This window comes from Schistocerca serialis, chromosome 11 (assembly GCF_023864345.2).
Source record: "Schistocerca serialis cubense isolate TAMUIC-IGC-003099 chromosome 11, iqSchSeri2.2, whole genome shotgun sequence".
Taxonomy (NCBI): Eukaryota; Metazoa; Arthropoda; class Insecta; order Orthoptera; family Acrididae; genus Schistocerca; species Schistocerca serialis.
Genome location: NC_064648.1, coordinates 75,671,254 through 75,815,432, shown reverse-complemented (window position 1 = coordinate 75,815,432; position 144,179 = coordinate 75,671,254). Strand labels below are relative to the sequence as shown.

The 144,179-nt window shown below is 41.7% G+C and overlaps 1 protein-coding gene across 3 annotated transcripts; it reads right to left on the bottom strand.

Annotated features, from left to right (window-relative positions):
* Positions 1–26,474: 26,474 nt before the first annotated feature.
* LOC126427316 (ankyrin repeat, PH and SEC7 domain containing protein secG-like) lies at positions 26,475–141,854 on the bottom strand. Of its 3 annotated transcripts, none has more exons than XM_050089625.1 (6): positions 141,744–141,854; positions 103,543–103,712; positions 103,372–103,419; positions 61,889–62,465; positions 42,024–42,173; positions 26,475–27,047 (listed from the first exon to the last, which is right to left on the bottom strand). In XM_050089625.1, exons 2-6 carry the CDS (start codon positions 103,628–103,630, stop codon positions 26,561–26,563), a joined length of 1,350 nt encoding a protein of 449 aa, XP_049945582.1. In that variant the 5' UTR covers positions 103,631–103,712; positions 141,744–141,854; the 3' UTR covers positions 26,475–26,560. The 3 variants fall into 3 exon arrangements, with proteins under 3 accessions (XP_049945582.1, XP_049945581.1, XP_049945583.1); XM_050089624.1 differs by having other exon boundaries at positions 141,710–141,810; XM_050089626.1 differs by lacking the exon at positions 42,024–42,173 and having other exon boundaries at positions 141,710–141,810.
* Positions 141,855–144,179: the final 2,325 nt, after the last annotated feature.

Here is a 144,179-nt window from a genome sequence, read left to right as displayed (position 1 = left end):
GAATCAAGAGATAACACTTTCCTGAGATGTCCTCAGTTGATGAAAAATCTCAGCTACAGACAAGTTGGCAGTTTCTGAGGGTCTCTTAATTTTTAGAGCTTTCTGCATTGTTTTATTGGTAATTAACGTTGTGTCTTCTTTCCTTTTCAGACAACAAATATACACTGTAGTACTAACTTTAATAGGTGTTGAGGAATTACGGACCTTGGCTGCCAGCGTGTTTTGATTGAAATCAGTGAGAAAAGTTGAAAATTTGTGGCAGACTGCGATTTGTATCCGGGTCTCCAGCTTACTAGGTAGATTCTCTGATCATTTAACTTCCCAGATGTGCTGGTCATTGCAACCGCACGAATTGACCTAACATGCCTTCTGTCCAACCGAAGTATTCAACTTCTCCACATACTACTAATTTAGAGCACCTTCCGCATTATCAATATTACTCGTGGCATTTTGCCGATTCCCGTAAAAGTTCGAGCGTGCTGTGCATCTGCACTGAGGAGATCATTGGCCGTCTCACCTTAATTACATATTCACTGGAGACGCGAACAAACAGGTCCATATACCTAATATCGTGTAGCGCCCCGCGAGCTCTCGAAAGTGCCGCAACACGACGTAGCATGGACTCGACTAATGTGTGAAGTAGTGCTGGAGGGAACTGACACCATGAGTCCTGCAGGGCTGTCCATAAATCTGTAAGAGTATGTGGGGGTGGAGATCTCTTCAGGACAGCACGTTGCAAGGTAATGATCTTGTCTGGTGAGGTTGGTGGACAGCGGGAGCATTTAAACCCAGAAGAGTGTTCCTGGAGCAACTCTGTAGCAATTCTCGAAGTGTGGGTGTCGCATTGTCCTGCAGGAATCGCCCAAGTCCGTCGGAATGCACAATGGACATGAATGGATGCAGGTGTTCAGACACAATGCTTAGCTATGTGTCACCTGTCAGACTCGTATCTAGATGTTTCAGGGGTCCCATATCACTCCAAGCGCACGCACCCCACCATTATAGAGCCTTCACCAGCTTCTACATTCCCCTGGTGACAGGCAGGGGCCGGCCGTTGTGGCCGAGCGGATCTAGGCGCTTCACTCTGGAACCGCGCGACCGCTATGGTCGCAGGTTCGAATCCTGCCTCGGGCTTGGATGTGTGTGATGTCCTTAGGTTGGTTAGGTTTAAGTAGTTCTACGTTCGATCTGACTGATGAGCTCAGATGATAAGTCCCATAGTGCTCAAAGCCATTTGAATCATTTTGACAGGCAGGGTCCATAGATTTATGAGGTTATCTCTATACCTGTACATGTCCAATTGCTCCATACAATTTCAAACGAGACTCGTCCAATCAGGCAATATGTTTCCAGTCATCAACAGTGCAACGTCGGTGTTGATATGTCAAGGCGAGGCTTAAAGCTCATCAGGAGTACACCAGTGGGCCTACAGCTCCAAAAGCTCATTTCAAAACGTTTCGTTGAATGGTTCGCATGCTGACACGTGTTGATGGCCCAGCATTGAAATCCGCAGTAATCTGCACAAGAACTGCACTCGTATCAAATTCAACGATTCTCTTCGGTTGTTGTTGGTACCATTATTGCGGGGTGTTTTATGGGCCACAGCGATGTCGGAGATTTGATGTTTCAATGGATTACTGATATTCACGATACACAAGTGGTCGCACGGGAAATTCCCCACTTCATTACTACCTCAGAGGTGCTGTGTCCCAATCGCTCGTGCGCCGACTATAGCTCCACGCTCAAACTCATTAAAATCTTGACAGCCTGCCATTGTAGCAGCAGCAACCGACCTAACAACTGCGTCAGACACTTGCTGTCTTAGATTGCCGTTGCCGACCGCAGCGCCAAATTCTGCCTGTTTTCATGTCTCTGTGTTTGAATACGCACGCCTATACCAACTGCTTGGTTGGTTCAGTGTATATGTGGTTTCTGATATTCCGGACATGTCCGAAATAACAGACACCACATACTCATTTAACAGGTGTTTTGTTAAATTAACATAATTTTTCAAGTAACAATGTGGTACTAGCAAATTCGGTGATATGAGTTGTAGTATTTCCCTCAGTAGTAGGCTTGAAGTGAGTGATAAGGCTCCTCCTATTAAATGCGTCTGTGCTTTCCATGTGGACTCTGTGGTTTTTATCAGAGCCTGCCAAGTCGTTCCCGTCTCGAGCGTCAGTACGATCAGTGCCTTCCATTCCATATCTACGTCTGCATTTCGTAAGTCACTTACGGTGTGTGGCGGAGGGTATCTCTGCTACCTCTATGATTGTTTGCTCCCCTCGCCTGTTCCATTCGTGAACGGTGCGTGGACAGAATGGCTTCCTATAAACATTCGTATGAGCTCGGACGTCTCTGACTTTATGGTCGTGCTGAGTTACATGTGGGAGGAAGTGATACGTTCCCCGTCTTTTCTTTGATCGCGCGCTCTCGGGCTTCCAACAGGAGCTCTCTCCATGGTGCAAAGCGCCTGACTTGTAGCGATTGCCACTCCTGTCTGCTGGGAATCTCTGGGATGCTGGGATTCACTCTGCGAGTGAACGATCCCGTGGCAAAACGCGCAAGTCTTCATCGAATCTTCTCCGCCTCTCCCGCTCATCCTTCCGTATGACTCTCGTACGCTGGGGTGGGTGTTCTGCTGTCGGGTAGAGGCTGCGCAGTTCACCCTTACAGCCAGGAATGGCACTCTATGTGTTGCGTGAGCACACACGAACACTAGTTAGTTGACCATAAGATTTCTACCAGATTTCCGCTGTCAGCAGCTCATCCCACGGCCCTTTTCCATTTCTTGATTAAAAAAGTTTATTTATGCAATTTTGTATTAAAGGAGAGATAAAAAGTATCACAGAGGGTATTCTGGCATTCAGTTTAATAGTGGAAAGTAATTAAAGAAAAACAGCACATTTTCAGTGGACCTGCAGAGCTGCGAAAAGCGTCCGAGATTGTAGAGTCGATACCTAAGGAGATGTAGGTACAGGGTGACAATTATTCGACTATATGAAACAAAGTCGTCACAACTTCTGAATAGTTTAGGCGGGGAAAGATGGAAATTAGTATCCGCATGCGTGGTTTGTCTTAGCGACGAAGCCCACCTCATTTGTTTGGGTTCGTCAATAAGAAAAAACGTCAGATTTAGGGGGCTGGGAATCTGCATTGTCTCACACATGGTTTATGTCAGTCGAGATAACCGGGGGTCCTTCTGTAGTGTCTTCCGACACACACACAGTGGGACATAGGTTTCTGTTGAGCTGTCGTTTTCTGTATGAGGTCTGTAAAAAAATTTCCGTAACGTTTGTAATTTCGGACCAGTGCTGTGCTGGAACGAATTGGGTTGGCATCCCTGAACACGCCTGTGTTAAACGTGTAACTGCTGAAGATTCATTGCTGTATGTCCGTTAGTTATGGTTCAGTGCTGTAGTGAGTAGAAAGTTGTGTCCTACAGCGTGCGAATTTGGAGATGGCAGAGTTAAGGGAGCAACGCGTCTGCATTACATTTTACGTCAAACTCAGGAAACCCTTACAGAGACACACCAAGTGATGTGGAAAGCCTACGCTGATGAGTAGTTAAGCTGTGCTCGGCGTTACGAATGGTTCATACGGTGTGAAAACGGCTGGACGGAAGTTAAAGATGATCCTCGTTCAAGATGCCCTTCGACGCCTACCGACGACGCTCATGCCAGGAACGTGAACGAAATTGCACCTGTTAGTAGAAGACTGATTGTCTGAGATATTGCAGAAGAATGTAACGTTTCAGTTGGATCATGTCACGAAGTCCTCACACAGCAACTTGGAATGCTTCTTGTTGACGACAAGTTCGTCTCACAGCTTTTCGATTCGACAAATGAGAACGAGATGTTCGTTAAAATAATCATAGCTGGTGATGTGAGGTGGCTTTCTTGTTATGATGTTGAGACCAAGGGATGACTGGATGATGTGGAAAGGAACACCAGGGCCCTACGAATTAGAGGTTGGAGAAGGAAAGTAAACGAGAGGGCACAATGCAAGGAAACTTCTGGGAAGTCTAAGAGCCATGCAGCGTTGTGAAGGGACAAAAATAATTTAAATGGTTTTGCAGCATCATCAAATGTACATCTCATTTTTGTGTAGTTAAGAATTTTTGTAATGAGAACTGGTCTTTTTTTTCAACAGACTCTGTTAACAACGTGTGCTTCTAGATAATTAATTATTGATTCTTCTCTCAGAAATGTAACTCGTATGTATACAGGGTGCTTGGAACTATCCATTACAATCTTCTAGGACTTGTAGAGGGGAGGGAGTTCATAATATCTAGAATAGGAAGCCGTATCTGGAAACATTCTGTTTCTCTTCTATTACAGTTTCAGTTCAGATATTTAACTCATCCACTTATACTTGACGATTTGAATGATCCGTGAGACAATGTTGTTATCAAGTAACAATTCGAAATGAAACATAACGAGACTTTAACTCACTACTTAAGTACATTTATTTGTATTAGGACTTTAACCTTAAACGTTTACATAATACCGAAACAAAAAAGAACCCAGCATGCTGTATGCATAGAAGACTGTTGATGCATTACAACAGGTGCTTGATGTGGCGACCACCTGCGTACTTATAGGACTATGCCTATGAAGCATGTCTTGATACACACTCTTCTTCCCACCTAGCGTCTCTTTAATTTCTAGTGCAGTACCCAGAACTTGTGCCAGCATATCTTCCTCTGTCTCTGCTGGAGTTTTATATACCAATCCTTGCATATGACATTAATGACATCAGGTGACCATCAGGTGCAGTGCACGTCATCCTGACTACCCAGTTGCATACCAGAACAAGAAAAGTCTGAGGCTTTTCTCTTCCCCTCAGCAGATGTGGACACGTTACACATCTGAAGTGAAACTGTGATAGAACAGGAACAGTTCATTTCGGGATATAAATTGCTATTCAAGGTATTATATACTCAGTCCCTTCTACAAGTTCTAGAAATTTTGTGTGCTGTGTATAAATGCAAATTCTTTTATATGTGGTGCCTTAATACGTACACACAGCAGTAAAATGATTGCTTTTTCCCTGCAATGAACAGTCGTCGCACTAACATGTCATATAATTTATTGTCTGATATTCTCTACGTGGTTGAAGCTGCAATTCTAAGCGGACTATCCCTGCTACTCTATAATGACTACCCATTTTGGGTCCACATGTCTATACTTCAGCACCTACCTACTGCCCAGGAGATAATAATCATTTATGGGTTGCTCTTGCCAAAAGTACTTCGAGTTACTACCCAACCTAAAAACATATAATTTGTAATTGCTATAATTGTTAGTCATCAAATGGTGTAAATATTGATATAATGGGTTCAGTACATCGTACGCAGCCACCAATAGAAGTATCAGAACTTAACTTTCAGTATGTGTATATAAAGGGCGATCAGAAAACAGGTTCAAATATTTGCAGAGGGTGTAGTATGCACCAAGAAAATAAAAAAAATTTCCCAGAAACATTTATCTTTGGTGTCATGGCCTGTGTGTGTTTACGAAGAGCATATCTTGCCCACCATATACTTTTACACAATACAAATGAGAAAACAGCATATGTACTAGACATTTTTGCAACACATTTACAGTATTCCGTAGGATACTACAGTATGTAATGTATTGGTCAGGTATGTTATTTTCATCTGGTTTACCCATAGGGCTCGTATTGTGCATTGTTTGCCGTGACAGGGCAGTACATTCCCGTAATTTGTTTGCATGTCTGTCACTGTATGTACAGTATCCAAAGGAGGCCTGGCCTACTACTCTATGTAGATGGCACATATGGTCTTCTCTTTCTGGCAGGGAGGTGGAAACTGCTTATGGGCATGTAACCTTTATGCTACGAAATATGCATGACATGGTATACCATTTGTAAAGATATTTATTACCATGAAATTATAATGAAATCCTAACCTTCAGCTGCTTATTGGCATTGATTAATATCAATGGGACAGATCAAAAATGTGCGCCCTAGACTGGGATTCAAAGCTGGGACTTCCTGCTTACATGGCCAATGCTCTAACCGACTGAGCCACCCAGGACACAGAGGACGGTGGGACTGGCATGCTCCCCGTGAGACCCACATTCCCAACTTATTGTCCACACACTACTCGGTCCTTCGTAGCTCGGACAGTGAGAGTGTCTGTCACGTAATCAGGAGGTCCTGGGTTCAAATCCTGGTTGGGGCACACATTTTCCAACTGTCTCCATTGATATTTATCAACGCCTGTAAGCAGCTAAACGTCTGGTTTTCATTATAATTTCAATCTTTGAGAGCTGCAAGATCACCAGTGGTGTGTTTACAGGTACCAACTTCATATGTTTATTACCCTGTTTCAGAGGCAATCGAATGTGTGATCCTTTGCATCAGGACAGTGGCACACCTCCAACAACCCAAACCTGATTTGGAGCAATGGATATTAGAATGTGTGGAAAATAATTCTGGAACGATGGAGAATAATGTTGGAATGAGTGTCTGAAGAATGGCTGCAAAGTTTGTTGTCTGGAAAATCGTCCATGAAGAGTTGCTCCATCCCTACCAAGTACAGTGAGTTCTGGATTTGCGGCCATTTAGCCATTTTGCCATTGGTTTTTACGAAGGTGCACTCATATACTGTAGTTCACAGCAAAAGTGTTGTTAACTAATGGACTGGGCTACAGAAGAGATGGTATCATAAATGGCCATAATACACACACATATAGGCCAATACCAACCCATGTGGGCTTGAAGAGATGTGACACCACCACACATTTAGTATCAACATTTAGGCAGACATCCATTGGAGCGGAGTGCTATGTCCTTACATTATACACCACACAGTGAATTGTTCTAGGAATCGTCACTTTCTTTGGAACCAATTACATGTGTTGCTGGAGAATGTTGGTACGTGCATTAGGTGAGGTGATACCTAACACGTATGTTTTAGGTGTGGTGGATTGGTTGAGGAGGACCAATACCTTTGCCTGCCTGGCTTCTTGACCTTTTTGTTGTTGGCTTTTGGCTTTGAAGACTCTAAGGACCTTGCCATATGCAGCGCCATAAATGATGTCGATACACTAAGAGAATGCTCGTTCAATGTCTATGACACAATCTGGCAGCAATCGGAAGTGTACCAACAGATGTATGATTCCATCTGATGTTGGATTTGGATGGAAGGATGCATTGAAATGGCTGGCTGTCACACGGAGCGCAGGAGCACATCTTGTTTCATACTACATCCTATATATATAGAGTGGGAGAGGGAGAGAGAGAGATTACCTGGATTTTGAAGGTGCTAATCACGTAGAATCTTGTCTAACTAGGCAGTTTTGCCTATCTTGTATTCTGTTATTAGTAAACAGATGTGAAGAACCTTTTCATGCTAGGCGAGCTGACTTGGGTCTGAACTGATGACCTTAATACAAGTATGATATGTCATAGGAGTGAGTACAGAAAAAAGATCGCACTCTGTAGAAGCCATTCCTGTAGCCAAACAACTAAGCTCGTTTGCCTGAGAGGCTGTGAAATGTGTGGTACAAAGAGGTTGCCATATGTACAGGTTGAAGATTCTACTGAAATAATAGGCATATCTGTAAAGGAATTTGGGAAAACATGACTGCACTTACGGTATATTCAACTAACGGAGTTCATAAGTGGTTTGGGGGTTGTCTAAATTAACTACTGTATGTAACAGATAAGGAACAATGAGTTGTTTAGAACTGCTGGAAGGGATCTCACGTAGTACAGTTCTGAAATCACATATCGCGGACTGATGTATCAGTGATGAACATATTATGGGCAGCGTCATTGGAATAAAAATGTGAAGTTCTCACTGACTGCGTACAAGCTGATGCTGTGTGTGTCTACCCTGCTTCTCGAGAATCATCTCATATGGAGCTGTGTTGTGGCAGCAGAAGAGGAATGTGAGTGTGGCTCATTTGAGTACTTTTGTAAGTCACCTCTGATGTTGTGCTGCTTGGAAACACACTTATGTCTGTACTGTAAATGCACAAAACAAAAACTGAATATCGAGCAGAAGGAAAGTATGTAAGGTTTTTTTTTATATTAGTGGCATTTTGTGAACAGTGACCAAAAATTCACGGAAATGGATACACCACAACACATCACAATGAGACTGCCACGCCAGAAGAGGAAAGTGAGTGACCGTTACACAACATTTTCTTGCAAACATCAGTCCAGCTTCCTAAGTGACATCACCTCTTCCTAAGTTTTCTCTTCTTCCACAGGATGGCCACAGCATTTACGAAAAGACTATGTAATACCAGTATGACCCTACTGTAAAGTTGTTGTTGTAGTGACATGTAGCCTAAAGATGAGGTTCAACCCTCCAAACATGTCGCTAAATAAATAAGTATTACAATAGTCGACAAAGTTTGTGACTGGTAGCGGTAATTTTTTTTGAACTTTTACATTTGTCTTAGTCATGGTCGAAAAATAGTCCAGAAGGAAAGTAACTGGTGTGGCAATCTCAACATGATGCCTGAAATGATTCAAATGGCTCTAAGCACTATGGTACTTAGCTTGTGAGATCATCAGTCCCCTAGGTTTAGAACTACTTAAACCTAACTAACCTAAAGACATCACACACATCCATGCCCGAGGCAGGATTCGAACCTTCGACCTCAGCAGCATCGCAGTTCCGGACAGAGGCGCCTAGAACCACTCGCTCACAAAGGCCGGCATGTTGCCTGAAATCGAGCAGTTTTATGATGAGTATTCTGAAACTATCAATTCATGTAAATAACTGCTCTTAGCATAAATCCGGTAAAGACAGTGTTTCGAAGTTAAATTGTTTGAGAAAACACCACTGCGATGTATTAATCGATTCCTTTTCAAAGGGCACTAACATGAGTTTTTGCTTGTACTCATCTTAAAATACTGATGTAGTACAGCACCATGTCAGGCATGGCACCTTTTATAGTTGTGTTGTCCATCCCTGAGAGTGTTGCTGTCTCAAAATAGCATACAACCATAGCTGAGGATCCAGTATGGCTCTTCTGAATGTTCAACAAACGATCTCAAACATTACCCAACCGACAATATCGCCGATGACACAGTGATGCAGTGATGTGAAGAGTCAAGTATTTCCCTCCCCAGAGGAGAAGAAGACTGATTAACTCAAGGAATGGTCTACTGCTTTGCCTACATTCTAATGAAAGTACAACTGACGCAGTCATCGCAAAACTCAAGAAAAATGAAATAAAGTATACAATTGATAGTGTCTGTCTTAAAGTTCTAATAACCGATCAGAAGTCATTATCACAGCCATATCTCGTTATGACACAGAAAGTGATAACTTTGGTGAGATGTTTCAATTCGTTTGGGGTTTTTCACCTTTGATTTTTCCTTAAAACTGACCTAAATGGGGAGTACATTTCCAGTAAATCCAGGGAATAAGTGAAATCCAACCTTGAACACCGCGATTGTCACTAGTAGGATATCATAAATGTTAAAACCATATATCCAGTCAAGTTAAAGTTTGTAGTGTCATACGTATCTTAATAATGACAAAGACATATTTTTGTAGCCTTCAGCCAAATTATTTCTGACGCTGAGTGGCAGCAGGTACATTCAGTTCAAAACTTCTTAAAATTTCTGGTGCCATACAGTACATTATAAATAATGTTAAATGCTTTATGCATTCCAGAGTATAGTTACTGAACTGGGGGCACAGTATTAAGCACTCCCTGCCTATGGTTATCACTGACTCCGCTCAATTGTCCGGGATCACAACTACAAACGAGTATTGTATGAATACTTTGATCTAAAATGCGAATCTTGTAGGTCATGATATAAGGCCGTGTAGTTGAATTAGAAGCATGAGTGACACCATTTCGACAATGTGCAATTCACAACTGTCTCGCTGATTACAACAAGAGATTAATAAATGGTCATTATACTACATAGTGAGCTAACCCTAAATTAATCTTCATTGTTCATCTCACTTGATAACTACTGCTTATCTTCAATCATTTTATGCAAATATTTATGTGACCTGATGATGATTGGCAGCTCATGGTGTAAACTAATAGAGCCTTTAGAAAGTTCAGTGATGATTTTTCATTTATTAATAAATACTAATTAGTTGAATGACAATTACTACAGCCACCAACCAATCAATGTGAGACATTACTGCACGATGCTGAGCTCTGTCCCAACCGGTAAATGTAATAAGCCTTTACACTAAAAGAAGACAATTTATTTCAGACAAGTTACACAGCTTACCACGATACAATTTTAGATTTTTCTGTAGAATCACATGGTACCATGAACATTTTTAACCTAAAAATTAATAAAAATATTATGTAACAAAATGTGGAATGGATGACTTTCTGTAGAAAAGAAAACCATGTGTTTTAACACAAATATCTGAAAAGCACAATATATTGTAGAGGAAACATTTATAACCCTGCTTTTACTCATTCAAAACCACCTGCTGTGCCGTGACTCCTCACACAGTTGTATTCAGCATTGCCTGAACATGGTCCATAAACATACTTGTCACCCATTATACATAAATGCTTGCTTCTATTGTTGCCTCTACACCCTCCAATTTGACCAGTCCTTCGAATGCTGCGATGTTGTGATGCTGTATGAGGAAGAATACTTTGTACCCTTGTGTCCTCGTATACAAGCCAACCCTTCTGCCAATCAGTATATAAACTAATGTCTGCTTAATTTTTCTCCTACTTCCTTACAGAGTACCCAAGCATTTATAGTTGCTAAATCCAAGGCATAGGAAAAAACGCGCATGGGCCATCTGCGGCATCCATGCATCACCATGCAAAGCCAAGCCATTTCATCGTTTACGTCAACGTCATACTTAGTGTTACTGCAATAGGCCACTGACTGGTAGCTTTTTAAGATGTCGTTCATCGATAGTTACTGCGCCATGCATTTCCCCTGATAGCATGTTAGAGTCATGTCACGTGACTGGTAGCGGTAGTTGCGTGCAAAGGTGCCACAGCAGATTTTGCTGATCGAGGTATCTCCCTTCTAGATTTCTTCACTGTGCCTACAATGCTTGTACTCTTACGTTTCTAAATTTCTGCAAGGCATTTCGTTGTGAAAAAACTGTCGCAGGTTATGCTTCTTCCTGCAGAAACAGAGGGCTGCATAAGACACTTTATGACGTGCTCTGCAAGGGGAACACCTGTGCGACGTTGCTCATTTCTGCCTATGTAAGGAAACCCATTCACCAGATACTTAGAATTCGTATCAACTGCAAACGAAAACCTTATTCCAAATTTGTCTAGTTTACTGTTCGTGTAAGAGCATCTAGCCTTGCATGGAAACAGTTGCTCATCCACAGTGATATTTTCACTTTTAACATTTATATTGGGATATAACACCGAAAGGAATTGGCAATGAAGGGATTCCACACAGGGGTAGCAAGTGCAAAACGGTCTGTCTTTAGTCCTAGTGACATGTGCTCTTTTCGTCAAATCTCATAAACCGAAATATTTCGGTGAACCTATTTCTGTTCTTTGTGTTCCCAAAAAATGCTGGCGGCCCCATGTATTCGACCATAACAGCTTCAACGGAAATATTTTTTCTATATATACGCCTCGTAAACACGTAAGTGATATTGCGGCTTTTATTGAATCGACGCTAATGGTCTGATCATCATCATGTAGCTCTTGGTTTGCTCTATCATCTTTACATTTCTTTATATTTTGTAGCACCCTGTCATCAATTAGCAGTCTCCATGCACTACAATATACACCTTTCCTGACAATCTTCTTCGCATAGCCTGTAGGTCCCGGTGCTATTTTCAAGTTGTTCTACTGTGGACGTCTTCAAGGAACAGCTTTCTGTATGTGTAACAGTCTATGTTGTTCTGCCATTAGCTGCCTCACTACTTCCAATGGAAGGATTTCATTCCATCTGAATTTTTTCTTTCACTCTGCCACGAACGTGTCTAGTGCTGTTAGCTGAAGGTAAGCGCACAGTGTTAGATGATGTACCTAAATATACAGAATATAATAGAATGATTCAGTCACTACAAGAACCATGAACTTTAGATTGTAATACAGAAAAATAGAACACATTTACAACGCTTGCTGAAATATCAGTTGCGATAAAATATGAAGTTATAGTAAACGGCTAAATAAACTTACCTGCTATAGGTAAAGCAACCCTGGTTTGCAGCTTCTCGGCTTGCTGTTGTCCGGTAGTTGCAACAGTGCTGTCTCAAGCGTCACTGATTTCATTGATGGGTGGAATATATTCCTCACCATCAACAGCGCTTGCAGCGTCGTCTTCTCGTAATTCACCAGCCTCACAAACATCGTGACGATCTTCTCCTTCGTATTCCCAGTCTGACATTGAGATCAAATGTTTTAAAATTTCTTCATCAGACAAACCGTCTCTTTGAACCGCCATTACGAAACAACTGAAATGTCAGCCACACAAACTGCGCCACTTGGGCAGCAAAGCTTCGTTTGCTCATCGTCAATGGATCTGCAGAACACAATAATCAAATGAGGGTGATAAAAACAATAGTTTTGTACATGTCCGAAAGCTATTGTTTGGGACACTTATCAGAATGTTCCTATTGGGTAAATTCTTTGCAGACGTCTACCTAAGAAATATTTATGAAAAGTCATAGAAAATGGAACCAATAAAGATTTCATTTAGGAAAAATAAGTCTATGCAAGTAGCATACCCGTCAGAATGACAATAATCCTTAAAGCTGTTCCAGATATATGAACAATTACTGTAGTACTACTATAGTGTCCAGACTGGGTAACTAGTGAGGAAGTACTAAATTGGATCAGGATCAAGGGCCATCAATTTGGTAATGGAGGAAAGTTGTGATGGTCTTGGGGATGTGATGGATACTGTTGTGAGAGACCAGGGCTTGGCTGCAGGAAACAGGCTCGAATCGATGTAGGTTTCAGAGCTATGCAGAAATGGAGGGACCTACAGAGGGTAGAGTAGTGTGGAGAACAGCATCAGACTGGAGCTGGGACTGAAGCCCACAGCAGTATCAGGGAGTCGTCCACAGCCAGAGGCCATCTGGTGAGGGGAGAGCAGTGAGCTTCCGCCCACCCAGTCCAGCACTGTAGTGGTCTGACAGCTGGACCTGCTAGAGCGTGAAGTTTGCCTGGACTGATGTTCGCTGACAGTGCTGCCAAAATCACTTTTGGAGTTGATGTTTGGTTTTGGGGCCGCACAAGTGCATGGTTATCAGCGCCCACACAAATTCCCAAATTTACACAGTCCAATTCTTTTTTTCGCAGTCCAGTCTAGCCACTGTCACGAATGATGATGATAATGATGAAATGATGAGGACATCAGGAACACCCAGACCCTGTGTAGAGCAAGTCCCCAACTGGGCTGGGAATCGAACCTGGGACCCCATGATCCAGAGGCAGCAATGCTAGCCACTAGACCACGAGCTGCGGACATTACTTTTGCGTTGTTGAGGAGAGTGAGGAAATATGCCTCCTACTTTAGTAGCAAGATTAAGCTCATTGTCTCTGAGAGAATTTGTTGTGCAGAATGTGCCATTGTGTAACATACTCGCCACACTGCAGTCTAAGGCAACAACCTAGAGCAGTGTATCAGGACAGGAGGAAAGATGAACAGCTGTTCGTGTTCCAGAAACATAAGAAAAATTTTCAGACATGTTAGATTAGTTGCCGATACTTTAACATGCAAATGTCAGAGTAAATGTCAGTACCAACTTTGTGTTCCTAAATATCTACGCTTCCTATTCCAGGTGTCAGCACGTAAGATATAAGAGTCTGTTTCCATTGAAGAACCACAACTTTAGTAATGGCCAGCTTTGAGAGACCTTATCGAAAAAAACTTTGGGAGATTCATTCCTTGAACTAACATATTTAAATCTGCCTTAAAATCGACGTCTTCTGCCTGTTTGCCATTTTACCATACGCAAAGCTAAAAAGGCAGTTATCGATTACTTTCAAGCAAATGGCAACAATACCAACAACTATCAAACTATAACCTAAAGCTTATGGTTTTTTTTCGTGTGCGATGAGATATACAAAGAAATTTTAAGAAAACCTCCAAGTGTGTAAAAGCACTGTTAAGGATATTTACAAAATGGTTCTGAACAATTTGTTTCATATTTGTCAGCACTATAGCCTTAATAGTTTCCAAGCAGATGAAATTAAAATTCAGCGAGAAAGAGCAGCAGCAGACGAGAAATCGGCGGAGCAGGGAGTCACAGCAGCGGCTTTAGAAATGAGTGTCTATTGTTCAGTAATAACTTGGTGACAGTACTTGTTACTATATTTAAAGCTTAGACATAGCTATTTTTGGAGCCTTTTGCTTAAATTAACTAGCAAATCTACGTCGTTCGTGTCTGATAACGTTACAGCAGTCTACCATTTACCATACATTGCTCTGCTGGGAAGCTCAACATTTCTACATCAACACCGGTGAGTATTGGAACAACAGTGGTACTGGGACAAAGTACCGTTATCTGAGAGATGACGTCATCCAAGAAGGCGGATTTTGGTGGGAAGTGAATTTTACAGGAATGTGCAACAACCCCCTTCCCCAGAAAAATGGTTGGAAGTTCAAATTCCAACATGATAATGCGTCATATCTAGGAAAATGGCGGGAAAAATGGACTTGTCTTTATTATGTAACCAATTTCAAGAACGTGTGTTCGCCACTAGGTCTCCGCTCCAACTGACTTAGTTCGTATCGTCGCCACCAGAGAACACCACCGTGATGTCAGATCATGAGCAAGTACCTTTATTCAAGATGGCTGCACCAAGTGTATCCACCACGTGGCTTGGTACACAGAGGACGCTGTCTTAACGTCAGCTGATGATGCGAGTACCATTATCCAAGATGGTGACAATTTTTTTTTCTCCACTCAGGTGACTGGAATTGGTTATGCACATTCAGTCTTTGCTGAACCGTCGTTGTCAAACCATTGTCATGTGTTCGATCATCGAGATGATGAGGTCTGGACTCCAACTGACTTAGTTCATATCTTTGTCACCAGAGAACGCCACCGTGATGTCAGATCATGACGCAAGTACCGTTATTCAAGACGGCTGCACCCAATGTATCCACCACGTGGCTTGGGACACAGAAGACGCTGTCTTGACGTCAGCTGATGACGCGAGTACCGTTATCCAAGATGGCGACCATTTTTTTTCTTCACTCAGATTACTGGAATTGGTGGTGCACATTCAGTCTTTGCTGAGCCGTCGTTGTCCAACCATTGTCACGTGTTCGATCACCGAGATGAGTGTGAATGATGCACTTTCAATAGCTGCATTCCATGCAGACATTCGAGGGAGGCCTGTAACCACAGTTCACTACATCACGTATGGAAGAGTATGATAATGGAGGAGTATAGGAGGAATAAGTACAAGAATTCTGTTCAGCAGATTTCTGCAATGCAGAGTGATGGAGCCAGGATGCATATCATAACCAGCACATGCTCATGTGCATGCACAAACTGCCGAAATATTCATATAGGCAAGAAAAAGGGTTCAATATGCTTTCAACTACTTTTCAAGGTCATCCTACCACTCACTTCCACATCCGAAATACTGGCACATAGATCGATGTGTGTAGGAAATGTGATATGATTTTTTGGTAGGTTAGCGAGTAAGACACGTAAATATCCTCTTACAAAATTTTTATTAACTTTTGCATATACATTTACACACAGAAAAGATCTCTTTCATTATTTTTGTTAGGTGTAGCTTTAATAATGTCCAACTTAATTTTTAACTTATAGGTTAAATCCACATCTGAATCATCTATTTCTTTCTCTACCACTAACTTGACAAATACAGAGAAGATGTATTCTCGAATTCTAATACATATCTAATTTTCTTCCTGTAAAATATTTGTTTCATGGCTTTAACTACTAGCTCTGTTCCTTCCTGCAGTTCTTCTAGGCGAGAGCACTCGAGAATTTTAATTTTTCCTCGTATATCCTCCATGACGCTGCTGTTAAATACTTCCACATCCTCCTGTGTGTATCTCGGCAACTCCTCTGCTGCACATTCTTGCGGGATTTCTGTATAGAACTTTAAGTTTACTATTTTTGCAAGCGAGTGGCCATTAAATGTAGTTATTCCATCAGTTTTAAACTTGGCAAATGGCTGTTCTGTTGCTTGGTGGACAACATCCAGCTCGCCACACTTGGAATATAACCATTCTTTTTCAGTTGATCCAAATGGGAATATAGATTAATAAACACATTTTTCATGTATCCCTTAATATAGTAAACGTTCTCGATTCCACCGATTTCGGCCAGTGCTCCAACACGTGACCAGTTTCTATGGCTGTTTACCATAAATGCCAATATTTTGTATCCCCTTTCGTAGTCAGATTTTTCCATACAGAATGTTTAAATCCATACGTAAACCTTGCCTGCACATCGGCAATAGCTTCTTCCTTTTCCAATTGCAGCTTATACTCTTGCTTTATAGCAGTGTTCTTTTCCATACACGCCTGTCCCTTTTTGTTTACTTCGAGTTCCTCCATTTCCAGTTTTCGTTTCCCTACACTTAATACATTAACTGCACTTATTGGAGTAATTTATTTAATGGGAAATGGTTTAAGTCTGTTTGATACATTGGTCCCTTTTCTTAAGACGTGGGGTATAACATAATCTGAAGGAACCAATCCCAATTCAGCGATATCTAAATAGGACGGTACTGTGGAGAATGGGGTTCTAGACTGAAAAAAATAAAGTTCTCCTGCTCTAACATAACACTTCTGCGTAGTACTTATATTGTCTTTGTTGGAGTCAGAGTTAAGAATCTCCACGTAGTTTACAGGTAGATAATTAAAACTGTATGCAGACAGAGCATAATTTATAAGCTTTTCTCGGTCTTGAGGGTCCAGCAGACTTACTTGCACAACTGTCAATTTTCGGGTGTTCTTATTGCCCCAGTAGACAAATTGTAGAACGTTGTTAAACATCACACAGCAACTGATCCGTAAATTATTAGTTAGCTGACCCCACATGGATGCAATTGGCATATAATAAGGTGGGGCACATCATAAATACTGATTGTTGGTGTCCAATACATTTAAACAACTTAGCACTGGGTCGAACACACGATCCACCCTGTAGTTGTATATTGTGGCCTCCAGCCTGGTAATGCCATGCTCCTTAGCCAAAGAAGACGTAAAATTTTCCTGACGTCGTGTGTCTGGACACTGTAACATCTATAAGATGGTCACTTATAACTTTATTTACTCCTGGACTTGTGATTTGACATATAACTATGTTATATACTTTTACCCTACAATTGGACCTCATCCACGTTGAAAAGTCTCTTCCCGCTGTTATATCGTTGTCCACAATCACATTGCTGCTTCCCTGATGGTCTCCTTCCATGCAGAAGTCGTGGGTTGATATTAGGTACTCGCACATCTCAATTTCATTAAAAATTCCGGCAAAGTCTAGCGTTATGTCTAAATCCAAAAGGTAATAATCGTCCACAAGTAGATGCTACAATATTCTGGGCAACTCCTCCATTAGAAAATCCAATTTAACGTCGGCTAATTCCACTTTATATGGTAAAGCCCCAAGATTTTTATATTTTTTCGAAATCATCTCCAGTGCTTCTTTGCCGATTTTGTCAAAAATTCCTCTAGCTATCACACTGTCGCTTTCATGTGGGAGAAATGGTAGTTTCGCCTTGACACCTTGTCTTGCAGTGACGAACTTGGAGAATTTACTACGTAGATTATAGTTAAATGAGCCACACGTCTTCTATTTTAACATTACAGATCATCCCTTCTCTAACTGCTCCTGACAGTCCTCTTGATCACAGATTTTAACTACCACAATATTATCGCAAAAGGGTTCTGTAAGAGGAGTAAACACATTTAAATTCTTCTTGCTAAGGAGCGTATCATTTTCGGTGTAATTTATGTTACCAATGTCAGAAACCAGATTGTCAAGGTTCCCCAGTAGTAACCATAAACCAAAGCGTTCATCAGTTGGTCTCGTCTTCCTCCCTAATAGTTGAGGCATGTTAAGCACTTTGGAGGAATCCATGTTGACTGATTAGATACTGATGTCATGCATCCTTTTATACCCTACAAATCCGAGATGACTGCACTTCCGGTCACATGATTTCCGGTCATACACTGTTCTTAGACTCTAGTCCTATTACGCTATTTTGTCGCAAGGTGTCCATAGGAGGGAAGGCAACTACTCCATGGTGGAATTTGAACTTCCCGCCATTATTCTGGGGGAAGGTGGGCTTGGCACTTTCGTGCCAAAATTCAAACTTCCCGCCAAAATCTGCCATCTTGGATGATGTAATTGCCCCCATCTTGGATAACTGTACTTGCGGGGAAACTGTAAGCTGGAATTTGTGTGATCAATGTTTTAATGGTTTGTACAGATTGGCATGGATGAGGTCAGATGTTTGGAGATACTCTGCCGATTAGTACATTAAACCAAGATAAATGTATATTAGTAGTCCTAATGACATTCCAGCTGCACATAATATATACAAAACCTGAATTATCTGCAGATAACTCTGAAATATGTTTGCAATGAAGTCTCCTTATTCACTGTTAAACATGGGACAGGTGATTATATGAAAAACATAAGTTATACACGATCTTGATACTGAAGTATGAGGCACTCATTGTCTGCCCCTGATTTTGCTTGGAGCTGCATTCGACACCATACTTTACACCAAAAATGAGAAGAAATATTCTGATTTAGCAGGGCAAGTCTGTAACTGTGATTAATAAATGTATTGACATTTCAGTTAATTACTGAAACAATAAATTCATTTGAATTATGTACTTAATTTATGGGCCAAAGTATAGAATTTTATTTCAATTACTTTAATTACAACCGTAATTGCACCCTTCTGGCTGATGTGTGCGTCCAGCATTGTGGACTATGTGTTGCTGTTTTGTGTTCATAGTTGGCAGTCTGCCTTCTGTCTGAAGTGTAACTTCAGTTCTTTTGACGGTTGTACTTTGATGTCGCAAAATTGACAAGATAATATCAAGAAAACACTCATTTTAATTTCCGCATACGCCGTCATTCATTCACGACTGTATTATTGCATCTGGTCACTCCTTCATCTTTCTTTACTCTAAACCAAATTGATCTGTGTTCATATTTTATTGAATATAACGTGGTTTCCGATAGTCTGAAAGAGTATTATATTACAATGCCATTGTATCGGAGCTTGTTAGATATTACCTGGCAGTCACGGACAGTCCTCTGTTTGAGAACTGAGTCTGTTGACTGTAATCTTCTACTGCCTGTTTCGGCAGAAGGTAAACAGATACCTCTTTATCTTTGCAGCCATTTTTTAAATATTATGAGCGGTTTCGGGTTTTACCCCTTGAGAGATGAGTGGCATTCACGCACTATCTCACATGTTAAATTTTCTGACAGAATTGCTTATGCAAATTCCTCATTCAGTTGTACACTTCCCGCAGGCTGTAGTTGGGCAGACCGATGCCTGAGGCAGTGGAGGCGCTATCGGCTGGGGCTGCTGTCTGGCCAGGGCTGCTGTGTAGCTGGTAACAATGCGGCCCCTGCAGACGCGTTGTAGACGTGGTGCCTGACAGAGGAAAATGCACTGAAGACGGGCAGAAGCAAAGTGTGGAAAAAGGGAAAAATATCTCTAGCTTCCTGTCATGTGATAGTGGAGATCAATATTACATAATACGTGCTAATACATCTCCTAAGTGGAGTATTACTGCTGTGTGTTCTACTTGCGATTATATGTCATTCTACAATTCTTTCTACTTTAAGATAAACTTTTCAAATGATTAGAACATAAAATAGTTTGATTATTGCTACAAATGACCCACTGCAGTTATACAGATTAATCTCTAAGCTATCTGTCACGCACATACATGAGTCAATTAGTTCCAGTGTAAAGTCAAGTGCCGGCTCGCCAGTCGGGAACGTTAGAGCAGAGAGGGCTGTGCAGAAGACGTCTGCAAATAGCACGCTGACTGACACCTCTCTAAGACGACACCGCGACAGCAGCGGCCTCTGAGCGAAGAAAACATAAGGGTAGGTCCCGACTGGTCGAGACCACTTCTACAACAGCGTCAAGATTAGCCACTTCAAGACCAGCGACTTAGGAGTAGTATATACTGAAGAGCTTTTTTGTTTGCGTGTCGCCCTTTTTTTGCAATACTTCTGTGTTAATGTCAAAGTTAAGTGTTGCCATTCGTTCATTTTGTAATAAAACACTTTAATACTATTTGCTTGATCTGCTGTCTAGTGATCCTAGAAGCAGGTTCCCTAGGCACAATATATTGGGCATCTAGGCATGATACAACATTGGCGATGAGTATTAAGAAGAACTCAGTCCCTGACGGCCACTGATTTCCTTTTCTATTTTACTGGCGCCTTAGTTCTGGGTTGGCTTTCTTTGCAAGGGTGTGTTTACTTGCTTTAACCGTGTGACGCATAGCGCCCACTACAGTGGACAGCTGTTAATGGTCGCTTCTCCGGTATTTTCAATCAGTCCTGAGGCTGCTAATGCATCCAGTTCACTGCAGTCGTCAGTCCCTACTGGTGTTGTGCCCTGCATGCATTTGCAGCCACATGACTGATTGAAAATGGCAAAAAATTGACCATTAGAAGTTGTCCATTGCAGTGAAATTCACGCACCACAGGGTTAATAGTTTCTCTCATATTGTATTCGCTAATCAGTGTTTCCAGGTGGGCGTTGCGGAGATTTTCTTTGCTTCTGTACTTATTTTTATTGCTTTCCTTGTCTGTTTATTGCAGTTCTCTCTTCCAAATCGAACAACCCACTTCTCCCCCCCCCCCTTGGTCCAGCGGCACAGCTGCTAGCGGCCAGCCGGGGTGGCCGAGCGGTTCTAGGCATTACAGTCTGGAACCGCGCGACCGCTACGGTCGCAGGTTCGAATCCTGCCTTGGGAATGGATGTGTGTCATGTCCTTAGGTTAGTTAGATTTAAGTAGTTCTAAGTTCTAGGGGACTGATGACCTCAGAAGTTAAGTCCCATAGTGCTCAGAGCCACAGCTGCTAGCGATATATGCAACGCAGCTAACACAGATGTTTCAGTTTCAGAGCCAGCAAATCGCAATTCTACTGAGTACAGTACAGCAGCTACTCACCGCTCAAGCCACTAATGAAGCGCAAAATACCACACCTCTAGCTCCGAGTGCCATACTGCCTTTCCGTCAGTTTAATTAACAACAACACGAATGGTTCGAGTGGCTGCAACAGTTTGAAGCCCACATAATTGGTCACAACATACCAGGTACTCTGGAACCTCATTATTTCTTACCAATAGTAGGAAGTGCTGTGTTTTGTCTCATTCAGAGATTATTCCCTACCGCTACTCTGAGTGAACTTTCCTATGATAAGGCTGTAGATTCACTAATTAACTATTAAGACCAACAAGTAAATGAGGTAGCAGCTAGATATCAATTCCTTCGTTGCAAGAAACGGTTAGAACAAACTTACTGTGAGTGGGTAACAGATTTGCATGGTGTGACGAGTAAATGCTAATTCAAAAGTGCTTGTGGTGCTTTATATTCAGATGTTATGTCACGTGATGCGATCGTGTACAATGTAACTGATGTCACACTTAGTGATCAGACTTTGAAACTGTCTGATCCATCATTTCAGCAAGTAGTGCAAATACTAGATCAGCACAATTAGGGTGCCACGTCGGCTGATAAATTTAAGCAGCCGCCAATCCGTCAGGTTGAGTTTCTTAGCCGGCCAGAGTGGCCGAGCGGTTCTAGGCGCTACAGCCTGAAACCGCGCGACCTCTACGGTCGCAGGTTCGAATCCTGCCTCTGGCATGGATGTGTGTGATGTCCTTAGGATAGTTAGGTTTGAGCAGTTCTAAGTTTTCGGGGACTGATGACCTCAGAAGTTAAGTCCCATAGTGCTCAGAGCCATTTGAACCATTTTTGAGACCCTTGCTCCCGACAGGCCCATTAGGCAGCATCCACTTGCGAGCGCCATGCCATGTAAACAGCTCTCTACACAGGCATACAGAGTGAAGTCATGCCTATGGTGCTGTTCACAGACGCCAAGACTGCCTGTTTACACAATCACAGTGTTATGCTTGGGGAAGAAAGGTCATGTACAATCCCTATGTATGCAATAGAACAAACATAAACTAAATTGTAGTCACAAGGCCCATGTAATCAATGCAGTGTAGTCAAAGCCTGCTACAGGCATCAGCATAACTAGCAAGCGACCAGTTTCTTCAGTGCAGTTGTAAGTAGGCTGTTTATGTTTTCTTATTGGCAACGTTACGTAGCGGTCTGTGTGAGAATCACTGGCTGTGCTGTGTGCAGTCTGTGGCTAGTTTGCATTGTTGTCTGCCATTGTAGTGTTGGGCAGCGACAGCTGGATGTGAACAGCGCGTAGCGTTGCGCAGTTGGAGGTGAGCCGCCAGCAGTGGTGGATGTGGGGAGAGAGATGGCGGAGTTTTGAAATTTGTCATGAACTGCTATATTTATATATGATGATATCAAGGTAAATACATTGTTTGTTCTCTATTAATATCTTTCATTTGCTAACTATCCCTATCAGTAGTTAGTGCCTTCCATAGTTTGAATCTTTTATTTAGCTGGCAGTAGTGGCGCTTGCTGTATTGCAGTAGTGGGAGAAACGAAGATTATTGTGAGGTAAGTGATTTAGTGATTTGTGAAAGGTATAGTTTAATGTTAGTCAGGGCCATTCTTTTGTAGGGATTTTTGAAAGTCAGATTGCGTTGCGCTAAAAATATTGTGTGTCAGTTAAAGCACAGTCGTGTAAAAATTGTTCAAAGGGGACGTTTCACAGTTTCTTCAGTGCACACAAAAAGTTTGTGGGCAGACTTATTGTTCATTTGCACACTAGTCGAAAACATGTGAAATTTCAGTTGTACACAAGTGCCTCAGTAACATCGCTGAATCGTAACTTTTAGGTTCCCCACGCCTGTATAAACCTAGCATGTGCCTGATAGCTTATAACAGACAAGCCATTCCCGTTCTCAGAATATGTACTTTGCCTGCCATGTATCGCTCACATTAGTGAACTTTAACTTTCACTGTGGTGCAATCATGCGATTGTGAGAAGTTATTTGGCCTTGATTCATTTGATTTGTTTGGCTTTCAAATTCAGTACAATGTGTTGGCACTCAATGCATTCACTGCTAAAGACAGTGTAGCTAGTTTGCTAAAAGAATTCCGTTAACTCATTTCTGAGCGTTTTGACAAGGCTAACAGTTTTGTTCCACATATTAGTCTACTCTGAATGACAATGATCAACCGAAATTTTACTGGGCTAAAACTGTTCCTATTGCATTACTGGGCGAAATAGCCACTGGAAATAAAGACTTGCAAGCTAGCGGAGCTATTGTTCCCATACAAGCTAGTCAATGGGCAATTCCATTGGTTTTTCTTCCAAACTTTCAGGTCGTATTCGCCTCTGCCTCGACTTCAAGTACATGGTCAACCCACAAACTGTGATTCATACGTACTCCTTACCTCGCTCAGAGGATCTCTTTGATAGATTAGGCGCTGGTCGCTACTATTCAAAAATTGATTTGTGTGATGCGCCTCTTCAAATAACGCTCGATGAAGAATCTCGAAAAGTGTGTATAGTGAATACTCATTTGGGCTTGTTTAAATATTTGCGTTTGCCTAAAGGCAGTGCTTCCACACATGATGTTTTCCAATGTTATTAAGATCAGCTGACTGCTCAAGTGCCAAACTGTTGAAACTATTTGGACGATATTGTTGTAGCAGGTCGTACACCTGAAGAACCTACTGCAGATTTGCGTGCTTTGTGTGTTACCTGATGCAGGACTAAAGTGTAGACTGGACAAGTGTAATTCTTTTTTAAACATGAGTTACAGTATGTTGGTCATGTCATAAACAGTCAAGGTTTACATCCTCTTCAGTAGCATTTGTTAGTCATACGAGACCCGCCAGTTCCTCGCAATGTCACAGAATTGCAGTCAATTTTAGGGAAAATGAACTATTATTCTGGGTTAAAACCGAATGCTGCAGAAATTGGAGATCTATTCGACCGCTTGCGTCGCAAGAATGTCCCCTTTGTTTGAACAGATAAGTGCCAATTAGCTTTTCGAGAACTTTAAGATTCGTTGCTCAATGATCGATGCTTAGTTGACTTTCATCTTGACAAATCAACTGTATTGCCAGTTGACGCTTCCTCTTATGGACTCAGTGCAGTTCTTTCACATAGATTTGGTGATAAAGAATGGCCTGTTGCATTCGCATCAAAAGTGATTTCCAAAGCTCGTAATTATTCACGAATAGAGAGAGGGGCACCGGCTATTGTGCATGGTGTCACCAAATTCCACCACTATTTGTATGGCATGAAATTCTACTTAGTAACGTATCACAAGCCTTTGCAGTCGTTGTACCTACTGGCCAAAAATTGCAATGATGGGCTTTGTTGTTGTCTCAATATCAGTATGAGATTGTAAATCTTATGACAGATCAACGCGGTAATGCGGGCGCATTTTCACGTCTTCCGATTGACCCTGATACAGACTTTGACGCTTCCGCAGGATCTTGTTGTCACATCGATGGTCAGGATTCTGAATTGCTTCAACCTTTTCTCCCGAACAAGAGGAAAATTGCACAGGCCACGGAAGCTGATTCAGATTTGGACATTCTGCTAAACTACATTCGCACAATTTTGCCTCGCTCATAGTATAGCATTAAGAACTTCGTAGTGCGCCAATACTTTCCACGTCGACATAGCCTCGCTATAAAGCGAGGGGTGATTCTTGTTCAAAATGACAGTGGACTGACACTGGGGGATTATTACGAGACAGTTAGCGCATCGTGACTGGACTTGGAAGGGTACGGACAGCCAAATAGAACAGCGTCACGCATGTGGGGATATTCGGTCTGCTCCAACATAAAAATTCTCTTCTTGGCCTAAGTCGCAATCACCATGGCAACGTGTGCACATAGATTTTGTGGGATCTTTTTGGTTGCTTGTGGTATACGCTTATAGCAACGGTTTCTCACCTCCTATCGTTCGCATCCACAAGATGGACCATCGCTGGTGCACACTGCTCCACCAACTCCACCATCCTCAATATCCGGCGTCGAAGTATGGACGCAGTCGGTGGGCGCGAGGTGAGATCGTTCGTCGTCTTGGTTCTTGTGTGTATCGCATTTCAGGCCCAGACGGATTGCAGCGCCGACATCAGAATCAAATTCGCCACTGTAATGTGTACAGTGATCCTTGTGTATCTCTTGCACCAGATTTATAGATCCCGAGGACAGTGTGGCCACAACAGCTGTCAAAGGGTGTCGTCACGACACCGCGGGACGACCGCATGGAGACGGAGGCCTCGCCTCCTCCTCTCGTCCAACCGATGGAGCTGGACCCGCCAACGCCGCAGCAGTTTGCAGCATCTGCATCTGGTTATGGGTCTCAGGAGTTGGATGCGTGCCATTCTGTGCGTTTTCCGGGGGACGTTTCCACCTGAGCGCAGGCCAGATGGCGGGCTACAACTGGAAGCGTGACGTCCGCTGCAGCTACAGTTTCCAGTCCATCGCAGCATCCACGCTCCTGCCTTCCCTCCCGTTGTCGAGCTCCTTATACGACGACGGTTCGTCGTTTTGGGGGGAGGAATGTCATAGCGTAAAGTCTAGTGCCTGCACACTTGTCAGGAACTAGGGAGCAGACAGGGCTGTGAAGAAGACGTCACCCAATATCACGCTGACGGCCCTCTGTCCAGGACGACAACGCGACAACTGCGGCCTTCAGGGGAAGAGAACATGCGCGCCACTCACAGCTTGTTGCGGCCACTTCTACATCAGAGATTAGTCACATCAAGACCAGTGACTTGGGAATTGTGTATACTGAAGAGATTTCATTCTTGAATGTCGCCCTTTGCTTGCAGCACTTCTTTGTTATTGTCAGAGTTAAGTATTGTCATTGATTCATTTCGTAATGAAACTCTTTATTACGATTTGCTAGAACTATTGTCTTGTGATCCGAGAAGGAGATTTCCTACGCCAACGGTATTCGACAGCTTGGCAGTATACAACAAAATTCAGTCTGGAATCGGAACTAATGTGTTGTAAGTACTGGTAATAATACAACTTTTTAACTGCAGACACAAGTTGCTGGACTGTCAGCACTTGAGGTACAGAAGTAAATTCGCTGAAAGATCTCAAATGAAGATGTATTTTAAGTGCAGAGCTTATATGTCAGCAATCTGGATATAAGGAAATTCATAAGAGTTTAATATAAGTTCCACGTAGCACCAAACATGCACCTAAAAAGTATTTTTCAGAAAAAAAAATATTGTAGAAAACTGTTCATTAGTAATCGAGAATTATTCAGTTTGTTTTGAATTTTCAGCAAAAGGAGAGTCCCTCTTTGAACTTATAGTAGTCTATAAGTACTCTTGGTGTAATGGTACTTGAGTCGTTGTATTTACTATGTAAATATGGGTGCAAACCAAGGCTGCAGGATATACTTTTCTGTATTCTTTATTTTATAAGTAACAAAGGTCACACAGAAGGCTTTTTTTATTTTACTTCAGAGTCGTTTGCACTATATTTAGCTTGATCCTAGGATGTCTACGAGCCGCTGGTGGTTGTTCCGCTTGGCTAGGTCCAGCGGCGTGTCCCCATTGTCATTCCTCACTTCTCTGTCGGCCCCTGCCTCCAGTAGCGCAGTCGCCGCGTCTGCGTGGCCACGCCGTGCCGCATCGTGCAGTGGTGTGTTCCCACTTTCATCACTGGCGTCATGGTTGGCAAAGGATGCTGCCAGCAGCCGCACCACGGGTGCGTGGCCATTCCATGCAGCCTGATGCAGAGGCGTGTTCTGCCAGCGGTCCCTGGCGTTGACATCAGCTTCATCCTCCAGCAGACGCCTCGCCACTTCCACGTGTCCCCTGGCTGCTGCCCAGTGCAGTGGGTTCTGCTGGTTCTCGTCCTTCGCCTCCACGTCCGCCCCCACTACCAGCAATGTTCGCACCTTGCTCACTGACCCCTCCTTAGCTGCCGCAATCAGCATCTTGCCCTTCTCTTCTCCAGAAAGATCCCTGCAACAAAAGGAGAATACTTACAGCTCCAAACACACACGCCCGAGGAGGAAACACTATGGCAGAAGCAGAACTGTGATGAGTCCCTAAAATTCAAGAAGGTTACCGCAATGCACTAGTGTCCAAAATTAAAGCTTCTAACTGCGATTTCCCATCCTGTGTCCAATTCAGGATGTAATCATGCAAACTGTCAACAGATGTCTGCACAACCGTGTTCTACACGGAAGTTAGCATTCCAGTCAATGGACAACCACGCCCACGACGAAGTCAGTGCAGCTAGCAATTGGGTAGTGGTTGCTGGTAACTCCCACATCCGCAGTCGCTGTAGACACAGTCACAGATGGTGCAGTATGGTACAGAAAAGCATTCCAGGCTCTCCGCAGTGGAGGGCCATAGGAAGAATGGGAGGAGGACAGTCACAACCTGATGTGGGCCGATGGCTTAATGTGAATCACACTGTTGTTTCTCAGATGTGGCGACTGTTCGTAGAGACAGAAACTGTATCTCGAAGACGAGGGCAGACCACATGTCATACGAGAAAGGGAGGACCGTTATTTCGTTGAAAGGGCATCACGGTACTACCACACGGCAACTGGCACCTCACCTCGCAGGATGCACTGGATGTGTTCTATCTAGGCAGACGTTGTACAGAAGATCTCACCAGAGTGCCACTTATTGTCAGGGGCCCGTGGTTTATGTACCTCTGACACTTCACAGAAAGAAATGTGTTTAGTGAAATCGTCAACATCCCACTGAATGGCCCAACAGTGGGCCAATGTTATCTTCACGCGTGAGTCCCAAAATGGTCTGGAGAGTGATTCTCGGCGGATTTTCATTTGGAGGGAACGTGTAACAGGGTTTCGTCACCCAAATATCTGGCGAAAGAGACTGATATCAAGGAAGGTTCTTTAATGGTGTCCTCAGCGATTACGTGGACTACCTGAACACCTCTTCATGACATTGTATGGGTGAATTGGTTAGGCTTAACTCCAGTCAGGTATCGTGACGAGATCTTGGAGCCTCATATGCCATCGTTGAGAGGTGCTGTGGCCTACCACTTCGTATTGATGGACGATAGAGGTATGCCCCATAGAGATCAGCTGATCGAAGTTTTCTTGGAAATGGAAGATATTGCACACCTGGGATGCTAAGCTCGACCTCCCAATTTGAATCCCATAGAGTATATCGCGGATACACACCTCTACCAGAAAACTTCAGTGAGTTTGTTAAAGCTTTAAAATATTGTGCACGGCAGAGTACACGAGAGGATGTAGAAAATCGTACATTAAAGGCTACAGCGAAGAGACAAAAGAGAAATACGAAACGTATTGTGGTCTTTATGACGCCAACCCATTCTCCCCATAACAATGGAGGCGGGCAAAGAAGTAATAACAACAATGATTGAAAATAGAAGACAGAAATGGTAACACACTGTAGAAAGCATTAACATGACGCACAGTAGTCGGAAAGCGTAGAGACTGCTCAAAAATTAGATGGTATACCTGCAGGTACACCAGGCTTTGCTGGCGGTACAGCAAACCAAATAGCCTCCCAACTGCAGAAAAACGGTAAAGCGAAACACAGACTGAAGAAAGGGCATACGAGTAGACTAAATGCTTTCCGAGAAGAAAATAATGATACACTCGATCATAAATTTACAATATCAGAACTGAAAGAAGCAATCAAAAGTTTAAAGACTGGTAAGGACGCAGGCCTAGATGATATTGAAAATGAACGGATAATACGTCTTGGTGTTCGCTCTGAATTGTGGCTGTTGGAGTTTATGAACTGCTGTTGGGCAACTGGACGAATTCCTGAAATCTAGACAGGCAAAAATAAAAAAATGGGTCAAATGGCACTGAGCACTATGGTACTTAACTTCTGAGGTCATCAGTCCCCTAGAACTTAGAACTAGTTAAACCTAACTAACCTAAGGACATCACACACATCCATGTCCGAAGCAGGATTCGATCCTGCGACCGTAGCGGTCGCGCGGTTCCAGACTGCAGCGCCTAGAACCGCTCGGCCACTATGGCCGGCACAGCCAAAAATAAATGCAATTCTTAAGTCTGGTAAGGACCCAGAAGATCCTAAGAGTTATCGGCCAATCCCTCTGTTGTGCACAACACACAAACTGTTTGATACTAAGCAGATTCAAAGAGCTTACTGAGGGCACCCTAATAAAAGAGCAAGCAGGATTTCGGCCTGGCAAATCTTGTACCAATCAAGCTCTCAGCCTAACCCACTATATTGGAGATGGGTTTGAGAAAAGACTTACTACGGGGATGGTGTTTATAGATTTTATGGAAGCATATGATACCATCAACCACAGAAATGTCATTGCAAAAGTGCAAAAAACGACAAAAAGCCCTCAATTGACTGCTGTACTCGAATCAGATCTATTTAACAGAAGGTATTTTGTTGAATTCCAAGGTAGCAAGAGCAGATGGAGACTACAAAAAGATGGGCTTCCCCAGAGCAGTGTTCTTGCCCCCATGTTATTCAATATTTATTCAAATGAGCAGCCTATTAGTCCCTGGTCAAGATTTTTCATTTATGCTGATGATAGGGCAATAGCAGCTCAGCCATAAAACTACAAGGATATTGAGGAAATACTAGCTGAGAACCTGGAAAGTCTCACCTACTATTACAATGAAAATCAGTTGAAACCCAATCCAAGTAGGATCCAGACTTGCCTATTCCATCTTAACAACAGAGAGGCGAATCAAGGACTGAATGTTTGGTGAAATGGCACAAGATTAACACACTGCCCTCTCCCATTGTACTTGGGAGTTACTGTTGATAGGACACTGTCATTCAAGTGGCTCATTGAGAAGAGCAGGGCAGAAATCCAATCACGGAATAACTTACTTGGAATGCTAACAAAATCAAAATGTCGACCTAATCCAAAAGTTTTCTGCACCACCGCCATGGCTCTCTGTTACTCTGCTGCTGAGTTTGCAAGCTGGACACTGTCCTGAGCCAGATGTGTAGACATATTACTGGATGTCTTAAGCCAACAAGAGTAGAACACCTATACTGCTTGTCAGGAATTGCTCCACCAAATGTCCGACGTTCAATACAGAGCAGAATTAAACGAACAGAACAGGTTCAAAATCAACTTCATCTGCTCCATGGGTACCAAATGGTACCTAAACGCCTTACGTCAAGAAGTAGTTTTCTCCACTCACCCGAACTGCTCACAGGTTCACCAATAACTTCTAGAAAAAGACTATGGCAGGAACAACAAGAATATGCACACGATTCTGAGGAAGTGCTGCCATCAGGTGCGGAACTTGTGTGGGAGAGATGGAAAACCCTGAACAGGCTATGTTCAGGAATGGACAGATGTAACAGAAATCTGCACAAGTGGGGAATTAGTGAAAGTGCTTTGTGTCTGTGTGGGAACATCCAGACAATGAACCACCTGCTTCAGTGTCCGTTACTAAACCATCCAAGAGCGTGCACGGCCCAAGACCTGATGGTGTGCACCGAAGTAGCGAGGGCATATGTGGACTTCTGGAGGAATGACATGTGAAACAAAGACTGTATAAAATTTTATTATGCTGTATATAGTTTTCCATGAATTTTATTTTATAAATTAGCATTGTCATATTGTAAATTTTATAGAGGACAAATAATTCTATAATGTGTGGATTTACTGTAAATTGTTTGTAGTACGCATACGAAATATATGTAGTAGTGAGATGGGTTGCATCACACAAGCATCCACCAACAATTCTATAAGACTTGAGAGTAGCTCTGCAGGAGGAATGGAGTTATTGCCTCCACGTGAGATTGATGACATCATTCACAGCTTGCCCTGTCGATGTCAGGGTTGTATGAGCCAGAGGTGGTCACAGCCTATGCTGAGCACATTATCCAGTAGTTGGATTGTGTGTGCAAATCTGTTAAGTTGGAAAAAACGAAGAAAATTTTTTCTACCTTTATGAATATTGTAGTTGTTTATGTTCTTTGTTCTTAACATTTTTCCTACATCACTATCGCCTGTTTCTACTAATTTATGGCTAAATAAACGCAACCTCGCAAAATTTCAGTTTGTTGCTTTAATTTTGGACATCAGCGTACATCGAATTTCATGCGCTTTTCATACCATTCAAATTACTAGGCAATCTGGATCTTGGCTGAGTGAACACACTAAAGATCTGACAGCATTTACATAAACTGTTGAGGTTCTTGCGGTCTTCAGTCCAGAGACAGCTTTCATGCAGCTCTCCATACTACTCTACTGGGTGCAAGCTTATTAATCTCCACGTAACTACAGGTACTGCAACCTACATCCTTCTGAATCTGTTTTGTGCATTCATTTCTTGGTCTCTGATTAAGATTTTTCGCCTCCTCACTGCCCTCCAGTACTAAATTTGTTATCCCTTGATGCCTCAGAACATGTCCTAGCAACCAATCCCTGCTTCAAGTTGTGTCTCAAATTAATCTTCTCCCCAATTCTGTTCGGTACCTTCTCATCAGTTATATTATATACCCACCAAATCCACTGCATTCTTCTGTAGCACCGCATTTCGAAAGCTTCTATTCCCCTCTTGTGTAGACTGTTTATCGTCCAAGTTTCACTTCCATTCATGGCTACATGTCGTACAAATACTTTCAGAAACGACTTCCTGACACTTAAATCTATACTCGCCGTTACCAGATTTCTCTTCTTCAGAAACTCTTTCCTTGCGATTGCCAGTCTACAGTTTATATTATATCTGTTTCAACCATCATCAGTTATTTTGCTCCCCATATAGCGAAACTCATTTACTACTTTAAGCGTTTCATTTCGTAATCTAATTCCCTCAGTTTAACTTGGCTATATTCCATTATCTTCGTTTTGCTTTTGTTGATGTTCATCTTATATCCTCTTTTCATGACACTGTCCATTCTGTTCAACTGCTCTTGTAGGTCCTTTTCCGTCCCTGACGGAATTACAATGTCATCAGCAAATGTCAATCTTTTTATTTCTTTTAATTCCTACTCCAAATATTTCTTTTGTTCCCTTTACTGCTTGCTCAATATACAGATTGAATAACATTGGGGACAAGCTACACACTAGGATCAAAACTATCTAAACACCTCTATCTGATGTGTGACTGACATACAAATGTAATGAAAGGACGATCCGCCAGTATAAAAGGAGGCAGAGACACATGTGTTGTCAGCAGAGAACCAGAAATAGCAGAATGGGTCCATCAGGGAGGTTCAGTAATTTCGAATGTGGACCTGAGTAACAAATGTACCAGTAATATTTCGACCCTTACACAGTAGCACTTGTGAAGTTGGAATGCAAAGGAACAACTATGCGGATCCATGTACCGACCAATAGGGACCATCGAGCTTTATGGAGGGTCGTTGTAAAAAATCGCATGAAGCACTGCAGCCAGCACAACGACTGTCCACAGGGAGGTAAAAAGAAGGGGGTAAAATGGTCGAGTAGCCCCCCCCCCCCAAATGAGCCACAGATATCTGCAGTCAGTGCTAAGCAACACTTACGTTGGTGTAAAGCGTGATGCCTCTGGACGATGGATGAGTGGAAACGAATGGTCCAGACAGATGAATCACCTGTGGCAGTCCGATGGAAGGTTCTGTTTTTGGTTGACGACTATTATCTGCCATTTTGTGTAATGCCAAAAGTGAAGGAGTGAGGAGATGGCGTTACATTATGGGGTATTTTGGGATGAGTAGAAGCTGACTTCACTGCAGATTGAAGAGTCCAACGTTGAGGAAGGATGGGTTTTAATTTTTCCACTGAAGTTCAGACCCATTACTGAAAGTTTCCTCAGCAGAGTCAAAGCCTTCATAGAGATGAAACTTTTGTCACATCCCTTATTAATGTTCACTAATGAGTGTCCAGAAACTGTCGATGTAACTGAATGTCTACTGAGAAACGGGCCATGTTATTTGCATGTGACAGCAACACCTATGCCGGCCGAAAGTGGCCGTGCGGTTAAAGGCGCTGCAGTCTGGAACCGCAAGACCGCTACGGTCGCAGGTTCGAATCCTGCCTCGGGCATGGATGTTTGTGATGTCCTTAGGTTAGTTAGGTTTAACTAGTTCTAAGTTCTAAGGGACTAATGACCTCAGCAGTTGAGTCCCATAGTGCTCAGAGCCATTTGAAAAAGCAACACCTACATTTTGATGTTACAAACTGTGTGTTGCAGCCTCAGGAATAACATGTAAAACTTTCTTTGTGAACTAAAGACAATTAAGTACAAATAAATTCTATTAATCTGTCAAATGAAATTGTTTTAGCCAGTAGTTATCTAATTGGTTTGATGTGGCCTGCCATGAATTCCTCTCTTGCACCAACCTACATCTCAAAATAGCAGTTACACACTACTTGCTCAATTAACTGCTGGATGTAGGCCAATCCGTCTTTCTCTTCAGTTTTTACATCCCCTTCGTCTTGTCAGTCTTTCCCCATGTCACTAATTCTGCAAAGTATCCCCTCATTCCATATCCAACATGTACACCTAGATTTCAACACTTTTCTCTAGCACCACATCTCAGACGCTCGTAGTCTCCTCAGTCATGGTGTTTAGCCACTGTCTACGATTCAGTATCATACAAAGTAGTTCTTTAAACATAGATTCTCATAAATTTCTTCCTCAAATTATGACCTTTGTTTCATAGTAGTAGAATTACGTTGGCTAGTTGTACCAATGTTGCCTTTGCTAGTATGCTTTTTATGTCCTTCTTGTTTTGTATATCATGGGTTATTTTGCTTCCAGAATGCCTTGATATCGTCTACATCATGACCACAAATTTAAATGTAAAAAATTCCAGTATCTGCTACTTCTCATTAGAAATTTATTTCTGTGGTTCATTATCAATTAATATTCCTTACTCATGAGACTCTCCATTCAATTCAACAGATCCCGTAATTCTTCACTTTCTCTGAGAACAGCAATGTCATCAACAAATTATTTCTTTGGCAACCTTTCACTGTTAATCTGAATCCCACACTTCAACCTTTATTTTATTTCCATCATAGCTTCTTCGATGAATAGATTGAATAGTAGGGGAAACGACTGCACCCTGTCTTACACACTTTTAATCTGAGCACTTTGTTCTTTATTTTCCCGCATTCTTCCCTCTTGGTTCTTGTACATATTGTAACCTACCTGTCTTTCCCTGTAACTTACTTATATTTATGTAAGACTTTCGAAGATCCTGCAGAATTTCATATTGTCGATCGCTTTTTCTAGTTAAAAAAACTTTTGACTGTATTTTGACTTTTCGTCGGACTTGCTTCCATTATCAAGTACAAATTTCGAACTGCCTCTCTGGCACCTTTACCTCTCCTAAAGCCAAACTGACTGTCATCTGACAGTTTCTCAATTTTCTGTTCCATTCTTATTTATATCATTCTCATCAGCAGCTCGGATGTATGAGTTCCAAAGACGATTGTGCTGTTGTTTTCACAATTATCTGCCTTTGTTACCTTTGGAAATACCTAGATGATTTTTTTCTGAAAGTGTGACGGTACATTGCCAGTCTCATTGATTCTACAGTCGTTGGGTGCCACTTTCCCCTATGAACTCAGTAGTCATGATTAAATGTTATGTATCCTTTTACCTTTATTTGCTATCAAATCGACCAGAGTTTTTTTAAATATTGCCTCTAACAGTACATCCTCTATATCTTCCAGCCCAACACAGATTTGTTGGTTTGTGGGGGTTAAAGGGACCGGACTGCGATGGTCATCGGTCCCGCCAACACAGATTGCTTCCTCTTCCATGTCATCAGAAAAGTTCCTCCTTCATAGAAGCTGTCAATGTAATCTTTCCATTTATCTGCTCTCTCTTCTGACGTTGGGAATGGAATTCCCATGGTAATTATTGTTTTGACGTTTCTATATTCTGTGTCAGTCCTTCCTACGACTGTTTGTTTAAAGTTTTGTCTTACGTTTTCTGCAGTTATTTAGCATTGGATACCTAGAACATGGTACTTATGTCACTCCTAAATGACTTATATCGAGGTGACAAGTTGTGCAAAAGCGATGTGCACATACGAAGATAGCGGTAGTATCGTGTACACAAGATATGAAAAGGCATTGCACTGGCGGAGCTATCGAATGTAATCAGGTGATTCATGTGAAAAGTTTCCGACTTGATTGTGACCATATGCCCACACAGCGAAAATTAACAGATTTTTCACACCGAAAGGTAGTTGATGCTAGACGCATGAGACCGTACATTTCGGAAATCGTTAGGGAATTCAGTATTCCAAGATCCACAGTGTCAAGAGTGTGCCGTGAATACAAAATTTCAGGCATTACCTGTCCCACGGTCAATGCTGTGGCTGAGAGCCTTCAGATAACGACCTAAAGCAGCGGCTTGTACATAGGTTGGTCAGTGCAAGAGACAAGCAGCACTGCGTGAAATAACCGCAGAAATCAATGTAGAAGGTACTACCAACGTATCTGTTCGGAAGTGCGGCTAAATTTGGCGTCAGTGGGCTGCGGCAAAAGATGACCAATGCAAGTGCATGTACTAACAGTATGTTGTCACCTGGAGCTCCTGGTCTCATGACCATATTGGTTGAATCCTACACGAGTGAAAAAGCGTGGCTTGGTGAGATAAGTCTGGGATTGAGTTGGTGAGAGCTGATGGTAGTGTTCGAGTGTGGCGATGACCGCTTGAAGCTACAGACCTGAGTTGCCAACAAGGCACTGCGCAAAATGGTGTTGGCTCCATAACGGCGTGGGCTTTGTTTACATTGAATGGACTGGGTCCTCTGGTCTAAGTCAGCCTACCATTGAATGCAGACGGTCATGTTAAGCTACTTGGAGACCATTTTCAGCCATGTGTGGACTTCATGTTCTCAAATAACGATATCATGTCAGTGGATCAGAACTGTTCACGACTCGTTTGGGGAAAATTGTGGACCACTCGAGTAAATGATTTGGCCACCTGGATCGTTCAACATGATTCCATCGAACATTTATGGAACATAATCGACAGGTCAGTTCCTGCACAAAATCCTGCACCAGCAACACTTTAGCAGTTGTGGGTGGCTATTGGGGCAGCATGGCATATTGTTTGTACAGGGGACTTCCAACAACTTCTTGGTTCGCCGCCACGTCGAGTTGTTGCAATAGGCTGGGCACAGGGAGGTCTGACGTGATATCAGGAGGTATTCCACGACTCTTGCCACCTCAGTGAATGTAGCTGTCTTCCTGCCTTTCCCTGAACATTTTTATACTTTTTTCTATCATCGATCTGTAGCATTTTTTTTTTTTTACTCAAGATTTCTTCGAAGTTAGCTTCCCATTATCTGTGTTCGTCTGACCACCGTCTGTGATTTTACTTTCTGAAGATGTTCTCTCCTCTTCAACTGAACAGCCCACTGTGATATTCCTTACCGCAATATCCATATCGTTGGTAAACTTCAAGTTTCATTTCTCAGTACTGCAGTATGCTACATCCTTCTACACTGATTCTTCTGGTCGACTCTCTTAAACCTCACTCTGCTCTTCATAATTATTAAATCTATGTTTACATCTGGGTACGCCTTACATTCTAATATCCGGAATCTTCCAGTGTCTCTGGGTCTTTTCCAAGTTTATTTTTCCTCGTATGATTGCTGAACAGAATATTCGTTATTAACACCTCAATTTCATTGCAGAAATTAATTAGACTTTCACCCCTCTCATCCCTATGCCAAGCCCACATACCGCATGACGATTTCTTCTTTTCTTTTCCCTGCAACTGATTTCAGTTGTACACTTCCTTTCTTTTCTCCTTTTGCTTGTGTCGTTGCCATGTGTACATGAACTATCGTTGTCGGCGTTCGTTTGATTTCGAATCTGGTGAGAAAACTCTGTCATAGAACTGTTAACAGTAGCCCATTCTCTCTCCTACTTCCTATACATAATGAATCCTACTCCCATTACAGCATTTTCTGCTGCTGTTGATTTTACCCCAATGTGTCTTATGACAAATCCTTAGCCTTCTTCTGTTTCACACCAATGACCCCACCATATCTGAGCCCTTTGCACTTCCGTTTTTAGACTCCCTAGCTTTCCCATTACGATCAAACTTCTGAATTCAAAGCTCCAAGTCTTAGAAGGTTATACCTTCGTAAATTATTCCGTCCCTTTTTCATGGTCACTTCGACCTTGGTAGTCCACTCCCAGAGATCCAAAAGGGTAACTTGTCCGGAATCTTTTCTCAATGCAGATTGCATCACGACAGTTTCTCTGTTAACGACGAATGTCCTGTGGATACACGTTATGTGGTTTCAATTTATTCGATTCCATTGCCTTCTGCATCCTCGCGTCATTGATCATTACTGACTCTTCTCCCTTTTAAGGGCAGTTTTCCACCTCAAGGGCAAAGGAGTGCCTTGAAGCTCTGTCGTCCCTCCACCCTATTTGACAAAGCCTTTGTCAGGATATTGGTGACTTCTTATGCTGGACGTCTTCTGCTGACACTGCTGTTAACTTTTGTTCAGACGTTAAGCAGTGCCTGTCTTGGAACCTGGGACACGGAAAATTTTGACCACTAGTCAATGGCGCACTCCTAATTCACTGGTATATAAAAGCAAACACTGTCCCAACGTTTATTAGAGTATCGTATAAGAATGTGAAGTATGTCGTTCAAGAACTTTTTGAGATTTTGGTAACATTGTTAACAACGTCTTTTCCTTTCGAAATAGTACATACAATGAAGGATTGCAGCAACAAGAAGAAGCATTAACGAAAATTGGTAGGTGTGTTTCTACATCTGGAATATGATGTCTTTTCAAATTTCACTGCAGTCGCTTAAGAGTGGCGCCAATGGCACCACTACGAGGAAGCAAATCAAGCTTCCTTTAATTACGTGCTGTGACGCCAGTGAGCGTTAGTTACCTTTGAGATTGGGCGCAGTGAGCTGATGTAGGGCAAAAAGGCCTTTGAGACGACAAAGACGCCGTTCTCAACATCTCATAGAGATTAAATGAAGTTTGTAATAGGGCTACTTACCGCTCTTATAGCCCAACATGCTCTATAGAGTGTTGACACGTCTCTTGGCATGCTCGATCTCCAGGTGTGTTTCCAGCACAGTACATATGGGACATCATCATACAATAACTCTGGCATGATTCACCAACAGCATTAACCATCCCTGTACTGACCAACCAAGTGTGTCAGGCATAGAACTCCATTTCAAATACTGACATCCGATACTAGAGCACCACAATGCATGCATGTTTGCATGCTTAAATTCGATCTTCTGACAGTGCACAAGCATTTCACGTTTCCAGTTTCTTATATAGCACTAACATTAACTTGCGATCTTGCAATGTTAATCAGTTAAATATGTTACCCAGGCAAATGTATTCCCGATATTTCACTATTCTATATTAACAAGTTTTTGGTTTTGTGATTCTTTTCCATCAGTGTATTTATGATTGTAAACTACTTTTGTTTAAAGGTGTCACTTTTAGTCATCCAAAGCCTGTATTTTTTATGTCGGACCTTTCATTAGGCACCAAAGGCGTCCGATGCCGAAAAAAAGGAAGCCATGACTCTCTTCCCCCTGTACGTTGTTATTTACATCAGTACCATTCTACACATGATCTGCTCACCAGCCTGGTTTTCTTAACTCTCTCTCAACAAATTTTTCACTCCATTATAGAATATTGTCTTAATATGTTTCATTTCCTGCTCTTAATATTTTATTTCCTCATGCTGATGCTTCTCTGTCGCTTTTTAGCCAGCTTTCTCCTCTTTTTATATCAGTATTTTTATGCTGAAACATTTCCCCTTTCCATGTCTTGTCTCTTATTCAACAACAGTAATTTATTTTCTAATTTCTTTTCTGCCCCTTTTCTACTGAGTTTTTGTTAATTTTATGTCTAGTGCGTGCAACATAATTTACTGACTTTGCCTGTCATCATATTCATTAATTATTATTGATTATGCTGCAACATCTTACATTGATGAGTTTCTGGCTTATCTACAAAGTATTCTTTCCTGTGCTCTGTATCTTTAGTCTTTAATGCTACAATTACTTCTCGTTGGTTGTCTTCTTATGTCAAATGGCTGATGCTATCTGTATACGACAAAATGGGTAAATACCTGTCAGGCTCTCTTACTTATAAAATTTCAGGGTACGTTATCAGTATCTTTCTATACTATCAGACCCATGGGTGAACTTTTGTTGACTGCTTGTGTACATAAAGCTTTTAGATTGGGAAACGTATTCTGACAAGTATTTGCTCAATTTGGCGCAAACATTAAATGTAAGACATCGTACATCTGTGGCTGACCATAATAGGTAATTAAAGCCCGAAATCCTTGAATCACTGGGAGAGAATAAGTTTTCATAAGTCACTGAAACATTACTGATCCCAATGTCATTGTTAAAATTCTTGACAAGATACCTTGTTTTCTCTTGAATAGATACAGACTCGTCTATTGTCCAAAAACTTTTAGGATTCTGCTCTGATTAATTGTAAAGGAGTGTTTAATACTCTGAATTGCCACTTTTGTGCCTGTAGAATTCAGGCATCAACTGAAATGTGTCTTACAACAATATCAGTTCACTATCAGACAGGGTTATTTCACAAAGCGACAGTCAAATTCTGTGACTACCACTATAGATCAATCATTTCAAAAAACAAAAGTGAAGTGACTACGAATTTACTCTGAAACTGGTCTGAGCTGCAGAAGGTTTTACAGCTGGGGGCATGTGACTGCTGTGTCCATCTCCACTCAACCATACCCACACAACAGGATTGACAAAATTATTCTTGAACCAGAATGGCCGCCTTTATCACTAGGACTCCGACAGGTCCGACTTCCACTTTCGTTGAAGCTGATATTGCCACGAATGATTTCCAAAAACTGCCGCTAGACGTTGTCACATACGTCTCTCGTAGTAGGGTAAGCCATGGATCTCAACTGATTCCACTCCCACAGCTGCGGTGTTACCACACACCCTGTGAGAGAATTTCTCATTATACCGTTGGGACAATAATCGTGGAAATGAAAGTGAAGGGTTCTTCCCTACATGGGTAATTCATGAGACAGGAAACCATGTACGTCTACGTCTACGAGATTACTCTGCTATGCACAATAAAGCGCCTGGCGGAGGGTTCAATGAACCACCATCAGGCTGTGTCTCTACCGTTCCGCTCTTAAACGGCGCGCGGGAACAATGAATACTTAAATTTTTCTGTGCAAGATCTCTTATTTTATCGTGATGATCATTTCTCCCTACTTAGGTGGGTGCCAACAGAATGTTTTCGCATTCGGAGGAAGGAAGCTAGTAGTTGAATTCAATGATAAGATCCCGTCGCAATGAAAAACGCGTTTGTATTAATGATTGTCAATCCAATTCACGTATCATGTCCGTACCACTATCTCCACTAATTCGCGGTAATAAAAAATGAGCTGCGCTTCTTTAAACTTTTTCGATGTCATCCGTCAGTCCCACCTGATACGGATCCCATACCGCACAGCAGTACTCCAGAATAGGATGGACAAGAGTGGTGTAAGCAGCCTCTTTAGCAGACCTGTTCCACCTTGTAAGTGTTCTGCCAATGATTCGCAGTCTTTCGTTTGCTCTACCCACAACAATATCTACGTGATCGATCCAGTGTAGGTCATTTGTAATTGTAATCCCTAAGTATTTAATTGAATTTACAGCCTTCAGGTTCGTGACACTTATCACGTAATCGAAATTTTGTGAATTTTTTTTAGTGCTCGTGTGAATAACTTCATACTTTTCTTTGTTCAGGGTCAATTGCCACTAATATAGACCAGGAACGATAGAGGGCCTCTAACAATACCTTGGGGAACGCCGGATATTACATCTGTTTTACTCGATGTCTTTCTGACAGTAAATCACGAATCCAGTCGCGCAACTGAGGCAATATTCAATAGGCACGCAGTTTAGCTAGGAGACGCTTTTGAGGACATGTGTCGAAAGGCTTCTGTAAATTAAAAAATATGGAATCATTTTGACATCCCCTGTCGATAGCACTCATGACTTCACAAGTATAAAGACCTAGTTATGTTCCACACGAACGATATTTTTTAAGCCCTTGATGATAATGTGTCAATAAATCGTTTCCTTCGAGGTAATTCATGATGTTCAGACACAGCATATGTTCCAAAACCCTACTGTAAATAGACGTTAGTGATATGAACCAGTAATTCAGCGGATTACTCGTATTTCCCTTTTTGGGTATTGGTGTGACAAGAACAATTTTCCAATTTTTAGGTGCGAATCTTTCTGTGAGCGAGCTGATGTATGTAATTGCTAAATATGGAACTTTTGTGACAGCATATTCTGATAGGAATCTGACAGATATACAATCTGGACAGGAGGCATTCCTTCATTAATCGATTTAAGCTACTTTGCTACACCGAGGATATCTACTTCAATGTTTCTCACTTTGAAGTTATTCTTTATTGGAATTCAGCAATATTTACTACTTCTTATATGGTCCAGGAGTTTCGGAAAACTATCTTTGATAACTCTGCTTTAGTGGCACTTTCATCAGTGACTTCACTGTTACTATCGTGGAGTGAAGGTTATTGACTGTGTCTTGCTACTGGTGTGCTTTACATATTACCAGAATGTCTTAGGGCTTTCTGCCAGATTCCGAGACAGAGTTTTCGCTGAAAACTGTAATTGCTCCCAACACACCAGCACAGTTTCTATTTTTGGGGAAATATTTAGTGTTATCTTACACAAGTAAATACATTGAATGACTTAGTTGTGTTAGGAACTGAAAACAAGTCACGCTACAATCCTGTAGAGGGGAGCTGAAATCCCCTTATATCCTTGCCTCGTCGAACGTCACAATTCATGAAAGGAAAAACTTTATACGAGAACTACAACTTCTGCTTCGTCAAAAACGTAAAATAGCGACATTCGATTTCTTGACTTTATTACTTGGCTAACTGCCCAACGTGTCGCACTGTGATTGTGGACAGTCTGCACGTAAAGTGACAGAACTCACCGCAGGAGAGAGATGGCGGCTTCATCAGGCTGGGGAGTCGTCTGGGGAGTGGTGGGGGCCCCCGCTGTGGCTGGGCTCTGGCCGTCGTCGCTGAGGCCACTGTGCGGCTGCGGGGAGGGGCCGGTCCTGCTCTCTCCAGCACCTGGCGTGCTGCACAAGAGGAACACTGCCTCAAAAACGGTTTTCACATCGAGTCCTGTGGGCAGATTACCACAGACTGTGCGGCTGAGGTACTGTCCACACACAGATAATAGAACACGCACTGCCAAAGACAGTAGTGGCCCACGTAAGATGAATGACAACATTCAGGTAATCATACATCTTCCTTCTCCTCATTTTTTCATACATGCAGCCTAGCATATTACACAATATTTGGTACAAAATAAAGCATAAATATAAGATTTCATTCAGGTAATCATACATCTTCCATTTCCTCATTTTCTCATACCTGTAGCCTTGCATATTACACAAAATTTGGTACAAAATAAAGCATAAATATAAGACTTGTACAAAGCTCAACAATTCTGCTTACAACAACCATTGGTCAACATAGTTTCAATAGACAACAGCATAAATCACAGAGAAATTTGAATGACAGTACCCCATCAATGCACTTAACGTGGTACTGCCGTCATGAGATGGTGTTTGTAGCTCGTGTGTTAAGGGGCGTTTGACGTCAAACGGGCCAACTTGGAGCAGACGAGGCAGCACAAGACACTAATTTCTTCTGTCTATATTTTTACAAATAAGTTCATAGAATTTTCTTAATATGACCAGGAAGGATTCAGGATTCACACTCACAGAAGTGGAAGTTCAAAAAAATAACGTTTCTTTCTTTTACATGTGAAATTTCATAATTTTTTTAACTTACTACTGGCTGCATTTCTTACTATATGTACACTTTTCTTCATAAGTAAGAGAGAATATTCGATGAATTTTACACAGCCTACAAACCATACTTACATGTGTATGAAACCCTAGAGTTTATTTTATTTATAAAAAGAGATGACCTGTTATATTTTAAACTTCATGTTTAAAAAAAACCTCAGATTTTATAGTTAATTATCTCAAATTTTGCCCCAGTTTTTAATAAACATGTAAAATTCTAGAGATTTGCATGAAGGAGTTTGTGTTTAATGAGGATACCACGTTTGAAAAGCATTGGATATTTATTTTGGATGTTACATGTACCAGAGAACAGAAATTCGTGTTCTGTGGAATAGGGTCATTAAAGTTTCTGGCTGCTTTTGGCGTCTTTTAGCACCATAAATAGGTTCTTTTCCATTTTGTAAATCAGCTCTCGTCTTTTTCACATTCCTATGCTTCACTCTTTCCGAATTCATTACCTCCAAAAATCATATACGTGCTTTCACTACAAGCTCTGTGTTTATCGCATACAAAGCTTTGACACAGTTCACTCTGCGCTTGATTCCCATTTTCTCTAAAACAATCCGGCTTTGCACACCATCATTAAAACATGAAACTGCATCATAAAAACCAACAGCAAGTGCATTTCTTCCCATAAAAATGGTTTTCGGCAATCTTTTCCAAGCACATTCGTTAAAGCTTTCATTAGGGTTTTGGGTACCGCCATGAAGACATTTCTTCTATGTCAATAGTCCTTTGTTTCACGTATGACCATCACTGGCGCAAATATAAACATTCGAATTCTACAGAGCGAAATACATGTATGTATGACAGCAGAATGCTGTGCAAAGGGGTGTGGCGCTGCATCTTGGTACACTTAAGACCAAATAATGTGCCCTATAAACTCTTAAGTACTTATGTTTTATACATCAAACTATTCAGACAGATGTACGCTACAAAACAGGCATGTTTTCGAAAAATCGTTTCATTTTTATTTTTGTATTCCTCCCCCGCTTAAGAGTCAGGAATCGGCCTATAGAGGGATGCTAAAAATCTCTTTGGGTTTTTTCGTCGCTGTTGTGTGTAAGAATGATGCGAAAATAAACACAGAACACGAAGAAACGGGTATAAATAAAGAAATGGATAAATTATGCCCATGATATGATGTTCTGCGAGGCCGTTAGTTTGTGGGATGCTGCTCCCGAACATTATTGGTGACCCAAAACAACTCAAGGACCGCAACGCTCGCGTGACGTGGGATGACACGGGGAACCGCGTCAGTTCTCCCCTGGGGCCAGGATGACGACAGCCTAAGTCGCCAGCCGCCCCAGGAGTCGCGTCGCCCCCTGGGTAAACGGCAGACAGCCCGGCGGCTGCATCGGGGGTCACCACTGGGTGAGGCGAATGCTGCGCCGAAAACTGGAGTCGACCCCCATGTCTGTGTACAGCAAGAGAAACTCGAAAGCGCAGAACTGCTCCTTTGCCAAGCAGACTACCGCCACACAGGATGGCATTTCGGTCTTGCCGCTGGCTACTCGCTTTCAAAGACAAGTGAGACGTTAGGTATTTATGGTACAATGAAAAAGTTGATCTTTGCGTGCTAGAAGTAGAGTTATCACTTTACTGTTCCACCAAGTCATTAGACTTCCACTAGTCTTAGATAGAGTGCTCGTACGCCATTGCCGAGTAACAGCTGCTCTGAGTGTTTTTTCTCTATGTTGGTATTTTAATGCCTCACAAGGATGTCAAAAAATAGCCAATAACATTATGTCTACAAGGCACAATGTGGCTGATAAATGTTGCATAATATGAAACTCAATGAGGTAGGATAGAAGACAGTTACCGAATTTTGAGATGTTTAAAGGAAGTTTGCCCATTCATGATGAATAGAAAGAACGCTTGTTAGTTAGTCACTTTCATGTTCCATGGATCGTTTCGCACGATAGATCGTCATGTCGTGGAATCAGTCATTTTACATTGAAATTGATAATTAACTCATACATTTATTTGTACTCTAAACATCACCACCTAATTACTATTCTTTTTCCCCAAAATGATAACAAGAAATACAGATGGAGTTACCAGTCCCACCCACAACTTTTTACACATTACAAACATAGTAAGTTTTCTACGGAATAGAAGGAGTTCTCAAGGAGAACCTTTTTCAATTGATTTCCAAATTTTACCTTACTGTGTGTTAGACAGTTTATGTCACATTGTAAGAGGTCAAAATTTTTTGTTCCAACAGTGTGCTAAAGACAACCTTAATGTTGACTAATGAATGTCATTTTTTCTTCTAGTATTGTAATTATGTACCTCATGGTTCCTTTTGAACTGTAGTGGATTGTTTACAACGAGCTTCATGAGGGAATAAATATACTGTGGACCAGTAGTCAGAATGCCCAACTTCTTAATCAGATGTCTAGAAGATGATCGCACGTGAGTGCCACATATTATTATTACAGCTCGTGTTTGAGCAATAAAGACCTTCTTTTTAAAAGAAGAGTTACCCCAGAACATTGTTCCATACGATGTTGCTGAATGAAAATAAGCAAATTATGTCAACTTACTGATTTATCTCTCTTCAAAATTTTCTATGATTCTAGGGGCAAATGTAGCTAAACTAAGTTGTTTTAGGAGTTCCCAAATTTATGTTTTTCCAATTTATATTCTCATCAATATGGACTCCTAAGAAGTTTAAAGTTTCCATCCTATGTATTACTTCATCGCCATGTGTTGCACATGTCACTGATGCAGTACCCCCCAGAGGTGCTGAACTGAATATAATGTGTCTTTGTGAAATTCAGGATGAGGCAATTTTCAGAAAACCACACAGTGATACTTTTGAGAATTTTGTTTACCATTTCTTCCAGTTCTGTATTAATACTGGGAGTGATTACAATACTGTTGTCATCTGCAAAAACAACAAATTCTGCTTGTTGTACATTAGATTGTAGATAATGCATGAGAAACAGTAGTGGACCTAAGATTGAGCCTTGGGGAACGCAATATGTGATTTCCACCCAGTCAGAATTATGTCCCTGAATTCTGTTGGTTGAATTACTACTAAGTACAACTTTCTGCAACCTCTTGAATAGATATGATAAGATCCATTGGTTGACTACACCATCAACCCCATAAAATTCATCTAGCAGTATATTATAGTTTACACAATTAAATGCCTTGGATGGGTCACAGAAAGGCAAACTCTGATTTGGTGACAATATTATTGTTCCCAAGGTGAGATAATCTTCTAGAATACACCACATTCTCAAAAATTTAGGTAAATGATATAAGCAGTGAAACAGGTCTGTAGTTGCTGATGTCTCTCTTATCTGTGAAATGAAAGGTGTGACATTCAAATGCAAAAGAGAACACTATTCAGTCTGTAAATCCAAAGAAGAGAGAAGACAACGATTGAAACAAGTGTACTGTTACAAGTCACTGTTTCAGAATTAATAATTTGATGCATGACAGATAAATTGATGTACACAGAAAACGCGATGAGTTGTCCTTGTGGCTTCTTACAGAAACACGCCATCAGCTGCAGTGTAACTGATAAGAGTTTCAGATCTCCATGACTGGTAGACCGGACACCACAGCGCATTTATATAATGCCAGTGAACAGTGTCAGATGTTGTGTGATACTTGTGATGCATGTGTTATGCATTTCTATGCATGTGTTATGTGCAGCTGACATAATCTGAAAGTCCCTCCACTCTTGATCTCTAGTTGCCTGGCAACAATAAGATATTGGGGCATTTAGATGTTACAATGTAGTAGTGTTGAGTTGTAAATGACCATGAGGGCAGGCACTATCTTTGTCAAGGTTAGTCTATCACGTCTGGTCAAGACAAGGGAAGAATGCCATATTGCATACTGGGCTCACAGTGACCCCTTTACAACTGTGCCTACCATCTGAGACTAAATAATGGTCTTTTTTGAGCAATGTGTTGTCCTGCACCATGGTTCAGAGTTTCATTTGTTAGTGTATTTGTTTATTTATGTCATTTTCTCAATACCCTGTCGGTTGAAACAGCGATCATTGCAATTTATAAATAACAGACTCAATAGCCAGAACATTATGATCGTCTGCCTATCATCGATTAAACCTGTACTGGCAATAGCAGCGTCACTTCACGAGAAACGACCTGGACCCTCATCACGAGCCTTTCGGAATGCACGACTTTGTTCGAGGAGCGCTGTGGTGAGTGCCTTCGACATGTGGGGAAACCAAGGCGAAACTATGTCCAGACGTCATGGGGTTGGGCGGCCATCCCTTATTACATATCTCGAATGTTGTAGGTTGGATAGACTGGTAGAACGTGGCAGATGGTGCAGGCTACAAGTGTGTCTGAACACATAGTGCACTGAAGACTCCTAACTATTAAAAGCCTCTTTTAATACTAAATCATCATGAATTTTCTTTAGAAGCTACAACTACTACTGTTACTACTGACAGTTGTTACTAATATTGACAATAATACTAATAATTCTACTGCTATTACAAAAGATAACATTTCATTTTCTGACTCAGAGAGAACAGTTAACCAGCTTACAGCCTTGTATAGATCTGCTATTTCCATATACAGACGTCTAAGGTGGACACACATACACACGCAATTTATTAGAGGGTGGGGTCAAATAAAAGCAGCCAGAGAGTAGAGTTCTATATTACAAAGCAACACAACACAGGAAAGTAAATGCAGCACTATGCTGACTACAGCAGCTGTTCAAAATGACCACCATTCATCTTTTGATACTTTTGGGCTCTGGTCAGTAGGTTGCTGAAGGCGGAATGCCTGAATTGCTGCAGTCTCACCTGGAATGTTCTGCTGCAGTTCTTGAAGACTATGAGGATTGTTGTGATTGACTTTGCTCTTGAGGGCTCTCACGCAGTGTAATAACACACTGACAAATCAGACTGACATCTGCTAACAACTGTGAAGCTTGAAGATTGTGTATCTGTGCTCAAAGGTTCGGCTGGCTGGATGGACAGTTTCTCCATCCTGTTGGAAGTAAATGTACCCCTTTCCTCCTCCATTAATGCTGCCACAAATAGCTCGAAAATGTTGGCAATGTGATGGGCCAAAGTCAGCAGCTGATTAAAGAAGGTAAAACCAGTAATGCTGCGTGCAGACACTGCACACCAGAAACCGACTTTCTGATCGTGCAAAGGTGTTTTCTGGAAGTTCTGCGGACTCTCTGCTACCCAGGACCTGTTATTCTGTGAACTGAAGTAACAACTCAGCTGAAATCAGGCTCCACCAGACATAAAGAACAGATCCATCTACAAGCAATTCATTGTTATCTCAGTGAACAGCCATTCACAAATGTGGAGGTGCTGAGGAACATCTGCTTGTTTTAATGCATGACCAACAGACACGCGATAGATATATATACAGGGGGTCCATTGATCGTGACTGGGATAAATATCTCACGAAATAAGCATCAAAAGTAAAAACTACAAAGACGAAAATTGTCCAGTTTGAAGGGGAAACCAGATGGCGCTATGGTTAGCCGCTAGATGGCGCTGCCATGGGTCAAACGGATATCAACTGCATTTTTTGAATAGGAACCACCATTTTTATTACATATTCGTGTAATATATAAAGAAATATGAATGTTTTAATTGGACCACTCTTTTTGCTTTGTGATAAATGGCGCTGTAATAGTCACAAACATATGGTTCACAATTTTAGACGAACAGTTGGTAACAGGTAGGTTTCTTAAATTCTAATACAGAACGTAGGTACATTTGAACATTTTATTTCGGTTGTTACAGTGTGATACCTGTACCTTTGTGAACTTATCATTTATGAGAACGCTTGCTGTTACAGTGTGATTACCTGTAAATACCACATTAAGGCAATAAATGCTCAAAATTATGTACGTCAACAGCGAGTAGTTTGTCTTACGTAATGTTCGCATATGCATTGACAATGCGCTGACGCATGTTGTCAGGCGTTGTCGGTGCATCACGATAGCAAATATCCTTCAACTTTGCCCACAGAAAGAAATCCTGGGACGACAGATCCGGTGAACGTGCGGGCCATGGCATGGTGCTTCGACGACCAATCCACCTGTCATGAAATATGCTATTCAATACCACTGCAACCGCACGCGAGCTATGTGCCGGATATCCATCATGTTGGAAGCACATCGCCATTCTGTCATGCAGTAAAACATCTTGTAGTAAAATGGTTCAAATGGCTCTGAGCACTATGGGACTTAACTGCTGTGGTCATCAGTCCCCTAGAACTTAGAACTACTTAAACCTAACTAACCTAAGGACATCACACACATCAATGCCCGAGGCGGGATTCGAACCTGCGACCGTAGCGGTCACGCGGTTCCAGACTGTAGCGCCTAGAACCGCACGGCCACTTCGGCCGGCATCTTGTAGTAACATCGGTAGAACATTGTGTAGGAAATCAGCATACGTTGCACCATTTAGATTGACATCGGTAAAATGGGGGCCAATTATCCTTCCTCCCATAATGCCGCACCATACATTATCCCGTCAAGGTCACTGGTTTTCCACTTGTCGCAGCCATCGTGGATTTTACGTTGCCGGTTTACGTTACCGTTGTTGGTGAATGACGCTTAGTCGCTAAATAGAATGCGTGCAAATAATCTGTCATCATCCCGTAATTTCTCTTGTGCCCAGTGGCAGAGCTGTACACGACGTTCCAAATCGTCGCCATGCAATTCCTGGTGCATAGAAATATGGTGCGGGTACAATCGATGTTGACGTAGGATTCTCAACACCGACGTTTTTGATCCCAATTATCACGCAGTTTGTCTGCTACTGATGCTCGGATTAGCCGCGACAACAGTTAAAACACCTACTTGGGCATCATCATTTGTTACAGGTCGTGGTTGGCGTTTCACATGTGGCTGAATGCTCCCTGTTTCTTTAAATAACGTAACTATCCGGCGAACGGTCTTGACACTTGAATGATGTCGTCCAGGAAACCGAGCAGCATACATAGCACACGCCCCTTGGGCATTTTGATCACAATAGCCATACATCAACACGATATCGACCTTTTCCACAAATGGTAGACGGTCCATTTTAACACGGGTAAAGTATCACGACGCAAATACCGTCCGCACTGGCGGAATGTTACGAGATACCACGTACTTATACGTGCGAAAACAGTGGTCCAACTAAAACATTCATATTTCCTTACGTACTACACGAATATGTAATAAAAATGTGGGTTCCTATTTAGAAAACCACATTTGATATCCGTTTGACCTATGGCAGCGCCATCTAGCGGGCCAACCGTAGCGCTATCTGATTTCCTCCTTCAAGCTAGATGAGTTTCGCTTTGTAATTTTTTCGTTTGATGCTTATTTCGTGAGATATTTGGCCCGGTCACTATCAGTGGACAACCCTGTATGCAGGTCTGCATAATCAATGTGATATCCTAGTCTCTTGTAACAGGTGTTGGATTGATTTGGTAGGTCTCTGATACATTTTCTCGTGCACTGCAGCTATGTTTGTGGTGTGCAGGGGAGTTTATGAATTTTTTTTTTTACTGGTTCAAAACAGGTCCGTTTGACATCACTTTCGGATTAAGCGTTGCATGGGAGTCGTTGCTCGAAGTTTAACAACACTAAACTCTGCAGAAAACAAGTGAACACACCGTTCCCATGACTCCGTTCTAACATAACTTTTCACAACGAACGCCCGCTACTCCACTGTGAGTGCCATTGTCCCCTCTGTAATGCTTCACTCACACTGACACAGGCCTCACTACACTCTGAACTGATGTGGATCACGTGGTGGACTTACACATGGCATGCATGTCACAGGGTGTGGCTATGTGCATATATTCACGTGCAACCGTATCCAATCTCCCAGGCCACTTTCATTTGCTCCACCCTGTACTAACAGAAGTATCTAGGGTCTCTCTAGGTTTGGAGCCAGATTGGCCACGCTATCATGTCCAGCAATATTTTACTGCCTCGAGACAGCACTGCAACGGATCAAAGTGTATCACTTATATTTCACTCATTTTTCTAATCTTCTTAGATACACTCGTGGCCACCTCCCTTAACGTCTTTGTTATTGAACCAGCCAATCGCAGTAATGTATTGTTTTGTTCACAGTCCCTAAGGTCATGAGCATATCTTCCTCGTCCCTGCATTGGTGTCAGAGGCCACTAGCAGATGGACTATGGAATTATTCAGCCACGTGTAGCTGTCATTACTACCAACACAGAAAAGACTTCTTTTGGAGTGGTTCTGTGAACATAATGCATAGACTACTCGCATTACAGCAATGAATCACATTTTGTACTGGCGCAGATGAGCATCGTCAGGCACTATGGCGGCGACCTTGGTAGAGGTCGCATTCTTTCTGTTTTCTGGAGATATGCAGCAGTGTTACTTCTGGGGTCATGGTATGTGGATCCACTGGCTAAGACCTCAGCTCAAGACTCATAGTGACTGAGGACGCTGTCGGCGCAATGGTATGCCACTGCCATCCCTTGTCCCTGTTTGCTACCTCTCATGCAACAGTATTGTGACATCAACAATCAACAGGAAAATGCTCACCCACACATGGGATGTATCTCCATAAATTGTCTGCGTGACGCTGAAATACCCCCATGTCCCGAAAGACATCCAGATCTAACATGTCGGGTGTCAATCCATCGCAGTGCTAGTAACTGTGATATCAAGGACGAGTTGCAACGGTTGTGGCCCACTTTCCCTCAGGAGAGGACAAAATGACTTTAAGATTTACTTCCCAACAGAACCAATGCATGTGTCCAGGTAAGTGTGGTTGCAATGCCAAACTATAAATGAGTTCATACCACTAAGTTCTGTGTATATTTGACTCGATTTTTCAATGACTGATGTAATGTCACATACCGTCTCAACATGTGAAGTATCATTTCGTTTCGTGAGCCCTTCCGAGTACTTCAGTTCTTTTTGATGCAATGTATATTTAAACGTAAACTCTACATCAAGCGATGTTCATAGTCTTACGTGGGGGTTATCTTTCCAGTCTTAAATGCTTCACTTTCTGCAGACTATACCATTCTCTTTCGCAGCTGATAAAGTCCATAAATTTATGTTCATGTGTGATACTCATATAGCAATACACCAGAAATCTACTTCCACATCCATTCCCTCCAAGATTAATTTGGGAGATATATAATCAACAATGAAACTAGAAACTCAATCCACTACATTAATATATACAGAAACTTTGGAAAAGAATTTTAGCTTAGGAAACAATTCCCATACTACCACACTGAATGAACATAATACAAAGAAAGATGTTGTCATCGATTCAAACAATAAGTTTAATGTTAACCATTGCCATCTCTGCTTTTTAGAAACTAAAATTCGATTTTTTCGCCGTAATACTTCGCTAACGCCACCCTCCTCTGATTTGTTTAAATGTATGCTTTGACAGAACTCATGACATGCCACAGACGGGGGTTGAGTTGGGACTTGTGGTCTGCACAGCTGTGATGAGGGTCTGGTCACAGTCGCTGTGGTCACTGTGTGGCTGTATATTGGGGGTTGGTCCTGCTGTGTCCAGTGGCTGGCCCACAGTGCTGATGTAGACTGTTTCGATACATGTATTCACACGGGGAACAGAGGGCAGCTATCTATCCACAGATAATGGGACCAATACAGCCAAAGGCAACAATGGGTCCACTAATCCACTAAGATAAATGGCTTACCTAGTGAGACAATCAGTTTACACACTGCCTCTCATGAGTTCCTCATACTAGCGGTTAAACATACCGAGTTACAATCACTCAGAAATTAGATTGGCTAAACATTTAAATTTACTTCATTTGCTACTATGTCCATCAGATGGTGTTTGTAGGTCATATGCTACAGACTGGGCGGTAGGGGGAACATACAGTAAATATGATGACAGATACTTCTGAAATGACTGGGGAAGGAAATTCAGAGAAAAATGGAGCACAGTATTTGTCATATTACGAAGCTACTGCACTAAAAATTTAACTTCCATTAAAACCTTTATCACAGAACTGATACTTCGGCCAATAGATTTATTTGATTCACACTGGCCAATGAGCACTCACACGAAACAGGTGAACGTTGAATAGTACCTGACTGGGAGGCTGAACGAGTCTATGAGTATGATCAGCAAAATAAGCAGACATTAATTTTATATATATATATATATATATATATATATATATATATATATATATATATATATATATATATATATATACGCTCATGGCTGATTACAGGTTATTTCTCACTGAAATGAAGAATTTGGTTTTGTTACTGGGTTCAGTGTAATGATATTTATCAGACTGTATTAGTATATGTCATGGATACAAGAATGATTGAATATGATTGAAAACCATGAGAAATAGGTTACGTAAGGCAATGCACCAAATATATCTCAGTAAAGATTCATGAAATCATGCTTTCACATAGAAAGTAGAGAAAGTCCATTGTGCCTTCTTCTAGTTAGAAGAAGATACAGGCAAATATCTGGAGACTGCAAGGTGGTCACTGAAGTGTTTGAGTGTGTGTGAGTGAGTGAGTGCATGTGTGTGTGTGTTTGCGTGTATGTGTGTGTGTGTGTGTGTGTGTGTGTTTTATATTAGTGCATAATAATTTAAATATAAGTGCAATGCACAGACAAAGGAACTATGCTACATGTGCCAGTAGATGGAAATTTGTATGTAGTGTGATAACGAGTGAAAAAGTTGTGGCTGGTGTTTGGACGACGTGCAATTTACAAGTGGTGCTTATGAAGCAAGTGTTGTCATGGAAAAAGACAAGCATTTCCAGGGTTCTGCAAACAATGCTACATGTAGCAGCGGTGTTCAATGGCAGTAACTGTTTGGAGATACGTGTATCAAATGAGAACTGTGTTACTGAGGATGTGGCAGTTTCTACTTTTGACACTTGTAGTTGTGTGTGTGTGTGTGTGTGTGTGTGTTCGTTAACGTTTGTGATTTCTCACAAAGAAACTGGGCTATGAATTTACGATTGACATAAGAACAGAGGCTTCTTGCACATGCAGGTAATGTGGATGGATACTTGTGTGTGAACTGGATGTCATGGTAAGCAGATGAATAGGTACAATGCAGTAGTGTACATAGCTTGAGGCAATGAAGAAGTTACTGGTTAGGTCTTGTGACATGCACACTATTTAAGTTAAGAAGTGGATTTCCCAACTTTATTTGTAAATAATTCGGATAGAATTACATATTTAAGGGGAGCCGGAGGTGCCTATGGTGCCCATATTAAAATCACTAAGTTTGAGGAACATTTATGAATAAACTACCAAATAGAAAAATTTGAATTTTTTTTGCATAAAGAGTGGTTTAGTATTGCAGTTATGACAGAGGGATTTTGGAGTATCTTTTCTAGTTTCCTTCCATTTATTTTTTTTATTAATGATCCAATTTTTTTTACAAATAATTGCTTTATAATTAAACTGAAATGAAACTACTGCACATTTTGCCAAATGGCTGTGTTACAATGTAAGTTTGACCACTAGGAGTGCTGTATAAGAATTTCATCCCTCTAGCTTGTGTGGATTTTGAGAAAATGTTCCTTATATTCGAAAAATTCTAATTTGTGGGAAATGGCTATCAAAGTTTCTCAATACATTCCTGCACTATAGAATGGATTATCAGGGTCTTCTTCTTCATCCTCCAAACGCTTCCTCTTCTGTCTTCTTTTCTGGCCTGTTGTTCCATCCTACTTCATATGCCTTTCTCTTCTTTCTGCACCTCTTATCCTGTCTCTGTCAATATTTCTTAGTGCTCATACAGTGTTCACCCCAGCTGTAAATCCTAATGCCTTCAGAACTTCACACTTCACACTGTTCCCTTGGTTGTAGCTTGGTATTGCATCACAAATGCCAAAGTGCTGTGTTTTTATGCTTACAAACACCCTTTTAGGAATCACTTTCCTAATCAAATTGTTTACGCTCTCATGAGGATTCTGCGTCTTTCCGTGTAGACATTTGTGTAACAATTCTGGCTGTGCTAAGTCATTAAAAATTGGTTTTATTGCATTTATCACAGCTGCTGGCAAACCATGTTTGTGATCATAGTCCTTTTTTGCATTATATTTGCACCAGGAATCTTTTGGGCACAGGCTGTGTTGACGGTATTCATTGGAAGAGGCAGTATGAAGGAACAATGCCCACACTGCTTTTCGCATGTCACTAACATTACTAGTATTTTGCCTTATAGCATACCCATAGTATCTCTGTAGACGTTCAATCACCTCATCAGTAAGCCTTCCTCTCCCTCCTATTGTCTTTCCATCACTAAGCTTACTTGAATCCAAAGTTTGTTTGAGCCTTCGAAGCCGTGCACCCATACACTTAAGCACATGCCCAATGCATTCCAACCTTTCAACTACAAATTCATTTCCATATGGTTTCAGTTCCTCTATAGTCTTGAAACCTTTGGAGTCACCATCCCCAAGGTAGTATTGTATCTAACGTTGTATCTGGGAATTGAACCTTCAAAAATTTGTTTCACTCCATCCACTTCCATTGCTCCACTTGATCCACTGAAATTTGCTTCACAGGTTCCACTGTGCTCTCCTTTGATTTTATTTTTGCACCTACAATGTTTTGATAATATTGCAACATCTATCACTTTTGCACTAGCACCACAAGTAGCAGTTACAACCCCATTCAGGGATTTATGACCCCTCTTTTGCCAGGAACCATCTAATGCCACTACCAAATCCCTAGACCCACTGTTCATTTCTACAGATTCCTCCACTGCTTCCTTCATGGTTTTCAAAGCCACTTCTTCAACAGAGGATCCTACCAGTTCACAGTAGTACCCAAATCTGCTTGGAGGCGATGGCAAGTTCATAATACCACAAAACAGTTTACCAGCGGCAGACCCTTTTCCAATGGATCGAAGACCATACTCAAGTTGAACATTCACATCAAACACTCCAGATCGTCCATTTTCACCAAAGAGACTGGCATGTGAATTGTAGAAAGTCACTTGATACTTGCAACACGCACAGATTATCTTCATCTCACAAGCTAAACCAAAGTGCTTTGTCATCTCTAGTCCTACTCCTACACTTGAACACATTTTGCACAGAACACTTTCTTTCAGCACTGAAGATAATAATCCAATATTCAGTACTTCGTTAATATCATCACTGTCACTAACATATTCACGACATCTGTCACTTATACCATTCAGCTTCTTGCTAGAAGATGTCACAGGGCTATGGCCGGCCATGTGTTGCTTAGCAGAACACACTGGTTCAGTAATTGTAGTATCGCAGCTTAGTATTAGCGTTAATTTTCTTTTCCCTACGTTCTTCCTCTTCTTATATACACGGTTACTAAAACGTGGCATCGTAACCAGAACAACGCTTTACACAAGAAGTATAATACTACCAACAACAAGAGCAACACTGAACTAATTCGAAACGGTAAACAGCAAAGAGACGATGTTCCGTGCTCTTAGCGCTTCATTTGTCACAGAAAACAATATAACCAACCCTTGCACACTCGATGTATGCGTAACATAAGCCGCTGTGTGCATAACAGGCCGAGAAAATCCCAAGCATTTCGCCAGGAAGTCACGAGAGGGTGTTAGATGCATTTAGCGGCCGCCCATTTCCTCTGCAGGCGTGGGGGAAAATGGTAATAACTCAACTTCTAGGGCGAGTAGAACAATAATTCAAAGTTTACATTAAAAGAGGAATGTTCCAATTAATTTTGGGTAGCAAAAAAAAAATCGTCATTTTTTTGGATTTCACCACCTCCGGCTCCCCTTAAGGTTAATGTGTAAATAATAGGCATCTTGAAAACATGGCTATGGCGATAAGCATTTTCATTCAAACATTGATTTTCGTTTGTAATTATGGAATACACTTCTGTAACAATAAAAATAAATGAGAAATGAATCATTGAGAGTAAGGATTATTATGTGAAGGATATGAATTCCAGTTTTTGAAGCAGCTCAGTAAGTGGTGCACAAAAATTCAGATATATCTAAAAATAAAAGTAATTTATGGTAATTACTAGTCACTAGCATTATAGTGAGTATTTATAATGTGATATGTTCATAAAAAAGAATAGAAGGATCTAAAGATCTCTTTCATTTTGACATGGTTGGGGATGGACCAATAACTGGAACGGGTCAGAAAAGGAAAACACTAAGTTCTACCAGAAGAAAACACTGCAAGACTAATATTTACAAAAGCCACAAGGGAAATTAGGCGAAGAATGTTCAGTAGATATTTGACAGACCCTCCTCTAAGAGCCAAGTACGGAGTTTTCACACAAAAAAGCGCCTTCCTTTGTGTGTTGCACAAGGGAGTGCACTGAAGTATGGCAATATCATGGGAAAGAACAGACTATAAGCGGGAAGGAAATGTGAAGGAAGACAGAGCATTATGTGGAACTGCCTGTAGCGGCAGAGCTGTTGTGAAACCCGGTCGCCTTTCTTGTGAGGTGGTCATGTGGTGTTCAAGAATTATGTTTTTATATCACCTTCTTTAAGAGAAATTTTCCATATATGCTCCGATTGAGAATAACATTTTCCTTAGAGCTTAGTAAACTTCAAAAACGTTTTTTCTGATTCCCCTCGAATAGTTCGTTAGACTTAATGAATTTTGTTACAGAAATGGTCAGCGAATCCCACATATATATCTAGAAAGTAAAAGGGAGATACACAACACGCAAAAGTGTTGTACTGATATGGGTGTAGCGACTAATGTGGCAGACTACTCCACTACAACGAAGATTTCACGTTTTACAGAATGGAAACGTCACGAATAGGGAATTTAAAATACGTTGCTGCACACCTTGAACTGTGCTGCAGCATTCTAAGATACACCATGTGATCAAAAGTATCCAAACACCTGGCTGAAATTCAATTACAAGTTCGTGGCGCCCTCTGTAGGTAATGCTAGAATACAATATGGTGTCGGCCGACCATTAGCCTTGATGACAGCTCCTACTCTCGCAGACATACGTTGAATCAGGTGCTGGAAGGTTTCTTGGGGAATGCCAGCCCATACTTCATGGAGTGGTGCACTGAGGAGAGGTATCTTTGTCAGTCGGCAAGGCCTGGCACGATGTTGGCTTTCCAAAACATCACAAAAAGTTCTTTAGGATTCAGGTCAGCACTCTGCGCAGGCCAGTCCATTACAGGGATGTTACTGAGGTGTAACCACTCTACCCCAGGCCGTGCATTAAGAACAGGTGTTTGATCGGGTTGAAAGATGCGATCACCACCTCTTCATCATAACCGCCTCCAAAGTTTACTGTTGGCACTACACACACTGGCAGATGACGTTCAGTAAGCATTCGCCACACCCACTCCCTGCCATCGGATGGCAACATTGTGTACCGTGGTTCTTCACTCTACAAACGTTTTTACACGGTTCAGTCGTACAATGTTTACTCTCCTTAAACCAAGCGAGACATTGTTTGCATTTACTGGCATGATGTGTGGCCTATTAGCAGCCACACGACCATGAAATCCAAGTTCTGTCACCTCCCGCCTAACTGCCATAGTACTTGCAGTGCATCGTGATGCAGTTTGGAATTCCTATGTGATCATATGGATAGATGTCTGCCTATCACACATTAAGACCCTCTTCAACTGTCTGCGGTCTCTGTCAGTCAACAGAAGAGGTCCGCCTGTATGCTTCTGTGCTGTACGTGCCCCTCCACGTTCCCACTTCACTATCACACCGGAGACAGTGACCTAGGGATGTGCTGGAGTATGGAAATCTCGCGTACACTTGTATGACACAAGTGACACCCAATCACCTGACCACGTTCGAAGTCCATGAGTTCCGTGAAGCGCCCCATTGCGTTCTCTCACGATGTCTCATGACTACTGAGGTCACTGATATGGAGTACCTGGCAGTAGGTGGTAGCGCAATGCACCTAATATGAAAAACGTATGTTTTATGGGGAGTCCGGATACTTTTCACCACATAGTGTAGATGTTTCCCTGGTCCTGGTAAGGAGCGACAGACCTGCTCCGCTTCTTCACCTTCACTTTACACAATATAACGCCATTTATAGGTATCTCATTCCCAGAAGCAGGGGAGACAACAAACGAGAACAGAGGGTACTTTGAAGGAAGAGGTTTAGGGTAGCATGTACAGCACAGAGAACAGAGCGGGCTTTCCCTAGCTGCCAACAGCACATGTCACTGTGGTCGCTGTCTGTGATCTGAGCAGTCCATCATTGTGTGCATCACTAGAACGGAACCTGCTGTGGCCACAGATAATTTTCCTTTTTCTTCAAACACTTCAGGAGCTAACGTGAATAACAGCTTGTTGTACACATGCAATTCAATAGAAATGTTGACTGCAAATAAGACCTAAATAATCCACGTAGCTATGGAAATCTTGGCAATTGCATGATTGCTAACTTATCTGTTAACAAAAGATTTGTTGAAAATGTTATTAGAATTGAACGAAAGCATTGTGAGCCATCAGAAAGTGCTATTTCTATTTCCAGTGTGTGTGTTTATGGGTCTACTGTGCAATGGCCTTCAGACATCCATGCATGTTTGAAGAAACAGGTACTGCTGTGAGCTACAGCTGCATGAAGTACAAGAAATGTATTCACAATCGTGAATACGATGACACTCCAACTGTACAGTATACTGGTGATGTCAAAAGCTTGATCTCAGACCTGGACTGGAATCTGAATTTCCCAATGTGCAAGTATGATCGCCGAACAACTTCGTCTATGCGAGGATGCTTCAGTGACCGACCTAAAACTCCACATATCACCGTGAGTTTCCATGTCTTGCTGTAGAACAATCACTGTAACTCTCACACAGGAAGAAACTTACTTATTGTTGCTACAACCTCTGCCTGGGCATATGAATACTACTTACAGTGCCTGTGTTTAAAAACCTCCTATGGCATGTCCTTAAGACAAGGATGCATGTCTGAAGGAACAGATCCTGCTGCAGTTCACAGCTGTATTTAGCATAAGAAATGTGTTTGCAGTTTAAAATACGATGAGATTCTCACTCTACAATTTACTAGTGACATTAGAAGATTTGTGCCAGACTGGGACCCGAACCTGGATTTCCCACTTAATGCGAGCAGTGGCCTTAACAACGTCCAGGATCCAGGTTAGAGTGTCAGTATGGAAGAAATTTTACTATTTTGCCAATATATAGGGTACACCACCTAATGCTTCCTCCAGAAACATTGCGGGTATTGAAAGTGCTATTCATCTGCTGTTTTCATACAGGGGATTGGTAGTCTGGATCTCGTATTGTTAGCCAATCCATAGATTGTACTAATACCTAGGAAGTGTATTTGTGGTGCCAAGATACACTTTTCTAAATAGACAAACTCCTATTGACATTAACAAACGAAAAGTAGCGTAGATCCGAATGTCAGTGGTGTTTGTTGCAGGATCCAAGTATGAGTCGTTTACGAGATACCATATTTGAAATGTTCGACATCGGCACTTGTTTGTGGCATTCAACCTGCTTAGTTGCGAAGTACAATGTCTTTATGTTTGCTTACTTCGAGCATGCGTGTTCCTTGAGACCATTTAGACAAGTTATTCTGTTAGTGTGTGACAATCTAATGCAGACAACGCCGGTATTTGTATGACATTCATTATGTGACCAAAGGTATCTGGACACCCCCAGAAACATTCGTTTTTCATATTAGGTGCATTGTGCTAATACCAACTGCCAGGTACTCCATATTGGCGCCCTCAGTGCACATTACACACCGTGATTCAGCAGAATGGGGCGCTCCACGGAACTGACGGACTTCGAATGTGGTCAGGTGATTGATGTCTCACTTGTCAAACGCGAGATCTCCACACTCCTAAACATGCGTAGGTCCGATGTGATAGCGAAGTGGAAACGTGAAGGGACACATACAGCACAAAGGCGTACAGGTCGACCTCGTCTGTCGAATGACAGAGACTGCCGACAGTTGAAGAGGGTCGTAATCTGTAATAGGCACACATCTATCCAGAACATCGCACGGGAAATCGAAACTGCATCGGTATCCACTACAAGTACAATGACATTTAGATGGGAGGTGACAAAACCAGGATTTCGTGGTCGAGCGGCTGCTCTTAAGCCACACATCGCAGTGGTAAATGTCAAATGACGCCTCGCCTGGTGTAAGAAACGTAAGCATTGGACGATTGAACAGTGGAAAAACGTTGTGTGGTGTGACTAATCATGGTACACAATGTGCCAATCGGATGGCAAGGTGTGGGTATGGCGAATGCCCTGTGAACGCTCTCTGCCAGCATGTGTAGTGGCAACAGTAAAATTCGGAGGCGATGGTTTTATGATATGACCGTATTTGTCATGGAAGGTGCTTGCACACCTTGTTGTTTTGCGTGGAACTATCACAGCACAGTCCTACATTCATGTTTTAAGCGCATTCTTGTTTCCAACTGTTCAAGAGCAGTTCGGGGATGGCGATTACATCTTTCAACATGAAAGAGCACCTGTTCATAATGCATGGGCTGTGGCCGAGTGGTTGCATGACAGTAACGTCTTTGTGAAGGACTGGCCCACACAGGGTCCTGACCTGAACGCTACAGAACACATCTGGGATATACTGGAACGCCAGCTTCGTGCCAGGTCTCACCGACCAACATCGATACCTCTCTTCAGTGCAACACTCCTTGTAGAATGAGCTGCCATTCCCCAACAAATCATCCAGCACCTGATTGAACTTGTGGCTGCGAGAGTGGAGGCTGAGATCAAGGCTAAGGGTGGACCAACAGCACACTGAATTCCAGCATTACCGATGGAGGGCTTCATTGAATTTCTAAGTCATATTCAGCCAGGTGTCTGGATACATTTGACCACATAGTGTATACAAGAAAATGGATATCAGTAGTAGTGTATTTCACTGTGCATGCACATCTAATTAAACTTTGTGGTGGACATTGAAGGCTTGTCAGTACGCACACTTAGAGCTGTGTAACATAGTTGAGCAGCTTGTCTCATGCTTACATGGTGTCTGTCGGTGTCTCTGCAATCAGGTGAGTCAACTCCACAACAGTTTGTGGGTCGTTGACTACAGCCTCAGCCCAGCCCTGCGTCGCCATCACACGGAGCAAGTGGGCCTTTATGAAGGCGACGGCGGCCTGCTTCAGCCTGTTGGCGGAATGCCTAATCGCGATAACACCTGCAGCTGCCGCAGTCTCGACAGACAGCTGGGCGACCACCTGTTGCTCACAGTGCGCTTTCAGTACCGACAGGCCGTATACGTCGGCGGCGACCAGCAGCTTTGGGGCCATGTTGGGCAGCTGGGGCACCTGCAGGGTGTAGAGGTAGGCCAGCACCTGGCGCAGCACAGGACCCTCTGTGTCCGAGAGTACGAGCTGGCTGCTGCTGCCCTCTACAGTGACGCGACGGAACATGTCCGCAAACACGGGACTCCTGGCGGCCAAGACAGCCCTGTGAGCCACAAGCCACGTGTCCCCAGCCAGCAGAGTCACCACAGCGCCGTCCCCGGCATCCAGCAGGGCACCCAGATCCACGGCCGTGGCCTTCTCAGCCTCCTGAACTCGTCCCACTGTGAGGGATTCTGGAACACAGTTTCCCAAGGGAAAGGTGGGAGTGGCTGCCAGTGCAGAGTTAATTTTTTATCAATTTAAAGGCATTTATAAAGCTGCCATCAGTATAAAATTCACACACAACATAGATTAAAGTGTGTAGATGAAGGAAATAATACTTTTGAAAATATATTACATCTCCTCTTAAAATTTCCCTATTTGCTTGTAAAAAATGCCACGGGATGAATACAGGCCTCCTATCATGTGTCTCTTTGTACAATTACTTGCTCAAAGTATCAAAATGGAGATCTAGCACACAACTAAGAGATTATTTTATTCAACACACAGTCCCAATTTTGCACTTATTTAAGAAAACAATGATATTTTATGTCTGAAATCTGTATCCCTCTGCCCTTAACCGCTAGCCCAGCATGTTTCTCTCCAGGAACTGATACAGGGGATCAACTAACTGCTGTCACAGTCTGGAATGACTTTCTAGAAACATGATATAGAGGTGGCGGGCATAGCTTGATGGCAACTTCTCACATATTCCAACATGACAACACCCAATATTTTGTAGGGCAGTGGCATAACGGCACCCTCGCCGCCCCCTCCCCCAGTGGATAAAATTAAATTTTGTATAGGGTACAAACAACTGTGTCCAACTGTGTTCCGCTCGCAATACTAAATTATTTCTAAAAGATCATGTTTATCATTACTATTTCACAACAATGTAATAGTTATTACATAAGTTAACATTAGTTAATTTTTATTTTTAAATTATAGAAGTAATGAATGATACAATGTGGTGCATGCTACAGCTTGTCAAACGAATATTAGGAACTTCATATTCCATACATAATCCTTCTGCTGCACACAATAGTTTTCACTTTGTACCATGATGGAGAAATCGAGGCATATAGATCACATATATTTCTATATCTCATAAAAATTTGTAGCAAATGACTAGAAATCTCGTCATCACTCACTTCATAATAATAAATGAAAAAATATTTAACTTCAACTCAACACTTACTATGTAGTGGCTACTATTGTAGTGTAAGATGTGTACAGTACTTCATTTTTATTATTATTTGTGGTACCTAGTCAGACTCAAAGCGTTGGCAAGTTAAAATCGTTCGGTTTCTGACACTGCAGAAGTAAGGAGTCCAGCAATCAAGTGATACAGAAACAGTAAGTAGAGTGCACGAATTTTCACTTGACTGATTTTATGTAAAGGTGCAGGGTGACGGTGACACAAGTGTCAATAGAGAGAGAAGTGGTGTAGAGGAAACAAGTTTTGTAACAACTGCATAACTTCACTGCAGACAGTTAGCTAACTTCCATTTTTGAGTAGTCTTAGACACAATGAGAACGGCTACATCATTACAAATAAGAAGTACCAATTGTATAATTGACACGTTAGTCTGCGTGACCCGCTGAAGTGTCGGAACATAGATGCTGTCGATGACCTCCTGAATGTCTGTTTTCAGCTCAGGAATATTCTCTGGGCTATTGCTGTACACCTTGACCTTAATATAGCCCCACCGAAAGAAGTCGACGTATTCAGACCTGGAGAATATGGAGGCCAATCGAGGCCCATGCCTGTGCCTCCTGGGTACACCGGAGCCAGAATGCGGTCCCCAAAATGCTCCTCCAGAACATCAAACACTTCCCTGCTTCGAAGGGGTCCAGCACTATCTTACATGAATCACATCTTATCAAAATGAGGGTACCTTTGGATATTCGTGATGATATCATCTTCCAAAACTTTTTATGCACCGTTCGGTAGTCACCAAAAGAATATTGCACTGATTATTCCGTGTCTGGAGACTGCACACCACACAGGTTCCCGTTGAGGGTGAAGAGACCTCTCGATCACTGAATGCGCAGTCTCAGTCCACCAAATGTTCCAATTTCGCTTATTGACGAACCCATCCAAATAGATGCGGGCTTAGGGGCGAAACGAAACCATAGTCACATCAAAGTCCTGTTCGTCAATTCTGGAGACAAGAGTGTAGGCGAAACAAAACTGCTGTTCCATGGCCCTCGGGCTTAATGGCTGAGGAGTTTGAATTTTGTATGGGAAAAGATGCAGGTCTTCAACAACTACATGTCGCAGTGCCACCCAGTTGATTCCCAGCTGTTGTGCAGCTCGTCTGATAGATTTCCTGGGGCGGGTTTGAAACACAGCGCTTGTCATCTTGATGTTTTAAGGCGTTTCCATCCGTTTTGGTCCACTGACATTGCGAACACTGTCAGCACGAAAGCTACCCGTTCTCTCAAACTAGCGGATCATATTCTTGATTTTTAGCTCACACGGACCGGTTGTCTTCATCTTGATCTCGGTCGCACCACTTCCTTTGAGCCGCATTTGCGCTGTTATTGCTCGTATAGTAGGCCTTCACAAGTGGTATATGTTCAGGTACGCTGTACCGTGACGTTTTCTCGTGCACATAGCCGACAACAACAAGCCGCACGTGCATACGCGAACTCCCACCATCCCCCACAGCCAACAGTCAAATTTGAACGTCATAAAGGAAACCGATCAGAAGCTATCAAGATTTCATATCATGTAGGTCAATAATTGTCACCCTCAAACTTCCTGGCAGATTAAAACTGTGTGCTGGATCGAGACTCGAACTCAGGACCTCTGCCTTTCACGGGCAACTGCTCTGTCGACTGGGCTACCCAACCACGACTCACGTTCCGTCCTCTGGGCTTCAGTTCTGCCAGTACCTCGTCTCCTACCTTCCAAACTTCACTAGCACTCCTGCCAGGAAGTTTCATATCAGAGTACACTCCGCTGCAGAGTGAAAATTTCAGTCTGAAAACATACCCCAGGCTGTGCCTAAGCTATGTCACAGCAATATCCTTTCTTTTTTGGAGTGCTAGCCTTGCAAGATTCGCAGAAGAGCTTGTGTGAAGTTTGGAAGGTAGGAGACGAGGTACTTGTAGAACTGAAGCCCATAGGAGGGGACATGAGTCCTGCTTGGGTAGCTCAGATGGTAGAGCACTTGCCCGCAAAAGGCAAAGGACTTAAGTTCTTGTCTCCGTCCGGCACACTCTTTTAATATGCCAGGAAGTTTCATATCAGCGCAAACTCCTATGCAGTGTGAAAATTTCAATCTCGAATTGTCACCCTGCTTGAATAACTTTCCATCCTGATTTCTATCGTAAACATGTTGTTGTTGTTGTTGTTGTGGTCTTCAGTTCAGAGACTGGTTTGATGCTGCTCAATCCTGTGTAAGCTCCTTCATCTCAAAGTACCTACGGCTATCTACTTAATGTATTCATATCTTGGTCTCCCTCCACGCTGCTCTCCAATACTGAACTGGTGATATCTTGATGCCTCAAAAAAAGGCAGACCAACAGATCCATTCTTCTAATCAATTTGTGCCACAAATTTCTCTTCTCCCCTATTCTTTTCAGTACTTTCAGATAAGTTACGTGGTATACTTATTTAATCTTCAGCATCCTTCTGTAGCTCCACATTTCGAAAGATACTATTCTCTTCTTGTATAAACTATTTATCGTCCATGTTTCACTTCCATATATAGCTACACTCCATAAAAAATTTTTCAGAAACGACTTCCTGACATTTAAAACTATACTCGATGTTAACAAATTTCTCTTCTTTTGAAAGGCTTTCCTTGTCATTGCCAGTCTACATTTTACATCCTCTCTACTTCCACCATCATCAGTTAATTTGCTCCCAAATAGCAAAAGTCATCTACTACTTTAAGTGCCTCGTTTGCTAATCTAATCCCCTCAGCCTCACCTGATTTAATTCGACTACTGCCCATTATCATCGTTTCGCTTTTGTTTATGTTCATCTTCTATCCCCCTTTGAAGGCACTGTCCGTTCCATTCGACTACTCTTCCAGGTCCTTGGCTCTCTCTGACAGAATTCCAGTGTCATTGGCAAACCTCATAGCTTTTATTTCTTCTTCGGATTTAAATTCCTACTCTGAACTTTTCTTTTGTTTTATTTACTGCTTGCTCAATACATAGACTGAATGACGTTGGGAATGGGCTACAACCATGTCTCACTCCATTCTCAACCACTGTTTTCCTTTCATGCCCTTCGGCTATTATAACTGCCATTTGGTTTCTGTACAAATTGTAAATAGCCTTTCACTCGCTGTATTTGACCCCTGTCACCTTCGGAATTTGAAAGAGAGTATTCCAGTTAACATTTCAGAAGCTTTCTCTAAGTCCACAAATGCTAGAAACGTAGGCTTGCCTATCCTTAATAAACCAAATAATCGTAAACATACGCCAGTGTATTGCCATTAAGCCTTTCACCTTACGCAAATATATTTTTTTCAGCTTTGGAAGACAAGAGTCAATTATGAATGAAAAACGAGCGCAGTACTATTATGTCGTTCATCAGTCCCTCCCGATGGGGATCGCACACCGCACAGCAATACTCCAGAATACGACGGACAAGCCTGGTGTAAGCAGTCTCTTTAGTAAAACTGTTGCACCTTTTAAGTGTTCTGCCAATGAACTGCAGTCTCTGGTTTGCTCTAAGCAAAAAATTATCTATGTGATCGTTCCAATTCAGGTTATTTGTGATTGTAATCCGCAAGTATTTAGTTGGATTTACAGCCTTAATATTAAGTGTGACTTATCGCGTAATCAAAATTTCTTTGGATTTCTTTTAGCACTCATGTGAATAACTTCACTCTTTTCTTCATTCAGCTTCAATTACCACTTTTCGCACCATACAGATTATCTAAATCATTTTGCTGTTCGTTTTGGTCATCTGATGACTTAACAAGACGGTAAATAACAGCATCATTTGCAAACAAACTGAGAGGGCTACTCAGATTGTCTCCTATGTCTTTAATGTTGTTCAGGAACAACTGAGGGAAAAATTTGGAAATTTGTGATAAGGTCTTATGGGACCAAACTTCTGAGGTCATCCGTCCCTAAGTTTAGACGCTATTTAATCTAACATAAACTAACTTACGCTAAGGACGACACACAGACCCATTCCCGATGGAGGACTCGAACCTCCGACGGTGGGAGTCACACGGAGCGTCACAAGACGCCCTAGATGGCGCGGATACCCCGCTCTCCAACAACAGATGGCCTATAACACTTCCTTGGGGAACGCAGGATATTGCTTCTGTTTTACTCGATGACCTTCCGTCTATTACTACGCACTGTGATTTTACTGAGAGGAAATCACGAAGCCAGTCGCGCAACTGAGGCGATTTTCAATATTCATGCAGTTTGGTTAGAAGACGCATGTGAGGAAAGGTGTCAAAAGTCTTCTGGAAGTCTAAAAATATGGAATCAGTTTGACATCCCCTGTCGAGAGGACTCATTACTTCATGAGTATAAAGAGGTAGTTGTGTTTCACAACAACGATGTGTTTTGCATCTGTGATGTCTATGTGTCAATAAATCGTTTTCTTCGAGGTAATTCATAATGTTAGAACACAGTATATGTTCCAAAACCCCACTGTAAATCGACGTTAGCGCTGTGGGCCTGTAATTCAGTTGATTACTTTCTGTGAGCAGGCGGTTGTACATAATTCCTAAATATGGAGCTATAGCATCAGCATAATCGGAAGGGAACCTCAGCGGGACACAATCTGGACCGGAGGTCTTGCCTATATTAAGTGATTTAACCTGCTTGCTACACCGTGGATGTCTACTTCTATGTTTCTCATCTAGGCAGTTGTTCTTTATCGGAATTCCGAAATATTTTTTTCGTCTTCTTTGGTGAATTAGTTTCGGAAAACCTGTTTAATAACTCTGCTTTAGTGGCACTGTCATCAGTGACTTCGCCATTGTCTCGCCACTGGTGTGCTTCACGTATGACCTGTCGCTGTCCTTGATCACCGTCAACCTGTCCTCAGTGCCAGTGATTGGCCGCAGAGTCGCACCGCCGCAGGAGGAACACCTGTTGCTGGAGGTGAGCCGTGCGCCAAGTCTTAAGACAATGGAAAGGGGTTGCCTGGACGAAAAAGGCTCCCTCTTCTGCCTCTCACTAAAGGGTTAATAAAGGTGATGTTTGGGTATTTAAGCTGCTGACTCACACCAGCTTACACCTTGGCACTTCTGGGGTGAATACATATACAGAATCACTGCACACCCACACATATGGAACTTTTGTGCATTGTGTGTTGGCTTTTTTCTTTCACACATTTGCAACCACACGGACAGCGTTTATATATTCTCTTTGGCAAGTATTTCTATGGTTGTGCCTCTTTGTACGTATATCCACACACAACTGACTGTGCTTACTCATTAAATGTTGTCGTTGAGGCTGCTCGTTGCCGAGCAGAGAGAGCTGTAGCTCACTGTGGTCGTCGTATTCCATGCCAAAACAACTTGGTCACCAAGGAATCGGGGTTGGAAAGATGTTTTGATCTAAATGCAAGTCCGTCTGGAGACTACACACCCTGTTCGTCGATGCTAAAAAACTCGGTGATGTTTTCACAATTCTTCTCTTACTTTCGTTTCTGCCCCTGTGTGGTCAACTGAGAAGAGGAGATTGCTTCGGCGTCTTTCTTTCGTCAGTGAACATTATACTGTTGTGTCTATATTTTTTGATTCCCTACGGTTTATCCATAATTTCTGGTCTCATTCCTGAATAACGAAAGACGTCTCTGCTGTATGCACATTACATCTGTTTGTACCAGATTTTCCTGACAAAAATATTTAAAGATTTCTGAGACACAAATTAAAGGTTAATAAGATTAACTTAAATTGTATAGGCACTTAAGTATTTAGCAACCATATATACTTCTTTCAGTTTTTTTTATATATCTTGTGTACTTCACCGTCGTAATCGTACGAAAAAATGGACTACGCCTGTCACTATAGACTTTCATTTTGCCTCTACGCATACACCCTTCAATACCTGATCTGCTGCCCATAGAAAAGTACACTTTCAATTGCTTGCTTGTGCCATGTGTACTTGCAAGTAATAACCCATCTAAAACGTACGACCACTAACAGCCATAATTATTAGTCTGCAAACGGCGCAAGTACTGATATAATATTGTTTAGTACACTGTTCTCAGTCACCAGTAGAAATATCTCTAGTTGTACCCATTACACCATGTATGTCTACATGTAGGAAGGTGAACGATCTGTACGTACAACTAATTACACACACTAAGCATTTGAATGTTATAAACACTGAAGAACCAAAGAAGTTTCGTGTCGGGCCCCGCGAGCACCCAGAAGTGCCGCAACACGACGTGGCATGGACTCGACTAATGTCTGAAGTAGTGCCGAGGGAACTGACACTATGAATCCTGCAGGGCTGTCCGGCTGTCCCTAAATCCGTAGGAGTACGAATGGGTGGAGATTTCTTCTGAGCAGCACGTTGCAAGGAATCTCACTTATGCTCAATAATGTTCGTGTCTGGGGAGTATGGTGACCAGTGGAAGTGTTTAAACTCAGAAGAGTGTTCCTGGAGCCAGTCTGTAGCAATTCTGGACGGGTGGGGTATCGTATTTTCCTTGCGAAATTGCCCAAGTCCGTCGGAATGTACAATGGACACAAATGGATGCAGGTGATCAGACAGGAAACTTATGTACGTGTCACCGGTCAGAGTCGTGTCCAGACGTATCAGGGGTCCCATTTCACCAGCACACGCCCCACACCATTACAGAGCATCGACCAAGCATCTCCTGCTGACATACAGGGTCCATGGATTCCTGAGGTTGTCTCCATACATCCATCCACTCGATACAATTTGAAACTAGACTCGCCCAACCAGGCAATACGTTTAGAGTCATCAACAGTCGTTGTTGATGGGTCCAGGCGAGGCGTGAAGACTTGTCTCATTCTGTCATCAAGGGTTCGCGAGGGGGTTTTGGCTCCGAAGTCCATTATCTATGATGTTTCTTTGAATGATTGGCAGCTTCACTCTTGTTGATGGCCCAGCGTCAAAATCTACAGCAATTTGCGGAAGGATGGCACTTCTGTTACGTTGAGCGAAATGGTTGTACAGGAAATTCCCCACTTCATCGCTACCTCGGAGATGCTGTGTCCCATCGCTCCTGCACCGACTATAACACCACGTTCAAACCCACTTACATCTTGATAATCTGCCATTAAAAGCAGCATAACCGATCTAACAACTACCCCAGACACTTGTTGTCTTATACAAGCGTTACCGACCGCAGCGCCGTGTTCTGCCTGTTTACATATCTCCGTATTTGAATACACAGGCCTATACCGGTTTCTTTGGCACTCCAGTGTAGATAACTCATCATAAATCTCACTGTATACACAGACATATACGTTCTTTGCGTATTGCCTGTTAACTTTTCCTTCCATACATTTGTAACAACACGGAAAACGTTTCCGTGGTTATGTAGTTTCCAGAGTATCGAGACATAACTTACTAGTCTCAATCATTAAATGTTCTTGTCATATGTCTTTCCCTTGAACGCACACGTACTTCTTTAAAAGCACTGCTCATAGTTAATTGTCTTCCTTTCATAATTATTGTTGGATATACGCAGACCAGGGCACCACTTTTATTTCAGCCACGTTAATTACTTAAGGGTCGATTTTAGAGTTGTGCCGAGTACTGTGCATGCGTTCCATTGCCATTCAATCAAAGGAAGTGTTTGTATGTAAGAACTGTGTAGTGAAATATTTTTGGATATACAGTATTTTTTGTTCTCCATCTGGCGCGGACACGAATGAATCAGAAGGTTTTCCAACGTGTCATCAAGCCATATACAGCATGTCAGAAGCATGTATTAGCCTAATTTAGTAATCACACTTCAAGCGAAAGTTCCTGTGCTTTGCTGCTGGTTTCTGAAAATGTGAGTCGCAACCGGAAACAGCAAACGTTTCAACTCGAGTGGCATATCTGCTGGATTCATTGAGTTGTGAAGCAACAGTATATCTTCTCCTACAATGTTCCCATTTAAACGTGTGGTATTAATGATATTGTCAAATTTTTTTGCCAAACAAGTGGTACCATTGGAAAATCGTGGTGGCTTTATGATTCGAATAAGAATGACATCCAAGCAAATTTCCATCGTTAAACCGTGCAGCGGAAGGCATGAAGAGAATTTAGGAATATGGTTGAATTTTTAAGAACTTCATACTACTTTTAACAACTTCATACACGGGTAGATCACATAACTAATGTGAAGGTACTGAATAGATTTGGGGAGAAGAGGAGTTCGTGGCACAGCTTGGCAAGAAGAAGGGACCGGTTGGTAGGACATGTTCTGAGGCATCAAGGGATCACAAATTTAGCATTGGAGGGCAGCGTGGAGGCTAAAAATCGTAGAGGGCGACCAAGAGATGAATACACTAAGCAGATTCAGAAGGATGTAGGTTACAGTAGGTACAGGGAGATGAAGAAGCTTGCACAGGACAGGGTTGCATGGAGAGCTGCATCACACCAGTCTCAGGACTGAAGACTACTACAACAACAACAACATTCTGATTCATTGCAGTATCAGTTCATAGATATACATTCGCTTCCCCCGATACTTTGTTTTACATGCAGATTAATAAGTATGTTTAATTATGTGTAGTTCATGAACGAATTAGTTGAAATTAACTATTCTGAGAAAGGAACTGTTTGAAGTGGCCTTTCTCTTAGTAAAACGTAGTTCGTCTACTTCTGGTTTCCCCTACATATTGGTAGTTAGAATCCGTATGAACAAATTTCTACTCCCTTGATACTGAGTACAGCCGATTCCCAGGAAGTAAATGTCCTTCGTTCTGACCTCCTAGTGGTGGACTGTAGGGACTGCATCTGATTAGAAGACTGAAGCCATTCTGTCAGTTTGTAGTCTCACCCCTCCTTGCTACTTCCATTTGTTGTCCACATAAGGCAAAAGATTTTATGATGATTTGAGAGGAGCGAAGATTATAGTTAACATTCTAGATTACTTAGCTTGTCATTTTTAGTTGTCTCCAGTTCTTCTTTTCTAGAGGTCTGACTCTTTGAAGATATAAATGTCACATCAGCCCCTCGCCCTTGGTTTAAACCAAATACATTTGAAGATTGTGGTTCCAGCAAGTTTTTCACATAAATATATTTTCTAATTTTGTAGTATACCAACAGCGTTTTGATTTTTTGCATTAACAAAGCCGAAATTTAAGTGTTCGCACAAAAATGCGTCCGATCACAGACATGCTTACGACTCTCTCATTCTGCAGAAGTAGCAATATTCGAAAGGGTTTACAATTTTAGTTAACAAATTAATTTTTACTATATTTGTTTAAATAATTAATTTAGATTATTGTTTCACAAATGAATCCAGATATCAACATAGTAAACAGTATAGGATTGCGTAATTAATTACACAAATTTTAAGTGTCACATAACTCGTAATTGAAAGCCTCTATGAGGGTGAAGATTTGTCTGATGTGATAGAAGAAGAAACAGGAATCGATTTAGAAGAGATAGGGGATCCAGTATTAGAATCGGAATTTAAAAGAGCTTTGGAGGGCTTACGGTCAAATAAGGCAGAAGGGATGAATAACATTCCATCAGAATTTCTAAAATCATTGGGGGAAGTGGCAACAAAACGACTATTCCCGTAGGTGTGTAGAATGTATGAGTCTGGCGATATACCATCTGACTTGCGGAAAAGCATCATCCACACAATCCCGAAGACGGCAAGAGCTGACAAGTGCGAGAATTATCGCACAATCAGCTTAACAGCTCATGCATCCAAGCTGCTTACAAGAATAATATACAGAAGAATGGAACAGAAAATTGAGAATGCGCTAGGTGACGATCAGTTTGTCTTTAGGAAAAGTAAAGGGACGAGAGAGGCAATTCTGACGTTACGGCTAATAATGGAAGCAAGGCTAAAGAAAAATCAAGACACTCTCATAGGATTTGTCGACCTAGAAAAAGTGTTCGACAATATACAATGGTGCAAGCTGTTCGAAATTCTGAAAAAAAAGTAGGGGTAAGCTATAGGGAGAGACGGGTCATATACAATATGTACAACAACTAAGATGGAATAATAAGAGTGGACGATCAAGAACGAAGTGCTCGTATTAAGAAAGGTGTAAGATAAGGCTGTAGCCTTTTGCCCCTACTCTTCAATCTGTACATCGAGGAAGCAATGATGGTAATGAAAGAAAGGTTCAGGAGTGGAATTAAAATACAAGGGGAAAGGATATCAATGATACGATTCGCTGATGACATTGCTATCCTGAGTGAAAGTGAAGAAGAATTAAATGATCTGCTGAACGGAATGAACAGTCTAATGAGTACACAGTATGGTTTGAGAGTAAATCGCAGAAAGACGAAGGTAATGAGAAGTAGTAGAAATGAGAACAGCGAGAAACTTAACATGAGGATTGATGCTCACGAAGTCAATGAAGTTAAGGAATTCTGCTACCTAGGTAGTAAAATAACCAATGACGGCCGGAGCAAGGAGAACATCAAAAGCAGACTCGCTATGGCAAAAAAGGCATTTCTGACCAAGAGAAGTCTACTAATATCAAATACCGGCCTTAATTTGAGGAAGAAATTTCTGAGGATGTACATCTGGAGTACAGCACTGTATGGTAGAGAAACATGGACTGTGGGAAAACCGGAACAGAAGAGAATCGAAGCATTTGAGATGTGGTGCTAAAGACGAATGTCGAAAATTAGGCGGACTGATAAGGTAAGGAATGAGGAGGTTCTACGCAGAATCGGAGAGGAAAGGAATATGTGGAAAACACTGATAAGGAGAAGGGACAGGACGATAGGACATCTGCTAAGACATGAATGAATGACTTCCATGGTACTAGAGGGAGCTGTAGAGGGCAAAAACTGTAGAGGAAGCCAGAGATTGGAATACGTCAAGCAAATAATTGAGGACGTAGCTTGCAAGTGCTACTCTGAGATGAAGAGGTTAGCACAGGAAAGGAATTCGTGGCGGGCCGCATTAAACCAGTCAGTAGACTGTTGAAAAAAAAATCTCGTAATTTCAAATGTTTCTAAAAAAATTATTACATCTAAACTAAAATATATCACACAGTAATTGCATTTCATACATTTTAGCTCGTAATATTACATACTACGTATGAAATTATATGAAAGTTTTCAGAAAGGCAGCTGACATAATATTGACCTGTCCAAGATTCGGAAAATAATACTGGTATCGACAAGTACTGTTATGAAAAAGTAGTGCTAGAGGAGGATGTCCCGTCACATGTCCTCTTACTTAAGTTCAGCTTCCAGTTCCGAACTGTGCGAACTGCGTGGGATAGAGGAGAGAAGCCATTCCGTTAGTTGGCTTAGTTCACCTCAGTCTACAGTACCTGTATCTAAATATTTCCTTCTCAAGTTAATTTTTGCGAAATAATTAATAAGAGCGAGTTTTTCCTATTTCTAGATCTTGTCAGATGGAAAATTTGATAGCAGATAATCGCTTTGGTGACAAGGAGAATAATTTCATCCTTAGTACTTCCCACTTCCTGGGCTCCCAACTAAATACTTTGGGTAAAACTGAAAACGCTCAGCCTATTGTGTCAAAAAGACTGCATGTAAAGAAATCATAGAAATATGCAGTCGGATTTGTTTTTAAAGGTCTGAGTCATAGTTCATCTCACATAGCTATGACGCGCCGATGTCTGCTCGCGTCCTGCCCGTCGTGGAGTGCACAAGATCGATTTCTTTGTTTACTCCCCACCGCGGCTCCGTGTACTGCTCCCTGTTACGAGTGAGCCGTGGCGCACACTGAACGCCGGGTAGCGACCAGGATCACTTTTCAAGTTGAATATGCACGGCTACGACCTTTCGAAAATGAGTTGTACGGAATGAACTTCGCCTGGACCCACAGGTTGTAACTATCCATTCACTTTTCTATTACTGTTAACGTTGAAGGTGTCAATATGCGCACCGAAGAATTGTGTACCGACACTGAGATCCACCACGTGCCCAACGTCAAATTTAAGGACCCTGACGGACATGGAGGGGCCTCCATTCAATTATGGTCTTTGAGCTCCCAATTGAGGTCCCACCATATATCGTCATGTCGTCTTCCAAGCCATATGGCAATGTACACAGTCACCAGGCCGACAGATGGAAAACCTTTAATACCTATCCTGTTCTCAACAGTGTCCGTCAACAGAAATTTGAATTAGTGAAGCATGTGCCATTATACCTGTTTATAGGAACATGCAGGGCCATCATCACATATGACATGCAGCCCCGTACCTGTAGTTGCAGCAACTAGGAAGGACATTCCACCAAAACTGCCCCAGGAGCTGGCTTGGAGAGACACCACTCAACGACGCTGCCCCCATTGTGACGTCCATTGTCCATCCTATCACCTATGCTGTGCGCACTGCACAAACTGCTGGTCTTCAGCACTACTCACGTGATCCATTACAAACGATGACTGCCATCGCAGAGACTGATCTGGCACTTATGACATCACTGGAACCAGAGCTGTTAACTGGAGGAGACACTCTCCTGCCTAGCACCGATGACAACAACAAAGAAATGGCTCCTAGTGTTGTACCGTCTTCTGCCTTCCTTCTGTCAGCCATTGAACCAATGGGCAATTGCTGCCACAACTCTGAAAAGCATGTTTACAAACAAAAGCCTCAATGGAAGCGCCAGAAATGGCACTGTGACCATTGGATGACTACCTTTAACAAATGGTACCTGATGATGACCAAATGTCGGATGACGCCAAGTCCTCTGACACTTTGTCTCATTATTCCTTAATGTAATTGCGACACAGTCGTGCCAACCCTTTTTGCGTGCATCCCAGGTGGCATAACTCTTTTGGTACCGATCCACTTGTGTGCACAGCAGACGACACAACGTCTATAGTAATGAGCTTCTGGGAATATGAGGTAGAGCATGACACCGCACTAGTGGGGCAGAGCAAGAACACAGTGACTGACAATGCTAGAGATGCCACAGTTGGTATACCATGGAGAGCCACTGACAGAGGGCACGTAACTTTCCAGGTGTGCATGGGGACTAAATAATACTGACAGGCCATGCTCAATGCCAATAACATCAATGCACACCATAAACTGACGATGTTACAAGGCTCACAGAACACAGCAGGTGCAGGCATAGCCCTCCTCCAGGAGATGTGATGTATTTCGTCAGCTCTTTCAGATACCCCACTCATGTTTTCCACGCATCATGACGTCCTTCTCTGTGAAGGCTTGATAGCCTCACAGAAGCAGCACGGCGCTCACTCCCCATGGCATCAGAACTGTAAATATCTACACCATCTGACAACTACACACCATATGAAGCCCTCTCCACGATTCATTCAAATGTCGTGGGACCAGAGCCTCCCGTCACGTAGACCATTCACCGGGTGCAAGTCTTTCGATTTGACGCCACTTCGCGACTTGGGGGTCGATGGGGATGAAATGATGATGATGAGGACAACAGTCCCTGAGAGGAGAAAATCTCCGACCCAGCCGGGAATCGAATCCAGGCAGTTAGGATTGGCATTCTGTTGCGCTGACCACTTAGCTACGGGGGGCGGACTTCCGATTTGTTGACACGTGGAAATAAGTACAAGGCGATAGGGAGGGTTTCACACACCATACCAGCAATTTCCATCCACATACACGGCATCTGTCTCTCAAGCCTGAATGCCAACAGCTCATGGAGGCAATGTGGAAATCCGGCACCCTCTCTGCTTCCTTGAAGAGTGGAAGCATCAGTGTCTATTGATCTCTGATGCTCCAGAATTCTGCCATGAAGATCTTCACTTGACTTTTTACACCATACTTGAGACGGGTTGCATGCTTTGCGGTCTCCCACAATCAGGCGTCTTTAGCAGGCTGTCACAAGATCTGCACTGCCTTACGTCGGTACTGTAACATTACTGTGCTTATGCAGACACTGTGTCTGATGGGAGTCTTGGCCTCCCTTGATTTCAGCTAGGCATTCGAAAGGGCTCTGAGCACTATGGGACTTAACATCTGTGGTCATCAGTCCCCTAGAACTTAGAACTACTTAAACCTAACTAACCTGACATCACACACATTCATGTCCGAGGCAGGATTCGAACCTGCGACCGTAGCGGTCCTGCGGTTCCGGACTGAGCGCCTAGAACCGCTAGACCACCGCGGCCGGCTGCATTCGAAAGGGTTCATCACTCTTATCTGGCAGCAGCGATGCAGAACATGGGATTCCCAGACAGCTCTGGTGCGCAACATCTTGGATCCTATATGATCGTCGACTTATGCCGTCCATCCTGGTACAAGGATTGGTGTGGCAGATGCTCTTCCAAAGTCCTGTACGTTCTCGCCATGGAACCGTTACTTTGCGGCCTCCACCAACTCCTCAGTGAGTCTGTGGGCGACCTGGTCCTTGTCCTGCGCAACAGAAACGACGTTCAAGCAACACTGAAGTGGGTGGAGTACTAGGGAATTGCTTCAGGCACTGTCATAACATTTGCAAATCTCGCACGTGGACTGCCTGCTGAATGCGTTACTCTGCTGCAGCTCCGTGACGTGATAACATGGTTAGGCATTAATTTTTACAGTCAACTTGGGGTGTTCTGTCGCCCTTAACAATAGGCGCTTATTATGCTGGATCTGGGCAGAGCTCCTTTACCATTGACTCTGAAACCTGTACATCTTCAATGCCCACAGTATACAAACATTTATGTTGCATCGCAAATCCTGCACATGGCCCAGACATTTCCCATGCCGCCGTCAATGGATAGACACAAGTTAGCCACACTGGCATGTTGTTTAAGGTGAGCTATGACTACCCCACCTTTGTGAAGGGCAAAGGAGTCCTCAGTCTTTGTCATCTCCACCATCAAGCAATTGTCCTCTTGAAATTCTTGGATGTCAAGATGTGGCAACGTGTTGTGACTTGTCTGATCAGCTTACTGACCAGTCACTGTCGATGCCCGTATGTCGTTGACAAATGTCCCAATGTCCTTTCCCTGCTGGAGCTATTTCTTCCATTAATACAACTACATCTGGACCCCGCATCTTCCTCCGCATCTACCGATGGCCAAGATTATGCCTCACTTGCAATCGTAGCTTCTGTTGAATGTGATTGAGGAGAAACAACCCCATGTTGCGTGGAATGCTGTATTTCGTCAGATGTCAAATCCACCTGATACATGATGGTTATTGGGAAGCAGGTATTGGAGTCGCTTCCATCCAGGATACCCCTCGTAGCATCGCCATTATATACCACATGTGGCCTACAACGATGGCTGTGAAGGCCAGGCGAGTAATGTTTAGCGTTTGGTCCAGCAGATGTCGGCATTTATTTCACACATGACTCCTGACATTATCACAGCCCAAAAGCTTCTGTTCCCAGCTATGGACTGTTTCCTGTGGACTAAGAATCAATCAGAAGGTTGGATTAGCGGACATGCTGCCTACTACCTGTTTGGTGGTGGTCGATTTGTGGCAGTACCTTAATGACTGTCATTGTGCAGTTGTCAAGAACTCTAAGAACCAACAATATTTATCGGACATTCTCAAGGGTGTTTTCTGTAACCACCTTCACAGCTGGATCATACATGCTAGCAACAGCGACATGCCTCCCTCTCCTCCATTTTACAGAATCTATCCCCTGAACAGTTATTCATACACACTTGTGAAAAGCTATGTCTCAGTGATTTGCTAACGCATCCCTACCACCCAGATTTTCTCTCGATGATGCTGAAGGCTATCGTCAGTCTTCATGGGGAAGTGCTGGTGCAGCTGAGATGGCTTAAAAACACAGTTAAAAAAGAACTTCGCTGTATCCTCCTTTCCCCTCTGGTAAACGTTAATGGTGTCTTATTAACTGGGGCTACACATGAAGTTGAGGAGATTTTTTTCAGGGGGGGGGGGGGAGGGGGGCTTCTTATTAAGTTTAGGACAAGAGTGGCGATGGTATTAACTTCTTCTTTTCTTTGTATGCCTATTTATAGTCAAGAATGTGAGAAATATGGTAAAAAAAGTGGTCAATGAGGCATAGCTGACATTTTCTCCACCCAGGGACTGGGTGTTGTGTTGACTTCAACATCATTTCATCCCAATCGACACTTAGGAGCCGAATTGACTTCACCTGAAAAGACTTGCAACAAGTGGCTGGACTCCACACAGGTGAGGCTCCTGGCGTACCCACAAGCATCATCATTGTAGTCAGTTTTGTAGGCAATGAAATTATTAAATATGACTTTCTAACTATTGCCGCGCGGTGTGGCTGCGCGGTTTAGGCGTTTGTGGGCTTTTATTACTGCTCTTGTTTTTCGCTCATTTCTGGTTCATCCAACTAATTCAATAAGAAGAAATATCTCTAAAGGAGTAGTTGTGTACAAATAACTGGATCGCCCATCTCACAATTTTTGTAATTGTGTGGGATATTTTGAAAAATTTGAGCATCATTTTGTATATGATTGCTGTGGCTTTGCGGAAGTTCGTTGCCAATGTGATGCATTGTGTTGATTCATCGGTTGTCACTCTTTCATACCAAATATAGAACAACTGTGCTGCATAACGTTCAGCAAATGCATCATGTAGCTGTTTCTCATTGATATTCGTCTCCAAAGTCAGTTCTGCACATTTATTTATTTAGCGTATGGCTCATAACATCACAGTAAAAATTACAGAAACAACACGATTTAAAAAAAATCACATAGGTATAAACAGAGCTATAAATAACAGATTCTATATTAGGATACCGCCAATTGTAAATTTACACTCACAGAAGAGCAATCACAAGCAGACGTCCAGCTTAGACAATAAATAGTCGATTGCCTCTTGGGTCGCCATTAGGAAATCCTGTGGGTCACCCTCGTTCTGCACATATTTCTATAAAACTGATAATTTGAGAAGTGCTTTCACTTCATCAGTGGCTTCTGAATGAGGTATAATTGATAGAGCTTTGTCAAGAAGCAACAGACAAGAAGGCGTGTGCGCCACCAAAGTGCTCTTCATTTTCTCTCAACTCTGAGAGTACGATGAGCTCTTTTTGGCTCTGTATTGCATTCGTCCCTCATAATGAGCTGACGTGATTGGAGTTCTGTACCCATTACGGCAGTTTTGTGGGTACTGGATGGAGATATCGCACTGATTGGTCGACAGTAATTTTGTTGCTGAAAGCTATGTTTGGCCACTATCGAAAAGAGTTGCTACAGTTCCAGATGACGCAGCTTCAAGGGTACTACTTTATTCGACCATATGTTTTTCAAAATAAATGAAACGGCAACGTTCTGATTTTGCCTCCTGGGCATGTAGGATAAACTATCAACGACATTGACTTGTAATTGTACGCATGGTTGTGTCATGGCCTATATGTTGTTCTGGAACGAATCCCAGAAGATTCGTTTGAACAGATGTGCCCAATTATTAAACGAAATAGAGTGTTTCCTGCTGCTTATTGTGAACGAAAACGTTATTTGAGGCAGATTCGGGGCAGCCATTCCCAATAGTTTGTTAGGGACTGATAAGCGCATATGTCGTCCATCGAAACCATTACCTCGTTATAGAGGCTTGGCGTGAATCGAATGTTCGGATTTTGATTATTAGAATGCATGGATGTTAACCCTTAACTGGAAGCGATATTTTAACGAACGTAACTAAAATCGCGGGTCCAAATGGACCCTTGAATAAAAATTCAACACAATCCCCATAAAAGATATAATTCATATGTAAACGCGTAATGATTGTATTTAAATAAATTTTATTTCAAATGTAAATAAACTTTTATTGAGGAAAAATTTTATATTGTGTTATTTGTTTAACTTTAAGTCCTATGTTTTATATTTTATAAGAATTTTTTGCATGTTACTTTGGAATGCTACGTGACTGCTTATATAAAAAAACCTGGATATACTGTGGGGTTTCTCATAACTTCCGCTTAACATAACGACTCTAAAACAAAAATAATGAAAATGAAACATGGAAGTGTCCAAATGTTATCTGTATCAGTACCTGAACGAAGAACGGCACTTGGCACACAACACTTCTTTTCCTGCATGCCGTTTACAGATGAATTTAAAACAAGTGTCGCATTTTTGTGATTGCTTGCTGTCAGTTTTAGGATCACATAAATACCGTTTTCCTCTTTTTCGTGATCCACATTGATTAAAAGGTGAATTTTCTGGTCATTCGTCATTTTGTGGTACATCAGCTGCCCCTTGAAAATTATCTATTCTTCTCTCAAACCTACTGAACATGAAGAATCTTTCTTTCTGTGATAAAGGGCCTTATCAAATTTAGTCCAATTTCTTTTCTGTAATTATTACTTTTCATACGTTTTCCACCATTTGACGCCTTCCATAATACGAATCCATTTTCACTCGCAACATTGAATGTTCTTGTAAAGACTGAATAATTGGCGAATTTCTGATGTAATGTATCAACACCACCTTTCGTTCTGTTGTAAAATTCAATTATCTCAGGTTTTCCACTACTTTCATTGACTGAATTGTCACGGTGCATTGATGAGATCACATCTGCGCTTCGGTCCTTCTTAGGGACATAAGATGCCAATGTTTTATCCTTCATGAAACCAAATAACGTAGATGCTACTACCCGTTGTTTATTGGCTAAAAATTCTGGTGGTATTTCCCTTTTAATGTTGTTCATCGTTCCAATGAAGGTCCAACCATATTCAATCTGTCAATGAGCTCCACAGGAGAAAACCCATTATCGGCAGTTATATTTTTATTTGTTCCAAATAAAGGTTCAGCAAGCTGCAGTACATTCTGTGTTGGAACTGAAAGTTGGCTTATTTTATTAGTAATTGCTTTGCCGGTATAGATAAAAGCATTGTATAAACAGTGTGTTTTAGCGTCACAAAGGCACTTAATCTTGATGCCATATTTAGCAGACTTCGAGTTCATATAAACCCTATAAAAACATTTCCCTCTAAACGGGCAAAGCATTTCATCAACTGTCAAATACTCTGAGCAGCTATTTTTTTTTTTTTTTTGACAGTTCAGAATGAAATTTCGAAATATTTCTAAGTGAGAGTAGCGCGTCCATTGGTTCTTCTTTCTTCCCTGGAATTCATATATTGAAATCTCAAAGCAGATAACAGGAACATAAATCGCTTCACTGACATCGTTATTCTGAATCGTAAACAAAAGCGTTCTGCATTGTTTGGGTGACCAGTATACAAGCGGCCTAAACCGTCGGACGACTACAAACCAGGACGTCCTGCAACTGCTCTATGTTCCTGGCGGCGTTGCAACTTGTTCGCCGATATTTTCTGCTACAGCGTAAAGTCAAGCGCCGGTATACCAGTCGTGAACGATAGAGAGGAGATGGCTGTGAGAATCGCACGCTGGCCGACGCTTCTCCAGGATGACAACGCCAGAGGACGACATTAGCGCCGCGCCCCACTGGTCGCGGCCAAACTGAGTGGTAGCTTCAAGGTCAGCAAGTTCTACAACAGCTTCGAGATTAGGCACTTGTATATCAGCGACTTAGGATTGTTTATACTGAAAAAAATGGTTCAGATGGCTCTGAGAACTATGGGACTTAACTCTCAGGTCAGTCCCTCGACTTAGAACTACTTAAACCTAACTAACCTAAGGACATCGCACACATCCATGCCCGAGGCAGGATTCGAACCTACGACCGTAGCAGCAGCGCAGTTCCGGACTGAGGCGCCTACAACCATACGGCCAAAGCGGCCGGCGTTTATACTGAAGATCATTGCGTATTTTTCATGTCGCCCTTTGCTTGCGACACATCTGTCTAATCGACAAACTTTTGTTATCTTTTCCTTTTGTAATAAAACTCACGAATATGATTTGTCCGGGTGTTGCCTAGCGATCCGAGAAAGCAGGTTTATGTAGGCGCCCCATATTTGACGACTAGGCTGGATTTAACATTTTCCCAAATTGCCAAATTCCACTACTCGCTGTTGGTGTGAGACTTGCACGTTTTCGAGGACGACGGTGAATGTGGTACATCGTAATGATTAACTACTTCACTATCATTGTTACATAGTTTCAAAGTGGTCGATTTTCCGGTATCTTCAGTCAATGGTCGACGACAAAACTGGTATCAATGCCAGGCGTAGTCTCGCCGACAGTTATCTTTTCTTACTTTTCCTGCATTTCACGACAGGCATGCAGGGATAATCGCTGTTGCAGAAGTCATATGGACTATAAATCATGTTTTTGTTGAAGACTTCTATTAAGTATGGGTCAATGTCGACTTCGGGTATTTGTGCTTCTGTTGATCGGTGTGAAGTTGCCTGGATTTTGTGGTCAATAATATAGAAATGTATACGTGTGACACTCCTCTACTTTGTCGTTCAACGGAATACATCCAGAAGCGTGTCTCTCCAAAACCATGATGATCTGCAATGAAAATTATTCAGAACTTCTGTGTTTGGTTAATGTCAGGCGCAGAACATATTATGACATTCAGGTGATGACCCTCCAGTCAACCTAAGTTCCTTTACTTCATCCCATGAATGTCTGCGTGTGAATATGTTAAAATAACCTGAGTGGTCATTTGTGCAAACAAATGTTGATAGGGTTATGTCACCTGTCACTAACAATGATAATGTTGAGGGTGATGAATGTAATTTCGTCTGTTTCTCTTATCCACCTGCTCAGAGCATTGCTGGTGTTTCATTTTAGAGGGCACTACAAGTTCCAGTTATCAGTTTTTACTATAACCCCACCTGTGTGAGCCTCAAATCACAATTAGAACCACAGACTAATGCACCAAGATATAGACCGGTATGCAGTGTTCGTCTGAATCGAAAAGCATGTTGTCGATCGATTTCCATTCTTACTTTACGTTGCTCGTTTGTTTCTGTCGTTTCTGATGCCTTTTTCTTCCGTGCTAGAGGTCTACATTGACCAATAGCTCGTTGTAAAAGTCTGATTTGAAGGGAGGAAGGTAGGAAATTGGGGCTTAAAGTCCCGCCGAGATCTAGGTCATTAGAAACGGAGCACACGGTCGGAATGTTTCAATGACGGGGAACGAATCCGGCAGTTCCCTTTCAAAGAAACCACTCCAGTATTTGCCAGGAGCGACTTAAGGTAATCACGAAAACCTAAATCTGGATGCTCAGACACAGATTCGAAACCTTCGTCTTCCCTAATAAGGATCCAATTTGGTAAGGACTGCACCATCCGGTTCGCTTGATAGTGAAAGTATTGCTTCGCGGAAACTATTACAATTAGTTTGTAAAAAGAATAGAAAATGGAGTCAGTTGTGTTATGCCGAGTTGCAGTTTGAAGTTTATAATTAACACCACTTGTTACGTCAGACACGAACTGAAATATCAATATCTATGTTTAACTCATATCACATACGTCATACATACGGGAATGCAAGAACTGCCGCTGAACAATGTGACACACACAAATATGTTGAAAGGACAGCGCACCACATATTCGAAAATAAAATTTTAGTAGACGTCTATGGTAACGCCTCGATGTTGGCGCACCTGCACAGATGGATAGCGTTTTCGCCTGCCGCCACTTGCATTCAGTTGCAAGTTGGCAACTTCCGAGATGCGTCTCAGTTACATTTGCATTGTGTGTTACTGCTGCTAAAATGTTTGCTTCACTTTTATCAATAATTGCTCTTGTTTTTTCTTGGCGTGTTCTATTCTAACACTTACAGTTTCTAGATTTTCCTTAAACAACTTTAATACCATTCAAAAGCCTCCGTTTGTTGACACACAACATATCAGCAAAGTTTAATTGCAAATAATCGATTGGTATAGGATCGAAGGAAGGACAAATAATGAAACGTTCATATATAGAGGTAGGCGTGCAAATGTGGAAGCGTATGGGTAATGTGGAAACGTCTAGTACCTGGCCTGCAGAGTGTTGTACTCTAGTAGGGCAGCCAGAAATTGTTGGAATAGTTCCTATTTGTCATGGTTGAGGGTTAGCAGTCAGTTCAACAGTCAGTGACAATGATGCACTTTACGTTCGCGCATTTTCTAAACCTTTTTCGAGGTAAGTTGTTGTTGTTGTTGTGGTCTTCAGTCCTGAGACTGGTTTGATGCAGCTCTCCATGCTACTCTATCCTGTGCAAGCTTCTTCATCTCCCAGTACCTGCTGCAACCTACATCCTTCTGAATCTGCTTAGTGTATTCATCTCTTGGTCTCCCCCTACGATTTTTACCCTCCACGCTGCCCTCCAATTCTAAATTAGTGATCCCTTGATGCCTCAGAACAAGTCCTACCAACCAATCCCTTCTTCTGGTCAAGTTGTGCCACAAACTCCTCTTCTCCCCAATCCTATTCAGTACCTCCCCCATTAGTTATGTGATCTACCCATCTAATCTTCACCATTCTTCTGTAGCACCATATTTCGAAAGCTTCTATTCTCTTCTCGTCCAAACTATTTACCGTCCATGTTTCACTTCCATGCATGGCTACACTCCATACAAATACTTTCAGAAATGACTTCCTGACACTTAAATCTATACTCAATGTTAACAAATTTCTCTTCTTCAGAAACGCTTTCCTTGCCATTGCCAGTCTACATTTTATATCCTCTCTACTTAGACCATCATCAGTTATTTTGCTCCCCAAATAGAAAAACTCCTTTACTACTTTAAGTGTCTCATTTCCTAATCTAATACCCTCAACATCACCCGACTTAATTCGACTACATTCCATTATCCTCGTTTTGCTTTTGTTGATGTTCATCTTATATCCTCCCTTCAAGACACCATCCATTCCGTTCAACTGCTCTTCCAAGTCCTTTGCTGTCTCTGACAGAATTACAATGTCATCGGCGAACCTCAAAGTTTTTACTTCTTCTCCATGGATTTTAAAACCTACTCCGAATTTTTCTTTTGTTTCCTTTACTGCTTGCTCAATATACAGATTGAATAACATCGGGGAGAGGCTACAACCCTGTCTTACTCCCTTCCCAACCACTGCTTCCCTTTCATGTCCCTCGACTCTTATAACTGCCATCTGGTTTCTGTACAAATTGTAAATAGCCTTTCGCTCCCTGTATTTTACCCCTGCCACCTTTAGAATTTGAAAGAGAGTATTCCAGTCAACATTGTCAAAAGCTTTCTCTAAGTCCACAAATGCTAGAAACGTAGGTTTGCCTTTCCTTAATCTTTCTTCTAAGATAAGTCGTAAGGTCAGTATTGCCTCACGTGTTCCAGCATTTCTACGGAATCCAAACTGATCTTCCCCGAGGTCGGCTTCTACTAGTTTTTCCATTCGTCTGTAAAGAATTCGTGTTAGTATTTTGCAGCTGTGGCTTAGTAAACTGATTGTTCGGTAATTCTCACATCCGTCAACACCTGCTTTCTTTGGGATTGGAATTATTATATTCTTCTTGAAGTCTGAGGGTATTTCGCCTGTTTCATACATCTTGCTCACCAGATGGTAGAGTTTTGTCAGGACTGGCTCTCCCAAGGCTGTCAGTAGTTCCAATGGAATGTTGTCTACTCCGGGGGCCCTGTTTCGACTCAGGTCTTTCAGTGCTCTGTCAAACTCTTCACGCAGTATCGTATCTCCCATTTCATCTTCATCTACATCCTCTTCCATTTCCATAATATTGTCCTCAAGTACATCGACCTTGTATAGACCCTCTATATACTCCTTCCACCTTTCTGCTTTCCCTTCTTTGCTTAGAACTGGGTTTCCATCTGAACTCTTGATGTTCATACAAGTGGTTCTCTTATCTCCAAAGGTCTCTTTAATTTTCCTGTAGGCAGTATCTATCTTACCCCTAGTGAGAGAAGCCTCTACATCCTTACATTTGTCCTCTAGCCATCCCTGCTTAGCCATTTTGCACTTCCTGTCGATCTCATTTTTGAGACGTTTGTATTCCTTTTTGCCTGCTTCATTTACTGCATTTTTATATTTTCTCCTTTCATCAATTAAATTCAATATTTCTTCTGTTACCCAAGGATTTCTACTAGCCCTCGTCTTTTTACCTACTTGATCCTCTGCTGCCTTCACTACTTCATCCCTCAAAGCTACCCATTCTTCTCCTACTGTATTTCTTTCCCCCATTCCTGTCAATTGTTCCCTTATGCTCTCCCTGAAACTCTCTACAACCTCTGGTTCTTTCAGTTTATCCAGGTCCCATCTCCTTAAATTCCCAACTTTATGCAGTTTCTTCAGTTTTAATCTACAGGTCATAACCAATAGATTGTGGTCAGAGTCCACATCTGCCCCTGGAAATGTCTTACAATTTAAAACCTGGTTCCTAAATCTCTGTCTTACCATTATATAATCTATCTGATACTTTTTAGTATCTCCAGGGTTCTTCCATGTATACAACCTTCTATCATGATTCTTAAACCAAGTGTTAGCTATGATTAAGTTGTGCTCTCTGCAAAATTCTACCTGGTGGCTTCCTCTGTCATTTCTTAGCCCCAATCCATATTCACCTACTACGTTTCCTTCTCTCCCTTTTCCTACACTCGAATTCCAGTCACCCATGACTATTAAATTTCCTCATACATTTCTTCAATTTCTTTGTCATCTGCAGTGCTAGTTGGCATATAAACTTGTACTACTGTAGTAGGTGTGGGCTTCGTATCTATCTTGGCCACAATAATGCGTTCACTATGCTGTTTGTAGTAGCTTACCCGCATTCCTATTTTCCTATTCATTATTAAACCTACTCCTGCATTAGCCCTATTTGATTTTGTGTTTCTAACCCTGTAGTCACCTGACCAGAAGTCTTGTTCCTCCTGCCACCGAACTTCACTAATTCCCACTATATCTAACTTTAACCTATCCATTTCCCTTTTCAAATTTTCTAACATACCTACCCGATTAAGGGACCTGACATTCCACGCTCCGATCCGTAGAACGCCAGTTTTCTTTCTCCTGATAACGACATCATCTTGAGTAGTCCCCGCCTGGAGATCCGAATGGGGGCTATTTTACCTCCGGAATATTTTACCCAAGTGGACGCCATCATCATTTAATCATACAGTAAAGCTGCATGCCCTCGGGAAAAATTACGGCCGTAGTTTCCCCTTGCTTTCAGCCGTTCGCAGTACCAACACAGCAAGGCCGTTTTGGTTATTGTTACAAGGCCAGATCAGTCAATCATCCAGACTGTTGACCTTGCAACTACTGAAAAGGCTGCTGCCCCTCTTCAGGAATCACACGTTTGTCTGGCCTCTCAACAGATACCCCTCCGTTGTGGTTGTACCTACGGTACGGCTATCTGTATCGCTGAGGCCCGCAAGCCTCCCCACCAACGGCATGGTCCATGGTTCATGGGGCGGGGGGGGGGGGGGTAAGTTGTGGTATTATATTTATCTACATACTTTGTAGTTATCTTTCTTTACATCTGATAGCTTATAAAGGGAGGTGCATAGAAGGTTTTAGCAGTCCTTTGTCAACCTTAAATGGATTGTTGCTTAATGTAATCTACCGAAATTGAAAATGGCCATTGTGTAGGTAATGTGGAAGCATACATACGGTGGCATTGTGGAAACGTTTCCTCAATACCAACATCAAATACATTACTTCTAATACGTTTTGCGTCTGTTTCTAGATGCCACGAAAGGTAACTGATGTGAAACCAAGAGTTATTGTGAAGAAGTGGGATGCCGAAAACATGGTTAAGACTATAATAGCCCTAAGGGTAATTGGTAAATGCCATCCTTCAGGCTGGATTCAAACTGGGCTCTCCTCAGAGTGGTTTGACAACTTCATTTCTAAGGCACAAAAAAAAAAAAAAAAGTTCAAATGGCTCTGAGCACTTTCGGACGTAACATCTGCGGTCATCAGTCCCCTACAACTTAGAACTACTTAAACCTAACTAACATAAGGACATCACACACACACATCCATGCCTGAGGCAGGATTCGAGCCTGCGACCGTAGCGGTCACGTGGTTCCACACTGAAGCTCCTAGAACCGCACGGTCACACCGGCCGGCTCTAAGGCACATCCCTCAAAAGAATCTTCTGTGCTGCTAATTCTTGATGGGCATAACAGTTATGCCAGAAACCTTCAAATTATAGAACGTGCAAGGGAGAACCATGTTACAATCGTAAGCATCCCGCCTCACACCTCTCATAAAATTCAGCCACTTGATAAGACCTTTATGGTCACTCTAAAAACCTATTACGCTTTGTTCGTCAATGGTTGCGGCACAGTAGCCGGCCCTTAGAACCATATGACATATCTGTGTTGTTTGGGAAAGCCTACCTAAAGTGCCAGACTGGCTGTACTGCTGCAAAATGATTTTTGGAGACTGGAATTTTCCTATGTGACAGGACTGTTTTTGCATAAATCGACTTTATAGCTGTAACGTCGGCTTTAGATGAGGCCAGAAGTGTGAGAGGACCTGATGAGAATCCAGTATCTCCAGGTGGAAGTGATGACCTCAGACAAGAAGACACTCAAAACGCATTCAAACCTGTGACAACTGACAGCCCAAGTGAAGATGGCCAAAGAGAAAACAGAAGGTCAACATCGTTGTCAAATACCTCATCAAACACGGGTGTGTCTGCACAAGACATCACGCCAATCCCTCCTTTAAAGAGGAAGGTTTACAACAGAGCTGTTTTGACATCTTCGCCTTATAAAACACGCCCTGAAGACCCCTTAATGAAGGGAAACAGAAGCTTCCTGAAGCACCTGCCAAAAGCAAGAAAAAACGTGAAGCTCCTCCTAGAATACCATGCAGAAAACGGCTTAAGTTATCTGAGGATTCAGTTCAAGAGCCCAATGCACCAAATGTCTCTTCAGGCGAGTCAGATTTGGATCTGCCAGGTGGGGAAGATGCTATTTGTTTTTTTTTTTTTTTTTGGAGGCGCATTTTCCAAAGACGTTCAGAGAGAACTGTAGATTAAATGTGTACTGTGTGAGGAGTGGAGTCACCCTTTGCGTACCGAAAATGAAAGAGATATTAACATATGCGAATTTTGCAAGTGAACTTCGCATATGAAGCATTTTTCTATTACTGTTTCGTTTAAAAATATTTTTGTCTAATTTAAAATCAATATAAAATAAATTATTTTCTAATATTTTCAACAGTTTTCGTTTGAAGTAGTCAGTTTCCCACAATTTTAAGGCGTTTGCACATTACCCACACATCTTGAAAAATTAATGAGTTGTTGTGCAAGCAGAAATTTTTTTTTGATTTTTAACGTATTTAGTTTTTGTGTTTCAGAATATTACATTCACTGCTAATACATTATGAATTAGCTTTGGCTAATATTTAGAGCTGAAAGAGAAGTATACATTTATTTATACGGCAAAAAGAAACTGGGTTTCCACATTTACACAGTCCTTGTGTGGCGTTTCTTGTTTTTGTAAAATGTTCCACCGACACACTTGACGAAAATGTGCATTAGTCAGGTTGCATAAGGCTGAACCGCCGTTTTCGGGTATGGAACGCTACTTGGATGAATAGCCACATATGCGCACCACCTCTCCTATAATCTCGTCTCTCCAATTGCTTGTTTTCGAGTGATTTCAATGCTGGGTCGTTGTTACATTAAAGAACTTTGCATACAGAAGCCGTATTAAGTAGAAACGAGCAAAGAAGTCACATAAGATGCAAGACAAATACAGACAAACAGGTTCGACACAAAGGTCGGTCCCCAAGACAGCAACATGTGAGGGTAGTTTGTGATCGAAAAATTACCACGCAGACTGGAAGCAGCACATTTCATTGGGGATTTAAATGATGTTTGTTGACTTAGCATTTGGAGCTTGCGATATGGTACAGGCTCTGCATTTCATCGCCTATCTGCTTGTCTGTCGAATTAATACCAACATGGCGAATAATGCGCTATGTATGAAGCAGGAAGGTGGCGGTACATACAGCGAAATTTGAGAGCGGACGACTCTACTGGCAGCCACAGCGGACTTCAGTCAAATATTAACTCTGTTTCTGCCTGGCAGGCTAATGTTGATAATGTCATGCTTTAAATGAGAGCTATAGGCATGCAACAGCTTGGCCAGTAACACCAGGTGGAGTTTAACAATGTTAAATATAACCGTAGTCTTCGACAGCCATTGTCACAGCCAGTAAAATTTTTCTGGGTTTGTGACTGCAATGTAAAACCACCGACGTTTCTGTCAGTGTTGCAAGTGCCCTTCTTCAGTGTGTTTTGGTTTAATGTTTTGTAAACAAAAACACCCTGAAGAAGGACATATGCAACAGTGACCGAAACGTCAGCAGTTTTATATACTGACAGTGCAGTCACAAACCCAGAAAAATGTTACTGAATTTACCATTCTTCTTATCGAAGTTATCTACGAGGAGGAAGTATGGGCATGCATCAGATCAACTGTACCGTATGTACAGGGAGAGTCACTAACTGATGCGACCTATAGTAACTCCGGAAGTATGACAGTAGCTAAACAGTTTGTGGGACAAATGTTGCATGGGACAACGGTGGCTACAATATGACGTTCGATTTTTGTTGCTAGATATGGTCGTGTCAGAAATATGAAGGTCAACTTTGTTTTGTTTTTTTTTAAATGGGATGCTATCGTTTGGCATTTGTCTTCTGATAACGACTATCGAGACGAATGCAATGATGTGTAACAGTAAGGTCTTTGTAGGTCAACGAATGTCCAAAGGTGGCATGAACGTCCATTTACAGAAGGTGTTCCAAGTGATGACCATCGGTATCAATGCATTACTGCAATCTTCTTATCATGGGTTGATTGGTATTCCTTACCACATCACCACTTAGAGAAGCACATACTCTGACAACTCTCTCTCGTATATCATGCAAATAGTAAATATTCGCCGAATATGGTATATCCATCTCACGTGCCTTTCACGTGTAAACACCATTCGACGGTTTCGCAATACAGCACTAATATCGTCGAATCAAGCGAATGTGTATGATGTATTCCTTCGAAGAACAAGTCGATATGTTTCTCATTTACGGGGAGTGCCAACGAAATTCAGTGAGAAATAGAGACTTATATGCTGAAAGATATCCTCAACCGACTCACCCTACACGACGTACATTTAAATATGTGTATGATAAATTGAGAACAACTGGATATTGAACGTATCGGAAGCATATCTGGCAAAGGAAAGTTACTAACTAGGAAACGGAACTTGGTAATCTTGCCGCTGTGGTTGGAGATCCTTGTGTTAGATCACGTCAAATCACAAGGGAATCTGGCATGAGCTAGAGTAGTGTTGTTCGTGTTCTGCATCTACATAAATATCATCCTTACCATAACAGTCTCCACCAAGAATTAACTGATACCGATTGTATGCGTCGCATGGAATTCTGCCGACGGGCTCAACTACATATTCAGAGGGATGACAGATTTATTAATTTCATTTTATTTACTGACGAGGCTACATTCATGGAAATGTTAATCTGAATAACATGCATTAGTGAGCAACTGAAAATCCATATTGGCAGTGGCAAGTTGCACACCAAAAACCGTGGTTGGTGAATCTATAGTGTGGGATGCTGGAGGACAGAATTATAGGCCCCTACTCATCCAAGGAAATCTTAATGGTAGGAAGTACACCACCTTCCTGCAAGGAACATTACGTCTGTTATTGGAAGGAATACCTTTAGGAACAGAATGTGGTATCAACACGATGGGTGTCCGCCACATTTTTCGATGATGGCTAAAAATGAGCTGCAGGGACAATTCCTAAATTGTTGGATTGGACGCGTAGGAGATGTGTCGTTGCGGATTCATTCGCCAGACCTGACACTTCTGGATTTTTTTCTTATGTGGATTCGTAAAAGACATTATTTATAAAGACGTTCCTACTACACCTAAGATATTCAAGAGAGAAATGTCAGAGATGGTGCTTTCATAAGTGCTGATGTGATGACGAATACCACTCAGTCCATGATAAGAAGGTTGGAGCCATTCGGATACCTTCTGTAAATTGACGTTCATGCTACCTTTGTGACCCTGTTGACCTTCAAAGAACTTACACGTCATTGGATTCGTCTCGATAGCCGCTATCATAAAATAAGTACCAAACTGTAGCATGTTATTTAAACAAACAAAATTGACCTTCATATCTCTGACACGACTCCACCAAGCAACAAAAAACCAACGTCATATTATCGCCCCCATCGTCCCATGCACCCTTTGTCCAACAAACGTTTCAGGTTCTATCACACTTTTCAAGTTATTCTTGGTGGCAATAGTTAGTGACTCACACTGTAGACACCTGACCGCGCAAATGTGTCGTGGGGAGGTGAGGGAAGGGGGGGGGGGATCGGGGGATGCCCCCGAGAGTATTCTCCGTATTTCAGCACTGTGCCAACAGCAGAAAAGGATCTGAACCCGGTAGCTCACAGTCTGGGACAGTATTAGTGAGTCGGCACAGGTCATTTTAGTAATATGGCCTGCCCTTCTGCTGCTAATGGCCTGCTGCACTGGTGTCAAGAATGAAGCTGTTAGGGTGGCGGTATGACCAGGACAGTGTCAGAAGGATCGGCGATCTGTGAGGTTAACTGACGATGACTACGATCTTGAAGGTGTGGCTAGGCTGAGGTGTGGACCTCACACTATACGCTCCTCCTCTACAGTAACGACGCTACAAGTACCAAAAGACTTATAAGAACGTGTAGAGTGCGAATCGTCAAACTCGCAACACAGTCAACACACGGGAGCACATCAAAAAGTGATCGCTACGAGTGCTCGCTTGAAACCGTCATGTAGGGTTCTCAAGTATGCGTGACAGCAAATTTTCTCGTAATCCAGAATAGTGGGATCCACAATGGACTGAAAAATCGGCCATTGATTAACGGAGATATTAGAAACTAATAGCTTTTAATTTTAACCCACTCTCCACTGAATTTAGACGCTTAAGAAAAAGGGAAGTTATTTCTCAAACACAAATCTTACATTTTATGTTCGATAACCCCATCAACTCTGTTCATCTACTTATACATCTGCATCCATACTCTGCAAACCACTTTGAAGTGCATGGCAGAGGGTACCTCCTAATGTATCAGTTATCAGGGCTTCTTCACATTCCAGTCACATATGGAGCTTGGGCATGATTGTTTAAATTACCTCTGTGCGTCCTGTAAGTCTGCTAATTTCATCCTCACGACACCTGTGAGAGCGATAAGTGGTGGGTTGTAGTATATTGCTAGATTCGAGGTGGAGAGCAGTTTCTTGAAACTTTCAGAGTGGCCTTTATCGGAATAGTTGCCGTCTATCTTCAAAGTGTGCCAGTTCAGTTTCTTCATGGATCAAAGAAGCACTGAATGTTGGTGTCGCTCTTCTCTACGTGCTTACAATACCTGCTGCCAGTCCTATTTGATACGGCTCCTACACACTAGAGCACTATTCTCGGTATCGTCACATGAGACAATTGTAAACAATCATCTCTGTGGACTGATTCCAACACCCTAGTATTCTACCAATGAACCGAAGCCTTCCACCCGTCTTATCTCCAACTGAGGGCGCATCATCGTTCCGTTTGATGTCCCAAATTGTAACGCCCAGAGATTTGTAGGTATTGACTGGTACCAGCTGTACTCTTTCATTGGTGACTATAATTTTTTATTATCAAGATCCTACTCAATATTTGTGCAGAATTCTTCAGATAGTACATCATTATAGATAACTGCATCATCCACGAAAATTCTAAAACTATTAAATTGCTGCAAGACGATTAATATATAACAGAACCTGTGAGTCCCAATACACTTACATTGTCCACACCAATTTCTCTGCTTTGAAGGTAACACGCTGAGTCCTCCCTAGCAAATAAATCCTCAGTTAAGCCACAAATTTCGCATCATACGCCATATGATCTTACTTTTGGTAATAAGTGTGGTTATGGTACTGAGTCAAATGATTTTATCGAAATTCCGAAATTACTGCATTTATCGTACTGTCTCGATTATGGCTTTAAGGATGTCATGAAGGAAATGTCACTATGTTTGAAATCCATACTGATTGACAATGAGGTCCTTCTATTCAAAGAACCTCATTACCTTTGAGCTCAGAATATGTTCAAGAATCCTATAACAAATGGATGGCAAGGATATTATATGGTAGTTTTGTGAATGACTCCTGCAGCCCCTCTACTTGATGGGTGTCTCCTCGGACTTCTCCCAACAACTGGACATTGTTATTTGTGATAGAGATTTACCATTTATCATTGTGTTATTTGTACGTGGATTTTGGTTAAGAGGGGGGCTAACTTAGTCGCAAATTCGGTGTAGGATCTGATAGAGAGTCCATCAGGCTCTGGAGCCTTGTTCAATTTCAGCTGTTTCTCAACACTAGTGACACTAATTCTACATCTATATCTGCCATTGTCACAAATTGGAGAAATAGCCCACAGTACCATCTCTAAAGAAACATTTCGGAAAACTAATTCAGAGTTTCTGATTTTGTTTTGCTATTCTTAATTGCTGTCATTACCCAGTCTACAAGTGTCTGAACACTAACTTTGGTACCAGCTTTACATAGTACCGGAATTTCCTTGGTTTTGTGAGAGATCCGTCCCATTTTATTACAATAGTCTTAGCCGGAAGCAAATTATGAAAAATCCAGGATGGAATGTGATAATATTACGAAAAGGAAACTTGCAACTTTCCATAGAACGGAAATGCTGAGTTGCAGATAGGCACAACAAAAAACACTCAGAATTAAAGCTTTTGGCCAATAAGGCCTTTGTCAACAATAGATGCCAGACATGCATACACGTTCACCCCCCCCCCCCCCCCCGCGCACACATACACACACACAAACGCGCACATGGAAACGCAAGAGCAAACGCAACTCACACACACGACTGCAGTCTCAGGCAACTGAAACCACGTTGTGACCAGCAGCACAATCGCATGGTGGGAGTGGCGACTGGGTGTGGGGAGAGGAGGAGCGGCAGGATGGTGGGGTGGTGGACAGTGAAGTGCTACAGGTTAGACAGAGGGCAGCAGAAGGGTGTGGAGGGAGGGGAAGTAGCAGGAAAGTAGAGAAATAAAAAGACTGGGGTGGTGGTAGCATGATGGCTGGGTTGTGTTGGAATGGGAACAGGGCACCTTGCTGGATGGGTGAGGGCAGTGACCAACAAAGGAGGACACCAGGCAGGTTGTGGGAACCTTTGTCAGTCACTGTCCTCACCCATCCAGCAAGGTGCCCTGTTCCCATCCAGCACTACATAACCGTCATTCCACCACGAAATACAGTGTTTATTTAATTATGAGAGTCTTTTTGCTGTGCCTATCTCTGAGTCAGTAGGCTTAGTAGGTTGGACGGAATTTTCTCTCATCAGCCAAATACATTTAGCATGATCCTACATGTAGGGCTACGTTTTGCCTAGCATTCATTGACCAGTTGTCTCTTTTTCTTTAGATGTTTCTTTAAAATGACTGCAGACTGTGGAGTGTCCCTCTTATCATGAACTGCTCTACATACGTACAAAGTGCACAGCTGACTGTTCTTGTAAACCTCAACCACAATTTTTCTACATGTTGTTCTCAAGAGCTAAATATTTCGAGTTTTGTATTCAAATAGGTCACAATTGCTTCTTTATCCTGTTTGCTGAACATATATGTATTCTGCTACTTGTTTTAGTGGCCACTTGCACGTTGTAAATCATGGTCATTGATACTAGTTTCTGTGTGAGCTTCCTCAAAGAGGTATGGTCATTTTGAAACTATCAGGCGCAACATCATGAGTGGGCTCCCAAACAGACTGTTTTAGGTAATCATCAGACAACTCATTTAGAAATGTTTCACCAGAAGTCTTGTCTCCCCCAACCCTTACTTCAAAAAATGGTTCAAATGGCTCTGAGCACTATGGGACTCAACTGCTGTGGTCATCAGTCCCCTAGAACTTAGAACTACTTAAACCTAACTAACCTAAGGACATCACACACATCCATGCCCGAGGCAGTATGCGAACCTGCGACCGTAGCAGTCGCACGGTTCCGGACTGCGCGCCTAGAACCACCCCTTACTGAACTGTCATTTAACCAGTAGATTGTTGCACAATTAACATCTATTTCAACAATGAGAGAGTGACTTGGAAACTTATATAACAGTGCTTTAGCCTTCTGCATAATTTTTGGTTGCATCTGGAGTAGGTCTAGAAGTTGACAGAGGAACCGGATTCCAAATTAATGCCCACCATGATACTGAGTCTTTCCCAGAAAGCCTCACACGCAATTTATGTTTCTGTTTTGGTTGGTACAATTTGTTTGTGACCTGCGGCAAATGCCATACTATCTCAGTGTATATTTTCGATACAGGTTGAAAGTTTTATCAGTGTCTCACTGTTGTCCATTCCGCGTTTTCACCAACTTCCTGTAACGGGTATTATGTGAGCTGTACTGGGGCAGCTTCAAACACTGGCACGTTGATATCAGTGCTTCGGAAGTTAGTCATTTGAACTCTAATACTCTTGCAAGTATGTGACACTTCTTTGGAATTATTACTGACACTTTCAGGTCCCTATCGTTATCTGGACTGGATGAAGAGTAGTCTAATCTAAAAACATGTACACTCCACACCCAAACAGCTACCTGAGCAGCAGCCTCTGATGTGTACCACACACCTGACCCATTTAGGGTGTCCATAGAGTACTCAACCCCTTGATGCAAGTCCAAGAATTTTCAGGGTGCTTTGTCACAGAACCTTCGAACTCTGAGTCAGTCGTTCCATTCGATTCAGAACGTGGGATGCACGACCAGTTTTGCACTGCAGCAAATTGTGAGTCTCACTGAAATTAGATGAGGCTAGCTTTGTCAACCTTCTCTGCCATATGAATGATCCAAGTGTGGCCGCAGAGCACAGTCAGCAGCTGGTAGCGCGCTGCTCTCCCAGCGGCTGACTTAATGGCCTCTGTAGAATGCTGAATAAGGCTCCCAGCCATACACACTGAGTGCACTTAGTGTTCCCTCACATCGCTTTTTGCATTTCCCTAAGGGATACATTCACTTGCCATACATTTGAACTTCCTGCTGTTAATAGATCCTATCCTTTTATGTTTGCCTCTTCTTGACACAGCACATACCATGTTACTCAACAGCTGAAGTCAGTCTCACTGACACAGTTTCGATTTCAGTGGAAACCTGCACCTCATATTTGTTGGTTATGGTGATGAGTACCACGTGCTGACTCCTCCCCGGTCCCTGCCTCCACCGTCCATGCAGCCTAGTACTACCACTAGCAGACCGCTCACGGCCAAGTGCATGGGCGGCGACAGATCATGTACCTCGTGTAGAAGTGACAGCAAGATATGGTAGTAACTCAGGTACCTGTGGTATATCGGATACATGACTGTTGGTAACTCTCCCGAAACACCCACGCACAGCAGCTTGCAGGCGGCTGACCTTAGCTTATGAACGTCGGCTTACTATTCCCACGTTCGAGGAGAGTGTTCATAGTAGGGCTGCAGTGTGGCTGGTGTAATGTCTTACAGAATAGTAAACAAGTGTCATTAAATTAAGCCTAGAGAATCATTTTTATACTCTGGACCAGTTAAGCTCCAAGTATGACGAGTTACCGTTAATATCTGAAGCAGTCCGTACTGAAATCGATGTTTCCTTTACATCTACATCTACATCTACATCTATACTCCGCGAGCCACCTTACGGTGTGTGGCGGAGGGTACTTATTGTACCACTATCTGATCCCCCCTTCCCTGTTCCATTCACGAATTGTGCGTGGGAAGAACGACTGCTTGTAAGTCTCCGTATTTGCTCTAATTTCTCGGATCTTTTCGTTGTGATCATTACGCGAGATATATGTGGGCGGTAGTAATATGTTGCCCATCTCTTCCCGGAATGTGCTCTCTCGTAATTTCGATAATAAACCTCTCCTTATTGCGTAACGCCTTTCTTGAAGTGTCCGCCACTGGAGCTTGTTCAGCATCTCCGTAACGCTCTCACGCTGACTAAATGTCCCCATGACGAATCGCGCTGCTTTTCGCTGGATCATGTCTATCTCTTCTACTAATCCAACCTGGTAAGGGTCCCATACTGACGAGCAATACTCAAGAATCGGACGAACAAGCGTTTTGTAAGCTACTTCTTTCGTCGATGAGTCACCTTATCTTAGAATTCTTCCTATGAATCTCAACCTGGCGCCTGCTTTTCCCACTATTTGTTTTATGTGATCATTCCACTTCAGATCGCTCCGGATAGTAACTCCTAAGTATTTTACGGTCGTTACCGCTTCCAATGATTTACCACCTATGGCATAATCGTACTGGAATGGATTTCTGCCCCTATGTATGCGCATTATATTACATTTATCTACGTTTAGGGAAAGCTGCCAGCTGTCGCACCATGCATTAATCCTCTGCAGGTCCTCCTGGAGTACGTACGAGTCTTCTGATGTTGCTACTTTCTTGTAGACAACCGTGTCATCTGCAAATAGCCTCACGGAGCTACCGATGTTGTCAACTAAGTCATTTATGTAAATTGTAAACAATAAAGGTCCTATCACGCTTCCCTGCGGTACTCCCGAAATTACCTCTACATCTGCAGATTTTGAACCGTTAAGAATGACATGTTGTGTTCTTTCTTCTAGGAAATCCTGAATCCAATCACAAACCTGGTCCGATATTCCGTAAGCTCGTATTTTTTTCACTAAACGTAAGTGCGGAACCGTATCAAATGCCTTCCTGAAGTCCAGGAATACGGCATCAATCTTCTCGCCAGTGTCTACGGCACTGTGAATTTCTTGGGCAAATAGGGCGAGCTGAGTTTCACATGATCTCTGTTTGCGGAATCCATGTTGGTTATGATGAAGGAGATTTGTATTATCTAAGAACGTCATAATACGAGAACACAAAACATGTTCCATTATTCTACAACAGATTGACGTAAGCGAAATAGGCCTATAATTATTCGCATCTGATTTATGACCCTTCTTGAAAATGGGAACGACCTGCGCTTTCTTCCAGTCGCTAGGTACTTTACGTTCTTCCAGCGATCTACGATAAATTGCTGATAGAAAGGGGGCAAGTTCTTTAGCATAATCACTGTAGAATCTTAAGGGTATCTCGTCTGGTCCGGATGCTTTTCCGCTACTAAGTGATAGCAGTTGTTTTTCAATTCCGATATCGTTTATTTCAATATTTTCCATTTTGGCGTCCGTGCGACGGCTGAAGTCAGGGACCGTGTTACGATTTTCCGCAGTGAAACAGTTTCGGAACACTGAATTCAGTATTTCTGCCTTTCTTCGGTCGTCCTCTGTTTCGGTGCCATCGTGGTCAACGAGTGACTGAATAGGGGATTTAGATCCGCTTACCGATTTTACATATGACCAAAACTGTTTAGGGTTCTTGTTTAGATTGTTTGCCAATGTTTTATGTTCGAATTCGTTGAATGCTTCTCTCATTGCTCTCTTTACGCTCTTTTTCGCTTCGTTCAGCTTTTCCTTATCAGCTATGATTCGACTACTCTTAAACCTATGATGAAGCTTTCTTTGTTTCCGTAGTACCTTTCGTACATGATTGTTATACCACGGTGGATCTTTCCCCTCGCTTTGGACCTTAGTCTGTACGAACTTATCTAAGTATCACCTTCTATAAACGCTACTAATCTCCTGCATTTTTTTAGAGACTGTTGTCGAAAACAAAATCAAGACAATAATTACTTTGCGGTGAATGCAGACAATGGAACACGACATGCAACTTACAACAAGCGCTACAAAAGCACTGATTTTCTACGACATACGTAATTCTCATCACTAGTAACTTATTAAAATTCTCAAAAATTTATATTTATTCACGTTGATATACAATGAATGAAGGGATAAACGTATCATTGAATGAGATTGCTACTCCGGAATTTTTATAGAGGATAAATGCTGCTCGTAACGGATGCTATAGCACAAAATTCGTTTCTCATGGCACACAGCGTACGAAAATACGGAATATAGTGCGACACAAACACGGATTTTGATACAGTTAACACGAATAACTTGTTTAAAATTGATATGAAGTGTTGGGACGTGACTTTTAGAGGCGAATTTGTCTGACACATCTGGTTTTACTCCGACACTAAGGAAATAGCGGAAGTTGGCTTGTATACGAAATTATGATTAAGTAGCCAAGGGAACTGCCGGATTCTCCATTTTGCTGGTTTCGTGTCACATTTAGCACTTGCGTGTGAAAGATGAAGTCTGCAACATCAGTACGTCTCTAAAAAAAAAAAAGACGTACAGTGTGCAGCATAATGCAACTAAAGGTGCGTTGGTAACCCTCTTTGAAAATTTTACTATTATCTTCCGTAGACAGACTGCTTTTATCACTGTAAGGGTCTATGGAAGATACTAGGTGATTTTTTTCTACGATCTACAAACACTAGGGGTTGATCAATGAGATGATAAGGAACAAAAATGTTCTAATGATGTCCAGAAACGCATGGTTCCCATGACAGAGACCATTTATTTAATCATTCTTTGTTAAAGAAGCTGCAGTGCAATACCACGTAGCCATACTTTAGAATGAATTTTTTCCTCCTAGAGGGTCGTACTGTTTATCGCACGTCATGACCTAACATGCAGGAAATCATGAAGGACGTACTCGAAATGAAGAGACACTAGACATGGAAAAAATGTGACTAAAACTGTCAGTACCAGGCAATGGACCGGCCTGTACTGGGTAAGCCAGACGACCGTGTAGAACATTCTCCATGACGATTGTTACTACCCTTATCAGTTAGAGCGTGTGAAGGGGTTACTAGCGACAGACTTTCCACATCGGCAGCAGTTTTGTCGTCGGTTGCTTCACCAGGCAACAATGATTGCAGGATTTGTGTCATCCATCCTATTCACCGATTAGGCCAGCCTTACGTGGAGTGGCATCTTCAACTTTCATAACAGTCATCGGTGGGATAGTATGCAGAACCCCTGTGGTACGATGACAGCGAATCATCAGCATCGGTGTAGCCGGAATGGGTGGGCTGGGATAATTTGCGACCCTATTTTGGGACCAGTCTTCCTTCCATGTCACCTAACAGGCGGGAACCATCGGCATTTCTAACGGGCGTCTTGCTGTAAGAAGTGCCATTGATGATTCTAATGGTTATGTTATGATGATGCTCCAGCCCACTTCGCCATTAACGTCCGGATGCATCTCAAACGTGTCTTCCCAGGTCGAAGGATCGGACGAGAGGCTCCAGTTGCATGGCCTGCTCGTTCACTGCATCTCAACCCGTGCGATTTCTGGTTATGGGGCCACCTCAGAAGCATCGTGTACGCAGAGGACATTCCAGACGTGGAGACACTGGAGCAGCGTATTCAGCGTGCCTTTGACGCTGTTCGTATGCAGCCTGGCCGATTTGAACGTGACAGGCGGAGCACGCTACTGAGCGTATTCACGCATGCGTTGAGGCACACGGAAACCATTTTCATTACGTACTGTACCTGTCGCTGCGTGGTACAGCGAGTATAAGACCGCAGTCTTTGTAACACTGTATGAATAATTAGTGTCTGGTGTGGAAACCATGCGTTTCCAAACATAAATTCATTAGACCTTTCTGTTCCGTATCCTCTCATCGATCAATCCCTAGAGTCTGTATACGGTGGTAAAAACCATACTGTATACGCTACGTGATGACTAAATGGCATTCGAACTGGAGCTTTCTAGAACACCAAAAGCGATGATACACTGATACCCCATGGATGTTGCGAAGTTCGCTCGCAGTATCCTTATGTCTGCAACGTGGCACAAAGCAGATACCCGAACAAGTTCACTCCGGCGTATACCACGGGTGTTATGCTACTGGCAAAGCAGTAGCGTGGGACGTACGTATTGCCTGTCATCCAGGAGCAATGAACAGTACTGAATACAAGTTTGTGTGACCCTTGGACGAGACAGCAAATGAGATATAACATTATTAAGATTAAATTAGTGAACAATTGTTTTACATCATCTATCGCTGTTTTAAAAATAAAAGCTCGATGTATTCAAGTAGCAATCTACTGTGATTCAATACGACCGCCGCCCCACGGCGCCTTCGTGGACGTCTCAGACCACCAGATAAGACTGCCGTGATTATATAAAATAGCACCAAATGAACCCTGTGGACCATGAGGTGTTTTTAGTAGTAACGGATCAAACACTTACCTAAGTTGTCGGTTGTTAAAGTATGCAAGGTGACTCCGGTATAGGATTCTGAAAAAGAAATTCGCAAAAATCTCAATAAAAAAATTAAACTTATTGTTCATTATTTCACAATAAATTGTTATCCGTTATCATACTCAGACTCTTATGAATCGAACAAAGTAAAATTTTTACCTGTAACAGGAACTGGGTGACAGAAGCCAGTAAATATGGCCACCGCCACAAAAATGCGGATGAACCAACTAAAACGTCTGCAGAACATGGTGGAAGGACGAAGGTGTCGAGCCAAGTAAGGAACTTTTCTCCCAAAATAAATTCACCAAACTTCCAGTCTGCTGAACAACCTGAAATTTTACGAACAAGTGTAACCACAAAACACATTTTTTCCCACTACCTGTCTAGTAAATAAAGTAGCGCAAATTAATTTGAATCACACCATTTTACAAGGTGGATGCCAGTCCGTTGTTCCGAATATACAGTGTGATTCACGAAGAGATGCAAATATTTTAATACGTTATTCTACAAGTAAAACTAAAGAATAAAGTTCAAGTAAACATAGATCCGCAAATGCTTAGTTACCAAGTTACGGCTAATAAACGATTTTGCCTGAACTTTAGCAACTTTGCTAATATGAAGCCATCGCAAAACTGAACGAGGTTACAGTGAAGCATGATTTCCATTTATTTCGTGGTTATTGGTGTGGTGAATATAATAAAACATGCCCCACATGTGTATCTGCAGTAGTTTTCCAGAACATCCATAGAAGCAAATAAGTAGTTTCGTAAAATTTTTAATTTATTACTTGCCTCAATTTTGGTTTTTTTAAATTCCAGACAACTGCCTAAAGTTTTCAACAGAAGTTGCAGAGAAATTAATTTTGGAAAAAATGATGGTAATAACGTTAACTGAATCTGTATGAAGGTGTCAGATTATCTGCTTCTTTTAGTATCATAGCAAACTTGAATTCATGTTAAACCGGAAAAAACAAAGCTCAGTGTTAAGGGAATTGTACAGTGTACATACAGATTCATAATACATTCACAATAAATGTTCAAAAATGTCTCCACTGAATTCAATGCATTTAGCTGCACTTGTATGAACAGATTTCGTTGCTCGTTTCGGTTTCACAGGGTTGTTCTTAATTTCGTCCGTTGCGCTCACAACGCGAGCAAGCAATGCCTCACGTCTATTGACTCTGTCCTCATAAACTATGTCTTCACTCATCCCCATACACAAAAATGCATTGGTGTTAAATCGGTCGATCTGAGTGGCCACAGACGTGTAGCGCTTCGACCAATCTATTTCTGGGGAAAATGTTCATTTAAATGTGTAGTGACGGGTTGGTGGAATGTGGAGGCGCGCGGTCATGTTGGGAATGCATTTGCAGTCGCGTAGCAAGTGGAAGACCTTCGAGCACGCGGAGTATTTCTCCTTGAAAGAATTGTACGTACTTCTCGCCAGTTAGACGTCCTGGGAAAATGTTTTATTAGATTCACCATATCAATAACAACAAAATGAATGGAAACAGTGCTTTATTTTAAACTTGTACACTTTCGCGATGGCTTTATATTAGCTAAGTAGCTAAATTTCAGGCAAAATCTTTTGTTAGCCATAACTCCGTAACTAAAGTTTTGCGTATCTCTGTTTATATGAACTTTTTTCTTTAGTTTTACTTGTATAATAACATATTAAAATACCTGCATATCCTCGTAAATCAATCTGTATACTGGCTGATCAGCTGAACTGTTTACTTCCAAAACTTTTGATTGAAAGCATTTAAGAGATCTTTGTGATGTTTGCACCTGATTAAATGAGAGAGACTGCCGTATGAGCCACGTATTGCCCGTTGTCATACTCATATTCATTCCAGGCGACGGGGATCCACTTCTCTTTTTCAAATGAAACTATAGTACACTACTGGCATTTAAATTGCTACACCAAGAAGAAATGCAAATGATAAACGGGTATTCATTGCACAAATGTATTATACTAGAACTGACATGTGATTACATTTTCACGCAATTTGGGTGCATAGATCCTGAGAAATCAGTACCCAGAACAACCACCAATGGTCGTAATAACGGCCTTGATACGCCTGGGCATTGAGTCAAACAGAGCTTGAATGGCGTGCACAGGAACAGCTGCCCATGCAGCTTCAACACGATACCACAGTTCATAAAGAGTAGTGACTGGCGTATTGTGATGAGCCAGGTGCTCGGCCACCATCCACCAGACGTTTTCAATTGGTGAGAGCTCAGGAGAATGTGCTGGTCAGTTCAGCAGTCGAACATTTCCTGTATCCAGAAAGACCCGTACAGGACCTGCAACATGCGGTCGTGCATTATCCTGCTGAAATGTAGTGTTTCGCAGGGATCGAATGAAGGGTAGAGCCACGGGTCGTAACACACCTGAAATGTAACGTCCACTCTTCAAAGTGCCCTCAGTGCGAACAAGAGGTGACCAAGAAGTGTAAGCAATGGCACCTCATACCATCACGCCAGGTCATACGCCAGTATGATGATGACGAATACACGCATCCAATGTGCGTTCACCGCGATGTCGCCAAACACGGATGCGACCATCATGATGCTCTAGACAGAACCTGGATTCATCAGAGCAAATGACGTTTTGCCATTCGTGCACCCAGGTTCGTCGTTGAGTATACCATTGCAGGCGGTCCTGTCTGTGATGCAGCGCTAAGGATAACCGCAGCCATGGTATCCGAGCTAATAGTCCATGCTGCTGCTAACGTCATCGAACTGTTCGTGCAGATAGTTGTTGTCTTGCAAAAGTAGCCATCTATTGACTCAGGGATCGAGACATGGCTGCACGATACGTTACAGCCGCGCGGATAAGATGCTTGTCATCTCGACTGCTAGTGATACGAGGCCGTTGGGATCCAGCACGGCCTTCCGTATTAGCCTCCTGAACCCACCGATTCCATAGTCATTGGATGTCGATCAACGTGAGCAGCAATGTCGCGATATGATAAACCTCAATCGCGGTAGGTTGCAATCCGGCCTTTATCAAAGAAGTCGGAAACGTGATGGTACGCCTCTCTCCTCCTTACACGAGGCATCACAACAACGTTTCACCAGGCAACGCCGGTCAAGTGCTGTTTGTGTATGAGAAATCGGTTGGAAACTTTCCTCATGTCAGCACGTTGTAGGTGTCGCCACCGGCGCTAACTTTGTGTGAATGCTCTGAAAAGCAAATCATTTGCATATCATAGCATCCTATTCCTGTCGATTATATTTCGCGTCTGTAGCACATCATCTTCGTTGTGTAGCAACTTTAATGGGCAGTAGTGTATATGTGAATACGTGGTGATCTACTGTGCAGAGGGGGAGGAGGATGGGGGGTTGGGGGGTTGTTGTGAGGGAGGATGCCAGACGGCGAGGCCATCGGTATCATCGGATTATGGAAGGAGGGAGAAGGAAGCCGGCCGTGCCCTTTCAAAAGAGCCATCCCGGCATTTGCCTGGAGTGATTTAGGGAAATCACGGAAAACCAAAATCAGGATGGCTGGACGCGGGGTTGAAGCGTCGTCCTCCTGAATGCGACTCCGGTGTGCTGAACGCTGCGCCACCTCGCTCGGTCTAGGATGTGGGCGTGTCTCGCCTACAGCAGTGGCGTTAGCCGGCTAGACGAGCCTTGGGCGGGTAAGGCCTCTCCAGCGGGTACTTCCGAGTGTGGTGCTTGCGGAAACCGCTCTCTAACAAACGAATTCTGTACGAAAAAGTATAATCCCATTTCAAAAACATCATAACTATAATGCTATTTAAGATATGTGCGTGAACAACATATCGAAGGAAAGAGCAAACTCTCGAGCTTTACATTGTTCCCGCTTGTTTGCAGGAGTGAGCGCCCACCTCAGTTGTAGTAAAAATGGTGTCTGGACAACCGAAAGCGTTTCGTGTTTTACGTTTTGCGCAGTGCGTTTCAGTAATAACCGTTGAACGTGACTTTCGTACTGGGTATGGTGTGGATCCTCCTACAGCACAGAGCATTAGGCGGTGGCATGAACAATCCGTAGAAACAGGTTCTTTGTGTAAAGGCAAATCGCCGGGCCATCCCCGAGTGTCTGACACAGACATCGAACGCATTCGCCATAGTTTCACAAGAAGTCGTCAGATATCCGTTCGCCGTGCAGCTCGACAGTTCAACGTGCCCCCGATGTCCATCTGGCGTGTGTTGCTTCGACGTTTACACACGAAACAATACAAAAGTCAGATAATACAAGCTTTTAGTAAAGGTGACAAACATACACGTTTCGAGTTCTGTAATTTCGCTCTTGGGAAGATGGAGAATGACAGTTTTCTGCCACGCTTAGTGTTTAGTGACGTGGCAAGATTCCTTTTCAATGGAACCGCCACAATGTGAGAATATGGACTACGGAACAACCACATGAAGTTGTACAACATGAGGGCGACTCTCCAAAATTGGATGTGTTTTGCGCACTTTCACCTTAAAAGCTGCACGGCCCATTGTTTCCTTTTTCTTTTTTTTTTTGCCGAGATTACTATTACAGGAAGTACTTATCTCGATATGCTTGAGAACGTTCCTATCCCACAATTGGAGACTGATTCGAACGACTCCATTTACCAACAGGGTGGGGCACCGCCACACTGGCATCTGGAAGTGCGGGAATTTTTAAACCAAAGGATTATTGAACGATGGATCGGTCGCATTGTACCAAATGTCTCAGCCTTACATAACTGGCGTCCACGGCCACCAGACCTGAATGCATCTGATTATCTCTTGTGAGGGTCTATGAAAGACTCTGCTAATGTGCCTCCATTACCAGCAACAGTGAATTAACTGAGAAATCTCATAACAGCAGCTGCGGCAGCTGTAACTCAAGACATGCTCGCTGTAGTATGAATACGGCATTGACATTTGCCGTACGTCTCAAGGCCGGCATATTGAAGAACTATGAGAAGGTATGAAAAAAAAACTGAATTTCCCTTTCATCAAGAAACAAAATCCATTTTATTTGTTTATTAGTTTCAGAAAGTGCCATATAGGATGGTTATTTTTGATGCTCCCTGTACACTGTCGGCAAGTGACGGTGGTTCGAAACGGGACAATCTCCTAAACACGAAATCACAAAACTATGGATATGAGAGAGATATTAGTGAAGAAATGAGCTCACCGCAACATGGATCACAATTTTGTGATATTTATTACAACATTTAGCAATGCTTTTGATTACGAATATTGTGATAGACATTTCACAATTAGTAACTATATCGCTCTTCGAGGTGTCGTACCATATATGGTGTCAAATCAAAGCTAAAGACGTTCATAAACAAAAAAAAGTCAGATTTCATTTATGTAATTTGCTCTGTCTTCTAGTAGCACGATTGTGTAAATGTGACAATACTCTGAATTAGCCACAGTGGATCGAAATAAGATGGTAGTTTACGTTACGCAGTTGTATAGGTAATCATAATCGATGATGAATACCGTAGTTAATGTTGAATACCATTTCATACTAGGTTTACTCATAAACGCAAATCGGCGTTAGTAAAATGTGCACTTCAAGTAAAGTTTTAAAGAAGAAATGAACAGATGGCAGATAAACACTCCTTTTAAATTAGTGACACATTAATCGTATATATTTAAGTAGCACAATTCTTGAGAGTACTGAACACCGTACCTAAATATGATTTACATTTTTATTAGTATGTTAGCTAATACCACACAGCTGATGTTTTGAGTGGCCACAAAATGATTGTGATAACTTTGAGATTATTTTGAATTTAATGATTTGGAATTTAATGTAAAGTACGTTTAAGGGACAGCCTTAAATATGAATATTTCTCAGTGTTAAACGCCGGGTCAGTGTTGGGCGATGCCACAGAGAATGTGGAGGGGCGTGGATCACTGCGCGTGTTCTCTTTGCGTCTTTCGGTTCATTCGGTATTTGGTGTTTCGTCGTTCGAGTTTCGGCAGCTTTCTGTCTCGGAGTGTCGTTCCGCTGATCTCAAGAGAGGCAGATCTGAACAGTGATCTGGTCGGCGAGTTAACGCGAACTGTTTGCTGGTGCAGAGCGCTAGACTTCCCTTAATTTACTGAGCTCAGCCCCACACTTTTACTTTGTGCAGGATTTGGAATACTCTAAATACAGTTTCGATGATTTATTTTGGAGAACTTGTTGCAACTTTAGCTTCGTACTGGTGAGAATCAAGGCAGAAATCAAATTACAGGGTAAATATTATTGAAGTGAATGAAATAAAATCGCCATAACGTGTCAACGGTTTGCGTTAGGACGTTAAAACTACGCCGTTAGCCATGGGGTAAGATGGGAATTAATATCCGCATGCGTTTGGTTTGTTTTAGTGACAAACCCCGGTTTAATTTGCATGGGTTTGTCGATAAGCTAAACAAGCGCATTAGCGGGACTGAGAATCCGTACTCCGCGATCGAGAAATCTCTCCATCCTCAACGGGTCACGCAGTAATCGGTGCAATATTCCTTGATGGCACGGTGACTACCGAAAGGTACGTGAAGGTTTTCGAAAATGATTTCGTCCCCATTATCCAAAATCACCCTGATATCAACAAGATGTGCTTCAAGCGAGACTGAGCTCGACACCATCGAAGCAGGAGAGTGTCTGATGTCCTGAAGAAGCACTTTGGGGACCGCATCCTGGCTCTGGTGCACCCAGAGGCCCCCGGCCTGAGCCTTCATTGACTGCCATAGTCTCCGGATATGAACACATGTGACTTCTCATTGTGCGGCTATATTAAATATAAGGTGTACAGCAATAACCCCAAGACCACTGCTTAACTGAAAACAACCATTCAGGAGGTCATCGACAGCGTCGAAGTTCCGACGCTTCAGCGGGCCGTGCAGAATTTCGCTATTCGTGCGCACCACATCATCGCCAATGATGGAAGACATAACAAACGTCTCATAACCTAAAGTCGAATATCTGTAGTGACATTTACGTGTTAAGTAAAGGGAGTGCACGCCCGACAGTTTGTGACTTATTTGAGATTTTCCTCATACAGTTGAATAATTGTCACACTGTAGATTACTTTGCTATAGCTGATGTTATTGGTGGCATGTGAGCAGTGAACCATGTTTTGCATCGTGTTTAGTAAAGAATCAGAATTTCTTGAAATGTTTGCACATAGTTTTGATAATTACTGATTTGAGAAAAAGGAAATCTGCAAGCTTATGTTCTGCGTTTACGCTGTACTTCTGCACTTTATTTATGATTCTTTGTTAATGACTTTGCTTTGAATCCACACTGAAGTGAGATCAACATTCACAGATATTTCAGTAATATCAATAAATATTTATAAATGTTGAACTATAATCGGATTGTGTTGGTCAACTTCATTAGCCCTACGGTTTTGATTGTTCAGTCCATTTCTCAATACTCCGCTAAATAGCCTATAAATTGCTTGAGAAATGAATCATTTCTTATCTGTGTACCGGCGCATTAAAACGCTGGTGTGCGACCAACCTCTTTGACAGATAAAGGAGAGCCAGCGCGCAGTGCAGTTCTGATATTCTGGCCTTGCGGCGTCCAGACACCGCTGCCAGAAGACATGGTGGATACTCATCTGCAAATAAAATTTACAGTTTAGGGCTTATGTCTTTTGAACATCGAACTGAAGCTTTGTTGTACGTAAATTCGCGAATTCTTTTGGAAGTAAGAAAATACGAAGTTTTCTGCTCTCAGTAGAGAACTTAATAACTGGAAAAATAAATTATTCTATTCTACTTCTTTGCAAATACTGTGGACAAAAGACAATAAGCTTTATGATTCAACAAATTTGAAAGTTAATTCAGTGGAAGTATTGAAGCCATATGTCTCGACACTATGTGACGCAATGGTATCGAAACGGGGGTTGACAGACAGCGGACATACTAAACTTCGTTTCTAAAATTGTTTCGCTCAGGAAGATCTTACTATGGTGCCTAGTTTAATTCATCAAGCGAACATCTGCACAACAGATATCGAAATAAATATCCATTGGAAAGAAAAACAACGGAAATTATTCTGCAGAGGAATAGGCACTGGATCTGACAGAACATCAGTCTGTTTCTATTTGCAGTATGCGAAAGAATTTTCTCCTCTTCCAGCAGCAATATACCGTACGTCATTTGAGGAGCGAAGCGTTCCTAGATTTGCAATTGTCTCTTTAGAATTTCTTATTGTATTAGAAATAAAAAAAGGTAATGGAACGTTATCTACAACTTGTACAGAAATAGGACTGCAATTATAAGGACATGAGATGGTAGCTTTGAAGCATATAGCGTACGTAATTGAAAGTACACGTTGATCGTCTTGTGAAGAAACCAAGGGCAAATTGAGAAAGGAGATAAAAAATTAAGGGAGTAGAAATGTAAAATTTAAGATTATCTGACGAAACTGTAATTATGTCACAGACTGCAAATGATTTGAAAGATCAGTTGAACATAACGGATACAGTCTTGAAAATAGGGTGTAAAATGTGCGTCAATAAAAGTGTGACAATAGTTCTGAAATGTCGTCGAATTAAATGAAGTGTTGACTGGAGAATTAGGTTAGGAAATGAGTCAGTAAAAGCAGTTGCAAAACTTTGTTCTACGGACTGGCAAATAGCTGTTGATTCCCAGTGTAGATGGGATATAAAATGCGGACTGGAACATCACGAAAGGAATTACTGAAAAGGAGGAATCTATTAAGATCTGATGGCAATTTAAGTGCCAGTTAGTGGTATCTGTTACGAGTGCAGCCGTGATTTGAAGTGAGACGTGATGGATGAATAGTTCAGCAAGGAGATAATGGTACATTTTGAAATGTGGTGCAACAGGAGGGCGTTGAAGATGAGATAGGTAGAGTGGATAAGAAATAAACATGGAATAGACACAAAATAAAATACAAAACCTTTATCTTGAGTGTAATCGTTCAACTGTACAATATTTTCTGTCACTGAGCATTTGTGTAGAGTCACAGATATAGAACATGCAGTATTTTCGTTGGATGAAAGAATAGACTCTTATTGTATGACTACTTCAAATGGCAGAGGGTCATGCATTTATTTCAGAAAAAGATCAGAGTTCGAACCAAGATATGGCCTTAGTACGGTAAGTGAAGAAAAACTCTCTCATATATCAGCCATTGAATGGACAGGGCCTAATGACGCCAAGAAAGTAACCACTACGTGTGCGTATCGATATTCTAGTGATAGTGTGGACACCTTTCTCATTAAATTAACAGAAGTACTTGCTAAAATTTCAGGTAGAAAAGTCTACATATTGTTGTGTAAAGACATAAAAATAAACACAGGTACCATAAATGAAATTGGTAGCATCCTCATAAATACCCTTCAGAGTTTTTGGGTGTCCCAGTTGGTCAATAGTACAACAATGGTTACTACAAGAACGGCAAGTGATTCACCATGTGGCCAAAAGTATTGACAGAGGAAAGTGTGAAATAGCTGTTCAAGATCTTGGATTCTCAGAGCGTTTCTGTCAAATAACAGTAAAATCGGGTATGGAGAATTCTCTAAACTGCAAACTTCTAAAATACATTTATCAGAAATCAAAATACAAGATTTTCCAAAAGAACCAGCAAACCAAACCTGGGATGAATTGTAATGAGAAACGAATGTAAATGTAAAATCGTCTATATTCTCAACATTATTTAAATTGAATTTTCAAGAGACCTTTTGAAAAGCACCCAAATCACTAAAAAATGTTTCACAAAAATAAATGGATAAAAGCAGTTGTTAAGAAGTCCTTCCAAATCCTTCTGCACCTCAGTTACATTAAAAACAGTCATAATGAGCCAGAATTATTAAATCTTTATCGAAGGTGCCGAAAGATTTACAAAACGTTGCTAACTGCGGCCAAAAGTCATAAGTACACTTTTGTTGCTACAACAACAGAGCAAGAAGCTAGTAAAACTATGCAAAACTAAAATATAAAAGGTCTAAAGGATTAGAAGTAACAATGTGTGTACTGAAACACTGCATGGAGAGTATACAACCTCCCTTAATAAACACGACGGATGAAATCTTGACATCAGGGAAATTTCCAGAATTTTTAAAACAGGCAAGAGTTGCATCCCTGCTAAAGAGAAGTAAGAAGACAGTATAGAAAATTAGTGGCCCATTACGCTGTTATGACCATTTTAAGAAAATATAAACGTTTATGAAAGACAGATTAATGAGTTACTTGAATAAATACAATATTTTAAGTGAATAATTGTTTGGTTTTCGAAGTAGTAGGAGTATAGAATTAGCCATAGTGTATTTCATAACTTGATGCTCTTGACAAAGACGAGTGAGTGACACACAGTTTTTAGATTATTGGAATGCTTTTGATACTGTAAACGATAACATTCTACTAAATAAGTTGGAAACATTAGTGACAAGAGCAGTAGCTAACGACTGGTTCTGATCATACCTAGCACACAGGGTACAAATTGTACAGATAACACATACCTCAATTAAGTCTAAGGTCTTAGTAAATCATTTATCAGAGTCAAAACATATTAATACAGAAGTGAAGGAGGGTAGCATGTTGGGAATAATATTCTTCTAGATATACATCTCAGGCTTTTCCACTTGTGACAGCCATGGAGAAATAATATCTTTTCTGATGACAGCAATATTGTAGTCTCTGAGAAAACTAGGGAACTCCTTGTAGAGGGAGAAAACAAGGCCCTTAAGGAGTTTTACAATCGGACAATATGTAATAAAGTGACACTGAACATAAAGAGAACGAACGGCATGAATATCAGTTTTAAGAGTGAAAGTGATCGTATTCAGTTAACTGTAGATGGCACCTCTATAGGCAATATAACAAATGGAAAACTTCTAGGGATGAATACTGATTCTCAGTTGAAAAAGCCAAAGGTACTTGCTAGGTAACGTATTCAGCATGCTATGACCTTAGAGACCCACCGTCATTGTACACTGAAGCACCAAAGGTATTGGTATAGGCATGAGTTTTCAAATGCAGAGATACTTAAACAGGCAGAATACAGAGCTGTGGTCGTCAACGCCTACATAAGACAACAAGTGTCTGACGCAGTTTTTACATCGGTTACTAATGCTACAATGGCACTTCGTCAAGATTCAAGTGAGTTTGAACGTGGTGTTACAGGCGGCGCACGAGGGATGGGTCTAAGCATTTCCGAGGTAGCGATGAAGTGCGGATTTTCCAGTAGGACAATTTCACGAACCTACCATGAATACCGAGAGACCAGTAAAACATCAAATCTCTGACATCACTACGGCCGGAATAAGATCATGGAAGATAGGACCAATGACGACTGAATAGAATCGTTCATCTCAAGTGCAACTCTTCCGCAAATTGCTGCAGATTTCAATGCTGAGCCATCAACAAGTGTCAGTGAGCGAACCATTCAACGAAACGTGATTGATATGGGCTTTCGGAGCCGAAGATCCGCTTGTGTACCCTTGATGACTGCACAACACAGAGCTTTACGTCTCGCCTGGACCTCTCAACACCGGAATTGTATTACCGACGACTGTAAACTTGTAGCCTGGTCGGATGAGTCTCGTTTTAAATTGTATCCAGCAGACGGACGAGTACGAGTATGGAGACAAGCTCATGAATCCATGGACCCCGCATTCCAGCAGGGGACTGTTATAGCCCGTGCAGGCTCTGTAATAGTGTGGGGCATGTGCAGTTGGAGTGATAAGGAACCCCGCATATACCTACATCCGACACTAACAGGTGACATGTGCGTAAGAATCCTGTCTGCTCACCTTCACCGACTGATGTCCTTTGTGCATTCCTACGGGCTTGGCCAATTCCAGCAGGAAAATTCCAGATATGAAGATCACTGAGCATATCTGGGATGCCTTGCTACGTGCTGTTCAGAAGAGATCACCACCCTTTAGTACTCTGACGAATTTAAGGAAAGCCCTCCAGGATTCGTGGTGTCAATCCTCTCCAGCACTACTTCACACATTAGTCGAGTCTGTGGCACGTCGTGTTGCGGCACTCCTGTGTACTCGCAGGAGCCCTGCACGTTACCAGGTACGTGTACCATGTTCTTCAATTCTTCAGTGTATGACAGTTAAAAATTGAGTATTTGTACACTCAATTCTTAATTGTGATATTCTCTTCCGGGGGATCAAATGTAAAAAATAGGAACCCAATCTTCAAACTGCAGAAAAGTGCCATAACATCAGTAACCAAGAGTAGTACTCGATGTGATTGCAAATATCTGTTGAAAACACTGGAGTTGTAAGTGTAACGTGTGTGTACATTTACAAACCAGTTGTACACATCAAGGATGACATTCGCTTTTACTGCACGAAGAGCTGGAATAGGATAACGACGGAAATTCCTTTTAGCAAGAAAAAGTAAGCAGAATGTTGAGTAAAGGAATAAATCTGCACACTAGGTTTCCGAAGGAGATTATGTAAATTGCTAAAACAAACCCGTTTAAGCAGGAAATTGAAATGTACCTGTTAATCCCAACATTCTATACAGTGAAGGAATACTTACATAACGCAGAGAATGGCTGGTAAGAAAATGTAATACAAAAACTAACGATAGTAAAAACCTAACATTCGACGTAAGTTTTTCGCTCTACATTTCCCCTCCCCCGTTTTTTCGTTCCTTTTTTCTGGAGGGATTGCGCCTCCCAAAGCTGTGCAGTGTATACGAGTGAGACGCTGTCCTCTACCTGAGCTAAGCACCCCACTCGTTATAGAGCGACGCAGGCTCTGTTCTCCAGGTTAGCAGGTGCGAAGCTGCGATGCACTAAATGCTCCTGACGTCAGCAGACAGTATGTGCGTGAGCAGTACTGTGAAACAATGTGTGTACAGCGTGTTTAGAGTGTGAACTGACTGTGAGTGAGAAGTGAATGGACAGTGTAGCATTAGCGTTTGATCATTGTGAAGTAACCCGTTTGTGAGACAGTACTGCGCCGCGGACGCAAGTTTCTTGCCAAGGCGCCGGCTACCCGTCAACAGAGCGCCGTTTCCCCATCCTGGCCTGGGGACTTGCCGCGTTGAGGAGGCCGCGAGGCTGCCGAAATCGAGGCTGTAGACTTCAGGGCAGCGTGAGCCGAGCTGAGCCGTGTTTACACCTGGAGAACAGTGTGGTATCACGTGGAGCTGAACCGAAGCTGTGTCCAGTAGAGTCAAGTACGGTCATAAGGATACGTTTTATGCTGTGTTTACCTGCACACAGACTGCGTGATAGTGCAGGACAACAGGTGTAGGCAGGCATTAAACTTGGGCTGCACTGGCCAGCCATCTGGTCCTACTGAACTGCAGCGATGTGAGCCGCCAGCAGTGGTGGATGTGGGGAGAGAGAGACACCAGAGTTTTGAGAGGTTACTATGAACTGACGATCTGAACGTGCGTCCGTAAGAAAAAGGAAATTTGTAAGACAGGATGTCATAAACCGTTTTCAACACTATTCAGGTAAATACATCCTATGTTCTCTATCAGAATCCTTCATTTTCTATCTATGCCTATCAGTAGTTAATGCCTTCAGTAATTAGAATCTATTATTTAGCTGACAGTATTGGCACTCGCTGCATTGCAGTAGTTCTCGTAACGAAGATTTTTGTGAGATAAGTGATTCATGAAAGGTATAAGTTATTGTTAGTCAGGGCTATTATTCTGTAGGGATTATTGAATGTCAGTTTGCGTTGCACTGAAATATTATCTGTCACTTTGGTGATGATCAGAATAAGTAAAGAGAAAACTGTCTGAGTACGTTGAATTTTTTCCTCAGCTGTTTGAAAATCAAATAACGTAAGATTTTTTCCAGCGCTGTCATTCCAGGCCACTTTCATGGGTCGACCCTTAACCGAGGATACCTCATTGGAATCTTCTGATTTTTTCTTCTAGTTCGTGTAATTAGTGTAGTTATTGTTTATTGCTAGCGTGCAACTGTAGAGAGAATCTGCTTTTTAGTTCTAGTTTTTCATTGTTGTACATTAAAACAGTTGCGACATACATGTCGATTGGCACCAAGTATTTAGCAGCCCCGCTTGCAATTAATTGGATATTATTTTCAGTGCTATTTTAGTGTGTTTTCTTATTTTGCTCTTCAAATTGGGTTTCTCTGGGTTATCGTGTCAAATATTTTGCCAGTTATGGCGTGTGAAGAACGTAACACTAGGCTGCAAAGTAATCTGAGAAAAGAAAGTGAAGATGTGTGTTAGCGCCACCTTGTAATGAATTAACGAATATTCAGATTAGTGATTTGGTAATTGTGCATAGGGAAATGGGCCAGGCAATAAATAATGGTGTAGACAGTGAAACAGTTAGTAAACAGGATAGTATTGTCGATCGATTGGTCGTCAACAGCACCCCCCAGGATTCCGAAATGACAGGACACAATCTTGCATATACCGTCGATTTAGGTTTAGCGTCCTCATCTTTTTCTCAATTAAGTCAACACAGATTTCCTGCTTTTCAAGATGCGAATGTTCCCGGTGCAAATGCACTGCCGAAAAGCATATAGGAACAGGTTCCAGCCACCAAAAAGTTATTATCGCAATTAATGCAACAAGTGAAACAAAATCAAAAACAAATGGAACGAAATCAGAAACAATCACAGCAGAAAATGGAACAAAATCAGAGACAAACATAGCAACAACTTCAATAGTTAGACAGAACGGTTGAACAAACACGCGAAGATTTAAATGCTGAGTTACTTAACATCGTAACTAAATGTCAAAAAGTCTGTAATGACGTAAAAACACAAATTTGTTAGCATTTTCAGACTATTTATTTGCGGCATGAAAATGCATTACAGAATCACGATGCAGCTGTAAAACAACTGCAAACTAATGATCATGAAAATCACGACAACTTGTGGGCTAAAACAGACGTAGTTGCATCTACCGCTTCGGTTATGCAACTTGCAAAAACCCAGAAAAACTTAAAGTACACAGTAGATACTCTAAAACTAAGTTCAGAAAAACACACGGAAGAAATCAGTTCATTATCGGAGAAAGTAGACGAACTTTCGGATCAGTTTACTAACTTCTCTACTAAGGTAGATGATGATCTGAATGACAAAAAACCGGTAGCCTTCACTAACACAGAAGAGTATGAACAAATTAAGAAATTTAAACAAAATCAGAATCAAATCAATACACAGTATAAATGAGAAATCTGGGAAGTACAAGATCAGTTGACACAGGTAGTACAAGAATTATATGTTTCTGAGGAGGGACTTAGAAATACGGAAAAGCCACAAAATAATAGCACAGGTCATTTCGGAAATTATGAAAGTAATTGGCAAGGTGCACCAAAATTTGAGATGGAACCGCCGACACTACGTAACAATGACCGATATGGGACTCACCGTCTTAATGATTTTGACTATAAGCTGTTCATTACTACACGTAAATTCAAAACATATAAGAATGACATTCATCTAGCGTGGCGTCATCAATTCTCTCATTGTTTTCCTCCCAACTGGTTATTAGAGCACAGATTGGAATTTATGTGTGGCTATTTGGAAAATGAACCTGCTGTAAGAATGCGTTTGGTAATTCATGATTGTCACACTGAAGGAGAATTTTGTCATGCCTTTCTCTCAGCATATAGTTCTCAAGCTACTCAAGACCAGGTAGAACATATCATCATAATGATGAAACACTTTGAACAATCTGAATTCTCCAGTCTTGTCAAATATTTTGAAGACAAACCCATACAGCCCCTCAGAACTCATCCGCATTTGCTTAATCAAATCGCCTGAACATTTAAGACATATTATTTTGGCAGGACGTTGCAAAGACGATATCGAGGCTTTTCAGTGACTCTTACAAAGGAAACTGACACTGACAATCGTGGGATGCAAAACCAGAAAACAGCAATTACAGGTCACATCCGTCACAATTCCGTGACGACGGCAATATTAACTGGACAGGACAAGGCTATTCTTACATCGCAGATCGTGTCCAAAACAGACACCATCCATATGACAACCGTTGGCTGAATAATAATAATTACAGGGAAAGATCACCTATCTGTGGTAATGACTATGACTGACACATAGAAACAGACAATATGGGAACAAAAATAATTCTTATCAAGGGAGACAGAATAACTTCAGACGCAACAGCCCACCGCACCGTTACAAATGAGGGAGAAATTCTCCACCACGTGACAGACAATAAAGAAATTAAAGAAATTACCTACATGATGACAAACGATATTGTCTGAACAACAGAACATAATTTAACCAGAATTGGCGTCATTCAAACAGGGCACGGCCCTCTCGAAAAGCTGAAATTGTAGAGGTTAGATCTCCAGATTCCAATAGCGACCTACGGCAACAAAGAGACGGTAGACAATGACTCACACCGCTGGCAGCCACAAAACGTACTTATGGAGCCTACCATGTAGCTGCCGTGGGTATTAATTACGTAAAAATGGAGAACTTTAGGAACTTCTTACTCCAGGAAAACGACGTAAAACATAACAACATTGCATATCCCGTAATTCACATTGTAGTAAATGACGTAAAATTTATAGCAGTGCTTGACTCTGGCAGTCCAATTTCAGTAATTGGTGAAACAGCTTTTAGCAAATGCAGCAAATCGAACGATTGCCCCACACTTCCTTTATGTAAGATTAAATTACAAGGTGCAATTTTTGGAAAAGGTTTAGATGAACGCCAACAAACCAACTTAGAATTCTTTTGTCGCAGCCACAGATTCACTATGCACTTTCTTATCGTTCCGTTATTGGCTACAGAAATTATATTCTGAGTAGACTTTTTGAATAAATACGAAGCAATCGTAAACCTTCACGATGCTGAAATAAGTTTAAAGAAAGAAGGTAAGTCAATAGCTTTGAAATTCGAAGACTGGCTCTCAAACCATGATGAGGATATTAAGCAGCTTTACCTCTTGTTAGACAACAGTTCGACACTTCCGACGGAACTTGACACTAACAATCACTCTGCAAGTGTTGACAGGGATGATATGGACGACGTATTCGATATTAATGACTTAATTTAGAAAAAATTCAAACAATTGAGAAATGTAGTGACACTGATAGGCAGGACCTTCTTGACATTTCACAAGCACATTCCACAGTTTTTACTCACAAAACAGGAACCATCAAAGAATTTCAATACCAGTTTTGTGTTCGTGAGCATACTAAATTTTGTATTAGACCACACGTAATTCCAGCACATTATAGGGACCGTGTTTGAACAGAAATACAATCTATGCTTGACGAGGGCATTATTGAGCCTGCAGTAAGCTCATACAACAATCCATTACATGTTGTTGAGAAGAAAAATGGATCTATCAGGCTTGTCTTAGATTAGAGACAAATCAATACTATCATCATTCCTGAAGCCGACAGGCCACATACGTTGGAAGAAATTCTTCAAAATTTTAATGGTGTAAAAGTGTTGTCCTCTATTCATCTCAGATCCAGCTTTTATCAGATCGAACTTCATCCAGAATGTAGAAAATACACAGATTTACTTTGTTTCGGCGTTTGTTATCAACTTCGGAATATTCCTTTTGGTTTGAACATTTCTTCGTCAGCATTTATTCGTGGGATAAATTCTATATTACCTGAGTTCTTAAAACGTCACATCACCTTGTATGTGGACGATATTGTAACAGCAGAAGCTTCATGGAAACAACATAATAGCATCCTCAACAGTGTAACACGTATTTTTTCAGAATATGTAATTACGGTTAACTTGGAAAAGTCTGAATTCAGTAGGACAAAGGTGAAGTTTTTGGGACGCATTATTTTTCTGAAGGCATTCAGCTGGATCCTGAAGGGTTAGAAGCAATCAGAGCCATTCCAGGTCCATCCATAAAAAAACAAGTCCATAGTTTCCTAAATCTCTTCAACTTTTACCGTCGTTTTGTGAATATGCAAATTCTAGTAACACCAAAACTTTGTTCTGTCACCGGAAAAAATACTATTTGGAATTGGAACGAACAGGCACAATTCTTTGTAAGAAGCGCTACTTAATGCGCTCATTCAAACCTGTTACAAGATTTCGGCCTTAGCACAGATTCTTCTTAAGTCAGTCTTGGTGCCCACTTGTTTTAAAAAGTCATAGAAAATGACACCACTGTTCAGAAAACCATTGCTTTTGCTAGTCACGTTCTAACAAAATCGGAATTAGGAGCTTTAGCTTTCGTTTGGGCATTCAAGAAATTCTTTTTCTTTCTTTCCGGTAAACACGTAAAAATATACAGTGATCATCATGCATTACAATTTCTTATGTCTTCAAAATTAGATCTTGACAGGTTAAAACATTGGGCATTGTTTCTGCAAGAATTACACTTGACAATAGTCTACATTCCCGGCAAGGAGGACATTTTTGCGGACGCACTATCATATCAGTATTCTTTACATTCAAAATGTCCCCTTTGAAAACTTAATCATCATATCTTTAAAGGAAATAGCTCATGAACAAGATAAAGATTCGATTTGGAAAGACTTCAAAAGTAAATGGCATGAAAATACACACACACAGATTCAGTATTATTATCTGGTAACAAACAACACACTCTTCAAACGTTGCACTGTTGATGACTAGATATACGTACTTTGCATTCCTGACGATTTTGTCAATCAGGTCATTTGGTTCATTCATTTCAGGTACGCACATTTTTGTTCACGATAATGTTATCAAATTCTTTGGAGGACTTGTTATGTTAACAATATGGAAACAAGAATTCGAAGAGTCTTGTGTATTTATAAACTTCGTCAAAAAGCTAAACCATCTACGATCTCACATTGTGCTCCGTTGTTTCCTATCATTCCTTCCAAATTAAAAGAATTTGCTGCTGTTGATCTCCTGGGACCCCTTGTCAGAACATCGAATGGATTTAAGTGCGTTTAGTCGCTGTTGAACTTCAAAATTTATATCTTTCCCACCGTTACGTAAAGCCACTGTACGGTCTGTATCCAATGCCTTTGATAAAAATTTCTCACGTGAAGTTGGACACGTTGCTAAAGTCATAACGGATAACGGGCGGCAATACATATCTGCGGTTTGGTAACGCATGCTTCGGAATCGTAAAATCAAATCTATTTTCATCCCATTGTACTCACCTTATTGTAACCCTTCTGAACGGATTATGAAAGAAATCAATAAGCTTTGCAGACTTTATTGTCACAAAAAGCATCAATATTGGGACAGATGTTTACACTTATTTCAAAACGTGCTGAATGAAATGCCTCATGACTCCTCTGCTTTACCACCTGTTCTTGTACTGAAGAATGAAGAACCACCAAACAGCATCAGAAAGGTTGTACCTTTTCCGAATACACGTAAACTTCGACACAAAGACATAATTGATTTGGCTATTAAAAATATAAATTCTGCTGCAGACAAAAGGAGAAAACTAAATGGTAAAGCAAATGGAAAGAAACTCTATATTGGTCAGAAAGTTCTCATTAGAGCTCATTCGTTGTCACATAAGAAGAAACACTTGAGCCACAAACTCTTTCTCATTTATAATGGACCTTACAGGATCCGATATATAACACATGATTATTGCATTGAAGTTGAATCTCTGTGTACTAGGAAAGGTAAAGGACTACATCACATTTGACGAGTAAAACCGTTTACTGAGAGATAATTTGCTTTCTGAATTAATCGTTGCTATAAGATTTCTACTTCATGTTACTAGTATACTTTGTCACACTTAGAAAGTCTTAACATGTAACAATATTTTGAAGTCAGTTATCCAGTCAAGAACCTAGGGAACTTATTTAGACAGTAATTACAAATGCATTTCTGTAGTAAACACTTGACACAATGTTATTGTGTGTACACTCTTGCTTGTTCGTTGCACAATTATGTAACGACTATAAGGCTTACATAATTAGAACATATACTGCTAATGACATTTTATTGCAACATTTTGGTTTCCTTCAATAGACATTCGGGATTTAAAGTACTTTCTGAGATATAACAGATGGTACAGTTGTTAGTTTATTTGACAGCTACACAACTACATGATGTCGCTATTAATGAGTAATACAATTTACTTTATTGCTTCTGCGCCATATCCGTTTTATATCAGCACAGTTTTATTACATTCTTCTGGAAAGTAAAATATGTTTTAGTAGTAACTTTTGTGGTATAGCTACAAGGAGACAGCCTTTTCTGTAGCACAACAATACGTTACAGTACAGTACTTTCTTGGTCATGGTAATGTACGTAATAACTACGACATGATACGCATTTCACGTGTTTTTATAACGAGGTAAGTAAATTGACTTTTGCAGAAATTTTTTTATGGACGACGACAACTAAGACACTTGGGACATTTTTTACCGTTAAGTAATGACAGAAATTATCTTACAGCAAGGCGCACAGCTGAGAGCTATAGGACATGCATTTGAGTGATTAATTTTTGTACTTAAATCATTTTTTAACGATTCTCGAATTACAAAGATACAAAGAAGATTTTTGGTGACAAATTTCATTCCATTCCTGTAATCTGTAACACCAGAGGTTATAATTAAACTAACCCTCATGGGGTAAAAGTTTACTGTGTGTACTAAGTGTGTGGCAAACGCTTGGAATCCTAGCTAATATGGCATTTGCTTACTCGGTTTTACACATCAGTACCACATTTCTCTAACACCGAATTACACAGCTATCTGATCATTTAACTGAGAGAGACAGACATTCTTCTGACTACATGAGCGACTCATGTTTATGTAATTACACAGTTAGATAACTTCACACTTATGAAATTGGATTTTGCCTACATTTTTGTGACCTGTTCGTATTTACTTTAGAAACCACTGTGATACTATGACAGTATTTTTTAGAGATTTTGAAATTACTGAAGAAAGCTACAACGTTTTTGAGATTTGACTGAGGTGTTATGATCTTATTATTTCGACAACAATGTGAATTGTGATGTTGAGGGGTGGTTGTGGTCGTTATGAAGGGTGCATGACTGTGACTACCACTATTTTGACTAAAATGTTAGGACACTGTTATATTTATGGCATTTTGTTTCTACTTTGTAACGTAAATTTTGAACCTGTGAAATTTTTTATATGAGACTGCCACTGTAGTGGAAACCAATGTTGCAAGTTTTTCAGTAAAGAAAGTTAGTGACCTTGACGTAATGCGCAGTGTGACAGTCACCCAGAAAAGAAAAACCATTAGTCTGTGCCTTTCAGAGGCACAGGTGTAGGAAAAAGAGGCCACTACCCTCGTTAGTGACATTTCTTTGTAGAAACCACCGCAAATACGACACTCTCATACTCAAAAACATACGATTACAGTTTGGAGCTCATACTTTCTGATGTTTACTAAAATGCGTAATGAAATGATGAGAAATATTTTACATCTATATGCCTGATTATGACTACTGTCTTTCTGGTTGAGCGGTTTTTTACTGCCTTACGAAATGCCATATGTCTATGTCTATCTGTATGCTTTGCCTTGTATACATTTGCTCATTTTGTTTAATAACTGGTTTCCATCTGCGCTGCAGCATTGGTTAAAATAGAATTTAATAGATGTACTAATGTAAACACCTTTTGTCTGCAGATCTATCAAATAATAGTTTTATGATCTACATTCTTTTAAAGGAGCACTAGGAAACGAAAGAAGCATAAGAAGGAGAAGTGATTGATAACAGGAACTGTATACATAATTTCCTTTTCAAGGACTTGGTAATTTTTTTTGTAGTATATGCTTTTGTGGTACATCACTTTAGTGTCATGATGTCAGACAGGTATTAACAAGTAAATAGACATTCCGTTACCTGCATTGCTATCTTTACTGTAATATTTTTTCTGCTTGAGCTTTGTCATGTTTAGGTATAGTTTATTGCTTTTGCTGCTGCTGTTTGTCAGGCATTGGCCTACTTAATTTTATTTTGTACTACTCTTATAAGCCAGTTTCACCATTGATTTATTTTTCTTGTTTGCTGCATATTGCCTTGTATTAGTTGTAATTTTGGATTTGCTTTGCTAATTTAGATATACTGCTGCTTTCTTTGCCAATTTCCATTTTTTTGTCATTTCTGTTAGTATTAATGTTCGTGCTGCTGCATTGCCTCGTCCCTTAGTTTTTGTATATGAGCTCAGTAGACTTAAGTTAACTTAGGAGGGGGGATACTATATAAGAAAATGAGTATGAAGAATAGGGGAAGAATGCATTGAGAAGCTATAAGAGAAAGGTTTGCCAAAAAACGGTGTTGTGCACAATGAAGAATAATTATTTTGAAAGAGGATATAAACAAAAAATGTAGAGTTTAGGGACAACAGGTTTAGGCAGGATTATCATGGAAACAAATAATGAGGTAAGATAATGAAAAATAAATGATGAGTTAAGGTAATGGTAAATACAGAAAGCATGCTTAAATAGGACCTTTTCGCGAAAAATTATTTTGAAATGAGAGGAAAGATCTACTGAATGAAGTTTTGGGTTGGACTGTAGTACCAAATGTTATACTGAAAACAAACCCTGTCCTTTCCTTTCGTGTTATTCCGCTATGTGTTTACGTGCACCCTTGTGTGTCTATGTTCTTCCTGTCTTTATGTGTTTATCTGATATGAGTAATGTTTTAGAATTGTCTGATACTAAGCTGCATTTACTATGATGAGGAGAACTGTTATCCTCAAATACTTTGGAAAAATGTTTAGATATTATTTATTCTGTTATGTTTTCCTTTAATGATCATATGTCATATTAATGTTTGAATATTCTCATTTCTCATTTATTTACTTATGTCACAATTCCCATAATACTCATGTATATGGTTATTCCTATTCTTTTGTAAAGCCTGTATTACTGTAAATGTTGTCTGTACTATTATGTTCTTTAATGATGTTTTCAGTACGTTTATAATTGTATTGTTATGCCGTAAATTGGTAATTCTATATACACCAGTTCTTCAAATTAAGTGAATAGTAGGAATTCATTTTACTGCACACATTTCTGTTGGTAATATTGTATGTATAAAATCTCGGATGCTAAATGACTGTCTTAGTGTTTGGAGATGTGGTGATAATTCACCAAGAGACTGGTTATTTACATTGCTGGTTCTAAGGACATTCCAAAAAGTTTGTGAATGCACAAGTAGTGGTTCATGGATTTGCTATATTATCCGCAAGACTCTTTGATGGTGATTGTGCACCCGCACTGTCACAACAGATGGTTGCTGGCCATCTCTACAAGGACTACAATGGGTATGTACCTTTGATGGCCCACCAATACCATTATCTCCACCAGGACTAAAGTGGGTCTGCATCGATAGTGGCCCTCTATTACCATTATGTCTACAGGAAATACTGTGGGTCTGCTCTGATCACCTACCTACCAAAATTCTGCAAAACTTCGACTGTGGGTTTGCTCTGTTGTGGCCCATTACCTGTCTGCATGTCAAGAGTTAGCACTGTCTTTCTGTTGGAAGGAAAACACAACTTCTTCAAGACTGCATGGAAATCCACTACTTCCGTGTGCACTTTCTTTTACTGCTCAGGCTGGGGCATAAAACTATTATTCTTACTGTAATGAAGGATCAGGACTGCCTTTGTGTACTGTGAGGACAATATTTGCTTTAGACCAACATTGTATGAATAAATGCGTGCATTTGATATCTTTGTTATTGTAATTATGAAAAATTTTATCAAATCAGTACTGTCCACTGCCGAAAACAATTTGTAAAATTTTTTGTGGGGCGCCTGTGGGCTATGTAAGTAGGCTGTTAAGGTTTTTATGTGGGTAACGCCACGTAGCGCTCTGTATGAAAATCACTGACTGCGCTGTGTGCAGTACGTGGCTGGTTAGTCTCATGGTTGGAATATTCGCTTGTGTAGCGCTGGGCAGTTAGATGAGAACAGCCCGTAGCTTTGGGCTGCTGGAAGTGAGCCGCCAACAGTGGTGGATGTGGGGAGAGAGATGGCGGAATTTTGAGAGGTTACTATGAGCGGACAATCTGGACATGTGTCCGTCAGAAAAAAGGAAATTTGTAAGACTGGATGTCTATTATGACTTTTGAACATTATTAAGGTAAATACATTGTTTGTTCTCTACAAAAATCTTTCATTTGCTAACCGTGCCTGTCAGTAGTTACTGCCTTCTGTAGTCAGAATCTTTTATTTAGCTGGCAGTACTGGTGCTCGCTGTATTGCTGTAGTTCTTCTGTAGATTATTGAAAGTCACATTGCGTTGCGCTAAAATGTTATCTGTCAGTTTAGTGATGATCAGAATAAGTAAAGAGAAAACTGTCTGAGTATGTAGAATTTTACTGAGCTGTTTGAAAATCAAATAACATAAGATTTGTTCCAGCGCTGTCATTCTTTACATACAAAGGGGAAATTTCAGTAGTATTCTAACTACAAACAAGAGTGATTAGAATTCCTAACTTAAACTCAAGGTCAATCTTCTGAGGGAGCTATGTGAGATACAAAAGCATACTGCATGTATTTCACCATACTGTTGAATACTGAAGCTACTGAAAGCATTAATTACAGTCAGTCGTCTGGTAATCTCTCAGCTCCTTCTTTATCTGAATGCGAGAAACACATTGCAGTTCTGGACATTGACAACGAGGCGATCAACAACAGAATCAACGAAGTCACCCAGGCGCCGTAATTTCTCGTCTTATTTTATGAGGCGCCTTTCTATATCCCGCCGGCGTTCGGAAGTGGCATGTGAAAAAGCTATGTTCGTTAGTTCCAATACGTCTGTCTGGCAGATTAACAGTCTTGTTATTTCTCAAGCCAATTCCCTTAGCTTGGCTCCAGATCACTGCTGTTGGATTCATACTGTAATGGGACAGTAACAACTATAAGAATGCTACTTTTTTTGGCGAGCTCGATGTTGTGAAAATGATTGTTCCTCATGTTTCTGCGACACTCATCACTCTCGTTCGGGTGACACTACATCTATAGTATAAAACAATGGACACAGTGCAAATAAAGAGTGTTTGTTTATTTTTATTTTACGCCTAAAAATTAAATTGTTGTGTGTTCTTAATTTAAGCAACCATTATTAACAATCTTTCATAAAACTCGATGATTAAGAATTTATATTTCTAATCAAAACAGGAATTTCGCGCAGAATATGTAATTTGATGCAAGAAGAGGAGCATTACTCATAAAAATGATGAATTTTGCAATTACTAGATGTAGGTATTTGAAATTGACCGAAACAAATGACGAAGGCGAGACTCGAACGAACGATCCATGAAATGTACCAGATTATCACTCTACCACACTAAAGATTCAAGAAGAATATAATAATTCCAATCACAAAGAAAGCAGGTGTTGACAGATGTGAAAATTACCGAACTATCAGCTTAATAAGTCACTGCTGCAAAAACTTACGCGAATTCTTTACAGAAGAATGTAAAACCTGGTGGAAGCCGACCACGGGGAAGATCAGTTTGCAGTCCATATAAATGTTGGAACACGTGAGGCAATACTGACCTTACGACTTATCTTAGAAGAAAGATTAAGGAAAGGCAAACCTACGTTTCTAACATTTCTAGACTTATAGAAAGCTTTTGACAATCTTGCCTAGAATTCTCTCCTTCAAATTCTGAAGGCGGCAGGGGTAAAATACAGGGAGCGAAAGGCTATTTACAATTTGTACAGAAACCAGACGGCAGTTATAAGAGTCGAGATACATGAAAGGAAAGCAGTGGTTGGGAAGGGAGTGAGGCAGGGTTGTAGCCTCTCCCCGATGTTATTCAATCTGTATATTGAGCAAGCAGTAAAGGAAACAAAAGAAAGATTCGCAGTAGGTACTAAAGTCCATGGAGAAGAAATAAAAACCTTGAGGTTCTCCGATGACATTGTAATTCTGTCAGAGACAGCAAAGCACTTGGAAGAGCAGTTCAATGGAATGAACAGTGTCTTGAAAGGAGGATATAAGATGAACAAAAGCCAAACTAGGATAATGTAATGTAGTCGAACTAAGTCGGGTGCCGCTGAGAGAATTAGATTAGGAAATAAGACAACTAAAGTAGTAAAGGAGTTTTGCTATTTGGGGAGCAAAATATCTGATGATGGTCGAAGTAGAGAGGACATAAAATGTAGACTGGAAATGGCAAGGAAACCATTTTTGAAGAAGAGAAATTTGTTAATATCGAGTATTGATTTAGGTGTCAGGAAGTCGTTTCTGAGAGTATTTGTATGGAGTGTAGCAATGTATGGAAGTGAAATATGGTCGATAAATAGTTTAGACAAGAAGAGAATAGAAGCTTTCAAAATGTGGTGATACAGAATAATGCTGAGGATTAGACAGGTAGATCGCATAACTAATGAGGAGGTATTGAATAGAATTGGGGAGAAGAGGAGTTTGTGACACAACTTGACTAGAAGAAGGGATCTGTTGGTAGGGCATATTCTGAGGCATCAAGGGATCACCAATATAGTTGAAATGGTTCAAAAAGGGTTCAAATGGCTCTGAGCACTAAGGGACTTATCAGTCCCCTAGAGCTACTTAAACCTAACTAACCTATGGACATCACACACATCCACGCCCAAGGCAGGATTAGAACCTGCAACCGCAGCAGTCACGCGGTTCCAGACACCAATTTAGTATTGGAGGGCAGCGTGAAGGCTAAAATTCGTAGAGGGAGACCAAGAGATGAATACAATAAGCAAATTCAGAAGGATGGAGGCTGCAGTAGGTATTGGGAGATGAAGAAGCTTGCACAGGATAGAGTAGCATGGAGAGCTGCACCAGACCAATCTTTGTACTGAAGACCACAAAAACAATATGTTTCAGTTATGACGAAGTTGTTTTAAACGAACCAAGGTAGACCATTGCTTTGGGGCGGATGTCTGGTTACCTAAGTTGCTGAATCCGAGAGAGCTTAAGAATTAGTTCCACAGCGTGCGACAGACGAGGCCTGCAATAAGCTGAGTAGGACACATATATATATATATATATATATATATATATCCACAGTCGCCAGGTAACGTAATGTTACAAACAGCCTGCCACATAATAGGGCATGAACCGTTATTTTATCAGTGATCTAGGCTGGTATGATCACAAGACCTGCAAACATATGATTTAATTCACTCTTTCGAGATTGTGAGATAGGATAGCCACTCTCATGACTGTGTCACACTTGCTAATTCCCTCTTCAATCTCAGAGAACAGTTTCTGGAATCAAGCTATGTCCATCCTCTCGAAGTTCCGAAATTCTTGTGAATCTCCAGGCCTCACTTCTTTCATTAGCAGTGAATATATTTGAATGCCTTCGTTCCTCCCTTTCAGTCATTGGCTTTTAAGCACTCTTAAGGAACGCATAAGCCCTGTCGCAGAGTCAAACCCAAAAAAATCTGGCTTTTCGTTCACACTGTCGTTCTGCACTAATCCGAAGATTGACAGTCACTACCAGAGCAACAACTCCTAAGACAAGTGCGTCCTCCATGTGTAGAATGCGGTATAAATGTAAATTTTGATATACATATACCTTTGTAACCAAGTGTCGTAATATAAAGCTAACTGTTGGGTCTGTAATTCTGAACAGTATTGACCTACATTAGAGAATAACAATGACTTAATAAATAATAATAGGAAAACAACTTCTTATTAAACAGGTACCCTGCTCGAATGGCGTTACAATATATCACACTGTTCCACTTGTGTTTCTAGCGGTAGAACGGACGACTTTTCAAGAGATAAGACAGTTCTATTTGTGTTTCGCGCGTTGCTACCATCTGTTGCGCATGTGCGACGGGTACATTCCCTCGTGGGTAGTGTAATAGGTCGACGTGAACCAGTCTGTAGTTACAGATATGCACACTCGGGGCGCTGGTGCTTAGGCATACGGTTTATGCGAATCGTGTAACTGGGACTTTACAATCCGGTCCTTACGGTGAGCATCCCAGCGTCTGTTCAGTAAGCGGGTTTTGATGTTTGTGTCGCCGAGGCACTTGTGCTGAGTTGTGATCGTTTGGCTGTGAGCTGGGCTGAATGCATTAAGGCCGTTTGCCGTACCAGTTAAATTACCACAGGCCCACTGAACTTTCATAAAGTGCGATCCGAATTAAAGTGTCAGTCGGTCGTGCGTCTCGTAATCCTATCCCGTGAGAGTTCTAATTTTTATTTTGTAAATTCCTGTCAAGTGGACAGAGAATTTGACGCCGTGTGTATTCGGATTTGTATATCTTACTTCTGAAGTTAAATGTTGTGTCTATTTCTGTTGTAAGCAGACTATGTGCCGTTTATGGTTTCTCTGTTATACTGTGTAATGGCATGTGGGATATGGCACTGAATCTGAATACCTTACTATGTCTGTTAGTTAAAGGTTGTGGTATGTATCATGATCAAACAAGGTAACAGGTTAAGGACTTGTCAAGTTCCTGCACTCGAGAAAAAGAATCTGGTGTTACACATTTGGGTACTAAATTGTTCCTTTACCGTTTACAAATGTCTACCTTTGTATTTTGGATTGCTCCGTTATTACTGTGTTGTATGTTTCAGGGCAGGGACTACTCAGGAGGACATCGTTATCAAGAGAAACAAAACTGATGCTTTACAGACCAGAGTGTGGAATGTCAGATCCCCTAATCAGGCATTTTGGTTAGAAAATTTAAAAAGGAAAATGGACAGATTAAAGTTAGATATAGTGGGAATTAGTGAAGTTCCACGGCGGGAGGAACAAGACTTCTGGTAGCTTAAATACAGGGTTATAAATACAAAATCAAATAGTGGTAGTGCAGGAGTAGGTTTAGTACTGAATAAAAAAATAGGAAGGTGGATAAGCTACTACAAACAGCATAGTGAACGCATTATTGTGGCCAAGATAGATACGAAGCTTACAGTAGTACAAGTTTATATGCCAACTAGCTCCCCAGATGACGAAGAGATTGAATAAATCTATGATGAAATAAAATAATTTATTCAGAGAGTGAAGGGAGACGAAAATTCAATAGTCATGGGGGACTGGAATTCTACAGTAGAAAAAGGAAGACAAGGAAAAGTAGTAGGTGAATAAGGAATGAGGGTAAGGAAAGAAGGAGGAAGCTGCCTCGTAGAATTTTGCTCAGAGCATAACTTAATCATAGCTAACACTTGGTTTATGAATCTTGAAAGAAGATTATATATGTGGAAGAGGCCTGGAGACACTGAAAGGTTTCAGATAGATTATGTAATGGTAAGACAGAGATTTAGGGACCAGGTTTTCAATAGTAAGGCATTTCCAGGGGCTGATATGGACTCTGATTACAATCTACTGGACTGCAGATTAAAACTGAAAAAACGGCAAAAAGGAGGGAATTTAATGAGATAGGACCTGGTTAAATTGAAAGAACCAGAGGTGGTAGAGAGTTTCAGAGTATTAGGAAACAATTTATTAGAATGAGGGAGAGAACTCTAGTAGAAGAAGAATGGGTAGCATTCAGAGACGAAACAGTGAAGACAGCAGAGGATCAAGGAGGTAAAAACACGAGGGCTAGTAGAAATCCTTGGGTGACAGAAGAGATATTGAATTTAGCTGATGAAAGGAGAAAATATAAAAATGCAGTAAATAAAGCAGGCAAAAAGAAATAAAAACGTCTCAAAAATGGGCGATATGACACTGTGTGAAGAACGTTACAGACCACTTAAAGACCTCAGTGGAAACGAGGCCCAGGGAATGGACATACCATTAGAATTACTAATAGCCTTGAGAGAGCCAGCCCTGACAAAACTCTACCTTCAGATGTGCAAGATGTATGAGACAGGCGAAATACCCTCAGACTACAAGAAAAATGTAATAATTGCAATCCCATAAAAGCAGGTGTTGACAGGTGTGAAAATTACCCAACCATCAGTATAATAAGTCAAAGCTGCTATATACTAACACGAATTCTTTACAAACGAATTAAAGTACTGGTAGAAGCCAGCCTCGGGGAAGATCAGTTTGGATTCCGTACAAATGTTGGAGCACAAGAGGTAATACTGACCCCACGACTTATCTTGCAAGATAGATTAAGGACAGGCAAACGTACGTTTCTAGCAATAGTAGACTTAGAGAAAGATTTTTACAATGTTGACTGGAATATTCTCTTTTAAATACTGAAGGCGGCAGGGGTATAATAGCGAAAAGCTATTTACAATTTGTATAGAAATCATATGGCAGTTATAAGAGTGGAGAGGCATGAAAGGGAAGCAGTGGTTGGGAAGGAAGTGAGACAGGGTTGTAGGCTATACATAATCTTATTCAATGTGTACACTGAGCAAGCAGTAAGGGAAACAAAAGAAAAATTTGGAGTAGGAATTAAAATCCATGGCGAAGATATAAAAACATTGGGTCTCGCAACTGCACTGTAATTCTGTCAGACATAGCAAAGGACGTGGAAGAGCAGTTGAACTGAATGGTCAGTATCTTGAAAGGAGGATATAATATGAACATCAACAAAAGCAAAACGAGGATAATGGATTGTAGTTGAATTAAATCAGGCGACGCTGAGGGAATTAGATTACGAAATGAGAAACTTAATGAGTTTTGCTATTTGGGGAATAAAGTAGCTGATGATTGTTGAAGTAGAGAGGATATAAAAAGCAGACCGGCAGTGGCAAGGAAAGCATTTCTGAAGAAGAGAGATTTGTTATTTTCGAGTATAGATTTAAGTGCCAGAAAGTCTTTTCTGAAGGTATTTGTATGGAGTGTAGCCATGTATGGAAGTGAAACTTGGACGATAAATAGTTTACACAAGAAGAGAAGCTTTCGGAATGTGGTGCTACAGAAGAATGCTGAAGATTAGATGGATAGATCACGTAACTAATGAGGAGGTACTGAATAGAGTTGGGGAGAAGAGGAATTTGTGGTACAACTTGACTAGAAGATGGGGTCGTTTGGTAGAACATGTTCTGAGGCATCAACAGATGTTGAATTTAGTACTGGGGGGGGGGCAGTGTGGAGGGTAAACATGTTAGAGGGAGACCAAGAGATGAATATACTAAGCAGATTCAGAGGGATGTAAGTTTCAGTAGGTACTTGAAGAAGCTTGCACAGGATGGAGTAGCATGGAGAGCTGCATCAGACCAATCTTTGTACTGAAGACTACAAAAACAACATGCTTCGGTTATGACGAAGTTGTTTTAAACGAACCAAGGTAGACCATTGCTTTGGGGCGGATGTCTGGTTACCTAAGTTGCTGAATCCGAGAGAGCTTCCACAGCTAGCTTGCCTGTGTGACAACATGTATAATTCTTGGTCCTAATTTTGATCCCTACATCAGCAAACTGTTTCGTTGTATTCTGGGCCCAAGATTAATTACTGTTGAATCTTGGCAGCTTTTAGCATCCTCATTTTATGTGTTTTGGCGAGCCTTTCACCTTTTAAGCGCATGTTTGTGTTAAATAATAAATTGAGCCATTAACTCAACAGTTTCAACTGAGTGGCTTGTCGTGATTTTTGGTACTTAATTGAAACTTGGAATTGTCTCACGGACCGACCATTATAAGGTGTAAGTGATGTCAGATTCCCTGAATATTTGTCTTGGCTAAGTTACCTGGAAAACACGATTAGTATAAGCTCTTATTGCAGCTGTTACTTGAATAGAGCATCTCCATATTGTTGATTAAGACATTTTGATTTAGTTATTTATGTAACTAGTATATCCTTTGCTATAGGTTACTGTGCTATGAATTTCTTTTGATTGCAAGACTGATATGCATTTCATTTCACTTAATGATTCCTTCATTTTTTGACAAATTATTTCATTCAGTCTGAATTTAACTAAATGCCTGTGTCGGTATAAAGTTCGAGGCAACCTCTGCTGTTGCTCTGTGAAGCATGTGTAATCATACTATATGATCTCAGACTAATAACTACATTTAAATTTTGTTATCATGTAACATGCTTAATTCTTTAATGATCGACTTCTCTAATTATTCAAGAGACCGAGTTTGTTTGATGAATTCGTATTGTGTGCTAGATTGGCTCATTTGCCCACCAGCACCTTACTCACCCAACCGAGTTCCCTGCCGCCTGAAGTATTGTACGCAAGGGATAAACCGAATGAGGTAGCACCGTCTTAAACCGACTAGCCTTGTATTCGGGAGGGTGGATGGTCCGCTCTCCATTCACCCAACCTAATTTAGATTTTCGTGGTATCCGTAAATCATCTCAGGTAAATGCTAGGTTTATTCCTACTGTAAGGCAACAGATAACTACTGAACGCAATCTTGCCGTTGTACACTTATAAGCCTGCATAAGTCTATATATGCGAATTACCTTAACTTACTTAAATTGTAAAAAGTGATATACTAATAAACTACTACTACTACTACTACTACTAATACCATTACTACAACAACAACAACAACACAAAAGTGATGAAGTATGCTTACATACCTGGTCAACACATGCATGGCAGTGTGATCATGTGTGTTCTGGACATAGTGCAAAATGCTCATGTGGACTTGTTACCTCATTCCTTCCTCAGTTTATCAACAATAAGAGGTACAGTTTGCAGTCCTTCCTTTCCTTCTTCAGATAATGGTCGACTTTTCGTAGTTGCTAAGTGGCATTCCACACAGGTATAACTGCTGTTCCCAAGAGTGTACCTGGTATCTGTGCAAAGGGTCAGTTCCATGTGGGACCGACTCGCCACTGTGCCAGTTTCTGCCATAGCGACTCTGGTTACTTCTTCAAAGTGGCAACAAACCCAGAACAGGTGCAATAGATTTATTTATATTTTAATCTGGTTCTGAGTTGATAGGAATATTATTAAGTCTGCATGTGATCATTTAATGACTGGGGCCGTACTTCCTGACAGACTTCAATGACGTGTGGAAAAAGAGATGTCTAAAAACGCAGATAGGCGAAATTAGTTCCAGACCTACTAGAGTACTTCAATTCTTTTCAAAAGTCTATGAGAATGTGGCTCGGATAGAATACTGACTCATGTGACTGACCAGAACGTCTTAACAGCGCTCACTTTGCCTTGTGCCACGAGTTCTGTATAGAGAAAACAGTACCGAACCTCAGAAAATGAATGATTACAGAGGTAAGCAAAATCAAATATTCCGCTGTAGATTTTGTGAAGTTGCCAAAGTCTTTGACTGTGTGGGCCACAAAGTTCTACAGGGCAGCTGTGGCGTTAACGGAATCCTTTCTGCACTGGTGGAGACTGACCTTCATAACAGAAATAGAAGGGTGTCGCAGGAATGAAACTGACCTCGGAATGGGAGGAAATGGCGTGCGAGGTCCCATAAAGACATCGGTAAAAGGCACACTCTTCTTGTTAATCCTCATAAAACTATATCGCCTTTCAGCGACTTAAAAGTGAGATTTCAGACAAACAATAATTACCTGTAGCCAACACAAGCAGGCATTACTGATCTTAAACTAAATTAATCGCAGTGAGTATAAAATTCGTATTGCTTTGTGAGTAAAAGAGAATATTTTAGCCTTATATGACAATTTTAAATCTGTGCAAATTGATGATAATGATCCCCCACGGTACACAAAACGGGTCAGATCGTTGTTGCAGAAGCAACGAAAAAAGCATTCCGGATTCAAAAGAACCCAAATCCCGAAGACTGGCAAAGTTCTACAGAAGTTCGAAATATAGCGCGTACTTTAATGCGAGGTGCTTTTAATAGTTTCCACAACGAAATTTTGTCTCGAAATCTGGCAGAAAACCCAAAGAGATTCTGGTCATACATAAAGCACGCCAGTGGCAAAACGCAATCAGTACCTTCCCTGCGCGATAACAATGGTGCAGTCACTGATGACAATGCCACTAAAGCACAGTTATTAAACACGGTTTTCCGAAACTCCTTCACCAAAGAAGACGAAGTATATATTCTTGAATTCCAATCAAGAACAACGGCCAAGATGAGAACATAGAAGAATATATCCTCAGAGTAAGGAAGCAGCTTAAGTCACTTAATAAAGGCAAAGCCTCCGGTCCACATTGTATATCAGTCTGGTATCTCTCAGAGTATGCTGATAAAATTGCTCCATATTTAGCAATTATATACAACCACTCGCTCACAGAAATATCCGTACCTAAAGACTGGAAGATTGCTCAAGTCACACCAATACCCAAAAAGGGAAGTAGGAGTAATCCGCTGAATTACAGGCCTTTATCAATAACGTCGATTTGCAGTAGGGTTTTAGAACATATACTGTATTCGAACGTTATGAAGTACCTCGAAGAAAACGATTTATTGACATATAGTCAGCACTGATTCAGAAAATATCGTTCTTGTGAAACACAACTAGCTCTTTATACTCATGAAGTAATAAGTGCTATCGACAGGGGATGTCAAATTGATTCCATATTTTTAGATTTCCACAAGGCTTTCGACACCGTTCCTCATAAGCGACTTCTAACCAAACTGTGTGCCTACGGAGTATCGCCACAGTTGTGCGACTGAATTCGTGATTTCCTGTCAGAAAGTTCACAGTTCGTAGTAACAGACGGAATGTCATCGAGTTAAACAGAAGTAAAATCAGGCCTTCCCCAAGGAAGTGTTATAGGCTTTCTATTGTTCCTGACCTATATTGACGACATAGGAGACAACCTGAGTAGCCGTCTTAGATTGTTTGCAAATGATGCTGTCATTTGTCGTCTTGTAACGTCATCAGATGATCAAAACGACTTGCAAAATGATTTATATATCTGTATGGTGTGAAAAGTAGCAATTGACCCTGAATAAAGAAAAGTCTGAAGTTATTCACATGAGTACTAAAAGAAATCAGCTTAATTTCGGTCATGCGATAAGTCACACAGATCTGAGGGCTGTAAATTCAACTAAATACTTAGGGATTAGAATTCCATATAACCAAAACTGGAAGGATCACATAGATAATATTGTCGGTAGAGCAAACTAAAGACTGTGATTCATTGGCAGAACACTTAGGTGCAACAGGTCTCCCAAAGAGACTGCTTACAATACGCTTGTCCGCCCTATTCTGGAGTATTTCTGTGCGGTGTGAGATCCGCATCAGGTGGGACTGATGGATGACATCGAAAAAGTACAAAGAAGGGCAGTTCGTTTTGTATTATCGCGAAATAGGGGAGGTAGTGTCACAGACATGATACGTGAACTGGAATAGCAATCATTAAAACAAAGGCGTTTTGTGTTGCGACAGCATCTTCTCAAGAAATTTCTATCACTAGTTTTCTCCTCTGATTGCGAAAACATTCTGTTGGCACCCACCTACATGGGGAGAAATAATCATCACGATAAAATAAGAGAAACCAGGGATCGCACAGAAAAATTTAGGTGCTCGTTTTACCCGCGTGCCGTTCGAGAGTGGAACGGTAGAGAGACAGCTTGAAGGAGGTTCATTGAACCCTCTGCCAGGCACTTTATTGAGAATAACAGAGGAATCACATAGATGTAGATGCAGGTGTAGAAATTTTGTTAAGACGAAAGCGAGTTAGCTGAACCAGGGATGTAGTTGTGTACAGGTGGGCCGAAGGGAAGTCTTGTTTTAATAGTAGGAAAAGTAATGATTTTACTGAAAAGTATATAGTAATAGTCGGACTGTGCATTACGTGGAAACGAATTATAGCACGCCGGCAGTGGAAGTAGTTTGAGCACGCAGAAACTAAGGAAAAGGTAAAGTAGCCAGGAAAGTAACACAGCAGCACTGTCGCATTAAAATACAAAAATGTGTGGAGAGACCACTATTCGTTTCGAAATTATCGACAGAAAAGTCAGAAGACAGAAGGAAAGTTCCAGGAACTCAAATTTGAGCTGTTTATCGACGGAAACGACATAAGATTATTAAGAAGAAGTGTGGAGACAAGGGAAGTACGAGAAGGAACCAATAGTTATTACAGAACACGGGTATACGTTAGACTAAGAGAGATTGTGTACGAAATAAAAGAGTTATTTCGTCTGAGAAATAGAGTGAACTACAGCAATGGTGCAGACTTTGATATAAAACTTGAGTGTGTACCGACTTTGTGCTTGAGCGAATGGGAAGTATAAACTAAGTATTGCACAAATTATTTAATGTCAGGACCAAAACACACGTTCTCAAAAGTGTGACATCAAATAAAGTGACGGCATCCAGCTTGAGTGACGGACTGTACATTTTGCGGCAACATGCGTTAACGAAACTGAACTTTTACAGACACCGTGTCATGTAGACGATGTTGCTGATATGATAAGAGATGCAAAACATTAAGAGGCGTCCGATGAGGGGAACGCAGGAGACATGCAAATTGGTCTCCCCATTCTATCCAGTGACTGGGATATGTAGCATCGTGTATGTCACGTACTTGCACAGATAAGGCTGCAGGCGTTCCAATTAGTCGTCGTTTCGAACATCTGCTGTTGTGCACAACGTTGCGGAGTAAACTTTTGGAATCAGCCTGAAGATAAATTGAACATTCAACTTGCCTCCACGTTGTTACTGAGTTTAGTAAAAACATTTATGAACCCAGAGCATCTGAATTTCTTCCTGCTGGAAAACAGATGTTAGGTACATTACCACTCTGTAGAAGTCTTCCAGCAACTGTCGCCTGAAAAGTCCTGGCAGATCAGAACCGTGTGCCGGACCGAGACTCGAACTCGGGACATTTGCCTTTCTCTGTAAAGTGCTCTGCCAGGAAGATTCATATTAGGCACACTCTGGTGCGGAGGGAAAATTTTATTGCGGAAGCCTCGCCTGCTTCAATTGTCATTTAGAACCGACAAGTATACATCAAAAGCAACATTCGTTCTGAAACCAGTTTCAAGACCATGCAACTCGGGACAATAATAACTACTGCTAGCAGCACCATTGCGCTGTAAGAATCAGTATTTACCAAAGGTCATAGCTGACATGATACAATACAGGAGTTCATAAAAAGAGCTGTCACGCTACAGGCAGAGGAAAATACACTCCTAGAAATTGAAATAAGAACACAGTGAATTCATTGTCCCAGGAAGGGGAAACTTTATTGACACATTCCTGGGCTCAGATACATCACATGATCACACTGACAGAACCACAGGCACATAGACACAGGCAACAGAGCATGCACAATGTCGGCACTAGTACAGTGTATATCCACCTTTCACAGCAATGCAGGCTGCTATTCTCCCATGGAGACGATCGTAGAGATGCTGGATGTAGTCCTGTGGAACGGCTTGCCATGCCATTTCCACCTGGCGCCTCAGCTGGACCAGCGTTCGTGCTGGACGTGCAGACCGCGTGAGACGACGCTTCATCCAGTCCCAAACATGCTCAATGTGGGACAGATCCGGAGATCTTGCTGGCCAGGGTAGTTGACTTACACCTTCTAGAGCACGTTGGGTGGCACTGGATACATGCGGACGTGCATTGTCCTGTTGGAACAGCAAGTTCCCTTGCCGGTCTAGGAATGGTAGAACGATGGGTTCGATGACGGTTTGGACGTACCGTGCACTATTCAGTGTCCCCTCGACGATCACCAGTGGTGTACGGCCAGTGTAGGAGATCGCTCCCCACACCATGATGCCGGGTGTTGGCCCTGTGTGCCTCGGTCGTATGCAGTCCTGATTGTGGCGCTCACCTGCACGGCGCCAAACACGCATACGACCATCATTGGCACCAAGGCAGAAGCGACTCTCATCGCTGAAGACGACACGTCTCCATTCGTCCCTCCATTCACGCCTGTCGCGACACCACTGGAGGCGGGCTGCACGATGTTGGGGCGTGAGCGGAAGACGGCCTAACGGTGTGCGGGACCGTAGCCCAGCTTCATGGAGACGGTTGCGAATGGTCCTCGCCGATACCCCAGGAGCAACAGTGTCCCTAATTTGCTGGGAAGTGGTGGTGCGGTCCCCTACGGCACTGCGTAGGATCCTACGGTCTTGGCGTGCATCCGTGCGTCGCTGCGGTCCGGTCCCAGGTCGACGGGCACGTGCACCTTCCGCCGACCACTGGCGACAACATCGATGTACTGTGGAGACCTCACGCCCCACGTGTTGAGCAATTCGGCGATACGTCCACCCGACCTCCCGCATGCCCACTATACGCCCTCGCTCAAAGTCCGTCAACTACACATACGGTTCACGTCCACGCTGTCGCGGCATGCTACCAGTGTTAAAGACTGCGATGGAGCTCCGTATGCCACGGCAAACTGGCTGACACTGACGGCGGCGGTGCACAAATGCTGCGCAGCTAGCGCCATTCGACGGCCAACACCGCGGTTCCTGGTGTGTCCGCTGTGCCGTGCGTGTGATCATTGCTTGTACAGCCCTCTCGCAGTGTCCGGAGCAAGTATGGTGGGTCTGACACACCGGTGTCAATGTGTTCTTTTTTCCATTTCCAGGAGTGTAGTTGGGAAAAGAGAAAAACGTCTCAGTCTCCCTTTAGTTTTCCCCCGTTTTCATACCCGCTGCTTTTAAGTGTGGATAACACTGAGAACAGGAGATAGCCAAATTGAGGGAAGTTACACACACAGTGTATACCTACCGTACGTTGATGGAAGGAGTACGTGGAGACTCACCAGACACGTCGGGCGCCGCGGCAGCCAGTGCAGTGGTGGTCGGCAGCGAGACTCGCCTCCTGTGCTGGACTGGGCTGCCGCCTCCCACCCACTCTGTCCGCAGTTTTCCTCGAGACTCCCTCCCACCCCCACTCCTTCCCCCGCCCCCCTCCGCACCGACAACGATAACCCTTGCATAGGTCTGACGTTCGAAGTATTTCTGCCATGTGATATTAGCGAAAGCTCTAAGAATTCTTGCTCTTACGCAAACGCAGTAAGTCAATTCATATCGCGTATTCTGTCGCCCAGTGGCCATTGTGGCACCGTAATGCAAAGTGATGCATTCGGTATTTCTAAAATGTTTCACCGCGAAATGCGGTCCCTCCTTTTAATCACTGCACGAACACCGAAACTGCAGAGACTGAGATGAGCGATCGCGGAACAGAGTGGCTGGAACCTCTCACTAGCAGAAAGACACGGGGGCCACATCAGACGCTGTTCGTTCCCAGCCTCTGCCCACTGCATTCTCACAGCGACGTACTTGCCCACCACGAGGTGTTCATTTCAGTGGCCTTCCTCTCTCCTTCTGCGAGATACGCACCCCGGACAGACAAATACTCGCCCTCAGGAGGCGCCCCGCACTCGCCGTCGGCACTACGTCCAGCCATGACAGTGGTCTCTATCCAGCGATGCGCCCTGCAATTGATGACCAGATTTGTAGAGCTACAAAATTGAGAAGATCTTTGCTGCTACATTTCGTTCGCTGTTCCAAACGCTCCTTGGCCTTCTCTATATCCTTCCTGTTGGAGCAGAAGGCGTTCGCGCCTGAAAGTGTATAAAGATGTCGATAATCTTTGAGGGGGGAAACCACATGAGGAAGCTGTTTGACATCGAATTTTCGAGATTCTTTTGGGGTGGGAAGATTTAATCAGAATTTTAAGCAATTTTTATATCAGTTAATTCATATTTCGAACAGTTTTTTTTAATTTTTTTGAATAATTTCAGCCAAAATTAACAAAGTTAGGCTGTGATGTCCGCTGAAGGTTGTGAGTATAGTTCTCCAATTGCGTGCAGTGCAGCCATTCCGATTTTCATCTGAAATCAAAAAGTTTTTGATTTTACATTAATAGCTTATTTTCTAAGAATATGAAGCTCAGTGCAGGTGAAAACAATGAATATTAAAATATTTTAAACATAGCTGCGCAACAGCAACGGTTCCACGTAATAAGACTATAAACAGCCGACCAGTTGCAATGGATAAAGAAATCTTTACCTAGGTTTCAACAGATTTAAATCTGTCTTCTTCAGAAGGCGGCAATTTTACATTAGTATGGACTGATGTATCATCGTCGTTTTTACAAATATCTGCATAGATCCATTTGTCCAAATTAAAATATAGCCTTGAAAATAGGGTTTGTCATGTAAAAGTAAATTAGTACATGGTTGTTGCAGAGCACACAAGTGCTAATGTAAAATTGCCGCCTTCTGAAGAAGACAGATTTAAATCTGTTGAAACCTAGGTAAATATTTCTTTATCCATTGCAACTGGTCGGCTGTTTATAGAATATTAAAATGTCTGCAGGCGCTGGAACAATTTACTTCGATTTTCAGGATTGTTTTTCTCTAATTAAACAAAGAAAAATACCCTTGAAACCATGATATCATCTCACACGGTGGTTCAAATATTTCATAATTTTATAAAGAATCATACTATCAAATTTCATAATGATCGGCTCCGTACTTTTTGAGTTAGATTCCACGCAAATGTCAAAAAAGTCATTTCGAGATGAACGCCTTTGAAAAATAAATTCTCGGAAACTAGAAATTCAAGAAAGTTAACAATAATGTAAAATGCTTTCCGATCAATCTGCGATTCCAGCAACAAACAGAAACCCTTACTCTTCCTCATATGCTTCGTTTTGCGCTTGCAGCTGTTCTTTCCGAGTTTTCTGACCTTCTTTCGATTCCAATCAACTTAGTGTAAAATACGATGACCCGATAAAAATGCATCTATTCCGTTACTTGAGATATGTGCGTGAAAATGTACTGATGGAAAGAGCAAACTCTCAAGTCTTACATGGTTCCCGCCAGGTAGCAATCGTGTGCGCCCACTTCAGTTCTAGTAAAGAAAACTGAGACCGTTTTGTGTTGTACGTTTTGTGCAGTGCGGGACGGTAATAATTTTTCAGCGTGACTTTCGTACTGGATATGGTGTGGATTCCTACAGCACAGAGCATTAGACGATGGAACGAACAATTGCGAGAAACAGGTTGTTTCCGTAAAGGCAAATCGCCGGGACATCTGCGAGTGTCTGACACAAACGTCGAACGCATCCGCCATAGTTTCACAAGGAGGCCGCAGAAATCCGTTCGCCGTGCAGGCCGACAGCTCAACATGCCTCCGATGTCCGTCTGGAGTGTGTTGCGTAGACGTTTACACGCGAAACCGTACTTCATT

Bases quoted from the DNA above. Each gene is read 5' to 3' on its own strand.
- LOC126427316 (XM_050089625.1), bottom strand. From the start codon at position 103,630: ATGTTCTGCAGACGTTTTAGTTGGTTCATCCGCATTTTTGTGGCGGTG. The intron at 103,420-103,542 runs GTAAAAATTTTA...TTTCTTTTTCAG, and splicing joins TCACCCAGTTCCTGTTACAG to AATCCTATACCGGAGTCACC. The intron at 42,174-61,888 runs GTAAGCATGAGA...CCTCTTGTGCAG, and splicing joins GAGACACCGACAGACACCAT to CACGCCAGGTGCTGGAGAGA.